General features: G+C 28.5%; 1 protein-coding gene across 4 annotated transcripts; it reads right to left on the reverse strand.

Annotated features, from left to right (window-relative positions):
- Window positions 1-13,887: 13,887 nt before the first annotated feature.
- On the reverse strand, window positions 13,888-115,330 carry LOC129964280 (regulator of G-protein signaling 20-like). Of its 4 annotated transcripts, none has more exons than XM_056079037.1 (6): window positions 114,991-115,330; window positions 35,312-35,634; window positions 29,785-29,880; window positions 24,351-24,412; window positions 21,095-21,261; window positions 13,888-16,978 (listed from the first exon to the last, which is right to left on the reverse strand). In XM_056079037.1, exons 2-6 carry the CDS (start codon window positions 35,632-35,634, stop codon window positions 16,769-16,771), a joined length of 858 nt encoding a protein of 285 aa, XP_055935012.1. In that variant the 5' UTR covers window positions 114,991-115,330; the 3' UTR covers window positions 13,888-16,768. The 4 variants fall into 4 exon arrangements, with proteins under 4 accessions (XP_055935012.1, XP_055935009.1, XP_055935010.1 ...); XM_056079034.1 differs by having other exon boundaries at window positions 29,785-29,898; XM_056079035.1 differs by lacking the exon at window positions 114,991-115,330 and adding an exon at window positions 64,259-64,379 and having other exon boundaries at window positions 29,785-29,898.
- Between the last annotated feature and the right edge of the window lie 26,632 nt (window positions 115,331-141,962).

A 141,962-nucleotide genomic window follows, 5' to 3' on the forward strand; every position in this document is an offset into this window, starting at 1 on the left:
ATGCAAATTTAAAAGAGGCCATCGAAAATTATTTTAGTGGCTAATATTTTAAGATTGATTCATTTTTTTAAAATGTACAAGAGAATTATTCGAAAAACAGTTTTATAATTTTGTGTAATGGTCTGATGAGAGGATGACATCGGAGATTAATTTGTTCACTTCTGACTCTCACATCCTAACAAAACCAAAACATTTAACATTATGGGCGGTACATGAATATGTAGCTCAATTAAAAAATTGTTTCTGCATCCCTTATGACTGCGCGCTTATGAATTCCCATACGTGTTTCAATTCGTAATCTGACATGTCTATAAGCAACTAATTTCAGTAGTGATTTGTAAAATGCACCATCTTTGCGAATTCATACGGACTTTTATCATAAACTTGAGATGTACTACTATTACATTTTTATATATATTCTTAAAAGAAAAATGTCACGCTTATATTATCTCTTATTCACAAACATAATCCAAATATACATATTCTATTAAAGCTTTCATTTTAGCACCAAACAAAATTGTAAACTGAAAACAAACAGAAAATTTAAATCAAATTTGACTATGGAACTCAAAAATTTCCTTTTTTTAAAAATCTTTTTTTTTTTTGAAGATGTATTGATAAACAAAAGACTAATTTCTCCTAGGCAAAAAACATTGCTATAGTTGGTTGCAAGCTCATTCAAAAAGTATGAAACGAAAGAGCGTTAGCTAAGTTTGACTAGTGTGAGAGGCTGGATATTTGGATATGCGGATTAAAAATATTGGCGGAAACCTGGTTTTCGCATTTTGCCAATGTTTTGATATATGTGAATACAGATAAGCTGATGAAAGTAGGTAAGAGGGGTAATCTTGTAAGAAGTTTTTCTTCGCCAAGTATGGGGTTGTTTTTATGTAAGTGTTTTGGAAACACTGGCATATTTGGCATATTTTTCCTCTATCTGCAATACAAATTAAGCAATTAAAAGAAAGACATTGTTGCAATGGTTTTTCGTGTCCATTTAGATAATTATAATCTGCTCTTTCTTTTGCCAGATTAACTCAAGATTTTTCAGTATATTTTAATCTAAGATCTATAAGCAATTGCAGAGTTTCATCAAACAAGGTAATCAAATACATGAAAATATTTCAGCTTCTGTAGTGTAAGGTAATAAAATTTCTTTTACATAACTTTAATTTTTGCACGGTTCTCATAACGAAAATGTATCATAAAGCAAAACGTTTTTCTTACACTGATCAATAAGGATATAAAGTTTGCAACTTGAATCTGTAAGATTTTTTGAAATATTAAGAGGTAAATTTATTGACTTATACTATTTTTCCATACCTTTGACCAGTGATAGAGTGATATTTAATATATAGTAGGTATAGAAATATAATAATATATTTCTAAAATTATATAAAGTTACTATTTCTAAAATTATATAAAGTTACTATTTCTAAATTTATATATATATATATATATATATATATATATAAATCGAAAGATTATTAAAATTGCAGATTCAGAAAATAAAAACGTATGTATTAATTAATTAAATTTATAAAAATAATCAGATAAAAAGTTAACTGAAGCTCTGAAAATTTCGTTCAAAATGAACATTTTCGGCACGTATACAAAATTGAATTCTTTTAACAATATTTGCACGATACGATCGAGCTCATCACTGTTATTTAATGTCAGGTTTATGGAGGAATATGTCAACAAAGAACTATAAAGTGGGTACTATCAACGCCAATCCATCCTTTAGTTCATGCACAACATCAAAAAAAGAAAAAGAAAACGAACTGAATATATTACGTACCATTTCGCACACTATTGTACAGAATAGAGCTAACCAAACATGCCAAATCTCAATTTTTCTTACATACCACATTTTTTTTTTGTTGACATTTTTAAAAATAGTACACCGTACGCTTATAGAAAAGGATGGGACTGATTGATTTTCGATTTCCAGAGTTAGAAAGTTAATAATTTTAACGATTAATAATTCTATCTTGATTAAAGCAACATTCATCTGTCCAAATTTCATTTCTCAGAAAATAAGGATTTAATTTTACCTGAGGCAGGATTCAGTTGTAAAATTTGAGATCTCGATCGGTCAATGTAGCTGTTGTATCAGTTTATGAGCTCCAAGAATAATGTGTGGATATCGGTTGTTATGTTGAAATAATCTCTACGTTGTCGGTTTTATACTGTCGAGAACTGAACTAATTGTTCGTACATAAGTATGAGAGAAACGTGAAAAGTCAAAATGTCAATTTCCGCATAAGATGTGTGATGCTTTATCTTTTCCGCTCCTCCCTCGGAATGTAAAGGTTCTATAGTTTTTTTTAACTTTAAGTTCTTCTATATGTACAGAACAGATCCTTAAGATCCGCTCTGTAAACAAACTTCTCAGACGAATGCTGAAATTCGGAAAACGACATTTGTATTCTTATGCAACTAAATCTGCAGTTTTTAAATTGAAGGCAGATTTAAACTTTCCTTGTTAAATATGTCATCCTTTTTAGAAAGAATACAAATGAGGGCAAAGGATATTAATTTTTTTAATTCAACATTCCAATATTTCATTCAGATATTTTAAATATTCAGTTCTGCAGTTCTCTTCTCTTTTTTAAAAATTCGATGCTTCAACTATAAACCAATATAAGAGAGAAACATTATGCGTCATTAGCAAACTTCTTTGAAGGCATTATGATTGGATGATTTATTATTAGACAAATATTTACATAAGACAGTTTTTCTGTATTGAATAAATTTGTATTTCTGAAAAATGTCTTTATCTAAGTATGTGTTTATTCCGTCTAAACTTAAAAATAAGCACATCTCTGCAAAATTTATAGATAGAAATAAGAAACTTGAGTGTGCATAGATGAATATAAGAGAAACATTGACACATTTACATTATGGAGGATACATAAAAATTCATTTTTTAAAAACTTTTTTGCTTTGATCTCCACAGGAACTAAAGTGTTTTCATGCAATTGCCCACTTTATTTCATAAAACCTTCCAATTGGATGCATAATCCACATGCAATATTTAGGAAAATAAACGGACTTTGTAAAGGACCTTACCAGACTTTTTCAGAGAATCGTGCCGAGAACATTTTACAATTTTCTCGGCACGATGCTCTTAAAATGTCTGAAGTTTCATGACGTATAAATTACATTTTGGAAAAATATCTCAAAAATAAAAATCATTTAAGAATCATTAATTATTTTAAATGTAAAATGATTTGTTTATGAAATGTTCCAAACGTGATATTCGTAAAAAAACTTATTCAATGGCTCATGGTATACAAAATAGCTGCTTGAGAAATTTTCCAAAGAAGAAACTTGGAAGAATGACTAGTTCCTTCTCTCATGAGGTGAAAATGACTTGTTTGTGAAATGTCTCGGATATGATACCCATAGGTTTTTTTTTTCAATGGTTGATAATGAACAAAATACTTGTTGGAGAAATGTATCAAATTAAAAGGCTTGTAAAAAAGATTTTCTCCATGGCGTATGATGCACTAATTACTTGTTGAAAAAATATTTGATATGAAACTAGTAAAAAATAACTTTCTAATGTCTCTAGATAAACAAAATACTTTTTATTAGAAACACTTTATTCACGTCATCCATAAAAAAGATTTATCCTTTTTACTTTCTCGTATACGTAGTATAGAAAAAGTATAGAAATCGTCAAAAAATTCGAGCTTGTGATTTTGACGTATCTCCATGTTTTAGACCTCCCTAAATGCGAAAAAAACGCCTTTTTAAAAAGTGTCTGTCTGTCTGTCTGAGATAAATATAACTCAAAAAGGGTCTGAGCAAGACGATTGAAATTTGGTATTCAGTATTCACCGTTTTCAGATTTCTATCAATTTTTGAATAAAATCTGCTCAGAAGTTCGTCAGTTCTAATATAAGTTAACACAATAATTAAAAAAAGGAAAAGAGCAAGTTAGATAAAATTTAGTATACAGATTTAATGTCTATTGTGTAGACACCTATCAGATTTTGAGCCAAATCCAACTATGGATTGAGTGTCTGTCTATTTGTACTTTCAGAAACATGTAAAACGCGGAATTCAAACGCAATGATTTACATATATCAAATTTGGTGTGAGATTTTTTTGACTACAAGCGCAGTTTGGTATTAAATTTTCGTCTCAATCGGTTGAGAAAAACTACGTCTAAAATATAAATTCGATTTTTGAATAATCTTACACATACCACGCCAAATGATTCGCCAAGCATGAATGACAGATTCACTAAAACTGCTAATTTCACGCCAAAAAATATTTCGTAACTATTGTACACCAACGCCATGTAAGGTGTTCTCTGGCATGGCAAATTTATAAAAGAGTATGCGAGAATTTTTTCGGGGGGCGGGGGGGGGAAGGATGCCACTCCCGCTGGTGAATGGTTTGCATTTGAAATGGGAAATATCAATAAGATGCTAGACAGTTTTCAGTTAATAATATTTTATTTACTCCAATATCTTACAATGTTTTCTTTAAAATTGTGTACAAATTTAACACCTTTAATAGATAAAAACAAATGACACACAAATTCAAAAATCAAACATGAACAGGAATAATAGTTCATTTCTTTTTTATTTACTTTTTTACAGAGCTAGCATAAATTTTCAACTCCTTTTGATTCTAACTGTATATCCACTTGCGTATGAAGCAGCACTGAATGGTAATCAGTTTTTGAAAAAAAAATGAATGGGAATATTTAAATAAATGTAAATTTCATTTTAAATCAGATAAATAAAAAGAAAAATTAACGTATATTAGCGTAGATAGTTCATCTTTCTTAAGTTTCCCCAAAATACACGAATTTATTGTTTTTTATAATCAAAAGAATATAAATGCTTTATTATCATAAAGCACTGTGGCTGTGAATTGTGGTTTTTAATAATTTTTTTTGGAGAAAAATAAAACAACGTTCAAGATATTTTATTATCTTTAGTAGTTTCATGATCAAAAGATTAGCCCACACAAGAATGTTGATTAAAATGTAGCTAAATTATTAGAATGAAAATAGTTATTACATTTAGGGATATTTTTATATTTGCAAAGACGAAATTAACTTGCTTTGTTCTGAACGAAAATAAAATTATCCGTAACGATTAAATCCAATTTACATCTGAAATTCAGCTTTTAAATTATTTAAAGAAAATGGAAATTTATTACACAAATTTAAAATCTATTACGAAAGATAACTTTTTGTGATCCATTAAATGACAATTTTTATTTCTATAGAAATTTCATATTGGATTGCATTTACACATTTCAGTACGATTACAATATAAAATCATGGGCAGTGTAAGTGTTATTCTATTCTAAATCGCTAATAAATACGTTATTCTTTCTGAATATTTCATTTTTTTGTTGCTTACCGGAATTCAAACCGTTTAGCGTTCAGATTCGAGCTTTATGCTTTCAAGGCACTGATTTTTTTCGAGTAACTTTTGAAACCTGTGCCACAATTTAGACCTGCGAATAGATATTTAAACTCCACAGCCATTAGAATACAAAGAATACTTGAATAAGAAAAGGTTGTTACATATTACATTAAACTTTTCAGTGAATAAAATAATATCTCGTAAACTGAAAATCAATAATAATCATAGAATGTGAGCTTAACAACAAGAAAGTGTTTTAAATGATATTAACGAAAAGGGTAAAGGGTTTCAAAACGTGATAAAATAAGTATCTTATATATATATATATATATATATATATATATATATATATATATATATATATATATATATATATATATTTGAAAATAAATCCTACAATCTTGTTTTGACGCATATATCCTCATTAAAAAATAACCATTCGATAGCTATTCATTTACAAAGGCAAAGGGTATATTTAAAAAAATGAAATAGATTTAACATGTCAGATGAGATTTAATGACACGATTTTTATTATTTAAAATATATCAGTTTTAGAATATTTTAGTCAAATATTTAATTACAAGTATAACTGAAGAACTCCAACCCAAAAAACAACAACCTGCGCAGTAAAAATTTTGTACTTTTCCATTTTGCTATTCATTAGGAATGAGTTTGTCATCCATTAATCTTTTTTATGTCCTTAGATTTTTTTTTTTTTTATTTAACCAGTGATTCTGTTGCTTCGATTTATATTTTGCTTCATAATCTCATGATTGTGCTCTACATTACCAATAATATTTAATCAGTTTTGTCAGATATTTCTACAAATGTTGTTCGTGGACTGCTGTTTTAACTCATATTTACAAGCATTGCGCTCGTAATTTTCAAATCTTTTAATCTTTTCCACTTGTTTTTGTTATCTATCTTATTTGATCATCAAAGCGTTTTATTATTAATAAGCCAATTATAAAACGTAACATACTTTTAACACATTCCATTCACTTATAGCAACTTCACTGGTAATTCTGGAATTCTATAAATTCGTATAAGGTGAGGCTTGAGGTCAGTATTTTAATCACCAATGCTATTATATAGCAATTAATATAGCAATCGATTCAATAATCCAATCTATAATCTATTGATCCATATAGATCAGATAGAATACGAACTTAGTTCTTTTACTTAAAGTGAATTGGTTATAACTTAAAAATTTTACTTTTTACTTTGCATCTTATCATGGTTATTGTTATTTTAAGCCTATTTTTTAGTTCTGTTTTCTTAATAATTTGAGAAATTTTAACCGTAGATTATTTATTCTAAAATAATATATACTTCAGTTTTTATCTTTTCCATTAGATACATAAATGTATATATATTAAAAACAATTTGGATCCTTCTTTATATCTTATCTTAATTGAATTTTGAAATTATTTATCGTTTTCAATACGTATTGTTGTTATTACCCATGTTAAAGTTTGATTTAACGAATTTCAAAATATTCTTAAAAAATGATTACTTCCATGATTTTCGATAGATTTATTGGAACGAAATTTAACAATAATCATTCAGTTTTTTTGTCTTTTTTATTCATCAATATTTTTACGAATTTATTAAATTGCCACCGCAGTTATTTCTCCTCTTTACTGAAATTGTTCGATGCCAAACGATTTTTTCCACTGCGGCGGCGAAACGTGTCGTTGTACAAACCTCTCTTCGCATCTTGTTTCTACGAATTCTACAAATGTAAAGAACAGCATGCGCTGTCGATCGATATTTGCATAAAACTGCGACCACGTAGAGAAACAGTAAATAAGGTGAATTATTTATTCATCTAGCGTTTGTGGCTGCTGCAAATTAAACTTATTACTAGTGGCTTTTCTGGAAATTTCAGTAAGGTAACATTTTTTTTCAGTAATTATAAGTATGTGATATTTATGTAGAGGAGACAAGGTTTCTCTTTGTAAAATGAATAATTCAATTTAAAGTTATGGAAAAGCTTGATGAATTTTTTATTAGATTTATGCCTGTGAGTGAAGAAATTGTTTTCAGTGTCTGTAAAAAGTAAATAATAAATATTTGATCGTATTATTGATTAAAAATTTTCTGAAATATAGTATTCTAACTACTTTTTATGATAATATTAGTCTTCACAAATCAATCTCTAATAAAAGATGTTAAAAGTTTGCATTCTTTTCTATTTAGCTTCTAATATATAATACTTGTTAATACTACTAATATATAATATTTAGCTTATGATTATATTGAAGTATAATTTTTATTTATATTGTATTTATTCCTTATTTATTATTATTTCCTTATTTGAGAGAATAAAATTTATTCCATTTAGTACTAAGACTTTGTTGAAATGCATTGCATAATTGATTTTACATATATAAATGTATGATTTTTTTTCCATAGTAATTATCAATTGCGACGTTAAAAATCACTAATATTTGTTTTGAAATAATTTTTTTTTCTGCTGTGTAATGTTATTCTTTTTTCAATCTTTAAATTTAAATCGCATCTTAAAGTAGAGTATATTATCATACATATTTTGATTCACGAATTTAATAATGTATCGAATATTTTTAAACAAAAAATGTATAATTTACTCATATTCATTTTGTGCCACAAAAAATAAATAAATAAAAAAAAATGGCATAACACTAATTTCAAATTGTTGCCCTGCGATTGAATGGAATAATTTCTCTTGGGACAAGGAAGAATAAATTTTTTATAAGTTCATTTCAGTTATCTTAGTTACAAAAGAATAAAAAATAAAATCGTAAAAAATAATAATTACTAGCCAAAATTTGGTTTTTAGATAATTTGGCTTACTTTTAAGAGTGTGTCAAGTTAATGCTGGTAATCAAGAAAGGTGTCAGGAAGCATTACAATGTCTCCACTATATGATTAAAAATATTTTTGGTATTCATCGTAAGTATCAAGTTTAAAACGAACAGTATTGTAGTTAAGCTCACAGTATCTTATTAATATCACAAACAGAATTTCAAAAGAAATAAAAACTTAATACAATATCATCCCATTCATGTGATACAATATTTATTGATCTCAAATTAAAATATCACCATAAAATTGTCGCAAATAACTATTGAATCATGAAGAATACACCCAAAAACAATTTCAATATTCTTCAAACATTAACAATTCAGTTAACTTTTATATATGTACAGGTATTAATTCTAAGAATATAAGCATAATTATTTTTAAGATGACCTTGAGCTTCAACTCGTATACTACATTTTCGTATAATACAGAACATGAGAGAAACAGAAACAATAATTTTGATTTTTTTTTAGTCACCATTCAGCTGCTTTGTGATCGCAATGTTTGTAGAAAAAGGATCATCGCTGATACAATAAATCCGAAAAAAGTTCACAGATTGTAATATTTTGTTACAAGTTTCCTGTAGAGTCCTATTTGTATGCCACGACGAAGTATTAAACGTAACAGCCACAAGTGAAATCAAAAATCATTTGAGCGTAGTGCTTCATCAAATTAGTTATAGAATCTGTAAATCATTCTCAGTATTCATGGTAATCTTTTATCTACAAGTTATATAGTTAAAGACAAAAATAATGAAGATATAATAGCAGTTTACGATCTAAGGTATACGTAGAACGTAATACAACAGCAGATGATCTGAAACATTAAATACACTACAACAGCAGAGAGGAGTGAATAAAGTCTTGTACATCTGAAACACAACGCCTCGAAGAGTTACTAAAAGTGGTGAACTATGTCTTTGCAAAGTTATCTACTGAATTTTATTTTCGCATTGCAAAGACTGAGGGAAAAGGACTTAGAAACACGTTTATAACCGCAAGCAGGTAATTCTTCAGCTAGATCGGCAAGGGCAATGATTTTCAATCACTCTTCAAAAAAAAAAAAAAAAGTGTTGCGTTTTACTGTGCTGCAGTTGCCATTTTGCCAGACACATTTGCAACGGCCATGGAACAGATGCCGTGCTACTTGAATCAGGTATAACAATCTCATACATAGTATGGCTCAATAAAATCCTCAACAAGATAATCTTTTTAATTTTTTAAATTATATTCTAATTTATAATTCCCACAAATATTTACAATATTTTGTACATTTAAATGTGTTAGTTGAAAACTAGTAATAGTTTTCTACAATGCATATATTTTTATGAAGAATATTTATTGAAATTTATTCTTTGTTTAGAGAAATATCGTTTTCATTTTCGATTCCATTTTTTATAGTATTTACATGTATAAAAATGTACTTTCAACAGTTATTTTGATTTAATCAATAAAATTAAAATCAGAAAAATACTATTCTATACATTTTTTTTGTTTGAAATAATACATATATTTGTAAAATGATTTGAATTTTGTAAAATGCCACTCATTTCTTAAATAAGAAAAATATTTTTTTCTGATAATTAAATTTTGAAGAATTGTTTTTTTTCTTTTTGCCAATAAAAGGGAATGAAACAGATTTTAAAACTCACTTCTAATTATTTTAGAAAATAACATTTTTTTTAAACGAAAGAGAACACATACTTATTCTTATATTTTGATGCCATACTTTGTGACAAAATTGGTTTTTCTATTAAAGAAATGAAAGTTTACTTCTGAAACTAAGTGAGCTTATTCAAAGTACTATAGTAACTTGATTGAATTTTAGATGCATCATCCGTTTAATCGTTTTCTTTCTTTCCGCTTATGTAGTTCCCTCTGCTGTTTCTCTTGGTCATTGTATAAATGCTTATTCTGCTAATAATATACCTCTTTAATCGATTGAATAGAATTTTACCCGTAAGTGACAGCAATATTTCTTCATGGAAATCTTACTTCGTAATGAAATATTATTCATATGATAGTATCCAGAAAGTTGGTTGCGTAGGCAATTAAAAGACTACAAAAGGAAAATGAAAAAACTCATTATTGTTAAGTGAAGTTCAAGTTTTGGACTAAACTTAAAAATTATTATCATCCATATTGAGATAATTATGATGACGAGGCACCATATTGTGTATCTCCATATCGAAGAACGAACGGTAAAAATAACTTGTTTATATCATTCTTCTCCTGGAATTTCTTACCAGAAATGAGGATGAAGTGAAGATTGATCTAAAAGGGAGATGGGGAAATATTTTTCAACCAAATTCTGCAAAGAATCGTCAGGTTGCAGCTACTGAATAAGGGTACCTCGGGAAATACAGTTTCCCTAAACTTTGTCGCAACCAACGACGAACATCTGCATTGATGTGTTACCTAACAATGATATTTCTGTCCTACAAATGCTTGAAATGAGTTCACGTTTTGGACTAAACTTAAAAATTATAATCATCTAAATTGAGATAATTATGATGACGAGGCACCTTATTGTGTATTCCCATATCGAAGAATGAACAGTAAAAATAACTTGCATATATCATTCTTCTCCTGGAACTTCTTACCTGAAATGAATTGGAGATTGATCTGAAAGGGAGATGGTGCAATATTTTTCAAACAAATTCTGCAAAGAGTTATTAGGTTGCAGCCACTGAATAAGGATACCTCGAGGCATACAATCTCCCTAAACATTGTCGCCACCAACGACGAAATATCTGCGTTGTTGACCTAACAATGATATTTCTGTCGTACAAATGCTTGAAAATAATCGATACACACACAAATTTGCGTATAACTGCAATTTTAATTGCTAACGGAACTTACTTTCTGGATAGCTCAAATAAATAAACATCAAAAGAACTGCAAAATAAAACTAAGACACCACAAAATGATGGAGATAATGATAAAGTATAACAAACATATTTAAATCCTGTTACCTTAATCAAAGCAAACTATTCTCATTAAGTATCCATAATTCCATGCGTACTACATCTGTCTTGTTGAGCATCAAATTTCTCCTATAATTATTGGAACTAATAAGCATATAATTTATTTACAAAAAGCTTAATAGAAAACTATGTAGCGTCGATGGCAGTGTTTTTTTTACCCAGCTAGTGACAACACATTTTTTAAATTTGTATTAAATCTGAATAATAAATATTGATTGAACAAAATGCATCATAGAAAGATCTTCAAGTTTATCTATGCTTGAAAAAGAGATATTTTCGTTTAAATTTAGAAATAATCTGAATTTTGAGTTCAATAATCTGAGGCACTTTAGCCACTTAATGCTTGATTAAACAATCAAGCATTAAGTGGCTAAATGAATGTGGTAGAACAGGAGATATTTTAATAATATAAGCTGCTTTTGTAGTTTTTTTTTCCCTACAAAGTTACCATTTTATGCTATTAGTCTAAATTATTTTGTATCAAAGTACGCTTCACGCAATCTGTAACATGTCAGATCAGTTGCAACAAAATATGTAGTAATTTACTCCATAAGGAAAAAAGTTAGGAGTATCTCCCATTCGATCACTTTTCTCTATTTGATATTTATATAATTAACAGTTAGTTGAATTTGTTAATCATTAATTATTAATTTGTAGTTGCATAGTTGTAACCAGTTTCAACTTAAAATTACGCAACTTATAACATTATTTGATATTTTAACATTAATATTAAAGCCAATGCTAATTATTTTCATCTTTCAAAAATGTAACAAGTTATTAACAAGCTTTAATATATAATTAATCATTATTTGATTTTGTTAATCAAGCACTTCATTGGCTAATTAATTTGTTGAAATAGATTTGCAATTTATTTTCAAAATCCTTGTCAAGTTGCAAATTTTTAATAGAATTCATTTCAATACAAATTATAATTCGTAATTATTTGATCCCTTTTTAAAAACTTTGCACATTTGTTTCAACTACTAATAAAACAGACATAATGAGATATCAAAGAATATGAAATTTGGATTTTAATCTCTAATAAATGAACGCTCTAATGAAATTTCTAAGAACTTAACTCTAATTGCAACATGGCTCAAGGCAAGAGCAAAGATTTCTAAAATTTAGAAACCTCTGTTTTAATTTTCTTCTAATGGCTTATTACTTATTTTATAATCAAAGTTGATACTATCATTCCCTAAATGGGTCTGAGGTTCAATTAATAATCAAATATCAATTGTTAGCTAATGATTCTGATATTTTATCATTTTTTTACATACCCATAATCAAAATATTTAAAATTTCAACTGTTTAAAAGTTAGTATTTCCAATAAATTTTTGTTTTCATAAAAATACTGTGATTTAAAATTGACAACAGTCCATATTAAAACTATTTAGCGCAATAAATTTGAAAATATTTTTATAGACATATATTGACAAAAATTTGTCATAAAATTTTGTTTTTTCAATAACAATGCTTCATAAATTACATAATACTTTTCAACATCTCGGATTTTGTCATTGTCTCTAGATTTGCTTTCAGATACATTTTCATACAAATGATTGTTTTTGATTAGTTACAATCATGAACTTGAAGATCTGTCTACTAAATATAAATAAATAAATAAAACTTGTAGCAAATTTATATTTAATTAAATTAACATTAATATTCAACATGTTTTCATTTCAATTAACAGCATAAAGAGGATTTAATCTTAAATAATTAATTAAAAATGAAAAATTAGTATAATGGAATATGAAAAAAAAATCATAATTTACAGTTCCACTTCACATTGTTCGTAGAATGGTTTGTAGCATCATAAATTTAGAAAAGATGATAATATAGCGCATAAATAAATTTGAAAAAAAAATTCTGTTCATGATTTATCTGTTAATTTAACTAATTTATTTATTGAACTTTGTTTGATGTTTTTCTACGCACTATTAATTGTGCGTTTTGAAGATAGAAAATCCACTAAATCGTTACAAATACTTAGCAATCTTCAGAAATTTGTAAAGAATTTCCATAATTCCAAATTTACAAAAAGAAAAAAAAAAATTTACATTCTTTTATAGAAAACATTTGAATAATATTACAACATATATAATCCAACAACAATTTACAAATGGAATTATGTTCGATTATGTAATAAATACTTCTAAATTAAATATTGGAATCTAAATTATATAAAAAAAACAATAAAAAAACATTTGCGCTATATTTATAGAACTCATATAAATTTTTTAAATATCAAAATGTACTTTGTAGAATGTTAATAAATAAAGAATTTCTAAATAATCTTTTTTTATAATATACAGTATTTACCACAGAACATGATAAACAATACTTTCATACAAAAACACTGTTGGTACCCTTTGTGTTTTACTGATTGTTTTCAATGATTTTTTACGCGTGTGAAAAAAAGTCTAACAAGCTTTTGAGTTCTAGCCAGACTTCAGTAAATTATTTTAGCCGAAAAAATATGATTAAATAACAATAAAGGAATGTGATATGATTAATTATTTTATTTAAAAAAGTCTTAAGAGTGATTTAATTCACTATTACTTGGTGATGAAATTTTGTAGTTAAAAATTTATGATCTATTAGAAATTTAATAAGGAATTAAAACAAATTTTTAGGTTTTGTACGGAAATAATAAACAGTGCTTTTAGAAATAATAAATTAGTGATATACTGGATTATTGACCATTAATTGGGAACTATGTATACAGATTATCTAATTGCATTCAAATGGTTTTATATATTCCAATATTTCTATCCTCTGAACAAATAAAAAAATCTCATTAAAACTGCAATAAAATGCTTAGGTGTAAATAAGATTATATTGAAATGATATTTCTGAATTTGGATTTGATCAATAGCGATTTTTTTGTGATACATCGAAGTTTTAATCTCCTCTACAAAGTGTAATAAATTTCAATGGGTAAAATGGATACCAATCTTTAAAAAAATGCTTTTATAATTAAAAGATTTAGGTTGATGATTACAAATTATTTAGTCTTAGTTAATGAAGCATTTAAAAATATTTTTAAAAAATTTGTTTTGATATTGGTAATGTTGAAAATCACATCAATAAACTTTAATTATTTATGAAGGCGCAATGAACTTTAATAATTGAATGGGTGAATATATTATTTTCTTTACATTTTTTTCTTTAAATTAATTTGCGATCTTAAATTAAACTTCATAAAAAATTATACCATTAATAAAATTATTTTATATTTTCACAATGAAAATTTTCCATTTCTGCATGCTTTTATTTTATTTTACTTGTACATAGTTTGTAAAAATGTAAGTGAAAATTTCTTCTTCATTTACTTCTTATTGATCATGAGTATTGAAACTTCTGTTGTTTGTGAGTTTTGAATGAGGTGCACTAATTTCTGCTTTTAGAACTTGATTATCAATTAAATTAATTTAATGAAATTTTTATTTGTACCAATTAATAGCGAATTTTCGAATAAAAATGGTTCAAAAATTCCCCGATATTTATAATTATGAATTGTAATTTAAAGTTTAAAAATTTTAAAAATGATTAAAATAAAAACAATTCTTTGTTTTAATTAAATACTAAAAGTGTGCTTTTAAAACTGTAATAAAAAATTTATTGCACATTGACTCTAAATAAAGTTTAAAGCAAATACTACTCTTCGGTCCAGCAAGAACTCAATAGCCACAAACATATTATTCATATGAATTATACATATGAAAAAAGAAGAGAGTTTCACTCGCGAAATAATAAATACACTCCAGTAAAACGGAATCAATAGACGACGATGAGCATTTGAGTGACTGCAGCAAAAAAAAAAAAAAAGCATCAACATGTGCTATGAATGCAACAAGTGAATAGAGCTTCTCGTATTTTTGATGTGATATACAACACAGTTTATCATAGACCAGTTACTAAAGCAGGATCAACCTTGCCACTTTTTGGATAAAAAAAATTCATTCTTGTCCTTCCTTCATCTACACTTGTTTCTATATCTCCGATGGACGATGATTCTGTCTTTCCTCGATGACGCGAACCTTGCAGATTATTATAAATATTTGATGTCTTTCATTTTTTACTACTCAATTTCAGAACAACGAAGGTGGACGTTTCAGATAACCATAAATCTGTCTTCAATCTAATTCTTTGACTAGTTAAGATACTCAACAATTAACCTGCTTTGATGATGAACGTCAGAATGCGCTGTATTAGCCTGCAACTAATCAAATAAAGGCCAATAAAAATAATAGAAAGTGGTCTTAATTTTTTGTCATCTTCCAAGGAAATACAGCAACCTTGATTTGCTTTCAGTCGCTCTCAAAATTCAATTTCATTTCTCACATCCGTACCATCTTCGCACGTAAGGCTGAACAAATGTACTAACGCAGTCTGTTGCTGAGCTTATTTATATATAGATAGTATTTACCCTGGACTTTGAATGCAGCATGTGACGGCAGATGCTGTGGTGTTTTACATTTCATTATTGCAAACATATTATATATATTTAAAAAAGTCAAACCACCAGTTCTACATAGGTTGTGTAACAGATGAGCATTTCTGTTACAATTTTATGCAAGATTCCTGGATTAAGTGTTTATGATTACTAGTATTTAACTTTCCTATGGAAGATATTTCCACTTTTATTTTTGTTGGAACACACACAATTTTTCTGATACTACCAGGAGGAACAACACTTCTTCAGTCGATGCACAGCATTGGTTGAAGCGTTGATAAGCACAGCCCAATTCGCTTAAACGTCACAGATTTCATTAGTCACTGACGAACGAACAATTGAACAGACTTAAATCACAATAATGATGTTCATTGGTCAAGCTACGTGACTGGAATGTATACATTTCAAAAGGACTGTTTAACGGAATGCATTTGTAGAAAGAAAGAGAGAAAAACCTAAAAGTGGACTTGCTAAGTTGAAAGTTGAGAGTTCAATCCACTGTTTCATTGCCCTCCCACCATAGAATAATCTCCTCATTGTTAATAAATACGAACGCCATTACTAACATCAGAGCAAATTCTTGTGAAAAGATAATGTACTTTGAGGAACGCTGTCTTCAACGAAACAAAATGGCGATGAAGAAATTCACCTCCTATGTTGAGTAACAGAAACATATGTATGATGTGTACTGAAGCATTATTATTTGAGCAGCTGTTCGAGGTTAGTACGTCACATCCTCCACCGTGAAGACAAGGAAAGAAAGAACGATGTCTGAAATCTTTACAAGAGATTGGGCATGAGCTTATCTGAACTGAAAATTTTTGTTTTGCTGTCTGAAACAAATGAAAGATCAAAGACTGAGATTCCACAAGAGAACGTGGAGTTTTCGGAGTTTCAGTCCACGGATTGCACAGAATGAGGTGTTGTATATATATGTGTATGTGTGTGTATCTTAGTATATATTATGTATACAATGACCTATATCTATCTATATATGTATATAGAGTGGATATATAGATGGATATACGCATATACAATCAGGGCGAATAGAAGAAGCAGCAGCACATCGCCGGTCATCCCACTGAGATGGAAGTCTTTCTCGTGGGCGGAGTGGGCGGGGAGAGCTGGGCCAACCGCCTGTACTGCGGACTGCTCAAGAAACGCGGGTATGAGTCCCGATGCATGAGGGTGTAAATCTGCAACTGGGCGTCGTCGAAAGTACTAGATGTTGGATTCTTCATGTTTCTGTTGACGATCTCACGCACTTTAGAGTCTAAACTCACCTGAAAAATACAAAAAGATACTTCAGATCATAGATGTATTCAAATTGGTAAAATTTTATATAGAAAAAGTATTTTGTTAACAAGTTAAGTACGAACATGTTTTGACTTCTTTTCTGTCCAGCCCGTAACGTTTTTTTTTTTTTTTTTTTTTTTTATAACAGAGATCTATATAAAGTTGCGATAAGATTGCGTACAAGATGGTATGGGTTTTCATATTAAAATTAATTAAGAGAATATAAATTTTTAAATGTACATCTCAGATAACATTGACCAACGCAATTATAAAAGAATTATATTATCAATTAACGGTGACCAATGCGGCCGGAACGAAAAGTACAAAGTAGTCACATAACATAACATAACGCTATCCTGTGCCCCCGGTGCCTATAACACTAAGTTATCTAACCAGTTGGATGAGCACAAGATGGGAGGGGGGGGAAGAAAAAAAGAAAGAAGAACATAAAAAGAAAGAGACGACAGACCAACCAGGGTTTCTCCAGAGAGAATCACATTGGTGTCAAATCCTACATGACTATATTCAATTTTTGGTGATGTAATAACTGGATAGAGGGGACACGAATACTTAAACAAATGGTGACTTTGAGTTGAACTTACAGGGAAATGAGATTACTAACTGAAAACTTGATAAATTACATTGAGAATATCTGAATGACATATATTAGCATATAAGTAATCACTAAAGAGTCAGAAATCTGTGGCGTCCGTCTGAATCCTGTGGTTTTGATTTCCTTCATGAGAACTGCACTTTTGAGGGACTTTTGAAGTTATAATTTCGGCTGATTTTGACATGTGGCATTTTGGTCTCAGCTAATGTGTAGTCTTGAAGAGGTCTTGGTATTTGTGAATATGGTTTACTATGGAGTGGATCTTGCCACGTGAAGGGGTATTCGATGCAACTCTCCTGTACCATTCTTCTTCGAGACTTGTTTCTGGCTTTCTCATGTGCCATGAGAGAGTCAGTAGGCATTCGGTGGCATAGTGAATTGGGGATCCTATCTCCCCACAGTTACAGTAAGGAGAGTTGGCCATATGGAATCTGTGTAGGTATGTCGGGAATGGACCGTGTCCAGTGAAGAAAAGGACATCCGTTCTGTTCCAGTTGGCCGCGTATAGAGAAACTTTCAGTATTATATTGAATGTGGAGCGGCCTGTTTCGCCTTCTCCCCATTCCTTTTGCCATATTGTCATCATATCGGTTTGGTGGATGTTCTTCAGGTGACATCTTAGGAGCTTCATTATATTCCGATCTTGATTAGCATTAGCCGCTGTTTTGGCTAGTTTGTCCGCCGCTTCATTCCCTTCATAGCCTACATGTGCCTTGATCCATGAGATTTTAATGTGAGGGTTTGCAAGAAGAAAGGTAGTATATACAAAATGATGAAAGAAAATTGACTATTCGATGAGTGGCGGAATTATAATGGAAAGTTTGAGTCAATCACCGGAGTCGAACATAACCCGTAATGTGTTAAGCTATTAAAAATTTATGGTCTTCCTATCGGATGAGAAAATATGACATTGTTCTTATGGATACGAATAATCTATTACACATTTATGCCAACTGCGTTATAAACACAATTATCGTTATTAAAAAAAGCAAAATCTTTCAACATTGCAGGTATTAATAAGAATTATTCTCATTTTTACATAGGAAAATAATTCTAATAAGAAGATCGGCTACTGAGTAGGAATACACGATTTTTTTAAACTATTTAGTTATGTGAACGAAGTTTAAGAATGAAAATGATACTTGTTTAAGTTCTGCTTAAAGATAAACACGACAGCACCATTTGGATAATGCACCAACAATTAGTCATTATTTTTAAACTCATTAAATGGTAGGAGTCCCGCTGAGAGGTATCGAAGGCTCTCAATACAACATGCGGATTACAAGCTTACTTTACTAAGTACTACATGAGAAAACAACCACTTGATGCTGTGTAAAGTGGTATTTCTACATGAAAATGCAGACCTCCACAACACAAATCACAGCTTTGCAGCCAATAGTCGTGTAGGTTTCGATCTCAGATCATTTGCAGTTTGGATCTCTCTTCTTCGAAAAACTGCCCCAGATTCGTAACAAGTTACTTAATCTACCTGCTTATGATCCTGCAGTACCCAGCTCTAGGAAAAGACCTAGAGCTGCAATAGACAATGTCTATGTAAATTTCCCCTCAGTTAAAAAACTGAGAATTAATTAACTCTGTTACCAATCTGGTGGATTAAATTTATCAAAATTATTTGTTTTGGCCTCAGATAGCTACGATGAGCTACACGCGTGAAATTCCTTGAAATTTTTCCTTCAGAAAGTTTAGTTCCAAAAAAGCCCCAATAGTTAAGGCACGTGCAACGTAATTCCACTAAAGTTCTATTTTACCCCATAAATAATATAAATATTATTTTTTAAATTAATTAATTGTATCAAAAATAATAATAATATGAATTAAATACCAAATTTCATGACGTTAGAGCTTTATTGCGCTCGTCCAAATTAGTTCAATTAAATTTAACTTTTCCCTAAACTAACAAATTAAAGTATCTATTCCAAATTATGATGTGGAGGTGCTCGTGACCACTTTGTCACATCGCGGAACTCCGAAACATCACGACGTTGCCGTTGCGTTGGATCTCTCTTCATTTATATCTCTGGAGATGACTCATAATAGCGGCCTCTTTTGGAATAATTTCAGATGCATGTACAGGTATCCTTTGGAGTCATCACAGATACATTAGCAGAATGTTGCTTTTCACTGGAATAATGCATGCAAGATGCAGTGTTGCTTATTACGAATGGAGTTTTCAGTCTGTAACGTTTGTATAATTTTATTGATTGACATTATACCAGTATAGCATATATTGGTAAAATCTATTCCAAAAAACTTGAAATTCGTTATAACCACCATTTTTTGAATTAATTAAAAAATTTAGTTATCACGTAATGTCATTACTCAAATAAAATTATTACTATTATTATTAAACTACTGGAACTGAAGGTTTGATGTTAAACAACTGATAAGGTTTATTGTTAAACAACAGCCGTGCATCTAGAATATGAATGGGAAAAAATAAAAATATTTTAGTTATAAAACGGGAAAAACATATTAATCTGTATCAGCATAGTCTCCACAATCTCAAACGATCATGAGAAAAAAAGATCTATACCTTGTGATAAACTGATAAAATTTTGAGTTGAGAGAAGCTTAAGTTATATAGACATGGAGTATGAATGGAAAAATTAAACAACAAGTCTCCAAAAGATAGTTGGTTTTCTTGTAGTTATCGTCCACGAATGGCATGGCAAGTTATTTATGGCCTTACCGAAGGTCCACAATTTTATACAGAAAAATAGGGGGGAGGAGGAGTTAAAACATTTACTAGAGAGAATTAAAAAAAATCCGGAGTGAACAACTGGTTGATATTTGTCTACTAAAAGCACAAAATACACTGATTCTAATAACTCAACAAATTCTCCAACAAGACATCGACCATTTCTATATAAACTATTGTAAGTAACAGGTTTTGAATTTTACAAAGAGCAAAAGAAGTTTCATGAAACCATGTATCACATGCTGTTAATTATTTATCTTTTTAAGAGCCTTCTTTAAATGCTTATAATTTCGAAATTTCATCTATCCGAAATATAAACAGGATAAGAACATCAAAATCAGAAAGACTAGAATTATCAATAGTTTATTTTGAGATACAGGTTAAATGTCTTATCTAAAAGTCAATCTTAGAGTAATCCTCATATGTGTTCAACGAGATAAGTGAAATTCGAAAACTGTCTCACAATGACATCGATGCTAACCAGTGTACGGTAATAAGAAATAATTTTTCTTCAGCTTCTAGAAAAATTTATTAAGAAAAAAATTACTATCTGAATTTGCCGTTGAAATATCAGTTAATCCCAAGTAAAAACTTTACCTCTTTTAGAGAGAGGATTTATGACTCTAAGCTAGCCGGTATGCAAGATAAAAAATATTTTTCTTCCTACCTGCACTGATAGGGAACAAGGCAAGATGAAAGCTAGCACTTTATTTTAATTGAAGCCTGACTGTTTGTGAAATATCAATTACTAATAATGATATAAACAGTTACCTCTTTAGGAGAGAGTATCGAGACGTAGTCTTCGTAGATGCTCCGAGCTTTCTCTTCCACCAATTCCGGGTTCCTTTCCCTTTTCAGGTCTTCGCAGGCCAACCAAAAGAGTATGTTCTCCTCGCTGTACTCGCATCGTAAGAAGTCCCTGAACACTCTGCGTCCAGCTGAATGGCAAAAGAGAATGTTTTAAATTCACAAAAACGCAGAAATCATCATGTCGTAATCAGCGACATTGATTTAAGAAAAACTGATAACCGACTTTTAAAGTAAGATGTTTCGGTAGTAACAAGTATAAAATTATAGGTGATGCAACTTAGTGATTAGATTGAAACATTTAAAAAATTTTGTGGGAATCTTGTTGCCATTTATGTGAAAGCCGTAGAAAATTCGATGCAATATCAATTATAATGATGGTTTGAATGGAGCGGCTATGGCTTAAAGAATTTTTTGCTCGCTTCAGTAGTGATTGTTTCAATTTTGTTTTCCCAGCTTTGGAAATATCACTGTATTGCGGCAATCATCAATAACCAAGTTTCCTTTAGAATATGCAGTACACATATACATCATGGGTGCTCATTGAAGTCCTTCTAACACATATTAACTTGAAAATGGAGACTGTTATTACCACAAACTTGGTGTCTAGGCATAGTAAAGTAACCATGTACTATATATGGTGAGATCGGTTACAATACGAGTTGGCGATAAACAACGGTGTTAATGTTCCTATTTCGAAAACGGTACGGAGGAAACTGATAACCGACTTACCGACCGAAGTTATTTACAAATTTGTAAAGCATTTTCGGTTTAATACGAAAAGACAATTTGAGCATAGTAATGCTAAGAACGAAACATGTAAACCACGCATTTGTTTGATTACGATTTTACAAACTTGTGACGTAAGAACTTGCGACAATAGGAGAAAAGATCATTTGTGCAATAAACATAGGCCCTATAGAGCAGAATATTGAAAACTAAGGTATCTGCTAAAGGTTCAGTTTTATTTCTAACGCTTTCCTGGCCTAAGGGGTTGGTACACATATTTAACATTTACAAAGTAGTAAATTTGAATCAAATTTGGAATTAAATCCGTCAAGGGATTGACCGCTTATCAGTAAACACAATAATCCAAAACTGTAATGACTTAGATGAAAGAAATTTGGTATGTGATCTTGTGATTATAATTATAGTTTCATTTCAAAGTTTGGTTCCAATCGGTCGAAAATAAAGCGTTCAAAATGAAATTTTGAGCACTTGTATATTAACAGTGATTAATTTCTCATCAAAAAATGCCGAAGATTATGCAATAGATTTAGTAAAAATGTTAACTTAACGTCAAAAGCTCTAAATTTCATAACTATTGTTCGCCAATGCCAAGCAAAGTATTCGTGGCCTAATTCGAAGTCCAATTTAACGCAAATATATAACCTTTACTTGAAAATATGCAAGAAAGCTTTGAGGAAATTATTCTCGTGTTTATTTACGAGAATTGTAATATAATGTATAAATTCTTTGGCATTCTTCAATTAATATCTTTTATCATTGGTGATATTAAAATAGAGTCATAAACCTACCCATTAGAAATTTATTTTTCTCAAGATTTAATTACATTTTTATAAAGAGAAATAAAAGTGTAGTTTTGTAGTATTCTCGAAATATTCAATGAAGTTTGATTCGAAGTTATTTTATCCTACTTTTCATGTATTTTTATGCCAGAAAAAATGCATAATAACGAGTGTACTGGTAAGTCACAACCAAAAAAATGAAGCTTAATGGCAACATTTAAATCCGGTAACAAATAACTGAGATAAAAGAAAAGAAAACTTTAAAAAAAGAAAAAAAAAATCAAAAGGGAAAAAAAAAAATGGAAGTTCAAGCTTTAGTTTTATTTCTTTCTGAAAAATGAAATACGTTTTTGTGTTTTACAAGTCACACCTAACATATCGATTGAGAAGAAGCGTGGAAAGGGTTCAGAATATGGCTCATAAGTGAGTTTTGGACTGATTTTTTTCTACTTTCATTTTTATATGTTTTACAGTCGCTAAGAGAATTTCTTTTACGTTTCAAAATTTATATTCTGGTTTTTACGATGACATAAAAGTCTTTCGTGCTTTCTGATTTTTTTATTTTATTTTTGATTTTTGTAAAACGGGAGAGAAAAGAAAAGGGCAAACATCTTTGTCGAGTTTAGGAGAATTTAGTCAACAAAGACTTTAGATTTTTAACTGTCTGCTTTTATTTTCGTTGAGCCCTTCACATATCCCATAAAAGGGGCCAGAAAAAAATTGTTCAAAATATAAACTAAAATTTAGATTTAGTTTCGAATCAAAAATGATTTTTGCTCATAATGTTTAATTACAAAACCAAATCGTTTAAAAACCTATATATTATGATCATAACTAATTTGAATAAGATAATTCAAATATGCTTGCATTAATTACTCCAAATACAAGAATCGTTTCAATTTCCAGTTTGTATTCAATTATTATAGTTTCAAATCCAATTTTGGTAATAGTTAATAAGCCCTTAACAATCTTGTTTTTTTATCTAATTAGATGATATCTTCTATTTTGAGAATGTGCTATCTTATTTAATCAAAAATTCATAGAATATTCGAGGAATAATAGATTATAGGAAATTTTTGTATCAAATTATAACATTTTCGATGTTTGTATGATGCCCATGCATGACTATTAAAGAGTTAACCATTAAGGAATACGAGCGTTTTAAAAATAGATTGTTACTCTCTTAGACATAGTTATGCGATTCCTTAACTTTTCTAACTCGAAAACTATGTTCAAACTGATAGTACATGAAAAGATACAAGCTTTATGATTATGTAATTTAATAGGCTTGAATGTTTTAATTTATGCATTTGAAATGCAATAATATTCAGTATTTTATGAAATAAATCTATGTTTAAATATCCATGCTCTTATTGTAATATAGTTCGCATTCATCTCAATAAGCTTAGAAACACCCAGGGCAATAGCTGTCAATCATACAGTCACTTGTTGCTACTTGTGCACTATCAATTTGAAATGTCTTTTAATATGAGGATGTTATTCAATGAAAAAATATAATACACAAATATTAAATAATTTTTATAGTGAAATGTATTAACATTTACTTACGATTCAGTAAATTGAAACTTTTTTAGTAAAAGCTTTATTTAAACATAATCGTGAAAGTTAAAATCTTTAAGACATTCATAATCGAATTCCCATTAAATATTCTTTTGTAAAAGTTGACTTACTAGCATTCCTCATAAGTCTGTCGAAGGATTCCCCCCAGGAACGAATTTCTTCTAAAGTTGGCCTGAAAAAAAAGGACAAAGCAAACTATAAGTACTAATCACTTCAAAGCAAATAAAAAAAGTTTTAAGCCAATAGAATTGCTTTTAAATTTTATTTACGAACTCGAATTTTACTCAAACATTCTATTGTGGATTACTTTCTGAAAATGCATTTACTTAAATTGTATAATATAAGTTTTAGTATATGTTTCAGAAGTAGTGATAAATTATCTGTATAAAAATCTATTTCTTGGAATGGCAATCATTTAACAGTTTCCATTTATTCATCGATAAGCAATTAGAAATCGTCTTTTTTCAAAGACAAGGGATATGAAATTTTTTATTTATTAAAAAAGGATAGCAATAAACATGCTCAAGACTTTTAGCTTAGTTTTACTTAGCTGTATTACTTGAAAATAAATAAGTAAATACCTCTGATAATTAAATTTTGAATTTATCGAATTCAGTAACAGAGCATTGATTAAGAACTGACCCAAAATGATAGTTGTATTTTTCTTTACATTCGATGAATTAGATGCAATCTTTGACAATAATTAATGATTCCGGAGGGACAAGAATTTCATGAATTTCGTGTGAAGATAAGATGAAACACTCTTGCCCATATGACATGTAATTCATGAACACATATTACCCGATCTCTATCAAGATGTTTCAGTCACCGCGTACTTCATATTTTATTTATGCATGATGAGACACGGGAATATTTTTTACTGTATTGTCACACACTAATACCCGACCTTTGACTTGGCTTCCATGATCTTCAGACATAAATATATTGAACTTCTGGGAACACATGAACAGATTTTGGAGAATATTTGAAGGTCCAAAAGGAAAAATGGTTGCTGAGTTTACAATCAAAGGCATAAGAAGAACAAATGATGCAAAATAGGGTCTTCCAAAATGTGCTACACACCTTCCTTCGAAAGTATGTCTAAAGAAACGAAGTCCAGATACTGTTTCTATGGCTTATTTTTCCGCTGCGGAGAATTTAACACTCACAGAAATCGAAACGTTTATACAAACGTTGGTAATATATCCATCACTATAGAAAGAGTCAGCGCAATTTCATCAACAGATTAATTTACTTCAGTGTAACTGCTTCATTTACATTGCTTATTGCTTTGTGTAATGAAAATGAACAGTGAACAAATTCTAGCTGTGTTATTATTTCGTATCGAATGAAAAGGAAAAGGAAAAAAATCAGTTTATTCCAATTCATCCGATTAATGAAAGAAATGAGGAGATTAGGGCTTTCGATAGATTGTTTGAAGAATTGAGGCAATATGATAAGAAATTCTTCAATCATTTCTTCTCTGCTGTGGCTTTCTTTTACGGATTGCATGAGCGATTGAGAAATATCATTTAGCATAAAAATAACCAAAATGGGGAATTTAGTTTATAGATAAGCGGCAATAATATGAAGTAAGTCGGTATTAGCTGTAGTGCAGTTCAGCCAAGGGCAAATTGACAATCCGTTCATTTTCCCATTTAATGTGTAAATGTGTTCTAAATATGTTCTTTAATGTGTTCTAAAGTACTTTAATACACTACCGTAGGAGCATCGGTGAAGACCTATTCTTCTCCAAGAAAAAAGTTCGGCCAAAAAATAACCAGTCTAAACGCTTAATTTTTTTTTAATTAACAAACCTGAAGAACGCTTCTGAAGAATTCTTGTTTGTAATTTAAATAGTGCAATTCAAAAAAGTGCGATTTAAAGAATTGCTATCATCTTTTCAGTAAAAAATAAGCAACAACAACCTTGTTCTCTCTCTCGAAAAAATAAAAAAAATCAGCGTTTACGAGTAATGTTTCCTTTCTTCTGCAACTATAAACAGGATTGTGACTTTAGGTTCTATAGTAAATGTTCTTTTGTCATATTGCATGTCACCACTTTTTGTTTCAAGATTTCGAGAACATTGATGAGACAGTTCCGAAATTTCGTGATAAATAGGAAACTGTCGTAGGTATAAAATTCACTTTTGCTATATTCCATTTACACAATTGATCCTATATTATTAAAGGATCAAATCAAGTTTGGTTGGAAAAATTCAATTCCGTTGCTCATTTCTTTTGTTCCAACTAATTTTATAGTATTAAGAATATTTAAAAAGCATTTAAGTTAGATTCATACTTCCAGGCTTTATCTATCTATCTATCTGTCTCTCTCTCTATATATTCAACAGAGCTCTTCATGTGTTCATAGGTAATAATTCACTTTTATATCGAATTATAATGTCTGTGAAAGAAGCATAATTCGTTGTACAAGGGAAGCTCAAACATGACAGTTAAGGAGTTAATTACATGGAAGCGATAACATGCTCATGGAAACATATTTCATTTCTTTATAATGCATATGAGTATGAATCCAGTAAAGAGCACAGTGAAAACCATTGTTGTAAAATATACTTACAAAAATGTTCAACAGTTTATTAAAACTTAAGAAAATAGAAAAATTTAAAATATTTAATTTAACGTTAATTTACTAGTATTTAATTGAAAAAATCTAATTAAAGTTTAAAAAAAACTTTCATAATGTGTACCTACTATCTAACAAATGATCATGTGCAAAATTTGGTTTGGTAGAATGTTCTGAAGGATTTTTTTTCATCATGCTTATTTCAATTGTAGATAATGACATTAGTATTCATAACACACCAGGTTATAAACATTATCATATTAAAAAAAAAAAAAAAAAACTAGAGATACAAGTTTTATGTTTAATCACCATTTGCAACTCAGTTTAAGAAATTAGATCTACGTGAAACACAAAGTATTTTTACATAGTACTTATAATATTTGATACTGCAATATCTAAAAATGGATTAGATTTATAAAATTAAAATATAAACATAGAAATTCTATACGGATTTGCCTGTTTCTTTTGAATGTACCTAGGCATATATTTTAAGTATTATTATAATCGAATTACTTTCTATTATAATTTATTATGATCGAATTAGGTATTATTATAATCGAATACACTTTCTTACTACATGAAATTTTTCATATTACTGGCAAAGATTGAAATTCACCATTCTGTAGAATGTCCAGGAATTCTTTTTGGCTAAGTATTGAAGTACGATTATTTCAAGCACTTTCTTAGCATTCTATGAAATGTAAATAGATGAACCGGCAAATTTAAAATATATCATCGATTACTTTTTAAAGAATTAAAATTAAGTGCAATTCAAAATAAAATTAGTGCCTCTCTTGATGAAATAATAAGACTTCATTTTAACTTAATAAGAAAGTCATAAACTATGTTTTGTCTAACTTCCATTTTCCTTTACGTATTTTTAATTAAAGAGTTTTATTCACTCGTTTATTCTGTTTTTTAAATAATATTTGTTCTTCTATAGAATGTATTCTTTTATACAATATTTTTTTATCATCACCTTCTTTTTATTTGCCTAAATAGCAAATGACATTGTACAGTATTCCTAAGAATCACACAAGACATTTAGGTGAAATATATAATATGTTCAAATAAGTATCATATTTTATACTTTTTCTAAGAATGTCTAGGCATTTTATATAATATATTGTTCTCAACATATATTTCAATTAAAGATTAATTTAAATCAGCCGATTCTAGTAAAACAACATTCTCGCGTAAGGTTTAGATTTTTTTTTCTTTCTATTACCTTTTTCTTTGTTAATTATTTCTGAATTACCTGCATCCGATTCTTACCTGTTATTATTAAGTAAACAGTCTTTAATTAATTTGATTAAAGAAAATAATTAATTTAAGTAATTTCGCAAAAAATTTCGTAAAAGTGACCGAATAGGTCTTCCTAATTCTAGTTAAAGCGTACAATGCGAAATATTATAATTTCCTAATTAAAACCCTGTTAATAATTTACGTAATCTAAATTGGAGAATTTTTGACTATTTAATTACATCTAGTATAAGAAATATCTAAACATCCGCATAGAATCTAAATATCAGCATATATTTTCTCCTTTTCAAGACAGTGGAGCAAAGATATATGATTCTTTTTCGGCCGCCCACAGAATTATTTATTCTTCCCCATTCTTTCAGCAACAAATTTCGCAATCAATAAAAATGCACAACTAAACATATTATTTATATTTTACTGTATAAAAGACTTCAAATATGTCCGTAAGCGAAAGGAAATTCTAATAACATCTCTGATAGATCTTAGGAAAAAGAAATATATCTGGTACGCCATACAATTAATTTAAGAAGTCCCGAGTACATTAAAAAAAACTAACAAATTTACAAATGAAGGATGATTAAAAGTTGTAATTTACACAAAAAGGATAGAAAAAAAAGATTTTTTTTTGTCATCGAATCAGAGTTTATTGATTATGATAGAGAGTTTATTGATTGAGTTGCGCATACTCAATATGTCGTCCTCTATTTAGAAAGACTCAGTTGCCCAAGAATGAACTATTTTCTTGGTAGTATGAAATTCTAGATTTGTTTGACAGAACACGAACAACAGAAAAGTTCTTTGAATGCTGTGGACGACCATATTAATCCTGATTAAGCTGCATTAATCTGTGATTAAATATGTTAATCTTCATGCAAGAATTTTGCTTCAGAATGGAGGGTGAGACATATTTACAATCCATTGTTCTGATCTGATTTATGATCAAATATTCATATCCTTACTCCATGCAATGTATTATCCCTCCAATTGCAGAATTATCATTGCTGGAGATTGCAGAAACTTTTGAGATCTATAAAATCTGGTTTTATGATTAAAAAAATAGTTTAGATTCCATCCTTTCTGTGCAAATGATATCTTCCTATATGTTTTTGTCTGAAGCTTCTTCAACCGGAGGCATCTCAGATACGGCAATCAGAAGTCGAGTAATTATTAACAAGTTAACTGTTTTTGACGAGTATACTTATCAGTACAACATTTTGCGTTATAACGAGTTTATTCATCAGAAGTAATAATTAGAGACATCGCTAAATTTTTGAGACACAATTTAGCTATGCGTTTTCCGGAGAGGCCGAAATATTTAACTGGTTAAGAGGTTCTCGCTTTTTTGATGGTGGAGGTAAATTAATCTCATTACTAAGGGGTCAAATTGTGTCTATTTTGAAGACGGGACGGGCCATAGCCGTTGATGACTATTAGGACTCTGCCTTTAGTTTTTGCGGATAACTCATTTCTAATGGTTTAATTTTTTGTGAATCACTAATTTTTAAAATCGATCCTTACTTCTGGATAATACTGTATATAACCGATAAGGAATGGTTAAAACTGATAATGCTTAAAACATGGTATGTAGCGAAAACTTGCACAATGATATAAGTAGCGCCATTTAGAAGAAAATAAAGAAAAACCATTTGAAAATTTTCATGATTTAGGTTATTATTGCTGGAAAAAAATACTTACGGAGACTCGGAACCATTCCCATTCAAATTGTCTCCAGGAGAGGAGATCTGATGCATCTTGTTGCTCTTCTCCTTCATTTGGTTGTGCACAGAAAGGCTGCGGAAAAGAGTACACCTAGAATTAAATCATTCAGTCACTCTGCGCTGGCCGCCACAAACACATAAAAATGGTACTCCCGACTAGCCTACAGCAGCTTCTATAAGCAATTATTTTATTAAAAACTCGGCGAAGCAATGAATGCGCACTACATTTTATTATTGCAAATAACAATAATGCTAAAAATTACATGCAAAATGCGCTTTTTTATATTTTCTCTTATAAGAGGTGTACAAAAAAAAGTACTAGAATCTTTAAAAAAAAATCGAATGTGATATTCTGGAGAATCTTCAAAAGAATCCGAAAAAACTCATTTTTGAAATTTCCCAACTAAAAAAGAAACTCATTTTTGAAATTATGTTTGTTTGTCTGTGAGCATGATAAACGAAAGCCGCTTTGAACTAGACAATTAATTTTGGAATCAATTACGCATCTTATAATAAGGAATAAAATCCCCTTTGTCAACTCTATGTAAGGCAACATGCAGTTAAACATAAGGTGACAGGACCACTAACGATTCCCACGTCTCTTCTGGAGGGGCATCTGGAACAAAAGGATGAGAAATTTCTGGGAAAGAAAGCGCGTTTTCACTTCTCTAAAGAAAAAGTATCACAATTATGTGGGATCGTGCTACTTTCACTACGAACATGGAATACAGCTCTTAAGGGAAGGTGTAGGCCGTGGCTGGTGATGGCTATAAAATTTTCCATCTGAAATATCTGTGTAATTACTGCGACGACGGTTATTCAATTTATCCTGGATACCTAGGCAGGCGGAGTGAGAAGAAACAGCTTCTTTGTGATTAATAGTTACTTTTGTGGTGTGATCATAACGTCATATAAATTGAATTTCGTTGATTTTTCAAATCGGCATATTATCTGTCAGACTTACCTACGGATGACACATTTATCTATTTTTGAGATAAATTTTGTTTACTAAATTTCCACGAGGTCGATAGACTTCCTGTTTATCAGATGGAAACTTCAAATTTCAGTTCTCTTTTAAAATTATTTTTTTAATTAATATTGCTTCAGATTGTTTTATATGCAGCGTATAAGATATTTATTTTAAACCATGTGAAATGCTAACTTCTGTTGTATAGAATAGTTGCATTAGTTCATTATCAGCGATGTATGAAGCTAGCTAAAATGTGTGTTGAAACCAAACTTTATTTGTGTTTTTTTAATCAGTCGGTTGAATCAATGCCCAGGTGAAAAGTGTTGTCAATAAAAAAGAGTATATATTTCTAAGTTTTGCGTGCAAGAAACCAAAGTGATTAGCACTTGAAACTAAAAAACAAAAGGGGATTGACTATAATTTAAATTGGAGATACACTGTACGGAATTGTTTCAAGAAAAACAAGGCAGGAAATTTTTGAATTAAATATTTCATTGATTTTATAGTTTTTTCATTCTTATTTATTAGAAATTAATTATTTCAGTAATGTTTGGAAATGGTCGATTTCTTGCCATCTATTTTTGAATGGTGGTAAATGTTTTCCCTTTCTATTTCAAGTAACATTTCATCCAAGCCAAACTTTCAGAAAAATTATTCTTAAGCAATTATTGCCAGATTTATTTGATGGAAAAAGATTATCGTGCTCTTGTTATTTTTATTTATTTATTTTTTTTTTTTGATTGAGAGTCCTTTATTTTGGATACATTAATACTATACTGATTTCATAGCATTTAATGCAGTATTCCATGTTTTCTACCTAAAATTTCATTCTTTAATTTATATTATCCTGTCAAATTATTTCTCAAAATGTGCTTTCCCTTTCTTAAAATTTTAATTAGCTATTGGTGAAAAATTGTAGTAAAAAATATTTGGGGTACGCATATTAAGAAAATAATACACACACACACACATAATATTTACGTAATCTTAAAAATTTAATTAATTTAAATAAAATTAATTTTAAAAAATTTATATTACTTAGAAATCTGTGTACACTGACATGCCTGTAATACCCTTGAAAAGTATTTGGAATTATAGACCTACCTTGAGAGCCAATCAAACCCTATCTTGTTTGTGAGAAAAAAATACTAAATAAACTATTAAAATGTTGTACGCAAGAATTCCACTCTCTCTGAATAGGCAAAATTCTGTTAATGATTTGGTCAATGACAGAACATGTTGCATTTTATTCTTCTATGATCTTTTCTTTCAGTTCTTGGGAGGACTGATTTTATCATAACCGAAAAATTTTATAATGACTGACAAAAACTTCTCTCTCTACAGGCAATTAGAATCCATTCTACCTGCATAATAATCACAATAAAGCGCCGCTTACTTGTTTCTAATTCATACGACATTTCATCATAATATAGATTGATTTATAAAACTGTAGTAATTCTAAATTATTTCGTTTATACGATACAAAATTACAATTATACATTGTTTTCTTCTCTGACTTAAGCATCATTTTCGAGACGTATGACAACTGCGATACCGATGCCATGATTTCGAAATTATTCAAGATTAATTAATGATCAGAAAAATTGTGGTGCATGTTTAAGTAATGATGAAGAAGCATGGGGATAAATTATCTACTTTCTTTTAAAGATTAAACGGGTTCCATTAAAAAATTTTTTAACTTTCTTTCCGCGTCAACACTTTAGAGAAAAACATTCAAAAGACTTAATTCGCTTCGTAAAGCTGTATTTAATACTCATGAACAATCAGATAGCAATGAAAGATATTTTTATTAACATATTGGTCGCCATAGGATTCACAAGTGCCCGACAATTTGTTATTACATTTGCGCAGTGGACAGCATATACGGCCAACAAAATAAAATTTATCATTGAGCTATTTTTCAACACTGCCGATCGCACTCTTTGAGCATTTCACTATATACAGTGTCTGACCCAGATTCAGAGAAAATTGTTTGAAACATATTCAATATATGCTCATTTTTAATAAAATTATTCCATTAGTGCTATACATCAACAAAAAATTTTAAGTTCTTAAAATATTAACTAATGTAATAAAATGCTAATTATGTTTATATAGCCTCACAGCCTGAAAACCAAAAGTCATCTTTCAACCAATTATATAAATTTCTTAGGGCGATAAATGTGCAAAACGTCTCTTTCCATTTCTTAATTCGGATAAAATAAGAAAATTATAATTACGATAAAATATGATTTTCTCCATTTTAATTTTTTAGTTTTTAATTTGTTTTCGATATAACTAAACATTATATTAAAATTTTTAAACTTATTAAATTTAAATGCTTTTAATAGTATGTTGTTATGTATTATAACTATCTCAATTTTTTAATTATTAAATTTAAATGGATTCGTATAAACAGAATTAGTTTACAATTACCAGAGTTGGTAATAAAAATTTCTATTTCCATTCGTTTATTCATCGTTTCATGTCAGCCTTTTGAACGAGATGTAAGTGGTGTTTTTCGATATTCCTCAAAATTTAAAATTTATTTGAGGGAGTTTATAACAATTACGAAATGGAAAACGGGTGAAACTGGAAAATTTTGAATAAAAACATTATTTTCGATTACTATTTTTTTTAAACTATTTTTCTTTAGAAATATATAAATATTAGTTTGGTGTTATTTTAATCCAAGGCTTCTATTAGGAAATTTTTTTGTGTCGCTCAATTATGTTTCGTTTACTAATCTTAATTTGTTTCTTTGTAAATATACTTCAACTTAAAACTAACATTTAATTTACGTTTTAACTTAAAATTAACTTTTTAAAACTTAATTTAAAACTTTTAATTTTCTATACATTTTGCCCAATGCAAGAAAGCTCTTATGATGTCCTTGCACTCACTCTATACATTTCTAGACACGCTAGCTAGCATTCTTACATCCCGACGAAAGAAAATTCTGGCACATTTACTTTTGGATCTACATAAAAACTTTATAAATCTTTTTTTAGATTGATTTTTCCTTCTTTTTCGATTAATGGTGTAGTGGAGTTTAGCTGACTTGAAATTTTTTATCTGAACGTCGGTCATTCGAATTTACTCTAGAGTCTTGCATTTTTAAATTAATATGTACATATCTTTTATTATTAAAATTGATTTTGCTTAACTTAATTCAATTTTACTTAAATGAAATTAAAAATTTAGATTTTTTCTTTTTTTTTTTTTTCATTTCTGAATTATTTTCAGTAGACATATCGCCGTCTTTTAAGTTTTATTCAATATGCTCAAGTCCAGGATGGCCTAATGATAAGATCTCGGTTTCGAGACCAGCGTGTTTTAAGTTCAAGATTCGGTTCTAATAAGTACCCATCGTAAATGTGGGCTTGATGCAAGTTAAATCTAACGTAATGGACCAAATATCTCCCAGACTTCGCATTCATCATCTGAACGGGACTCAAAATTACGAACTCCATCGTAAAATAACCCACGTGTTTCTTCCCAACGAGACGTTAATTTAACTAAAATGCAATGCATTCAATCAAAAAGGAAAGGCATATTTTGAATTTTTATTGCCCATTGCCCAAAATGATGTATTTAAATTTATTAAAGTTATCATTTTCAAATTGTTAAATTTTATGTTATTTATTTATTCAAATATTTTTTAAATTTAGTCAATAGCATTAATCAAAATTACTTATTATTTCTTTTTTATTATGTATTTTATTAAAATAATTAAATATTAAAAATGAATTTTTACAAACCGTTTTAATTTTTTTTTTTCATGTGCGAATTCTCAGATACCGTTCATAGTTCAAATTTTTGAATAAATCGAATTTTTAATGTGGTCCATTAGCTTTGAATTTTCCCTCCAATATTTTTAGTTAAAAACTATTTGCAATAAATAAATAAATTGAGCAGTTACTTGATGTAGTATAAATAAAATCTCACTATATTTTTGCTACATACCGGATATATTTAAGAGTAACATTTTTTTGCGTTTATGTTACAAAAGTGCAGTCTTAATATTACAGCATTGTTAATTTGACTTAAAATTTAAAAACTACTAAATAATGCAATTTCTATTTTCAAAAAAAAAAAAAGAACACCCTAGAAATACAAAACCAACAAATACACATAAAGAACAATATGTGATGTTTGATTGCAACTGTAAATGGTCTGATTCAAAGTTTAATTACATAATTGGATGTTTAATTTAGTTAGATTTACATTTCGTTATCACTACATAGCGTCAATTCTGATACGAAAGTTAACATTCCGAATCATGGTCAAGTAATGATTACTCTCCGAAATTCGACATCGCTTAACAGTATGACGTTTCATTCTCAATGAATTTATAGCGCACCATAACCGCACATAGGACGAATCTTCTATGAAATCGGACTTCAAATCGACTACATTTGGCATCGGTTCCATGGCCATCGCAGCCCGCACTTTAGATGCTATGCTTGTCGCGCGACTGTAATATCTCATGAATTGACTGCAGTACACGCCATACAATGAATTGATAACTTACCAGGAGCAGCTGCAGCAGCAACACCAGCAGAAGCAGCACGATTTGTCCTTCTTGCCGTCTTTCTGGTTGACAGTCTGGTTATTGTTATTATGGGCAACAGGCGTGGACGTGGAGCTGGCTGTGGTGCCGCTGCTCTCTTCTCTACCCTCCTTCTTCACGCCCTTGCCGGTGGTCATCTTGGTAGGTACCGTGGCTGTGGAAGGACCGGGGCGTCCGTCCCCGTCAGCAATAGGTGGCGATGAGGGTTTGGAACCCGCTTTGGACTGCGGCTTGTCTTTCTTGTCTGGCTTGCTGCAGTTGCCACCCTTCGGTGGACTGGACATCTAAAAGGAAGAAAAATTATTATAATCAGTCTCCTGGGCCATACAGAAGAAATGTAAAATTCGAAAATTCTTGTGAGATGGCAACAGTAATCTCATTTTGGAAATATTTACACTCCGGGTGCGAGATCTTTGCGACACTCCTGATAGTTATAGTAACGTTGTACCAAGCATTTTGAACTCAGTACCGTCATATATTTTATTTTTGGTGGTTTATTTTTATACTGAATAAAGAAAAAGGAAATTCAATGTATTAACAAATACATATATTCTCGGTTCTACAACGATATACCAAGTGGAATATCGATTAATGATTGTTTTCTTGCATCGGAATTCTTGCAAAAGGCTGTGGCATGCCATAAAGGTGAACATTTTCCAAATACGAAAACGTTCATCTATGATAAATGTAGCAGCCGATCTTTCATACATATTCCTGATCCCACTTTTCCTTCTGATATGCAATTTGTGACAATTTTTGATGTTAGACATATTTTGTTTATTATCAAATACGTCAAATTTGGTTTATCATTTTTTTCAGTATTATAGTTCATTAAATAGCCGATTTTCTTCAATTTTTCTTCTTTAATATTTCACTTTATTAATTGCAAAATAAGCTTCAAGAGGTTAAAAATTATATCTCACATCACGCTTGTGTACAATATTATTTTATGCTATTACAATGTAATAACATTCCACGCTTGGGTACAATATTATTGAAGCAGGTGTTCACTTTTAAAAATAACCTAATAACTAAAGTGAATATAATGAAACATATAAGAACCTGATCAATTATACATAATAAAGTGTTAATATAATAAATATACATGATAAAATGTCCTAGTATATTATCATTTGTAGAATTTGTATTTTTTTACAGTTTTGTTTATTTAGCAAAAAAGAAAGTAAAGCCTTTTTTTTTAAAAATCTTCTTGTGGTCCTAGCTGTTTACTCTGCTTAGTTAGATATTCACCATTGATAAGCAATGCTGGAAAGAAATTGATAACATTTTTAATTGATTTGGATTCTATAAATGAAATCATTTTGAAATAGGCTTCTCCTTTGTTAGAATATTTTTAGTCATAATAAAAATTATATTTACGGAATACAATTTAAAATAATCATGAAATATTTGGTCGTGAAAAGTAATAGTAAATGATGATTAAATATAAACACAAAACTTAATTAAATATCAAATATGTTTAAGCAAGAAACTCTAATCTATTTCTAAATCACAATACAACGTTTTTGAAATTAATAGTTACTCTTAAAATAATACTTCTCTCATTTTGATATATACTCATAAACTAATACATACTTAACTCAAATAATGTAGCTTTCTGTTTAATATACTGGGCGCCATCATAAAACAGTTGTATTCACTTTATTACATATATCATTTAATATTTTAAAAATGTTAATGTAGTAACAAGGTGTCTGCCAATGAAATTGCATTCGATGGCGCCCAGTATATTAGAGCTAGAGTTCCTGATGTAAAGTTTATTAAAAAGAAGTAGCCATCTGTTAGCATCTCAGAATGTCCTAATAACAAAAATATGATTTAGGAATTTTATATCTGACACTGCAAGAAATACTTTTAAAAAATCAGCTGGAAGAATAAAAAGCATTACCTATTTCATATAAAATGGTCTTTACATGCATAAAAGGTAGACATTTTAATTACATACAGCTGTATTTGCTGAAATTAAATACTTGAAAATATTATTTTATGTTTGTTTTTTCATAATATCCTTTATATATAGAGATAGATATCTCAATGAAAAGTTAGCACTATTTTTGAGAAAGTTTCTCAATGTACATAGAGTGAAAATGTGTACATACAATGTACGCTCAGTAAATAAAAATTAAAAGAAAGAAATTTGCTGTTTTTTAAAATATAATTTACCATATCAAAGATGGATATTTTAAATACACATAGATGTAGCTGCTGGAATTAAATAGTGAAAATATTATTTTATGTTTGTTCTTTCGTAATATCTTTTATATATAGAGATAGATATCTCAAAGAAAAGTTAGCGCTATTTTTGTGAAAGTTTCTCAATGTACATAGAGTGAAAATGTGTATATACAATGTACGCTCAGTAAATAAAAATTAATAGAAAGAAATTTGCTGTTTTTTAAAATATAATTTACCATATCAAAGATGGATATTTTAAATACACATAGATGTAGCTGCTGGAATTAAATAGTGAAAATATTATTTTATGTTTGTTCTTTCGTAATATCCTTTATATATAGAGATAGATATCTCAAAGAAAAGTTAGCGCTATTTTTGTGAAAGTTTCTCAATGTACATAGAGTGAAAATGTGTATATACAATGTACGCTCAGTAAATAAAAATTAACAGAAAGAAATTTGCTGTTTTTTAAAATATAATTTACCATATCAAAGATGGACATTTTAAATACACATAGATGTAGCTGCTGGAATTAAATACTTGAAAATATTATTTTATGTTTGTTCTTTCGTAATATCCTTTATATATAGAGATAGATATCTCAAAGAAAAGTTAGCGCTATTTTTGTGAAAGTTTCTCAATGTACATAGAGTGAAAATGTGTATATACAATGTACGCTCAGTAAATAAAAATTAACAGAAAGAAATTTGCTGTTTTTTAAAATATAATTTACCATATCAAAGATGGACATTTTAAATACACATAGATGTAGCTGCTGGAATTAAATAGTGAAAATATTATTTTATGTTTGTTCTTTCGTAATATCCTTTATATATAGAGATAGATATCTCAAAGAAAAGTTAGCGCTATTTTTGTGAAAGTTTCTCAATGTACATAGAGTGAAAATGTGTATATACAATGTACGCTCAGTAAATAAAAATTAACAGAAAGAAATTTGCTGTTTTTTAAAATATAATTTACCATATCAAAGATGGACATTTTAAATACACATAGATGTAGCTGCTGGAATTAAATACTTGAAAATATTATTTTATGTTTGTTCTTTCGTAATATCCTTTATATATAGAGATAGATATCTCAAAGAAAAGTTAGCGCTATTTTTGTGAAAGTTTCTCAATGTACATAGAGTGAAAATGTGTATATACAATGTACGCTCAGTAAATAAAAATTAACAGAAAGAAATTTGCTGTTTTTTAAAATATAATTTACCATATCAAAGATGGATATTTTAAATACACATAGATGTAGCTGCTGGAATTAAATAGTGAAAATATTATTTTATGTTTGTTCTTTCGTAATATCCTTTATATATAGAGATAGATATCTCAAAGAAAAGTTAGCGCTATTTTTGTGAAAGTTTCTCAATGTACATAGAGTGAAAATGTGTATATACAATGTACGCTCAGTAAATAAAAATTAACAGAAAGAAATTTGCTGTTTTTTAAAATATAATTTACCATATCAAAGATGGACATTTTAAATACACATAGATGTAGCTACTGGAATTAAATACTTGAAAATATTATTTTATGTTTGTTCTTTCGTAATATCCTTTATATATAGAGATAGATATCTCAAAGAAAAGTTAGCGCTATTTTTGTGAAAGTTTCTCAATGTACATAGAGTGAAAATGTGTATATACAATGTACGCTCAGTAAATAAAAATTAACAGAAAGAAATTTGCTGTTTTTTAAAATATAATTTACCATATCAAAGATGGACATTTTAAATACACATAGATGTAGCTGCTGGAATTAAATAGTGAAAATATTATTTTATGTTTGTTCTTTCGTAATATCCTTTATATATAGAGATAGATATCTCAAAGAAAAGTTAGCGCTATTTTTGTGAAAGTTTCTCAATGTACATAGAGTGAAAATGTGTATATACAATATACGCTCAGTAAATAAAAATTAACAGAAAGAAATTTGCTGTTTTTTAAAATATAATTTACCATATCAAAGATGGACATTTTAAATACACATAGATGTAGCTGCTGGAATTAAATACTTGAAAATATTATTTTATGTTTGTTCTTTCGTAATATCCTTTATATATAGAGATAGATATCTCAAAGAAAAGTTAGCGCTATTTTTGTGAAAGTTTCTCAATGTACATAGAGTGAAAATGTGTATATACAATGTACGCTCAGTAAATAAAAATTAACAGAAAGAAATTTGCTGTTTTTTAAAATATAATTTACCATATCAAAGATGGACATTTTAAATACACATAGATGTAGCTACTGGAATTAAATACTTGAAAATATTATTTTATGTTTGTTCTTTCGTAATATCCTTTATATATAGAGATAGATATCTCAAAGAAAAGTTAGCGCTATTTTTGTGAAAGTTTCTCAATGTACATAGAGTGAAAATGTGTATATACAATGTACGCTCAGTAAATAAAAATTAACAGAAAGAAATTTGCTGTTTTTTAAAATATAATTTACCATATCAAAGATGGACATTTTAAATACACATAGATGTAGCTGCTGGAATTAAATAGTGAAAATATTATTTTATGTTTGTTCTTTCGTAATATCCTTTATATATAGAGATAGATATCTCAAAGAAAAGTTAGCGCTATTTTTGTGAAAGTTTCTCAATGTACATAGAGTGAAAATGTGTATATACAATATACGCTCAGTAAATAAAAATTAACAGAAAGAAATTTGCTGTTTTTTAAAATATAATTTACCATATCAAAGATGGACATTTTAAATACACATAGATGTAGCTGCTGGAATTAAATACTTGAAAATATTATTTTATGTTTGTTTTTTCATAATATCCTTTATATATAGAGATAGATATCTCAATGAAAAGTTAGCACTATTTTTGAGAAAGTTTCTCAATGTACATAGAGTGAAAATGTGTATATACAATGTACGCTCAGTAAATAAAAATTAACAGAAAGAAATTTGCTGTTTTTTAAAATATAATTTACCATATCAAAGATGGACATTTTAAATACACATAGATGTAGCTGCTGGAATTAAATAGTGAAAATATTATTTTATGTTTGTTCTTTCGTAATATCCTTTATATATAGAGATAGATATCTCAAAGAAAAGTTAGCGCTATTTTTGTGAAAGTTTCTCAATGTACATAGAGTGAAAATGTGTATATACAATGTACGCTCAGTAAATAAAAATTAACAGAAAGAAATTTGCTGTTTTTTAAAATATAATTTACCATATCAAAGATGGATATTTTAAATACACATAGATGTAGCTGCTGGAATTAAATAGTGAAAATATTATTTTATGTTTGTTCTTTCGTAATATCCTTTATATATAGAGATAGATATCTCAAAGAAAAGTTAGCGCTATTTTTGTGAAAGTTTCTCAATGTACATAGAGTGAAAATGTGTACATACAATGTACGCTCAGTAAATAAAAATTAAAAGAAAGAAATTTGCTGTTTTTTAAAATATAATTTACCATATCAAAGATGGACATTTTAAATACACATAGATGTAGCTGCTGGAATTAAATAGTGAAAATATTATTTTATGTTTGTTCTTTCGTAATATCCTTTATATATAGAGATAGATATCTCAAAGAAAAGTTAGCGCTATTTTTGTGAAAGTTTCTCAATGTACATAGAGTGAAAATGTGTATATACAATGTACGCTCAGTAAATAAAAATTAACAGAAAGAAATTTGCTGTATTTTAAAATATAATTTACCATATCAAAGATGGACATTTTAAATACACATAGATGTAGCTGCTGGAATTAAATACTTGAAAATATTATTTTATGTTTGTTCTTTCGTAATATCCTTTATATATAGAGATAGATATCTCAAAGAAAAGTTAGCGCTATTTTTGTGAAAGTTTCTCAATGTACATAGAGTGAAAATGTGTATATACAATGTACGCTCAGTAAATAAAAATTAACAGAAAGAAATTTGCTGTTTTTTAAAATATAATTTACCATATCAAAGATGGACATTTTAAATACACATAGATGTAGCTGCTGGAATTAAATAGTGAAAATATTATTTTATGTTTGTTCTTTCGTAATATCCTTTATATATAGAGATAGATATCTCAAAGAAAAGTTAGCGCTATTTTTGTGAAAGTTTCTCAATGTACATAGAGTGAAAATGTGTATATACAATGTACGCTCAGTAAATAAAAATTAAAAGAAAGAAATTTGCTGTTTTTTAAAATATAATTTACCATATCAAAGATGGATATTTTAAATACACATAGATGTAGCTGCTGGAATTAAATAGTGAAAATATTATTTTATGTTTGTTCTTTCGTAATATCCTTTATATATAGATATAGATATCTCAAAGAAAAGTTAGCGCTATTTTTGTGAAAGTTTCTCAATGTACATAGAGTGAAAATGTGTATATACAATGTACGCTCAGTAAATAAAAATTAACAGAAAGAAATTTGCTGTTTTTTAAAATATAATTTACCATATCAAAGATGGATATTTTAAATACACATAGATGTAGCTGCTGGAATTAAATAGTGAAAATATTATTTTATGTTTGTTCTTTCGTAATATCCTTTATATATAGAGATAGATATCTCAAAGAAAAGTTAGCGCTATTTTTGAGAAAGTTTCTCAATGTACATAGAGTGAAAATGTGTATATACAATGTACGCTCAGTAAATAAAAATTAACAGAAAGAAATTTGCTGTTTTTTAAAATATAATTTACCATATCAAAGATGGACATTTTAAATACACATAGATGTAGCTGCTGGAATTAAATAGTGAAAATATTATTTTATGTTTGTACTTTCGTAATATCCTTTATATATAGAGATAGATATCTCAAAGAAAAGTTAGCGCTATTTTTGTGAAAGTGTCTCAATGTACATAGAGTGAAAATGTGTATATACAATGTACGCTCAGTAAATAAAAATTAACAGAAAGAAATTTGCTGTTTTTTAAAATATAATTTACCATATCAAAGATGGACATTTTAAATACACATAGATGTAGCTGCTGGAATTAAATAGTGAAAATATTATTTTATGTTTGTTCTTTCGTAATATCCTTTATATATAGAGATAGATATCTCAAAGAAAAGTTAGCGCTATTTTTGTGAAAGTTTCTCAATGTACATAGAGTGAAAATGTGTATATACAATGTACGCTCAGTAAATAAAAATTAACAGAAAGAAATTTGCTGTTTTTTAAAATATAATTTACCATATCAAAGATGGATATTTTAAATACACATAGATGTAGCTGCTGGAATTAAATAGTGAAAATATTATTTTATGTTTGTTCTTTCGTAATATCCTTTATATATAGAGATAGATATCTCAAAGAAAAGTTAGCGCTATTTTTGTGAAAGTTTCTCAATGTACATAGAGTGAAAATGTGTATATACAATATACGCTCAGTAAATAAAAATTAACAGAAAGAAATTTGCTGTTTTTTAAAATATAATTTACCATATCAAAGATGGACATTTTAAATACACATAGATGTAGCTGCTGGAATTAAATAGTGAAAATATTATTTTATGTTTGTTCTTTCGTAATATCCTTTATATATAGAGATAGATATCTCAAAGAAAAGTTAGCGCTATTTTTGTGAAAGTTTCTCAATGTACATAGAGTGAAAATGTGTATATACAATGTACGCTCAGTAAATAAAAATTAACAGAAAGAAATTTGCTGTTTTTTAAAATATAATTTACCATATCAAAGATGGACATTTTAAATACACATAGATGTAGCTGCTGGAATTAAATAGTGAAAATATTATTTTATGTTTGTTCTTTCGTAATATCCTTTATATATAGAGATAGATATCTCAAAGAAAAGTTAGCGCTATTTTTGTGAAAGTTTCTCAATGTACATAGAGGGAAAATGTGTATATACAATGTACGCTCAGTAAATAAAAATTAACGGAAAGAAATTTGCTGTTTTTTAAAATATAATTTACCATATCAAAGATGGACATTTTAAATACACATAGATGTAGCTGCTGGAATTAAATAGTGAAAATATTATTTTATGTTTGTTCTTTCGTAATATCCTTTATATATAGAGATAGATATCTCAAAGAAAAGTTAGCGCTATTTTTGTGAAAGTTTCCCAATGTACATAGAGTGAAAATGTGTATATACAATATACGCTCAGTAAATAAAAATTAACAGAAAGAAATTTGCTGTTTTTTAAAATATAATTTACCATATCAAAGATGGACATTTTAAATACACATAGATGTAGCTGCTGGAATTAAATAGTGAAAATATTATTTTATGTTTGTTCTTTCGTAATATCCTTTATATATAGAGATAGATATCTCAAAGAAAAGTTAGCGCTATTTTTGTGAAAGTTTCTCAATGTACATAGAGTGAAAATGTGTATATACAATGTACGCTCAGTAAATAAAAATTAACAGAAAGAAATTTGCTGTTTTTTAAAATATAATTTACCATATCAAAGATGGACATTTTAAATACACATAGATGTAGCTGCTGGAATTAAATAGTGAAAATATTATTTTATGTTTGTTCTTTCGTAATATCCTTTATATATAGAGATAGATATCTCAAAGAAAAGTTAGCGCTATTTTTGTGAAAGTTTCTCAATGTACATAGAGTGAAAATGTGTATATACAATGTACGCTCAGTAAATAAAAATTAACAGAAAGAAATTTGCTGTTTTTTAAAATATAATTTACCATATCAAAGATGGACATTTTAAATACACATAGATGTAGCTGCTGGAATTAAATAGTGAAAATATTATTTTATGTTTGTTCTTTCGTAATATCCTTTATATATAGAGATAGATATCTCAAAGAAAAGTTAGCGCTATTTTTGTGAAAGTTTCTCAATGTACATAGAGTGAAAATGTGTATATACAATGTACGCTCAGTAAATAAAAATTAACAGAAAGAAATTTGCTGTTTTTTAAAATATAATTTACCATATCAAAGATGGACATTTTAAATACACATAGATGTAGCTGCTGGAATTAAATACTTGAAAATATTATTTTATGTTTGTTCTTTCGTAATATCCTTTATATATAGAGATAGATATCTCAAAGAAAAGTTAGCGCTATTTTTGTGAAAGTTTCTCAATGTACATAGAGTGAAAATGTGTATATACAATGTACGCTCAGTAAATAAAAATTAAAAGAAAGAAATTTGCTGTTTTTTAAAATATAATTTACCATATCAAAGATGGATATTTTAAATACACATAGATGTAGCTGCTGGAATTAAATAGTGAAAATATTATTTTATGTTTGTTCTTTCGTAATATCCTTTATATATAGATATAGATATCTCAAAGAAAAGTTAGCGCTATTTTTGTGAAAGTTTCTCAATGTACATAGAGTGAAAATGTGTATATACAATGTACGCTCAGTAAATAAAAATTAACAGAAAGAAATTTGCTGTTTTTTAAAATATAATTTACCATATCAAAGATGGACATTTTAAATACACATAGATGTAGCTGCTGGAATTAAATAGTGAAAATATTATTTTATGTTTGTTCTTTCGTAATATCCTTTATATATAGAGATAGATATCTCAAAGAAAAGTTAGCGCTATTTTTGTGAAAGTTTCTCAATGTACATAGAGTGAAAATGTGTATATACAATGTACGCTCAGTAAATAAAAATTAACAGAAAGAAATTTGCTGTTTTTTAAAATATAATTTACCATATCAAAGATGGACATTTTAAATACACATAGATGTAGCTGCTGGAATTAAATAGTGAAAATATTATTTTATGTTTTTTCTTTCGTAATATCCTTTATATATAGAGATAGATATCTCAAAGAAAAGTTAGCGCTATTTTTGTGAAAGTTTCTCAATGTACATAGAGTGAAAATGTGTATATACAATGTACGCTCAGTAAATAAAAATTAACAAAAAGAAATTTGCTGTTTTTTAAAATATAATTTACCATATCAAAGATGGATATTTTAAATACACATAGATGTAGCTGCTGGAATTAAATAGTGAAAATATTATTTTATGTTTGTTCTTTCGTAATATCCTTTATATATAGAGATAGATATCTCAAAGAAAAGTTAGCGCTATTTTTGTGAAAGTTTCTCAATGTACATAGAGTGAAAATGTGTATATACAATGTACGCTCAGTAAATAAAAATTAACAGAAAGAAATTTGCTGTTTTTTAAAATATAATTTACCATATCAAAGATGGATATTTTAAATACACATAGATGTAGCTGCTGGAATTAAATAGTGAAAATATTATTTTATGTTTGTTCTTTCGTAATATCCTTTATATATAGAGATAGATATCTCAAAGAAAAGTTAGCGCTATTTTTGTGAAAGTTTCTCAATGTACATAGAGTGAAAATGTGTATATACAATGTACGCTCAGTAAATAAAAATTAACAGAAAGAAATTTGCTGTTTTTTAAAATATAATTTACCATATCAAAGATGGACATTTTAAATACACATAGATGTAGCTGCTGGAATTAAATAGTGAAAATATTATTTTATGTTTGTTCTTTCGTAATATCCTTTATATATAGAGATAGATATCTCAAAGAAAAGTTAGCGCTATTTTTGTGAAAGTTTCTCAATGTACATAGAGTGAAAATGTGTATATACAATGTACGCTCAGTAAATAAAAATTAACAGAAAGAAATTTGCTGTTTTTTAAAATATAATTTACCATATCAAAGATGGATATTTTAAATACACATAGATGTAGCTGCTGGAATTAAATAGTGAAAATATTATTTTATGTTTGTTCTTTCGTAATATCCTTTATATATAGAGATAGATATCTCAAAGAAAAGTTAGCGCTATTTTTGTGAAAGTTTCTCAATGTACATAGAGTGAAAATGTGTATATACAATGTACGCTCAGTAAATAAAAATTAACAGAAAGAAATTTGCTGTTTTTTAAAATATAATTTACCATATCAAAGATGGACATTTTAAATACACATAGATGTAGCTGCTGGAATTAAATAGTGAAAATATTATTTTATGTTTGTTCTTTCGTAATATCCTTTATATATAGAGATAGATATCTCAAAGAAAAGTTAGCGCTATTTTTGTGAAAGTTTCTCAATGTACATAGAGTGAAAATGTGTATATACAATGTACGCTCAGTAAATAAAAATTAACAGAAAGAAATTTGCTGTTTTTTAAAATATAATTTACCATATCAAAGATGGACATTTTAAATACACATAGATGTAGCTGCTGGAATTAAATAGTGAAAATATTATTTTATGTTTGTTCTTTCGTAATATCCTTTATATATAGAGATAGATATCTCAAAGAAAAGTTAGCGCTATTTTTGTGAAAGTTTCTCAATGTACATAGAGTGAAAATGTGTATATACAATGTACGCTCAGTAAATAAAAATTAACAGAAAGAAATTTGCTGTTTTTTAAAATATAATTTACCATATCAAAGATGGACATTTTAAATACACATAGATGTAGCTGCTGGAATTAAATACTTGAAAATATTATTTTATGTTTGTTCTTTCGTAATATCCTTTATATATAGAGATAGATATCTCAAAGAAAAGTTAGCGCTATTTTTGTGAAAGTTTCTCAATGTACATAGAGTGAAAATGTGTATATACAATGTACGCTCAGTAAATAAAAATTAAAAGAAAGAAATTTGCTGTTTTTTAAAATATAATTTACCATATCAAAGATGGATATTTTAAATACACATAGATGTAGCTGCTGGAATTAAATAGTGAAAATATTATTTTATGTTTGTTCTTTCGTAATATCCTTTATATATAGATATAGATATCTCAAAGAAAAGTTAGCGCTATTTTTGTGAAAGTTTCTCAATGTACATAGAGTGAAAATGTGTATATACAATGTACGCTCAGTAAATAAAAATTAACAGAAAGAAATTTGCTGTTTTTTAAAATATAATTTACCATATCAAAGATGGACATTTTAAATACACATAGATGTAGCTGCTGGAATTAAATAGTGAAAATATTATTTTATGTTTGTTCTTTCGTAATATCCTTTATATATAGAGATAGATATCTCAAAGAAAAGTTAGCGCTATTTTTGTGAAAGTTTCTCAATGTACATAGAGTGAAAATGTGTATATACAATGTACGCTCAGTAAATAAAAATTAACAGAAAGAAATTTGCTGTTTTTTAAAATATAATTTACCATATCAAAGATGGACATTTTAAATACACATAGATGTAGCTGCTGGAATTAAATAGTGAAAATATTATTTTATGTTTTTTCTTTCGTAATATCCTTTATATATAGAGATAGATATCTCAAAGAAAAGTTAGCGCTATTTTTGTGAAAGTTTCTCAATGTACATAGAGTGAAAATGTGTATATACAATGTACGCTCAGTAAATAAAAATTAACAAAAAGAAATTTGCTGTTTTTTAAAATATAATTTACCATATCAAAGATGGATATTTTAAATACACATAGATGTAGCTGCTGGAATTAAATAGTGAAAATATTATTTTATGTTTGTTCTTTCGTAATATCCTTTATATATAGAGATAGATATCTCAAAGAAAAGTTAGCGCTATTTTTGTGAAGGTTTCTCAATGTACATAGAGTGAAAATGTGTATATACAATGTACGCTCAGTAAATAAAAATTAACAGAAAGAAATTTGCTGTTTTTTAAAATATAATTTACCATATCAAAGATGGATATTTTAAATACACATAGATGTAGCTGCTGGAATTAAATAGTGAAAATATTATTTTATGTTTGTTCTTTCGTAATATCCTTTATATATAGAGATAGATATCTCAAAGAAAAGTTAGCGCTATTTTTGTGAAAGTTTCTCAATGTACATAGAGTGAAAATGTGTATATACAATGTACGCTCAGTAAATAAAAATTAACAGAAAGAAATTTGCTGTTTTTTAAAATATAATTTACCATATCAAAGATGGACATTTTAAATACACATAGATGTAGCTGCTGGAATTAAATAGTGAAAATATTATTTTATGTTTGTTCTTTCGTAATATCCTTTATATATAGAGATAGATATCTCAAAGAAAAGTTAGCGCTATTTTTGTGAAAGTTTCTCAATGTACATAGAGTGAAAATGTGTATATACAATGTACGCTCAGTAAATAAAAATTAACAGAAAGAAATTTGCTGTTTTTTAAAATATAATTTACCATATCAAAGATGGATATTTTAAATACACATAGATGTAGCTGCTGGAATTAAATAGTGAAAATATTATTTTATGTTTGTTCTTTCGTAATATCCTTTATATATAGAGATATATATCTCAAAGAAAAGTTAGCGCTATTTTTGTGAAAGTTTCTCAATGTACATAGAGTGAAAATGTGTATATACAATGTACGCTCAGTAAATAAAAATTAACAGAAAGAAATTTGCTGTTTTTTAAAATATAATTTACCATATCAAAGATGGACATTTTAAATACACATAGATGTAGCTGCTGGAATTAAATACTTGAAAATATTATTTTATGTTTGTTTTTTCATAATATCCTTTATATATAGAGATAGATATCTCAAAGAAAAGTTAGCGCTATTTTTGTGAAAGTTTCTCAATGTACATAGAGTGAAAATGTGTATATACAATGTACGCTCAGTAAATAAAAATTAACAGAAAGAAATTTGCTGTTTTTTAAAATATAATTTACCATATGAAAGATGGACATTTTAAATACACATAGATGTAGCTGCTGGAATTAAATAGTGAAAATATTATTTTATGTTTGTTCTTTCGTAATATCCTTTATATATAGAGATAGATATCTCAAAGAAAAGTTAGCGCTATTTTTGTGAAAGTTTCTCAATGTACATAGAGTGAAAATGTGTATATACAATATACGCTCAGTAAATAAAAATTAACAGAAAGAAATTTGCTGTTTTTTAAAATATAATTTACCATATCAAAGATGGACATTTTAAATACACATAGATGTAGCTGCTGGAATTAAATAGTGAAAATATTATTTTATGTTTGTTCTTTCGTAATATAATTTATATATAGAGATAGCTATCTCAAAGAAAAGTTAGCACTATTTTTGAGAAAGTTTCTCAATGTACATAGAGTGAAAATGTGTATATACAATGTACGCTCAGTAAATAAAAATTAACAGAAAGAAATTTGCTGTTTTTTAAAATATAATTTACCATATCAAAGATGGACATTTTAAATACACATAGATGTAGCTGCTGGAATTAAATAGTGAAAATATTATTTTATGTTTGTTCTTTCGTAATATTGTACTTATGTATAAATGTCTCATGGAAAAGTTAGAGCTATTTTTGCGATAGTTTCTCAATGTACATACAGTGAAAAATGTAAATGTACAATGTATGCTCCATAAGTAAAACATAATAGAAATGAATTTGCTGTTTTTTTAAATATAATTTTAATACAGACACAGAAAGAAAAGCGTATGTATAGAATTCTCACAACATTCATCGAAGAATAAAGTTATTTAAAGATGCAGTCATCAAAAGACAAAAGATCGGTATTATTTTGAAGAATTTAGAATATTGTATGTTCCAAGAATATACAATCAATGAATATCGAATCGATTGGCTTTTCTTTCAAGAAAGACCTTGCTTTTCCTAGAAACTTCCTTCCCCCCAAACACCTGGACATTTTCCACGAAGGAATATTTACAATTTCGACGAATAATAGAAAAATCAACTTTGTGGAAGAAGATATAGTGATCGCCAATAGAAAAAATAAAAATGAAAAAAAAATCACGACGGATTTGCATTTTAAGTGTAGTAAATCCTACCGGATGCTTTTAAGAATAATGTAAGGCTTTTATTTGATTTTCTGGAGGAAAATGAAATAAAATTGAAGTTAAGAACTAACTATTCTTGTCAAAATCCTTTAAATTCGGTTTGAAAAGATAAACAAACACTAAATATTCGTTATTTTTTATATTTGCCTGATCCTTTCAATTCGGTTTCAAAAGATGAACAAACGTTAAATCTCCGTTATATTTAAATTTTTCTGATTTATCACATAATATAAAGAAATGTTTTAAAAGATTATATTGAAGTAGGCAGTTTGAAAACAGTTAATCGTCTAAGTTTCTTATAAGATATTTTTTTTCAATTACGGGGATACATTTGTTTCCAAAGATCTAGTGGATTAAATAGGGTTTGCTATAGCTTAATAATATAAATCGGAGAAAGATATGAAGTTTTACTTTTTTGACCGTGTACTAGCATCTTTTAAGAACTCGTTGACCTAAGCTCTCTTTGGCAAAGAATTACTTGCTAAAGTCGGTGATTTTGAAATTTCGAAATATTTCACAGTAATATAATGTTTAGAATAAAAACTCTAAACCATAAACAACTAAGAAAAGGAAATTTAACAAGTGGTTTTTTTTTTAAATAATAACTCCAGATTTCTAATAAATTTTGAGTGAAATATGCCTAAACTCTCGTATTTATGCGGAAACAATATTTAAAAAAACTCATTGGTTGAAACATACTGTCCGCGATTCAGTTGTATCACTTTTAGAGATTTTACCCCGTTTCCTCTTATTTTAAATAGCATAAAGTAATAATTTGTAATAATAATAATATTAAACATCCTTTTTCAATCAGATAATGAAAAACTTGTAGATAAAAATGTAGTTATAGAATCATTCTTCTCATCAGTATTATAGAATTAAAAAAAAGTTTTTTTAATGAAAAAATAATTATTAAAAATTTATTATTATGTAATCATTAATTTTTTTATCAGCCCTTGAAAGGATTCGAGCTTTCTTCTCGGGAAAGTTTAATTTTTATATGTGATCTTTAAGCCAAAATATCGCCAAATCCAATTACATCTAGAGCCAATTTTTAGATGAAAATCTATCAAATAGTGGCATGTCAGTCTATTTATTTGTCCATAAATATGTAAAAATAAGTCAAAATGTCAAAGAGATATATAAATGTTTTTTTACGTAATCTTTATTCTTTATATTATTTCTCTTTTATGGCCGTCTTACTGAAATGGTAGATAGTATCAATTTCGTTAAGCTCATTAATTCAAACAAAAGAGATACAATTCCAAAACATATGTTTGATTAAATTCCCTAAGAATAAGATATTGTGTAATATCGGAAATACACGAGAAAACTGAATGGAGAAACTCCCACTGGTTTGAGAATAAAAAATCAATGATCATCAAATGAATATTCATTGACATTTCTTTTAGGAAATGCCTTATTTATACTTTTTAGCAATCGAGAAAAGAAAATCATGAAAAAATTCAACTCGAAGATTTTGATAAATCTGCACGTTTCAGATTTTTCCGAGTCCAAAAAAAAAAAAAAGCACTTTTTTTGTACTTATATCTATCGTCTGTTTGTCCGTTTGTCTGAGAGCATGATAATTCATAAATGCTTTGAGCTAAGCGAAATAAAGTAGTATATAGTCTTAACATCAAAGTTGTAGATTCCTATAAATTTTGAACTAAATTCATTTAGAGGAGTTATATCTGTCTGACTGTCTGAATGTAAGCAAGCAAGATAACTACAAAACGAAAAGAACTGGATAGTTAAAATTTGGAACACAAACTTATCATCTTAAATGTAGATAAGCATCGAATTAGCAACGAACCAGTCAAGGTTTTGACTATCTGTATGTCTGTATTTTCACAAGAAAATTAACTCAATCATGTAATGATTTAAATATATGAAATTTCGTATATAGCTTTTATGACTGCAATTTTAATTTTATGTCAAATTTTGGCTTCAATCTATCAGATTAAAGGCGTCCAAAATATGCATCCGTTTTTCTGCTGCTTTTGTATGAACTGCATTCTAGCGATTAATCGCCAAAGATTATACGCTAATTGGCTCTTTTGTAACTATTATTCGTCTAATAATCCATACTTTCATTTATTAAAGATTATATGAGAACATTTTAGAGAGGTCATTTCCGTTGTTACTTTAAAATCTCAAGCTTACAAATGATAAAAATCTTCCTTGGTGTATTATTTTTACTTTCTCAGCGAATAACAGAAAAACCCAAGTTAGAGAAAGGAAAAGTGATGAGAAAAAGTAAAAGTTGAAAAAATCTCGGTGAATTTATATTTTACGCGAAGTGAACTCTTCCGGATGTTTTTAAGACTAATCAGCGCCTCACTTTCGTGAATCCAGGGTGATAACTGAAGAAAATGAAAGAAGACTGAGGTTAATAAGGCAACGCAGGTTGTCAAAATCCTTTCAAGTCATCATTCGTAGAGATAAACAGACAACACTAATTGCTTTCCGGAGAGTAAAAAACACGTAAGATCCTGTAATTTCTTCACTGGAGAAAATTGCGTACCAGCTGAAGGGTGCAGAGGGTAAAATATTTGCACATTGAAGGACAATCACTTTAAAAATACACTTTTAATTAACAAATATAAAAAAAGTGGTAGTAAGTTGATGAGAAATATAAGGATTTTTTTAAGATGATCATACGCTAATGTAATAATAGAGCTAAATATTTATTTTCCAACTTCATTGCAAAATAGACATTCAGAAATCAGGAAATCCTAATAAATGAGATTTGGCGATGAATAATATTTTACCATTAGCATACTTATACCACTTTTTTTCTAATATATTCCGAAAGCGGAAACTCTCTTTTCGCATAAATGCATTATCTCCTCTTTGCCTATTATTATTAATTTGTTTAAATAAAACTACTGATAAAATGTTAAGAAACGAAGTATTAACTAATAATAAATAAAAGGAAATTTTATTTTAAAATAATTAATCATCAGATTCGTATGAATTTATTACTACAAGAATATATTACAGCAGCTTTTGATAGGAAATAATGAAAAATTTCAAAGGGAAAAGTTTTGGCATTTTCTTTCGTGTTCTCAACTTATAATTAGGAAGTCATGATACATAATACAGTACACTCCAGAGTATCCAGTTCGCGACAATCTGGCTTCCCTACTATCCGGTCTAGTTTTCTTTTATCGTAATTAAATGAGAAAGGTAAAGAGTCTATTAAGTCTTCGACTAAAGACTTTTCAAAACCTAAAAATTGTAAATTTTGACTCTTATATTAGAGTTACCTTTTCATATACGTGTTATCATTTATTAGTGAAAAATAAAATTAGTTAGAGCCAATTTTCTTAAGAATTAAGCCTACGATTTACGTTAATATTTTGTTTATGTTTCCTGCATTTAAGTCGGGTATTACAGAATTTTTATTAAAATGTGAACAGTCCTTTGACTTACATTTTCTCTAATACTTGAAACGTGCAGTGCAGTATATAAACATATATAAACTACCGGTGCATAGCCTTCTATTTTAACTTTACATGTTACCGGCAACAGCTTCTATGATTCACCGAGCCAGGGCTGCGTTCACATTGAGATAAATGGAGGGCTTAGTACTCAATAAGAAATGAGAAAATACCTATTATAATAGCGATTTTTGGTATAAAAACTTCGTCTTCTCGTATTGGTGGGCAAAGAAATGAATTCATGGAACTCCGGCTTATCCAGCTTTTTTGTTATCCGACAAATCTTTCCTCTACATTAGCTCGGATACTCGGGAGTGTACTGTACAATACTTAAGTTCTACATATCAAGATATGTAGAACGGTAAGAAAAAGAAAAATCGAAAGTTTTACCTCGTTGATCAGTATTATTTCGCCTTCATCATAAAATGCCTCGCCATCCAGTGCCAAAAATGCTAAATAGGAAGCAGTTTCGTTTGTTCTCATTTCTGTCCTGAGAGGGCGAGAGTTTTGCTTACAGTTAATAAAACACTTGGCACAATGCATGTTAATTAGATTAAAAGTGCCCAAACTATCTCAATTAAATCTATAATCTATTCAAGATTATTGCCGCAAATACTTTTAGTTGCAGGATACTAAACAAAAGGCTGCAGCTATTGATGAAACGAACCACATATAGGGAAAACAGTGCGATGCCATTCCTTTTATAGGAACGAGTGGATCACCAAAATCTATTAAGACAACGCGCCTCTCTTATGCGCACGATCCATTTTGAAACAAAACAGTGTATTTCCTTTTTTTTCAATTTAAAAGAAAGATGGACCAACGCAGAAAAACAAATCTATCTCTGTCAGTTTTTGCGTTTCGGTAGATATGACATTTATTTATCTGTTTACGTATTTCTTTTGTTGTCCTCTAAGTTTTCTCAGTATGTTTTCTATTGAAATGGTAAAGGAAAGAAATTGAAGGATTGTCCAGCAACACGCAGGTGCTGTGACAGGAAAAAACATTCCAGGGTGCTCAAAAGAAAAAGAATGTGACAAAGTACCAGAAGAGACACAATTTAGAGAGTAAACAGGAAAACAAATGAGAAATGCAAAACATTTAGAAAGCGTTTCTATTCATCTTGTAGATGGAGTAAGGTCTAAAATATGGAATGGGTAAAAAAAAAAAAAAATAACATGATTTTAGGTGTATACACAAACAACTGAATCTTCTGGGTTTTTTTTTATATATATATAGCGAAGCTCATTTTTCTCTCTCCCCTGTGGACGAAAAACACATTTTATCCAAGATTTTCAAAATCTATGATTTAAACCCATTCGAATTCATTAACACGCAAATGTAACAATCACAAATATTTTGAAATATCAGTGAATTTTTATTCTAATATAAACGTTTAAAAGTATGTTAGAGAAGTTTATTTTCATGAAATATAATATTACCCTTATCTTAAAATATTAGTTACTTTTTTTAATAATGTAGATTAATTGAAACCTTAATATTGAGAAAATGTTTAGACTTGCCTTCACATCTGATAAGTAGGGTTCACATTGTAATATGAATGAAATATATCATTCTAAGAAGTAAACGGCGTTAAAATATTATAAATTCTGAACAGCTTTACTGATGATAAAAAGATCAAGTTAACTGTAATTGTAATTCTGAATGAGAAATGTGTGCTAAAAGACATTTCTTTGGTCCAAAGACCCGTCTTTTGGTCCAAAAAAATTTGGTAATACTATTGATGCATATATAAAATCAAGTTATATGTTGTTTTCCTCTAAAGCAGACATTATTTTAACTTATTGCTTGTTACCGTGACTAAACTAAAAGAGTTATACTTTTTGAACGCAAAATTAAAAATATACCTTAAAAATATAATTTTACTTACATGGTGAGAAGGACTAATCAAATACAAGATATCGAATTTCGAACATTCTTGAGAGAATAAATTTTAACTGTCAAAAAGTTTGATTTAAATATGTAAGATGAGTATCACGCCTCGATTTTGAGAAAAAGAAACATTTTTGGAATTATATCTTTATTCGTGGAATTATATCTTTAATAATTTTAAAAAATCTAGATTAATAATACTCACGATCAATCAGTAAAACGGAAGACAAATAATTTTTAAAAAATTTTAATGTCTACTTGCATAATAACCAACCATATAAAATAATAAATGTGTCATAATTAAGATATGTAATAAAAGCATGATTTTTTTCATATTTATGTTGAATTTTTTATTTAAAAAATTTAAAGTTGTTTTTAATATTGCGTATTTTATATATTGGTAATAATTAAAAAAATTTAAAATTATACTATTAAAATAAATTTTTATGAATATATTTAAATTTATAATAATAAAAGTTGTTGATTAAAATTTTATTTATTTATTATCCATTTGTATGTAGTTTTAAGTAGTTCTTTGAATAAACCAAAAAAGTTGTTTTACTGTATATGGTATTTTATATTAGTAGCAAGGAAAGATAATCTATTACTTTCTAATTAAGTAAACTAAAGAAATATATACACCAAGGAAAAATCGTTTAGAAGTTAGGCTCTTCTGAAGATAATAATTCTTTAAAATTCCAGAGTGAAGAATTAGCAATTTAAATTAACGTTATAAAATGTAAGAATTCGATCCAGTTTTTTTTTTGACAATTCAATCAATATTAACTGAGAATACAGCTTAAAAATAGTAAATTCCTTTTATTCGTTATATAGAAACAGCGTTAAAGTATTCCTCAAGATCATTTAAAATACAGGCTCTGATCATGAAAAATCTCGATGAAATCCTTTAGCATATAAAATCGTACCTTAAATAAATGTTTCAAAATGCTAGACTTTATTCTTGTATTTTTGAACAGAAAAACACAAGAAAAAAAATAGAGAAATAATCTTTTTTGTATTTTTTAATCAGTAACCAAGAAGAATATTGTTCAATTCAAGGTTTGAATCGATCTAAATGATTTTACAGAATCAAAACAAAATAAAGCAAAAAATTTTATAGAATTTTTTATTTGCTTCAAAATCTGAGCATTTAAGTTCCTCTAGAGATAATAATAAAATTCCATTATTAAACTACAAGCAATTTCCTACACCGTTTATCAATTTGTTGGCAAAACTTTCTTCCTGCTTCACAAAATATGACATACCAAAAGGGATTTTTTCCCGTACCCGCTTCAGCGTTCAATTTAGAGTTATATTTGTAGAAGACCACCCCTATTTCTTAGCTCAGCATGAGGAAGGTTAAAAAAAATACATTACTCTCTCACCCGCACAGAGTGAAGAATTTTCCCCATCACTTGGCGAAAATATACACACGATTCATGCTTGAAAGGTATTCTTCCATTCTCATGCAAATTCCATGTGCGAAATAAAGCAAAGTGTATTCAAATATGACGGAGCTAAGGTATGAGGATGGGGAATTTCAAAGGAATTCATAAAAAAAGATCTAAGGATATTCTAGAAAGAAGTAGTATCAAATCAATGACCTGATTTTTCAGAGAGGGGATATTAGAGTGAACCGGAAAAGCATGCAATCGCATTTCAGAATTTAGTACTATAAATATTCCCACGAATATTACCTAGAAATTTCTAAGGCGATTTCAGATTTTTGAGACATATTCAAATTTTTATACAGGCCTTAATTGATTTTATTTCTGAAAGTTTTATCATTTGCTCTTAGAGTGTCTAGCTGATATATTGTACCATTTTAATCGACTTTGGCAATTTTTTATCCATACCCATGCCAAGCCAAATGGCTACCAACAGCGTTTGTCACACTTATAAATATTATATAATGAATATTTTTTTCTTTCATCAAAAGCGAATATCAGAATGTCTACCAGTTGTGCCTATCTGGCTTATTAAGATTTTATAATGAATCTTTTTCTTTCTTTCATCAAAAGATAATATCAGAATGTCTATCAGTTGTGCGTGTCATGTCTATTAAGATATTATAATGGGCATTATTCTTTCTTTTATCAATAGCCAATATCAGAATGTCTACCAGCTGTGACTGTCTGGCCTATAAAGATTTTAAAATGAGCATTTTTTTCCTTCAGAAAATAAGGATTGATAGTATTTGTTATCAGTTAGTTAGTTAGTTAGTTAATATTAGTTATCAGTTAGTACATATCACGGATAAAATTAGCAGTTTTTAACATTTAAGGCCTTTTTCCTTAATTCAAAAGCTTTAAAGAGTTTATAGCATGGATTTTTACCGATAATATTCCATGATTCTTGAATTTCTTTTCCCAGTTGTTGCTTTTTAGAAATGTAAATAAAATTATGATTTCTATTTATATTTTAAAAAAATTGTTACGCCACCAGTACTGGAGAGAAAGACAAGAGAAAAAACAGAAAATGAGACACGAATGAAATAAAAGGAAAAAAAAAATCGACGAATAAAATCGGGATTCCCCTTACATTTAAAAGATAATGATACGAACCCGATATCGGACAGAAAACTAAAAAAACAGAGCATTAGTTACTCGGCAACAGGGGTAAAATCGAACTGTTGCAATAATCCAGCAAGTTGCAGTAAATGTCTGAAGTCATTATTTTAGTTTTAAAATATTAAATGTTTGTATGAGATCACAAGTAGACAATTTCCTTTTATGTCGTTTAAATGACCACCAAATAAGAATTTATTTCATAATAATGATCTTGAAATTATTGTCTTCATATTTCTGCAAACTAATCGAGTTATATATACTTTTGATCTTCTAAAGAAAACTCTTTTCTTAAGTTCTACCCCATCTGGTGTAAGATATGAAAAATCATTACACTATCAAGCTATTTGTTTCATAGAAAACTGAAACCATTAGGACCCTTCCAAGCTGTTATCAATGTTTTTAACTATGTCCAGAAGACTAATTAAATAAGCATCAAGCTTTTATTACTTGATTCAATTAAAATCTAGGAAATTTAGCCCTAACGTAATATAATTTTACTTAGTCGAGATTAAAAAAATCAATAATAAAAATTTATGGTTGGGCATATATTAAGATTTCAAAAATATATTCTGAAGCACTTCTGACTATGAGAAATGGGAAACGTTTTGATATCGGCTCGTTATCGTTTGTATTTCTCAGCGAAATGCGAAATCTAGATGAATTCGTTCATATTAGAAATAAGCAAGAAGTAGATAGATAAATCTAAAAATAATTGTTGGAAAAATGATATTTTATCGAAATATTTTTAGACCAAATATAATTATTTCTAATAAATTGGCTATAATTTGTTGTATTGCTGATGCAGCTCGATAGAGAGAGTTTGTTTTTATACTACGCCATAGATATTTCGTCATACCACCTCTGAAAATAAATGTCACTTCCTTCTTTTTGTTTTTATACCAAAAATAACTTTTGATATTATTTTTATAATTTGTATTTGATTTCTGAATGATTGTATTATACATCTGCTGCGCATTGCTAAATCGAAAAGTTAATTAATATAATAGCAATAACAAATAATTACAATGCAAATAATCTTTATATATAAAATTATATTTTTCTTCAACTAATTTGGACGCATTTATATAACTGGGAACAATTTCCAAACAAGCATTTTAAAAATCGATTTTTTCACAAAACATGCCTTGAAATTTTCTAAAAGTTAAATTAATTATCACTTCATAAGTAATCTACAAGGTATCAAAGTCATTTAAAGTCTAAGCGACAAAAACGCACATTTACAAGGGAATGTATTATTGCTTTTGTCAAAATTATTTATTGCATTAATTATAAATAATCTGTTGTAAAACAGAATGGAAAAATATCGAAATAGGCTATATTTGAAAGAAAAACTTGAAAAAAGTATATAATCAAAATAATTATTGTACCGAATTGTTTTTATACAAATACACAAAAGTAAGATAAATGTCTCTATGAATAAATCTGCTTTTTTAAAGAAGCAGTAGTTTAAAATTACTGCAGAAAACTTGCATATATGCAAGTTTTCTGCAGTAATTTTTAAGCTTAAGAATAGGGGTAATAATTTTAGTCAAATTCAAAAATTTTAATGAATGCATATTTAGATTACTAGAAAAAGTTCTTGTATAAATTTCTATTTAAGGCAAATTTGTAGACATTAAAGTTCCTTTCTTAAATTTAAATTGAATATTAATGATAAATATGATGTTTTGTACTCAAGCAATCTAAGTAATTTCAAATTAAGTTAGTTTTAAAAACTTTAATAAAATTTATAATGAAAATTTCTCTTAATTTTGTATGGTAACGGACATGACAATTTTCTAGCATTTTGATAGTTTATTATTAGCTTATTTATTATAGTTTATTATTAGCTTATTTATTATAGTTTATTATTAGCTTATTTATTATAGTTTATTATTAGCATATTGATTATTTATTTACTAATTGAAAAATAAACTAAAGTGCATGACCAATTACTTTTCCAAGTACCTTAAACATATTCAAAAGCACCTGTTTTCATTTCAAAAGGTAATTGAAAAAAAATTTCTGAAATTGTAACAAATTTTGAAAATGACCCATATATTATGAAAAATCCATTACTTCCAATCCTTCATAATCATAAAATCCTAAAAACTTAAAAATCAAGAGAAAGTTTATAGATCCATTTTTCAAAAACTATTTCAATTACAATATATTCTTTAAAGTAATGTGCAGATAATTTTATAATAAGAAAATTTTAAAAAGAGGGGAAAAGTAAAAGATTTTTAATCTGAAATAAATACAACTAAAATAATTAAAACTAATCGTCTTTGGCGACCAATTTATTCACCCAGAATACCGAGTTTTCTGGCTGTTAAACTATTCACATGGAATACATTTAGTAAAATTTTATCTTATTGTTTCATAAAATTGAAGCATATGAATTAAATGAAATCAGTGTACAATAAAATAATGCTTGGTAAAATTCAAATGTATGTAAGCTATATTTACATACGTTAATGTATGTAAGTGTATAATTCAGTTATTTCATACAATTATTACAATTACAATTATTTATTACAATTATTTCATGAAATAACATTATAATTTATTAGTTATTTCATGAAATATCATATTGTATGTAATAACAAGCTTTACGATTTAACGAAACAAGTTTTCTGTCTGATGATGGTTAAGCTAAATTCAGCTTAACCGTCATCAGACATATTAGATTAAACTTTCTGTATCTTGATTTAGTTTACTTTTCTTTCCTCTAACTGAATAGAGGTTCTGGCGACATGGTGAAACATTTTTCCAGTATTTGCAATAATATTTTGCAGTTCCATCAATTAATTAAACAAAACAATTAAGTGCAGCTGTAAAAATGTTCAGTGAAATAGTCTGAAATATTCCTATGATGATATATCTACATTCGATCGTTTTTATTCGATAATACGTAATAAGACCGATTTCTATACCATGTACATTAGCGTATTATATTTATAAACAATTATTTGAATGAGATAATTTATATAACTGAATAGTATAAACAAACATTGTTTTTTATAATCACGCCCACATATTGGTGGAAATTTCTTATTGAGATAACGGTTCCTGAATTTTTTGATTCAATTAAATGAGAATGGTCTAAAGCAAAGTAACATTATACAACAAAATAAAATAAAAATTTCGAAACTCACTAAAAAAAAATACAATACTTAAAAGATATTCATCAATAGCTGCGTTATTTGCAATCAAAAATACATATCAATTATTTAATACTTAAATTGAAACTTAAAATATAAAATGAATTACTATATGTTAGAAAATTTATTAGATAAAATCTATAATTTCAAAGTTTTAAAAACAAATCAAGATTTCAAAATAAAATTACTTCATAAAAAATAAGGTTTCTTTATTCATAAATTTCTTTTTACAAAAATTCAATTTTTTTTTTCAATTTAGGCGTATTATTTTATTAGTCATTAAAGCCTAAATCATGCAATATTTATCCTTATATTTTTATATTTATTATTTATTTTATATTATATATTTATTTAAATGAAATTTTCAAATTAAAATAAAGTTGAGAGCAGTTTCCCATAAAGTTGGAAAATTTATGCATCAAAAATATTGTAGAAACCCAGAAATGTATTATACTAAACATTCCAGCTGGTTGAAAATGATGCAACATATGATATTATGTTCACGAAATTGAACAGCCGAAGCCAGAGGCAAGCAATTTGGCTACATTGTAGCCATTTCTTCATGGAAAGAACTTTTTTCTAATATTGTTAAGACTCAATTTAATTTAAGAGTCAAATGATTCGAATTTAATCAATAACATTTGTGCGATTTATTTTTAATTTTATTAATTACCCCATTTTTTTTATAATTGTATTACTTCCATTACTTCGTAGCAATAAAAAGCAGCTTTAGAGTATTTTTGAATTAACTTAATCTAACTATTACTAACGATTAAATCATAGTATTACTCAATGCACTGAGAAATTATTCAAATGGAAATTAATATCAGTGTAGGCTTTTATCTTGCTTCATGGGCAGAATTATGTAAGATTAGATTCAAATGAAAACAACCATAATCTCATGCCTGAAGTTATGTCAAGTGTAGAAAATTATTTGCCATTAATATAATCATAAGGTAAATATGGCATGCCGGCGTCCTGGCATAGGGATAACGCATTTTCCCCGTGATCTGGGAGTCGCGGTTTGGGCATGGTCGTTCTTCCTGTTCTATCTGTGAGATGATGTGCCCTCCTGTAAAAAGGGGTTGTGCAAGCAAATGAGTGATGCGTAAGTAGGCAAGTCGTACCCTTGGCCCAAGTTGGCTCAACGATAAAAACAAGAAGCGCTCCCCCTTAGGCTTAAATCGGCTGTATTTGAGCAGCGGGCTTGTCCGTGGCAAGTGCCATAAGAAGCAACAAATATGCCATTTTTTTGAAAGATATTAATTATTCAATTGCATTAAAATTGTGACCTTAATAATATTCTTCATTATTACTGAATAAACTTCTGGTGTGTTTTCATATTTTACAGAATTTTTAAGGATGCGAATTTATATAATTTAATTTTTGTTAGAATCATTTATGTTTATGTTATGTTTACTGTCATTACCAACATTATTTAATAGTTCATCCAACTGTGTATCCCACAAAAGTAACTACAACTTTAGATCAAGTAAAACAAAAATCTGATGAGCACAAAATTGAGAAATAATAATGAAAGGAAACTTCAATATCGAAGGTTCACAGAAACGGAGCAATTATTATTTGTGTAGTAGAAAATTTCTTTTAATGCTATTTCTTCAAATAGGAAACTAGGTTATCCTTTCCTAAATTATTTTTTTTTAGCAGAAATGCTAAAAATATGCAGAATGCCACTTTTTCAAAAATGTAACTAGATTATCCTTTCATAATTTTTTTTTTCAGCAGAAACTATGTTAATGATTATTTTAAATTAAGCATACGCAAAACTTTATCATTTTTTTTTTTCAAAAATGGAAAAGTGAGAAAAAAATTAAATGTTGGATTGTCATGGATAATTCTGATCTTCCGTGTTTGGATCTCAATTTTACACAAATTTCCCAATTTCTCAAAGGATCTCAAATTTATAATTTCCATTTTTTACTTTTTTATACAAGAAATATATAAAAATAGAATATTGTGATCGTCGTAAAATTCGACCTCGTAGCAATTTCGACGAATCTTTACGCTTTTCGTAAATCTTCATGCTCATCTTTTTAGTTCAAAAGCGCTTTATGAGCTAAAAAGATGAATTTGGTATGTGGTATCTATGCTACTAAAAGGTATTACAATACCTGGTATTTACATAATTTGTAGATTTCAGTCGAATTTTTGATGAAATATATTTACAAGAAGTTTATCTATTTATTCGAAAAATGCATAAGAACTGAAAAAAATGGAAAGAACTAGATGGATAATATTTACTAAACCGATTTAATATTAAAAGTGCGGATTTCCTTTTAAACAAATTCGAATTTTGAACAAAATTTGTTCAGAGGTTTAACCACTTGCCGGTCTGCCTATTGGCATGCACGTTAACGTTATAACTCATAAACGCAACATCTTTGATAAATGAAATTTGGTATGTGATCTTGTTACTATAAATGATATTCTATTTCAAATTGTAATTCCATTCGATAAAAAAATGCATACCCAGTTTTCTTCACTACACTACTGAAATGCTAAATTCTTATGTATGAGTCTCTGAACATAAAAATCTGAGCACTCGTGATGTTCATGGTCTTACCCAAAATCCAAAATATTTATGTGAGAAGAGGTAGGGGAGAAAAGCATCTTTATTAAGGACTATGCAAGAAGGTTTCGTGCAGACCAATACCGCTGATTATTTTATTGCAAAGATATGTGCATTAACCGAATGCAAACGAACTGCAGATTATGCGTTTTGATATCTGCTTGGATTCTTTGCTTTATAAAAACTCATTTCCTCAATTTAAGTATCGCACTGGAAAGGTAAAACTGCTTCCGTCTTACGGGAGATATGAAAGCGAGGTGAGTGACTTACCCGTACCTCTTGCCACCCCCTTAGCGGGGAAGGGCCCTGGTGTCACCCGGCATATCGTGCAACAAGCCCTCCATTAGCATCGGACCTATGTCTTGCTACCTCGGCGCATCGTTTCCATGGCTCTTGCGACAAGGAAGTGGGGAGCTGTGTTCCGGTTTGATGACGTCCTGTCACGCTTCCGAAAGAGCTTTGCCGGGTTCTCGGCACACAGAGTATAGGTAGGTCCGACTCGAAAAGAAGAGACTCCGGCAATAGTTTCGACTTCGTACCGAAGTGCCAATCGGTGCATTTTATATAAAATTAAGGAATGCTGGCTGATTTAGTCTACATTACAGAATATTTGCTTCTAGAGGTGGATTAAACAATTAATGCTAAACGATAAAAAAATTAATTTTTTTAAAAGCAAAAAATTAAGCGAGACATTTTTTTTTTTTTTTGTCTTTTACTCTCTCTAGCGAAAAACCAATAAGACGAGATCAATCAGTTTTCTGTTTAGAAAAGAAATTTAATTATTTTAAGCAGAACTTTTTTCTTTCAGTAACAAAGAATCAGTTCCGAAGTATCTGCAAGTATTCACTCTGAGGAAGAAATTGAATTATTTTAAGCAGAACCGTTTTTTCAGTAGCAAAGAATCAGTTACAAAACACCTTCAAGTATTCAGTTTGAGGAAGAAATTCAATTATTTTAAGCAGAATGGTTTTTTCAGTAGCAAAGAATCAGTTAGAAAACACCTTCAAGTATTCAGTTTGAGGAAGAAATTCAATTATTTTAAGCAGAACCGTTTTTTCAGTAGCAAAGGATCAGTTACAAATCATCTGCAAGTATTCAGTTTGAGGAAGAAATTCAATTATTTTAAGCAGAACCGTTTTTTCAGTAGCAAAGAATCAGTTGCAAAACACTTTCAAGTATTAAGTTTGAGGAAGAAATTCAACTTTCTCATTAAACTTATATATATATATATATATATATATATATATATATATATATATATATATATATATATATATATATATATATATATATATATATATATATATATATATATATATATATATATATATATATATATATATATAATTTTTAGTGGGGGAAAGGCAAAAATGTGTGGTCTTGCACATTATTTAAGAATTTAAATTTATCTGTGTCAACTATTTTCATTAGATGGAAGTATACTTCTAAAGCAGCATTCATGGTGATAGTTTGCATGCAGTATAAAAAAAACAATTTTTAAAATAAACTTTTACAACTACTAAATACAATTTCTTTAATTTTAATTATTTTCTATATATTTTTCAAATTATTTTGGAGGTGACGTTACTGAAAGGAGTTAACCAATGATCATCACTTTCTGAAAATATCCAACTATTGTCTTATCATTGATGATGTACCAATACACAAAATTTTAAACCTATAGCACGCTAAGAAGTCACTGAATTCCTTTTTCAATAACACGAAACAGCAAATTAAATAAAAGCTAATTAATAATAAAAAAGCTGAAGTATTTCATTATTATATTATGATATGAAGATAAACACAAAGTCCACCATTTTGTCTGAACATACGGAAAAGTCAAGAGAAGAACGTTCTATTTGAATAATTAAATATTGTTATTCTACAAGTAAATCGATGTCATACAATGTATGCCATCTACGTGCCAGAATTGATACTCTCATTATTGAAATTCTACGACCGATTTTCTCTACGCTTTTAGATATTTCTTTTCAATAGACCAAATTCAAGATAAAAATTTTCGAATCGATAAGATATGGTGGTTGCGTGATAACAGAGGCCTGTTGATTTGCCGCTAAATCAATAAAATGGTTCCCAAACATGTTTTGAGGTATAATATGATGTTTGTTACCAAGTTATTTATAGGAAACTATGTTTAATTTTCTTAGGAGAAAAAAAATTAGTTGCAAGTCAGCTCTTTTCTCTCTATGATGAGCAACATTTATAAACAGAATCGCGTCACAGTACAATAAATATTTACAGTTAAATATAATCACTATATGGTTACTTAATATAAAAGTTCAAAATTTAAAAATGTTTTTGCTTCTGTTTTTAGCTAAACTATTTAGACGGACAATTTATATGTGGAAAATGGTAAATTTAAATATTCTGAAGATTGAGTTTTATGCAAGAAAAAGAATTTATATTATTGTATACAATTGATATAATTTATCAATTAATAATTAATTAATGAATCAAGAAACTATCTTATAATTTGAGTTAAAGTATTGAAACATCAAAGTATCAAACAATGTAATGAGAATCCATCACTCTTCTTTTCCGCTTTATTGTATTGCCACATTACAACATCAAAATAACAATGTGATTGTCAAAATCACATTATGAGTAGAAAATGTAATTTAACTGAACTTCGTAACTTTTTCTCCTAATAATTCTAAAAACATTTTGTAATTTTTAAAGTTATTAAGAGATAGCAGATTTAGTAAAAAGAATTAATCGGATTACCATGTGCATATAAAAATTCATGAATTTGTCACTAATTATACTTTTCATGGTCTTAGTAAGATAAAATATTATCGTTTTTTTCTCTTTAGACTCAAATGTTATAAATTCAAAGTTTTGTAAAAACTGGATTTTTGTGGTCCTATCAGTCATGTTCAGCTATATTTCAAATTCTTCTCGAAAAATGATTTAAAAGATTCAGAATAACTCGAAGGAGAGTTTAAAATACTTGACGAACGTAGACTTGACAAAGTTAAAAGTTTTATTTTAGAGTGAAACTGTCATTTTTGGCACGATTTCTATAGCCAAAACAGAAGCTCTGTTATCAAGCGATCGCCACACCTACGGCAGCCGGAAACCACGATGCGCTGGCTGTTTGTTTCTTCTCATCGCTGCTCAGGAAAGAAATATCGATTATTCGCTCACGTGATCGATATCGCCTAGCCCTCTGACAAGACAGCCTTCAACAAAGGAGCCCTATTTGATTGTGAATAGGGCTGTATTGGATATGAAATTAACGGCACTGTTTCGGGGCTAGATCGTTCTTCATTTCGTGCGAGATAAATGTGAAATAAATAAATAAATATGATAGTTTAAGGTTCATCTAAATTATTGCATAAATAATAGCGTTTATGAAATAAGTATTTGTTATAAAAAAGGAAAATGGTGCATTATATTCTGAATTTTATTAAGTGTCACTAATTTACAAATGTTAAAATACGAATCTGAAATAATACTTTGAAAAATGCCAAAATAGTTTTGAAAAATTGATATTTTACAATGCATGTTCATTTGTTTTTAAAATAAATATTTACTAAAGATACCGTATTTTAAAATCTCTAAACCACAGAATTATGCCGTTATTTTCAAGCTATTGAAAAAGCAGAAAAGCATCAAAAAGAGTGTAAGAAAATCAGCCATCGGTTTCGGTTTTCTTTTTATATCTCATCGTTATATTTAAAATAATTTAAAGACCAAAAACTAGTCCTCCAGTTCCACTCACTGGCTCGATTTCGCAATTCTTTTATTTAATAATAAAGATTATAATGCCTAAATACGTCATCAAAGGTCATTTATATCTTCCCATTCCATTACCGAGAAATATTGCAATATAAATCTTACAGACAGAAATTACTTGAGAGGATTCCTTAATCTTAACAATTGGATCGATTTCGTCTGTTGATTTCATTATTTTGTAAACAAAGTTTACCAATAAAAATATTCTACCGTTATTGTGCAAATATAAAGTAGTACTACTACTTTATACTTGCCAATACTAGTAACATAGTATTGAAAATACTAGTAAAATAGTGTTTTCTTTGGTTCTGATAAGATACATTTCATCAAATCTATCACGATGACTATATTAATACTATTAAGTAATATGACGAAAATAATATTTTGCGATTAGCTGGCTACCGAAAACGGCTCGTTTCAATAAGAATAATTTAGACTTATCAACCGACTTTTATGAATAAAAAAATTGTTATTTTGAATAATAACTGCCCTATAATGATACAGCATTCTGATTAGCTTTGTTTGCAAAGTGGTGAATTGACAACAAAAACTAATAAAATTCATCTGGTTATCTTTTGCAATATTCCTCGACAATTGAGAAAATGGAGGGGTAGGAGGCAGACGACCTTAGTGACGTATCAAGGGGACGATGATCTTTCATATAAAGAAAATTACCGAAATCGGTACTATAATAATGGCCAGAAAACCAGTTCTTTGTCTTCTCTGTTTATTTTAAATAATTGATAAATTGCATAATTTCTTAAAACTAAATTATTTTTTGAAAGTAATATAAGAAAACCGTGAAACACAAACAACGATGCATTTATTTTATAAAGGCTATTTTGAAACCTGATTTATGGCGTTTGAAAAAGTACTCTAAAGTGCAAAAGATATGAAATGTATCCTAGAATTAAATTCTCAGTCTTCTGAATTTTAATATAAAATTAAAATATGCAATTTTTAAAAGGCATTATGAAGCTATTTCTGGTTATATAAGTCGGCTGGGCTGTATATATATCTCTATGCTGGCTATATAAAGTATTATATAAACAAACATCAAAATAAAAAATAAAATAAGCGACCTGTTTTTTTTTTTTGTTTGTTTGTTTGTTTAAGAATAAAAAGTTAGAGAAGATATATGCAAAAATGCTTAAAATGTTACAAAAATTTAATATTTTGGGAAATACATATGATAAAATATAGCTATCTAAAATTTTTCTCCCATTCATTTTTACACAATTAATCATTTACAGAAAAGAATCTTATTGATAGAAATTTCCTAAGAAAGGTATATCTCCTCTTAATATTTATAACATAAAAAAATGTCTAATGTTTTTATATTTACACTTAACATAATACCTGTATCTTGCACTGGTTTTAAGATGTTTTTACAAATCATTAGATTGAATAAATGTATTGGATTCAAACCTCCTACAATTAATGATGTAGTAAAGGATAGATCCTCCAGGCGTCAGATGAGTGTTAACAATTTTTTTTTCCTAAATTTTCCCAATTTTTTAAAAATAATATTTTTGCACAATTTTCAACAATACATTTCATTATTTTAGTGTAACTCAAACTGTTTTTTACGTCATCGAATATTTATTCTGGTGATTTCTTTCTATGGTTGAGGAAGAATCATGTCAGTTTGCATGCAAAACCAAAAAGTGAAGTTCCAATACCGAAAAAGGCAACGTACAATTAAAAAGTGGATTGCCCAGACAATTAAATTTTTAATTGCACTATCATTGTGCTAAATTCCTTGTGCTAAAAAAAGAAATCCTCATATATACATTTAACATAATAGATGGAATATTATGTTTTCAATGTCTATGTCAATTTGATTCAAAATTGCTTTTTGAAAGAATAATGAGCATCAAATTATGAATTAAAAAAAATTTACTGAGATAAAATAAAATTAGTATTTTTGGCAAATCAGATGGTTACCACAGTCGGCTAATTTTACTGAGATAAAATAAAATTAGTATTTTTGGCAAATCAGATGGTTGCCACAGTCGGCTAATTTTACTGAGATAAAATAAAATTAGTATTCTTGGCAAATCAGATGGTTACCACAGTCGGCTAATTTTACTGAGATAAAATAAAATTAGTATTTTTGGCAAATCAGATGGTTTCCACAGTCGGCTAATTTTCAATAAATAAACTGATGCTATTTTATAACACTAGTTATAGATTTAGCATTTTACATTCTACTGCTCCTGATAGAAAATAGGACACAAAATTTTACAAGATATAAAAGATCAATAGATACCGTTTTGAAGAGTAAGCGCTGTGGCTGATAAAGAAGTGTCGCAACATGTTACTGATTCTGTGATTAAATGAAGAAATCCAAGATAACTACAGTTTGAACAGTATTGAAATGAAAATGGAAGAAGATAAATGAGATAAGAATATTGTGCAATAATTCGTGAAGAATGATAAAAGAAATGGAAACTTAACAAAAAGTGTAATATTTTATTTGTAACATCAAAAAAAAAGTACTCAGAAAGTAAAAATAAGATTGAGAAAAAAAAAAACGATAAATACTTTTAAGATAAATTATGAAAAAAAAATCTTTGGGATTTGCTTGTGAAATTCGTTTTTCAGAAAGTTTTTAACTTAATAAAATGTCTCAAAGGCCAATGAAAAAGAATATATGCATGTATCTGTCTATGTCAATTTCGTCACTCTTCAGGACAAAACTATCCAAAAACAAACTAGACCCTAAACTATCAAATTTCGCACGGATACACTTTGGAAAATGAAAATTTGTCCATCAATGCGATTCTTTTGAAATTTTAATTAATTAAAAATTAAATGAAACATCGAATATCTTCCGTGATTACTCAAGAAAATATTATATTACTGAATTGATTTTCGGGTCACAATAAATTTAAAAATATATCTTTAAATGTATTAATTTAACTATTGTGAAAAAATTTTTAAATTATATTTTTTTATCTATTTTGATTAATTATTTTTATTCGAACTGCTACCTCAAATATTTAATCATATGATTTCCTTCAATTGTTGAAAATTAAGGAAGAATAGGTCCGTTTAATATCTATAATTTACGTAACGAGTAGGAAAATTAAGTTACAGTATCGCGAAAGTTAGAAGATAAATGAAGCGGACATTTGTATTTCCAATTCCACAGTGAGATTATGTGATTTATTAGATTGATTCATACAAATAGTCAATATAACATATATTAGGCTATTAAAATAATGTGTTTTAACGATTGTCACAATTTAATGCTTTAAAAAGTCACTTTTTTTCGGGGGGGGGGGGTTATAAATTAGACTGAGCAAATTATTTTGTATGATTGCCTGCTTTATAAAACAATGACAAAATAAATATATCCAGTTGAATTAATTAATTTAATCAATTGTATTTAAAAGTATCTACGTTTTGAATTGTAGGTATAATAATAATAATAAAAAAAGGAGCTGAAGTTTAAAATGGACAAAAAAAAATTTTTTTTTAAGCGGATGAGTATCTGGTACATAAAAGAAAAATTCATAATTTTGATTAGAATGAAGTTTTACTATTTCGACATGAATAGAAATTTCTAAGAAATTATATATTGCCGCATTGAAAAAAGACAGTCGAATGTCCATGGCCGAATGGTCATGGCACTGGTCTCATGATCAAGAGACCTGGGTTCGAATCCCGCTAGAGACAATACGATTAATAGTATATGTAAATACTTAATTCCTCGATTTTATGTTTTCCTTTATTTCATGTTCCAGAAGATACTGGACATTTCTTTAGTTTACCAGACAAGTGTTCTGGACTTTTCTTACTGTCTCCAGAAGAGTATTCTGGAACTTTCTCTGCTTGTATAAAAGCAGAAGATTTGTTAGTTACTCTATTCTCAGTTCAGAGTTCAGTTAATAAATTGGTTTAGCTCTACCTCTTGTGTGTGTCATTGAGTTCTATACTATAGTTCTACGTGACAATATATTATTTGGTGTCATAACATTATTAGTATGTTCGAATATATTTCTAGAATAAATTGTGAATCAAATTTTCTTCGCTTCCGTGTCGCAACGTTAATGTGTTGTTTTGAAAATGATGTGAGGTGAAGATGATCACGTAATAAAACAATAGAGGATTTATGGTGAATTCATTTCCCCAAACTGTTCTTATAAAAGAGGAGAAATTGCTCTTCTTTCAACCAACAACCTGTTTATCACAAGGGATGCTAGTGTAATACAGAAGAACCAACGAATCGCCTGCCATTGTTGGAATGCTCTTATCTCTTAAGATCCACACTGTTTCCCTAGCCTCGTGGAGTGCTCCCCTGGGGGAATCAAGGGCATGTTTGGCAACAGACGATTCTCCCAACAGGTAAATCGTTTGCAGCGCATCTGCGGGGATTTCACTCTCACTCGCGCGCATGATCAAAGGAGGCGCTATTGATCACCATCCACCCTTCTTCGATTGAAAAGATCGATCGAATGCCAAGTTCGCCAAAGTTCGAGCCAAAGACATCCCTTTGCAAAAATACTACCTGTTTCCAGAAATAGTCAGGGGCTGACAAAAATAGCGGGGAACTCGCCTTTGCTCAACTCAAATCGTACCAACCCTCCCAACCTTATTAATACTTTTCTTCCTTTTTCCCCTTTTCTTTCTTCATCTTTCAGCTCCTGCATTCATTTCTCTTTATATTCAATCCGCCCGCTCATTAATGGAAAGCATATCATCCTCGTTTGAATTTTAATTACAGACCACTTTTAATGGTTTTGAAGGATCGCTGATTTTATGGGAAGAGGGTTTCTGGAAGGGACTTCTCTTTGTGAGGCGGGCGACGCACAGAGTTAATTTTGAGGATGTGTGAAATAGGCACTTAATTTGTGGTTTTTGTAATAAATGCAATAAAGTTGGGAATTATTGAGGAAATAAAATGGGAGTCGTCGTGGAAATGTGTAAACAAAAGTTTAAGAGCCGTATTGAAGTTTCAGCATTAAATTTGCCCTTTCTCTTTTTATTACCCATGACGCAATATCGATGTTTGGGGTTATTATGCTGTTGTTAAGTTTACATGTTTCTGCTTATTTTCCATTTGTATAAATGAGATAAACATTTCATTAGAATTTTAGACATGTTTTACAGTATATATTGGTTCCATAAGAATTTCCTAAATCAGCACCGGTGTTTAATTTCTGATGTAATTGATTTATGTAGAAAATTTAATGAAATCTATGAAGTAAAGACTCATCAACTTGGGGATTCAATCTCGGTGGTATAAGACTAATACTCAAAGTTTTATTTTCTATTAAGCAAAAAGTTAATGGAGCCGCAAGATGGCAAATGAGATGGAAGTTTGACCAGAAAGAAATGGAGGAATGTTGCCTTCTTTGAGGCTTCCAGGAATATTGATCCATTGATCCGTATTTGGAACTAACGAATACTACTTACAAACCTTCATTTCTCAGCTAGACCACAGCGAGTTTCTAAAGAAGAAATCAAATTTGGCACAAAATTCAATTTATAATCACAAGATCACATGCCAACTTTTGTTGATTTATCTTTGCATTTATGCGTTATTGCGGTTACATATATGCAGTGGTACAGGCATACAGATGATAAATTCTTCGAAAGATTTGGTTCAAAATTTGATTAGCATCTACGTTTTAGATGTTAAATTTAAGTGCCAAATTTTATTAATTTAATTCTCTTCATTTTATAGTTATTGTGTTAACTTATGTTCTTACGATCGTACAAGCAGACTTCCTCAGAAGAGATTTCCATCAAAATCTGATAGAAATCTACAGATTGTCCAATATATACAAAATCTCATTCGTCTAGTTCAAAACGATTTTGAGTTATCGTATTCACTCACAAAATAATGTCAAAAATGCTTGTATCGAACTGAGAGAAGTCCAAACGCCTAACTAATTCGCTACTTTTTCTATTCTTTATACACGAGAAAGTGAGTGAAAATCAGAGCTTAGTACAATGAGGATATTTCGAACGAATCACCTTTTAATAAACATGGTAAGTAAATCGGAATTAAAATCAAATATTATTTTCAATTTTTAAGGAATATTTGGGAAATTCCTTGTTGATGACATTTATTGTGGTTTAATTGAAACGATATTAATAGTTTGAGTTAAAAAAATTAGTATCGAGTTTTTTAATACTAAAATAAAGCTATTTTTAAAAATATTTTCATTTTTATTATTATCTATTTTTTTAAATTTTTAATAAATTAATATTCAAAGCATTGATTTCTATAATTTTTTTTTCAAATCATGTTAAAATCAACAGGCTGAAAGTAATTGTAAAGTTAAATGAAACTCTGAGTTTTTAAAAATTACTTCTTGAAAAGTTATTGAAAACTGCCAAAACTCATTACAAAATACTTAATTGTAGATATATTACAAGATTTTCAGAACAAGTAAAATATTGTAAAATAATTACTTTTGAATTTCTTGTCTTACTTCAAAAATAAATTTTTAAAAAAGCAAAATAAATAAATAAAATTTAAAAAATGGAATAATTGCACCTTGATTTCAAAATCTGGCTAATGCATGTGAAATATGTCACTAGAAAATTATTTAGAAGTTCAGGAAATTATATTGATTTCTTAGACAAAAAAAAAATGGAAGTCGTTTTTGTAAATTGTACACCGGCAAATAAGGAGTATAAATTTTTTATAATGTATAAATATGATGTAATAAATGGTTTTTCAAATTCACAACCAGACAGCAACCCTCATATGGAATCAAAATTTAAGCAACAGATTAACTTATAAAGAAGTCTTGTAAATATTAAAATATTTTCATCGGAGACATACAAATGTACAAATATCAAAACATTTATCAGTCCAAATTGAATAGAACATTGCTTCTTGACAAACATACAATAAATAAAAGTCGATTAATTTTTTCCTTTATTTATTAAAAAATTATTAAATTATTCAGTTTATTAATACTTGTCAACCGAGGAATTCAAAACTTTTTAGATAGGAAATATTTCCTTTTGGAAACAAAGGCAGAATACAAGCAAAAAAATAAAATAAAATAACAAAATATGTTTGCTTTGGATATTCAAAGTTCAAAGCGTATATATATATATATATATATATATATATATATATATATTCTTTGAAAATTATTATTTAATTAATTTTCAAAAATTTATGTTAATTAATTTATTACCAAGCGAACATCTGCGTACGAAGGCATATTTATAATACACACGTAAAGCATTAGAAGTTTTAAATCTCCCAAAGAACCATGAAAATACTTTGCTACAGAGCAGCCGTGATAAATAAATTTTAAATAGAAAGAGAACAATTCAAGCAAAATTTTAGAAAAATACTCGAGCTTTAAAAAATATGCAATATTCAACCCAAAAGTAAACTTCCGAACGAATTATTTAAATTATTATAGAAAAAAATAAATATTACCTAAAAGTAAACATCAAGAAATTAAAAAATATTCTTAAGCAATCTTGAATTTATTGATTACTTTCATATGCAAAAGATATTTTAATAAATTTAATCTTCAAAAGCAGAAACTAGGAGCAATGATAAATTTAAACATAAATGGTGAATTCGTTTCTAACAATCATTCATTTCTAAAGATTATATTTACTTGGCTGTGCTCCTATAAATCTTTAGAAAGTATTCAAAAGTCTACATAGTTAATAAGTAATATGATTTCAAAAGCTGAGACATCTTATCCGCGCATCTATTTGAAAATCGCCCATAAAATTTTGAAGTTTCCATTTCTCAAGAGTCATCAAATGAACTTTGAATCTCACAAAGGAATAAGTTTCCATTGCCCTTCATTTTAATAACTTTTACAGCCTTTGAAGTACGTTACAGGAAGATTCTCTGGTAAATGGCGAAGATGATTTATTATTCTCGGTCAAAACAGAGCAGTTAAAGTGAGGTTTACGTAACCGTGAGTAAGACTTGCTGATTGACAACTCCGCGCAAGATGAGCAGAGTTGGGGATTTTACAAGCGGTAAAGTTGTTAACGCGGCTGCCCTTTCAAACCACCTGCCTATGAATTTAACAGTTTAACGTAAATATTTCTTTTTATAACTTGCGAAACATAAAACAGTTTTCTTGGTTTTTGCCTCTGTTTACGTTTTAGTCAGAGACAGATTCCAGATCTTAACTACACAGCACATAATGGATTAAATTCTTCAGAATAATTTTTTTTTTTATCGTTTGCTATGCTAAGGTTTTCAAATAAATCAATTTTGGTTTGATCAATATTTTAGAATTTTTAAATTTTAAATTTGATTAAATTGTCCATTTGTATTCATTAAATTGTTCATTTGTTTTTATTTTTATCATTTTTTTTATTATTTATTTATTTATTGTATTTTTGAAAGAAAATGGCAATTGCAAATCATAAGAAACAGCCTTGCAGTTTTTAGTAAAGTTTAAAAGCATTTATTTGCCAGTTCGTAAATTATTTTGAATACATTTTCTTATCCGTTTAAGAAAACATATATAATTAAAATATATCTTGTTTACACATTAATCAAATAATAAACAGATGATTCATTTGTTTTCGTAATTAATTGATTGATTAATTCAAATTTAATAATCAGAATTATTTATATTGATTCAATTAATGAAATGTAAAAAGTAACTACATTTTAATTTGAGTTTATATTTGAAAAAAGCATAAAAATAGAATTTTTAAAGGCACAAATTTTCAATTTCACGTAAATCTAATCAGTTATTTATTTAATGTTTAAAGTAATTGAATTTCATTACTGATTACTTTTTCTATTTATATTACTATTCACAGAGAAAAAGATTCATTGGCTTGGCTCTGGAATTTGATAAATGATCACAGTGTTCCCACTCCTGGAACCTGAAATAAACCACTTTGAATCCCACAAATTCAAATAAAATCCTACCGAATCAGTTTTTCCTTTCGAATAAATGGAATTTTTATTATTGTGCATTAAGTAAACTTATTTAATCTGATTTGATTAATTTTGTTATAAGAAAAGTAAGTAGATTTACGAGAAAGAAATCGATGATCTTTGCTAAAAAAACTGATTATTTGAAATTATTTAAATATTTTCGATTTCATAGGGGCAGGTTGAAAGTATGTTACGAAATTTTAATCAAAAGTGATTTAAATGAATAAAGAATTCACAAAATTTAAAAAAAAATGCTTTTTCTATAGCAAATAAAATAATAAGCATCCTTTTTTACTTTATTACATTTGTTTATTTTTCCAATAGTGGCATTTAAATATAACTTTTATTTAGATCAATCAGAAACCATGTGCACTTCAACTACTAAAATTTCTAATGCATACTCTTAATTTCCTGTATTCTTTTAGATTTATTGCTATGTATTATGACCTAGTAATAAAAATAATCTTAAAAGATACATTGATATATTTTTCAATTATTAACTAAAAATTTAATTATTATTGTTGTGGTTGCCGTCATTGTTACTTATTCTGAATTGTTTACTAACGTATAAATTATTAGTTTTTAACCAGACCATATAGAGATACTCTGTTATTATAGAAGTCTCACCATAAATTATCTGTACTACCAATAAAACGGAATGTTTGTATGTGCTGGTTCTTTACAGGGCAGACCATTTGACCTATCAAATTTGGCACATGGAGTTTAAAAATATGCATATTTGGAATTTATTTTTGAAATTTTAATTAGAATACCAATTAATTAAAAATTAAGCTGAATTTTGACATTTTCAGGCACAGATTTCAAAAAAAATTACTACTGAAATTTTTTTTATAACATTTTAAAATATTAAAATTTGTTTAAATCATATAAATTTAATAATCGTGAGAATTATTGTTGAAGTTTGGCAATTTTTTTAAAAGTATCTAATTTTTTCAATTTGTTTGACTTATTTCTAACAGCAGATTAAATTGTTGTCCTGAAGTTTAAGCTATTTTTATTGTTTCATCAAATATTTGATCACGTGATTTCCTCCTTTTGTTGAAATCTAAAGGACATGGATTCTGTTTAATATCTCTGTCTGTGTAGTTTAAAAGACAGATAAAAAAGATAAGTTACTATATTGTGGAATTAAGTAAATAGATAAACCAGTTATTTAAGTTTTTAATACATAGCTCTATGATGTTATGAAATTGTCTCCATGCATAAGATTCTAGTGAACGATAAATAGAGCAAAAGTAAAATAGTTAATACAACACGACTTTAATGTCAAACAATTTGACGGAATCGTGGACATGAAGTTATATCTAAACGATTTATCTGAAATCAAATGTAGCCAGTATTCCTGGCGAACCAACTGGCGATTAGTAAATAATAAATATATTGTATACATTTAGATAAAAAAAATTATAACTATATATTTAAAACGAAGCATCTAATTTTAATAAATTTCGTCTTAAGTTGTTGTTGTTTCTTATGGCACTTGCCAGGGACAAGCCCGCTGTTACGAAGACATCGATTTAAGCCTGAGGGGGGGGGGCGTCTCTTGTTTTCATAGTAGCGCCAACTAGGGCCAAGAGTACGACTTTGCTACTCACGCATCACTCATTCGCATGCACAACCCCTTTTTACAGGAGGGCACATTCACACATCTCACAGATAGAACAACGGAAAAATAACCATGCCCAAACCGGGACGACCAGGTCACGGGGAAGACGCACTACCCCTATGCCAGGACGCCGGCTTCTTAAGTTAATCAGATCATGATCGAAAAACACGTATGTTTTTATACTTAATTAATCAATTAATTAAAGTATGATATTAATAATGATTTTTTAATGTGTTAATATTTAAAAGCTGGCACACTATCACTAAATGAAGATATATATAATGTGGTCTGCATGAAGAAAAAATCCGTTCAAACGTTTGGCCCGGATGGATTTAAAGTGCACCAGCTCCGCGTACACGAAGGTTCTTTGGTGGAATCGGGTCACGAACCTGAAATCCTCCGGTTCTGCAGACACCTTACCACCAGGCCACCGCGACACTTTCGCATAAATATGAGCAAAATTTTAGAATGAATAAAAATAGACTAATCAAATCTAAAATTTAATTGTATTACAATTTTCTTTGCTAGATATTTGAATCACTTTTATTTTTTAATTTTTGATGAATAATTTACAATTATTTCATAATTAAAGACAAACCAAAATGAATTTTTTTTTCAAATGATGGTATATCAGCTTCGATCTCCAGTTTAATTCCATCACCATTTTCACATTCTATATGATTTTGGAACCATCCGCTAATCTAATTCTTTCGCTAATGGCAGTTCATGGAAGGGGTTCATGAGTTATTCATGCCCGTCCAAGGCGGTGATATTTTTAGTAAGATTTAATCACTGTTGCATTTATAGCATGTTGAAATTACGATTAGCTCTTGAAATCGAACCAAGGTTGCTTTAAATATAGATTTTAGCAGTGGTAGTACTCTAAGTCAATCAATCAAGTTTAATCGATATACAATATTTATGCAGTTGGAAATGTGTTAAACTCAGGCGTGGCACAAAATGATGGAGGGCTTCAACAAAAGTGTGAAATTGCTGGTATATAGGATGTCCACGCTAAGAATGGTCAAATAGTCAGTTTCTATATCGTATGAAAGAAACTTACAATCTAAATGACGATGGGGATGATATTTTTGTTTTTTATATCCATATATGAATTTTTAAAAAAAAATTGCGATGAATATATATTTATAAAATGCCTGATCCTATTAGTCATCTATCTATACTAATAATAAGGATGATTGTATGTGTGTGTGTGTGTGTTCAAATACCAAATTCGGGGCATTCATAATGTGCACATTGGAGTGAATAATAAACATCGAGTTTCTGCAAAAATAAATATTTAATTTAAATTAAGCACACGCAATTATCATGAAGAATCAGCTGGATGTCAAAGGCGGCTAATATTTTATTATTTTTAAGTTATCAATTAGTCTCTTAATTTCATTGATTTTAAATTCAAAATGGAAAGCGTTATCTTGTATAAAATTTGAAGGAAATGGATACATTTCATTATATTATGATAAATTATGAAATATATTATAACAGAAAATAATAATACATTATGAATTGATAAAACTGAAAATAATGATAATTTTAAAAACATGTCTTTATAAATGAAATAAAATGTAGAAATTAATTTTTTATTGAAAATCTAAAGTCCAAAACGTCCAAAAGTGAAAAAAAAATAAGAAAATTAAGTCACATAGAGCCTCAAAAGAAAGTCATTAAATCATGCATTAAAAATGAAAATTTATTATAAAGGTAATAAATTTTTTAAAATTATTTATTTCAGTGCTTCACGTTTTTACGATTTTACTTTTGCCTCTAGAATTTCCCTAAATAATTATTCTTATATTTTAATTTATTAATAAAAACTTTCCCGCTTTTCATTATTTTGCTTAGAATTCAAATATCCTGTTCTTTTTTTTATTATTTTAGACTTTACTTCCGTCATTTATAAAGTTTTTACATTGATTTCAAATTAATAATCGCTAGAGTAGTTACGATACTTGCTAATATGTTTTACATTCCTATAACACTTCTATTTCGTAATTAATATATATCAAGTATTACTTATTAATACAGATTAATGTATCGTACATGATTATTACATGATATAGATCGAACAGTGAGAAAACTATTCAAGGAACTATTCGTTTGTCATTCTTTATTTTTCACCTTTTTGGCATCTTTTCGAATTATTTGTTTCTCCATTTTCTAAAAAGTTTGTCACAAATGATTTGGTATTCTTGTCAATATTAACTTTTAACAACAGTAAGAAAAATAAAAGAAAGGAATATTACAATTCTAACTATCCTATGTTTGCCTACTTAATGAGAATCTAATCATTCGAACTGTGAAAGAACTATTATAAAGGTACTTCTACTGTCATTCTTTGTTGTTAATTTATTGGAACTATTTATATTATATTTTTTCTTTTTGTTTTAAATTGCTTATCACAAATATTTTACATTTTTATAAACATTACTTTTTTCCTCTGCAATAGAATAAAAAGGATACTTTAACTTTAACCATCCAATATTTGGTTTATTAATGAAAGTTTAATTACCTGAAATATGGTCAAACTATTCTATTAGCCTGTCATTTATAAAAATTAATTTTTTTTACTATTTAATTTTTTAGTATTTTTTAAAGATTTGGTGTTTTTATCAACACTAAATTTTTCACCAACAATAGAATAATGAAAATTCTATTGTTGATGAACAATTTTGAAAATTTAATTACCTGAGGAAAATTAGGATTAATTAAATTTAATTAAGCCTAATGAAAATTTATTTGTTTGGAAAATGGTCAAACTGTTCTATTCTTCTGTCATTCATAACTGTTAATTCTTTTTACTATTTATTTCCTCGAATTCCCGAAAGTTTATCAATAAGATTTGGTGTTCTTATAAGCACTAAATTTTTCATCAACAATAGAATAAAAAGTATATTCTGATTCTATTAAATTATTTGATATTCAATTACCTAATGATAATCTAATTATCCAAACTATAGAGAACTATTCTAGAGAACATTCGTCTGTCATTCCTTACTGTTCATTTTTTGAAACTATTTATTACTATTTAATTTCTCCTGTTCTAAAGTGAAAGAAAATATTATCAATTCTAATTTTTTCATTTATAACAGAATAAAAACTGATAACTTAATTTTAACCATCTGATATTTGACTTTCCAATTACTATCTGAATTCTTGCAAACCAATAATCTATTTAATTTTCGAGTTGATGAACTCTCATCATATGGATTGCTCTCATACGATTAAGCTGCTTTTACTCTTAAAGCAAATTCAAAAGCAATTCACTCTAATTTGATGCAGTCAGTGAATTAATGGCAACAAGAAAAGTTAGTTATTGATCTTTCAGAGAAAAATAATTGCCATGCTCTTTCTGTACCGTTGAATCTCATTTCCAATAATTGCGCTGCAAGTATGGAAATCGTTTAAAGAAAGCTTACGTGTGGATAGAAATTCAAGGAATTCCCTCTTCTAATGGAAAGCAATAAATTAAGAAGCGAATATGTTGAAACAATGTTTCATAAATTCTGTTGCTCCTGATATTCTCAGTATTCGTTGAAAGCAATTAAGGATTCAATTTAGCGAAAGGAATAACTAACTGTCACTTATTGGCAATTCCTTAATTAAGAATTACACGAACAAACTGTTTGCAAGTAGAAAACTTAATGAGTTAAAGTAGACACTTTTCTTAAATTTTTCTGAAAAATTCATTATTATTTCCATTATATAAAATATATACAGAGAAAAAGTATAGTAATCATTAAATCTCTTTGATCTTGAGATTTTCTAGACTAGTCGGCTATACAGGCATATAAATTTTTTGCATATAAATTTTATACCGATTTCAAACTCTCGATAATGCTGAATATTCAGTGGTAAGGTCGGTAATCCAATAGTAATTCCAGGTAATGTAGAATTTGAGAAATTTTTCAAAGGCCCCATTAATTTTTAACTAAGTTCAAATTCAAATGATAAAACTATTAGTTCAAATTTAGATTCAGATTCAACTAATTTGACGGTAAAGTTTTCATAGTTTTTCTTCCTGTGATTATTTTCTAACACTTGACAGTTCAATTTGTCTTTTTCATCTATTATGATTACACATTCCTATATGGAAATATGTATTTATTTTCATTCAACTAATAATCTATAGAACACATGAGATATTTATGGATTTCATGTAGTTTTGATTTTGAATTATAACGTTTCGTAGTTAAACGGAAATCCGAATCTTGAGAAGAATGCCATCGTAGCTGAAGGATTGAAAATAATGGAAGGAAAATGGCGTCAGTCCCGAAATAGGTTAATAAACTTGAGTGACATTTTCCGAGAGGTGTTCACTTAATCTTGCCGCCCTCAATCCACCACTTCCCGAATGCAGGACTCCTTTTCTAAATGCTCTTCTTCATCCTTCGAAATCAGAGGTTTTTGCTTCATCCCCACCGCTTCCGATTAGAAAAAAAATTCATTTCAATAAATTTTTTTTTCAAGAATATATGTTGATAGCATGTGCACAGATGTCACAACGATCTGAGACTTTCATTAAATCCACCAACTTATGTTTTCCCTTCTGTCTGAATGTCTTTGAATAAAAAGGTTCATATTCTACATTCATATATAGTCTTTTTTACCTGTATTTAATTGGTTCGGTATAGTGATATTTAATTCTATTATCTATAAAGTAACTAGGGGACTAAATTGATCCAATTTAGTCTAATTTGTCAAGACTAAATTTTCAAAACCTGAAAGACAATTCATTTAAGAATTAACTAAAAAAGTAAGTAAATTTTTTGGTCTTTTTCAACAAAATTCTTTGAAAATATTATCTCGCAAAAGTAATTTTTACACTATCCTAAAATTCAAAAAGTTTTCTTTTTAATGATATAAAGTTCATTTCTGTAAATTTTCTTCTCTCTGATTCAACAAACTTTTCAATTTGATGCTTTTTTAATCAATGTTTTTATTGTTATCATGAAATTAGAACAAATTTTATTGTTCCGTGGAAAGCGCGTTGTTACCAGTAAGAAGTAAATTGGTTGGTAAAACTGAGATAAAAATTTGCTTTCCTTGGACACAAGCTTCTAAGTAGAATTTTCCCTTCAGCTTTTATTTTAAGTGCATTTTTCAGTTTGCACACATATTTTATAGGACTGCTTCCAAAGCCGGATTGATGTTAATAATTCAAACTCAACGTCACTAATTACCAGCATTTAATCACACAAATTTCAACTTCTAAATACAAATAAAATATTTTCATTTATACTTACGAAAGTCCTCAGTTACAAAATATGGAATAACAGATTTTTCATGGAATTAATGAATGCATACAAATATATATTTGTATTCATTACAAACTTACAAGGAAAATATCTAAAAATCCATTTAATAATATAACTAATCAATTTTTTTAATAACAACAAGATATTTCCATTTATACTTTCCAAAATCCTCAATAACAAAATATTAAATATAATAAAAAAATTCACGGAACTAATGAACACAGAAGAATCGACGTCTCTATTTGTCACTACAATTACAAGAAAAATATTTGCGATTAATCACTGTTAATTAATTCATGTAGACTACAGCTTTATAATACTAATCAGATTTTTCAAATTTACTTCCTAAATTCTCGATTACTAAATATTAAATAGAAAAAAAAATTTCACAGAACTAACGAAGACAGAGAAATCGATATCTCTATACCTCACTATAATTACAAGAAAATTATCTGTGACTAATCACTGTTATTTAATCATATCGACTACAGCTTTATAATACTAACCAGATTTTCCACATTTATTTTCTAAATCCTCAATAACGAAATATTAAATGTAACAAAAAAATTTACGAAACTAACGAATACAGAAGAATCGACATCTCTCTTTGTCACTATAATTACAAAAAATTATCAGTGACTAATCACTGTTAATTAATGACATCTACTACAGCTTTATAATACTAACTAGATTTCCCACATTTACTTTCTAAATCCTCAATTATTAAATATTAAATAAAAAGGAAGTTCCTCAAGGAATTGGTGAATTAATAACCAAATTTTTCCTTAACGAAATTCTGAGTAATTTATGGTTTTCGTCCCGCACCGTGACCATCTCGGCCCTTCTGGGAAGTCATAATTTATTGATTTTGTTGAAGACTCAAGAGAAGTGAAGAAGGGAGCGATTAATCTGTCCCATAAGCCCCGATTAATCGATTCAACTATCTCCAACCACCATTAACAGGCCGAAATATTTTTTCGCCCTTTTCTAATCACCACCTTCTACGTGAGACCGTCCTTCCATCCTTTCAAGTAGCTCTGAGGACGTCAACAGTGACGTCAGAACGGTAATAGATCAACCATGAAAACGCTTGTGGAATCTAACATTTTCCCCTTCTCACCGCTTATTGAATTCCAAATAAATTTTGCGTGGGTGGACTGCAAGGGTTCTGACCGTGAATTATTATGAGATAGATTCTGGCTCTAGTATTGCGGTTGGATGGCAGTGAAATGGAAACACGTGGCTTAATGGCTTTACTGATGTTTTTTTATGAATGGATTCACGAATGTGATGTAGTATTTATTCATATAATTCGAATTCATACTGGTCTTTTCTATTTATAACTGTAAACAAAAGACCAGAAAGATAGAATCCCGTTATAGAAATTTATATGATGATATAAAGGCGCTTTTTGGTCTTATTATTAATGCACGAAATTTAGAATATGAATTTCCAATCAATGAACACTTTGTATTAAAAGTGGGAGATTTACGAAAGTACTCACTTGAATAAATCCTGTCTTTAGTATTTTGGTTAAGTTACAATGCATAGAAATAAACAGTTTAATGATTTTATTTATATCTTTCGAGTATGAATTTATCACATGAATGAGTTGAATGTCTTAATATGTTTCGTATTCAGGGTACTTTCCTATTTACATCGATTTGTAAATAGAAACATTATAATACGAATTAAAGGGGTTTTCTGTCTTTCTTATAAATCTTCTTTTAGAATTGGGTGCATAAAATTATAGAATTTATAAGCTTTCTATAACGGATGGTCAACATTTCAAAAAAGATTTCGATTAAAAGCAAGCAATAGCTCTTCCACCCACTCTTTTTTCAAGATCTTAGAATAAAATAAGACCCTTTCCCTTTCGACTGCTCATATGAGAAATGTCATCTCTTCCTTCATCTTGAGTTCATTCGAATACAAAAATTCTATCTTGTTCGATCGTTCATAAAAAAGGGCGTCCTCTTTATTCTTTGAGTTATTCTAAGGTAAGATGCTCTTTCCCTGACGATCGCCTGAAGGTTTATCTGGTATTACCTACACTCAATAGCAATAAATATACCCTATATAAATAAACCGAAAAATCTGCAGATTGATTAAAGATTATATAAATTGAATAAACGCGATTAAACTCTAAATGGTGTATTTGTACAATTTTTAAATCATAGGAAAAAATCATTTGCTACAGAAACTAAAAACTATCGTTTGCTACAGAATTTAAAGAAAAATCGGTTGCTAGAGAAATTAAAGAAAAGTCGTTTGCTACAGAATGAAAGAAAGACCATGCTTAATGTTTTCCATTTAAGACTGTTAACAAAAACAAGGAAGTGTGGTCTCCTCAAAACTTTCTCTCACATTTTTTTTATATAAAAGTGCTATCTACCCTTTCCCAGTATCCACAATTTTGGCAATTCCATGAATGTGAAGAATTCCTCTGCCCAAAAGCTACATTTTTCAAATGTAGCTTTTGGGCAGAGGAACAGACAAACTTCTTCTAGATGGATTTCGTGCTGAAATTGAAAGAAATGCATGAAATTAGTGTGAAGACCATATAACAAACTTTACGGGTCTCGTTTAAAATGTTTCTAATTACTGTGTTCACAGATAGACATACTTAATGCGTTTTTTAGACTAAATGAGGTCTCAAATGTGGAGATGCTTCAAAATCTCTCGAGGTCGAGTTTCTCGATAATGACAATACTTTCTCCTTCATATTTAAGAAAGCAGTTTTTCTCTGAATTCTATTTTTAGAATTGATTCAGTTTCCTGAGGTTTTTGAAACCGCAGTACTTGCATACTTATTTTGAAATTTGATTTAAGATCGTTTTATTCAAAATTGTACAAGCTGTTTGTTTGCTAAAACCTATCATTGATTCATTGAAATTATTATTTAAAAATTATTAAAAATTTTAAATATGATTATCATTGTTTTATTGAATGTATTCACTTGTATTTATTTATTAATTACATGTTATATATTAAAATTGGTAAATAATAAAAAAAAATCCTTACATCTATTTTTTCTTCAAAATTGTCATTTTCTCTTACTGAATTCATCTTTAGATAAGTTCGTGTTAATTTGAACTCAGATTTAGCCAAATTTCATTTTATTTGAATTTTGTTATTAAAATATTTTGGTTTATACATTTTATTTTAGATAAGAAATCATTCAACAAATTAAATTTTTAACACAACCCCAGTTTTTTTAAAAAATTTTTTATTTAAAAATATTTGACGGGTTGTATTTGAAAATTTAAAATTTCAAGCTTTCAAAATGGAATTTTTTTGACAATAATAATACATTGTCTTCTTATATCAGGAAATAAAAAGTAGTTTTTCTCCGAATCTGTGAACAATTATGCAACCTGTGCTATCTAAGAAGAATTTTAAGAAAAATTATTTCTTATTATATTTTTAATGGCTTTTTTAAGCTTGTCTTCTTATATAAGAAAATAAAAAGTAGTTTTTCAACGAATCTTTAAACAATTATTAAGAAGAATTTTAAGAAAAATTATTTTTTAAGCCTGTCTTCTTATATCAGAAAATAAAAAGTAGTTTTTCTCCGAATCCTTGAACAATTATGAAATCTGTGCTATCTAAGAAGAATTTTAAGAAAAAATATTTCTTATTATATTTTTAACGGCTTTTTTAAGCCAAGAAATGAATTTCCTAACTCAAGCAAATATTGGAAGACTTGCAAGAATTCAAACTCATTCAAGAATCAAGGATTCATTCGGATATCATGCAAATAGAAAATGCATTTACTAATAAAGATAAATTTTATATCCAAAAACCGCATGTCTTGAATTTTTCAGGTTTCTATCAAACAGAAACCTTAAAAAGGATCTTTTCTAAAATAGATGGGAATCTGATGACCTTGAGGGAAACTCAGGCCTATCTTCCAACACTGATTACATAAGAACATCCAGGTCATTTGAGGCATCCCTCAGAAATGACTTACAAGACAGAGTTAAAATGTTTCTATTGAAATGGAATATTATACGGTATTTATTAGGATATTAAATTCAACATTAAACCATCGCAGTGGCTATCACAAATAAATAGGTCTTTTATGCTTATATATAAAAGTCTATCCATCGTATGAACAACAGAATTTGTTTAATAAGAACATTTTTAACTCGAATTCCGACATAATACAAATTTTTCTTTGGTTCCTTTAATTCCTCTTTAACATAATTTAAAATTATTGTGTTTAATTTGTTGCTATTTGTATTACTTGAAGCCGAAACTAAAATAATAATGATAAAATAATTAAAAGTTTTTTTTCTACTATGTGATATGCGTTAATATCTTGTTTTTTCAGTGGTCCTATGTGAGTAATTTTTAAAAGGCTTTCATTAACTAAAATTTTCTCTACACTAAATTCAACAATAATTACAAGCACAGGTTTCTAACGTTAAAAATATCGAACATACTACATATGAATTGTGTTGCTTACTTTGAACTTTTATTCTACACATTTTAAATTCAAATTATTTAATTATGTTTGTTTCTCAAAATTAATAACGTATTTATTGAAGCATTTATTTTTAAATTTATTTAAAAAATTGATTCAGAATTATTTCAACATAATTTACAAAAATAATTCATTATTTTTCTTAAAAGAGCATATTATCTTTCAGAATGTTGAATAATAATAACGAATTTTTACTGCTCTTTTTAGTTTAAAACTCTTCAATTTCTCTTGCTGTAAGCACTTTTATGGACAGTTCCTCTTAAAAAAGCATATAATTTTTTTTAATGTTAAATATTAACATAAAAATAAATTTTTACTGTTCTTTTTAGTTAAAATGTTTTCGTTTCCTTTTCTTGTACTCACTTTTACAGACAGTTTCTCTTAATTAAAATTTTTATTCTAATCCAGTAATTTCATATTAAACACGTTCTTCAGTGTTAGCAAAGTAGTTAAATAAAAGCAGTTCTCAAACCTATAATATAATAATCTAACCAAACACAATAAGAGTTCTGCGACTTTTCTCATATACTTCTATATAATCATACTACAAGAGAATTCCCCTCGCCCTGTCATAGCATCCAGAATCATTGAAATGATAGACACCAACACAGGAACTCAGTACGGAGAAATAAGGCTCATCTGTGACTATGCCAATTCAATGATTTTATTAAATGCATGACTGCATATCGTTATAGAAATTCTATTCTTGAATTTTAGGTGAGGTTTTTCCGAGGAGTTGCTGGTACATAAAAGAGAAAGGAAGGTCATGAAACTCAGCTTGAAGAAGGTTTCGTTTAGAAAAAGAATGTTCATAGTATGATGCAGCCAGCTGTATACGTGGTCTAGAATGTCATAGAGCGATGCTGTAGGGAGAACATTTGCACGAAGCAAAGCTTCCACCCGCTCCCCCTCCCCACTTAAATCTTACAAAATCTAAAATAATCGTTTTGGAAAGAATAGGATTTATTGCCATAGCAACTTTAGTTACAACAAGAAATCCTGGAGTATTTATAAGATATTTGAAGCTATAAAGGGTGGTCACACTCTTTAATCCTTGGATGATTTGAAAACATCAGGTAACATGTTTCAAGAAATCATTTTTAACATTAAAAAAATTGCTATTTTTATCATATCATATCTTTTGCGTGTATGTATAAAATTTTCTTACGAGAATTCGATTTTTATTTGAGTTATCAGACGTTTAGTATTAATAACTTAATTTTAATTTCGTATTTATGTTTTTGTTTACCCCTCTTGATTGAACACAAATTCAAACCAAGTCCAAAAGATCGGAAAAAGAGGGGTGCAGTAACTTATCAGGGTAAAGACTCCGGAGCACCCGAGAGCAGAAATCTGTCTTTAGCTCATATGAAGATGACACTCACTTGTATAACCCCTTTATACAGGAGGGGGGGGGGCTTTTTCACGCATTTCACAGATAGAATACAAGGTAAAGAACAACCATACCCGAACCAGAACTCGAACCCGGTACGCCCAGATCACAGGGAAGGCGCGCTACCCCTAGGGTAGGTCGCCAGAATTTTCATATTTATAATTTAATTAAATAATTGTAAATTATTTAAACGTATTCATAAAATTTCGTGAAAAAGAACAGAAAATAAATATTTTTGATTAAAGAAAAGATTTTTTCCGACTTTTAAATCCTGATGTCAGTAGAATTTTCTGAAAAACTTAGCTAGTGTTTATGAACCGAATAATTAAATCTAAATATTGTCAACACAAATTTCCAAAAGGACAATAATATAAATATAGCTTCTAGGAAATTGATTTTCAAAAGTTTAGTCTCCTGATTGACATTTTCCTCTAAAAATACTCCTACACTTTCCTGGGATTCGAAAATAACATACCTACGCATTTTCCAACATTTTTGCATGCGTCATTAGAGCCAACTTACAAAGCAGGTCGGAATAAATAAATAAATGTTGAGCAATTTTAAGTCCTGAACAACATAATGGTTAATCTTGATAATGGAAAACTCACGTAATTCATTTTTTAATAATATTAACAGTAATCGGTTAAATTGTGGAAAATGCTTAATTTTTTTTTAATATTTATTTTGCATTTAAAAAATTAAGCATTCATTTTTTCAAATCTTACATATTTCATGTTTGCAAAAATGGAATTTTTTATAGATATTATGCTGAATTCCCAAGATAAAAAGCTTTCTGTATATTTGCGTAATCTCGATGAAAATATACTATTTAAAAATCTTCGGAATTCAATTATAAATTAATAGATTGCATTTATTACATTGTGCTAGTAGTGCCACATCATAATGATTTTTTTTAAATTTATTCCTAATTCCTATAGTATATATAATTATGAATTATAAATTAAAGACTAAAATGCAGGGAATAATAAATATAAAAAATTCTTATCCACAGTAGTAAAAATGTGTTTTAAAAAATTGCTTTTATCAAATTCATTCGTTTATGAAATGTTACAAATACAAATGTTTATAATAAGTAAGAATGTCTGTATTGAAGATTGATCTGTCTGAATATTGAAGCCATTGAATACAGCACAGAAGAATGTGAAATGGAAACAATATTGATATCTATTATTTCAATTCTTAACATAGCTTGATCAAATATTTTTTTTTTGGTTGTCGCTGTCCAATGGAGCTTTATTTAATAATCAAATGCCCATTTTGTGGCGAAAACTCTGGAGAAATTCCAGTCACTTAACAGGTACGTAAAATTCACTATTTAAGAAATTATTGATGTATTATTATTAAAATATTGAAATGTTGATGCATTGTTCCAATAATAATTTTTTTTCATCTTTTCCTTTTTTAAGATAAATTGTCTCATTTATCTTATGACATGTTAGATAATGTAGAGTTGCAGAATGAAGATGAGTGAAACTTCAATTTATATGATTTAAAATAATTCTTCTGTCAGGCCTAAACTCTATTTATCACTTTTGACTCAGTCCTTATGATACTAAATTAAAAATAATTGCGACTCAACATAATATGAATGAATAGCTTAGAATTTAATAAATATATACATATATTAATAAACAAATTTATCTTCTAAATAATAACATTTTCCAAAAAAATGACTTTTCTGTAAACATTTTTTTCCTGCATGTAATATAAGAGCAATGGAGAAACCGATTTACAGAAACGGTCCATTCAATTAGAAAAACTGCAAGTAGATTTTGTTAGAATCTGTTGTTTACACAATGGATACTAATTTTAGTTTTTTTTTTTTTTTTTTTTTTTTTTTTTTTTTTAAGAAACAAAAAAACTTTTTGTCAATGCATTTAAAAGGAAAAAATAATTTTTAAGCAAAAATCATACAAAAAAAAAAGCAAAAATTGCAGAATTGTCAAGCATTAAAAACATTAGGGAAAGAATAAAAACCATTATAAATATTATACAAAAAAAATCCTAAAAAATTTATTTGTAAGAATTAAAATGCATTTTAAACATGTTTGTTTCTAATTTACTTAGATCATTTCTAGCTGAATCTCATGTTTTTATTTATTTTTCTTTTGTTTTTATCTCCAAGTTTTTATTTAAAAAAATTTAATACGTTGTTGAAAACGATTTTTTAAAGTTTGATAAAAATACTTCTCATTTTATTATATTTTTAAAATATAGTTTTAGTTGCACTTCATTAAAACATACATAAAATATTGAAATTTAAATGCATTACATGATTTAGCGCAGATGTACGCTACGACCATTTTGATTTGTTCTACAATTTCGATACAGTTACTTTGATCATTATAATACGAAAGAAAATACAAAGTAATGTTTCCATCTACATGAATACTCGCGCAAAAAATCACATAAAAAGTTCAAATTATATGCTTCAGCCGCCAATTTGCTTCTGTTTGCTCTGTTGCTTTATCCATTGGGAAAATGTATTCGCATGTACCTTATGCGATATTTTTTATTTTTTTATTTTTATGGGAGAAAGGTTATTAAAGTTCTCACACGCGAGTGAAATGCTGGAAAGCTTCCAAACTAAAACATTCTTTTTCTTTATAGCATTAACATTTGTCACACAATAAGGTAATAATTTGTAGATAAAATAGGCATGCAATTGTAACAATTCTTTTCCATCGTTTTAGAGAAACAAATTATTTTCAAGCTTATTTTCATTCGAATTGCATGGATAAAGAGTTCAATTTTCTCAAATTTCATATCAAAATTCCTTAAATGTTAAACAATTTTCTGCTTAAAACATTTCTTTAAAATTTATATTTTTTGTAATAACTTTCTTCAGTAGGACATCGATTTTCATACTCTAGGACTCATTATAATAAAACTTGTTTGGAATGTACCTCATAAGTGTACCATAAATGTACCGTAGTGCACATAACAGTAATGATATCTGTGCTGCCAATAATATCATATGATGAGCCCTCAGCCTCGAAGAATATTTGTTTTGTCTGTGGAATATACCACTTTAGAGAAAGTACTAACATAACAAAAAAGAATTGAGGAATTTATTTCCTCAAATTTCAAATTAATCGTCTTAAAGTGTTGAACAATTAAATGTAAGTATTAATCTTAACGTAATTAATCTTAATTTTAATGTAAGTAATCAATTAGAATTAATCTTAATGTAAGTAATCAATTTAATGTATTAATCTTAAATCATTTTTTAAAATTTTGTGTGTGGTTATTTTCTTCATTTTGAAATCGATTCCCTAATCTTTAGGACTCAGTACTATAGAGGTACGTTTGAATGGACCTGATAATCATATGGCAATGATGGTATTTATGTTCCTCGCAAAATCTGAGCCAGAAGGAAAATTATTTATTTGATCTGTAAAACATACCCTTTTTACAAGGATGAGGGATGCAGAAACGATCAAAACAACAATGATCGCCTCTCAATTTTCACGTTTACTTACATATGGCGTATTCATTGTTCATCTTAGTTGCAAAATGGCAGGAATCTAATATATACTGTTAAGAAAGTGTACTGTTCTAATATATACTGTTAGAAAGCCTAAAATAAATAAATTAATTTAATAAATTAATGTATTTTAAAAAAATGAATTACTTTTCAACATAATTTTAATGATATTTATTTTGTATGATGTGCTATTACATAACATCTCAAGTCACATCAAGAGCTCTGATTAAAACAACTGAAATGGTCTCCTCCAAAATTTCTCTCTCACTCTCTAACAATTGTACTGCTGTATTGTTAACCGCATGCCATTTACAAACAATATTTCAGAAGACCCCACTAACGTGGAAACTTCAGGGATTAATGCACGGAACGCGGTTAAAACAGAGCTACCAGAAACCAGATAAGTAATTTCGGCAATTTTCCCTACTGATTGAAGCCAAACTTTGAAGCAACATTATAATAAACAACCAAATTAAACCATTTTTCATGTATTTAGGTCTTTACGTTTTTGAGTTATTACGTTCAAATGCTCGTGAAAGTACAAACTAACAGATAATCAACTCGTTGATGGATTTGGTTCCAAATTTTGCACTTTAGATCTTCTGAAAGTACAGATTAACAGATAATCACCTCTTTGTTGGTCTTGGTTCTAAATTTTATACATATCTGTACTTTAGATGTTAAATCAGTATCTGAAATTTTACCATATTGTTCTCTTCATTTTACAGTTATCGTGTTCACTTATATAAGCCGGACAGACAGACCTCCTAAAAATGGATTTTGTTCAACATTTTTTAAAAATCAAAAACTTTTGAGCCAAGACCATATATCAGATTTCATATATCTAGACCAAAGCACTTTTGAGTTGTCGTGTTAACAAACATAATTCAAAATATATTTTTCAGATTTAGAGAGGTCTCAAACACGGAGTTTCATCAAAATTTCAATTTTTTTGGCGATTACAATACTTTCTCTTATCATTTTTTGTGCAAGAGAAAATTAAAATATATTTATAACTTTAATTTGTATGGTGTACAGCTTACGTATATCCTTCTAGACATGACTGAAATACATCTTCTTAGAATTGCAATAGTTTTTGAAATTCCATTTTGGACAAACTAATTTTCGTATATTATTAGAGCATGAAATTGCCCAATTATTGTAAACAGATTTTGTGTTGCACCATATCCGGAAAATTTCACCAGTTCCAAGTAAGAGATGATGGCAGGTAAAGTACATTTTTTTTGTTGCCCTTTTTGGCATTTTCAGACTAGCCTTCTGTTTCTGTTTAATGATCAGATGAAACTGCATGCATAATTCTAAAGATAACTCAAGCCATTTAAAGAAAAAAGGAGCCCTTATCCAATATCATGTTATTAAGCTTTCTAATTTTTCCGTATTTATAATGGGCATGGTTATGAAATGAAATTGCAGTAACTTTATATGAAAGAGGTATAGTATAGCCTCTAAAATGGGTTTTCCGTTGCAATCGGAAACAGAATTTTAGGACGCATTTTAGCATCATTATATCTACTCATTATAGAGGAGAATGGATATCTATGTTGACAAGACTTTTTGCCATGGATGTATTTTGGGGGATAGGAATACGTAATTCGGATCAAATTTTGTCTAGAAATTTTAAATAATTAAAAAAAAGCGAGATTTCGATATTTCCTCAATAACTTCCGGAAATAATTTTTTACAAAAAGAATTTTTACATTATTTTGAAATGTCATGAAATTATCTATTTAAAAATGCCACTTTAATTGTCATGTAATTTTTTTTTTGAATTTTCGTAATATTTTTTACAAAATTTTTAACAATGGTTTTCATTGTTGTAGTGAATTTTAAACAGTTTTCATTGGTCCATTAAATATTTAATCACCTGATTGCCTTCCGTTGTTGAAAGTTGAGGAAGAAGAATAAGTATTCATTGCTTCGCTTGAAATATCACCATTATAGTTTATTCTTTGTAAAGTTTCCGTGAGGATTACGATAGTGAACTAAAATGATTATTATAAAATAGATATCCTACATAGTTAAATGATACTATGACTTCTCTGATATGATTAAGAAGGTTATGTGCATAATGAAATAGAGAAAGTGTAAGGCTATTAAAACAAAACTACTTTATGTTTCACAAAATTTAAAACATAAACTACTTTATTGAGGGAATTATGGGCATGATATGCATAAGATATTTTAATGTAATTAAACAGTTCTAATACTCCAGCTATTTTTGACCTGTTGGTGGTTAAAGGTGGCTGATGCTAAAATATTAGTACTTACATTCTGTAAATTGCGTCATACAATTATTCAAAAATCCTGAAAATTCCCTACAGCCCTAACTATAATGGTTGTTAGATCTATGAAATCTGGGATATAGTCATCATACCCCATATTTCACTAACTAAAGATAAGAGTTTAAGATAAAGTAAATTTAAGATAAAGTTTGTCAATATTTTAATGAAATTTTAAATTTCATGTTAGACAAAATTTTAACCTTTTTCTTAATAACTTTTATCTGCATTAGCGCATAAATATCATTTTATACCTCTTAAAATTTTAAAATATTAGCTTTTTAGTTATAGTAATATATTTGTCTAATTTTTAAAAAATAAAATTTTACTATACAAAGCTGATGCAATGGCTATTTCTATTCTCACTGTTGAAAATCTCAGTTGTCAGTCTAAATGTTGAGTCTATTTTCAAGTTTTAATCCCTAAAGTGTTTTTTTTTATTGTTAAATGATACCTTCAACTTCGAGAATGTGCCGCTTGTTAAGTCAGCTAATAATCGGTATAATACATAAAAGTTTTGTAGATTATGTGTAACTTTGCCTAGAACATAAAATTTGAATTATTTAATTTCAGCTTTTAAGTTATTTAAAAAAAAAATTAATTTTCATGCTTTTCGGTGTCCTGCTATTTTCAATTTAATAGAAATTTCTTGCATTTTATTTAATATTTTATTTAAAAATTTATTATTTTGATATAATTTTATAAAACAATTTAGAAATGACAGTGGAATAGTATTTCCCAAATGCAAGTGAACAAATAATTGATCTTTTTAAGCAATATAATGTCGTTAGACTGGCATTCTTTCTTTCAATTGTATGATATAACAATCGTTATGGGCAAAATGGAACTGCTTACGCAATTCAAGCAGGAAAATTTAAAATTATCAAACTACAATTTTCAGGACTAGGAGTTTGAATTTCGTTCATTCGTTCTATTCTTTTATATCAATACAAAGGTTTAAAACCTTCCGATGCTACAAGTTAATTGAATCATCGAGGTAAACAGCTATCCAATAAAATATACAATTGCAAATTCGACAGTAAAATACTTAATTTTAAAATTTTTGATCAACAACATAAGTAACAAAAAGGTATTTTGAAATAAAAATATTATAAATTTCAAAAATTATTTCAAAGGGCCGATTTTAATAAAACTCTTATGATATGGAGAGTGATTAAAACTGAATTGAAAATTCGCGTCTATTAGTAGTAACCAGCAAGAGTGGTCTATCCAAAACTTTCTCGAATACTCCCTAATAAATGTGTTATTCCAGAGAATGCTTTGAATGCAATGGTTAGGAAATACAATAGCGTACTATAATTAGGCAATATTAACCTTTGACGTGAATTTGGGTCTTGTACTGAATTTATGGCATGCGATTAATAGTATCCTAAAATTGAATTTGAGTTTTCTATGTGTTTTTTTTCCAATCAATTGAAACAAAAATTTGAAGGTACAGTCCTAGAGACGGGTACCATTTGGCAATTTTCCGCCAAATTTTTCTCGCTAAGCCCCGCGGACACTGTAATCTTCAGAATTTTATTTCTCAATATTATGAATATTTTCAAGAGACGCTGGAGACTTTATCTTTAAAGTTTGGAGCCAAATTTGGCGATACCCGTCCCTAGGATTTAGCCAAATTTGACGCAAAACTACAGTTGTAGTCGAAACAACTAAAAATCCCATGCTAAAACTGATATATTTAAGTCATTGAATTGACTAATCGCGCTTACATGTTTTATCTTGACACGTTTGGTTTCATGGTCCCTATAACATATAAGTACCTTAATTGTTTACAATAAACACAATTTTTTCTGCAAAATTATCGCAAAACGCACATTATAACTGTTATCATTATTTATAATACCAGACAAGGAAATCAAAAAATGCTTAACATCAATAATCTCATATACAATACTAATAACACTCCCAAAACAAGATAATCGTTACCAATGGTCTTCCTTCTCTCCTTAGTATAGTGTGTTCTATTTAACCGGGTAGATTTGAAAGCACAATATTGTCACCAATTCTTCGCCAAATAATTTTTTGAGGGATATGATGAAAGCTGTATAAAAGCAGTTGGTGATATCAGTATCATGTCTGAGTATTCGTCCTCAATGCAATAACGAGCTTTACCATTTTTTCCAACTTTCATTATATCCTGCTTTAATATCTATCAAATATATGTCAAAAGAGGTAATCTGTTCAATTCTATTTAGTGCGTCATCGAGTTTGCTTTCAATATGGTAATCCAAACAAGCAAGCGAAATAATTTTTCTAGGAATCATAAGGTGGATTTGTTTATTATTTTTTTTCGTTTGTTGAGTTGTACATCTACTACGAAAATTTTAAGAGAAATCAAAATTAAAAATAATCGGCAAATAAATAACTATTAAAGAATTTAATTAAATTACTTATTACAATTGAAAACATATTATTACTGCTAATACAACATTTTAGTGCTATTTTTAAAATAAACTGTGAACAAATAATATTTATTTTCTGGAAGTTCTTTTTGAATTAATTTATTCTAATTAAAATAATCTATTCCTGAATTTTGTCAGAATAGAAAATAAAAAACTAAAAACATCTGCTCTAGCTTTTTTGAAATCGTTTGCCTTTATTTAACGACTTTCCATTTTAAAATTATTTTGTCATTCTAAAGGAATTCTTTACGATTTCAAGTTCTTTCAGTGACAATCTGATGTCAATGATTGTTCAAGAATCTGTGTCTAATTATTGGGATGATCAAAAATATTACAATCACATATATAATCATGAATAATTTGTTGTAGAATTCGATACTTACTTGGCGCAATATATATCTCGAAGACGTTGCATCACTGAAAAGTTTCGCTGTTTTTTTTTTTGCAAAAATTCTTATATTGTTCCCAACTCAAATGAAGAATTAGTTGAACTGAGTAAGTATATTTATTCTTTAAAAGTTCTTCTAAAGAAAAGCATCAATCTCTGGGTAGCGAAGCTATTAGGAACTGATTTTTCCTCCTGTGCTACTTCTGTTATATCCAGAATCCTTATGTTCAATGTATAAGCGAAACCGCAGAATGTTTTTTAAGGTAAAAAAATTCTGCTTAGTGCTTTTTTGAGAAGACAAAGACATCTCTTGCTCGATTTATTCTACTTTTTTGAGTTATTCAAAAAAAAAAAATCTTTATTTTCAATGTGCTACCAAAGCTACTAGGTTCCCGTTTTCGCTGCCTGTGAAACTTTGGAATGTTCTTTTTTAAGGTAAAACAATTCTGCCCGGTAATTCTGAAGGCATCGCGTGCTCTAGTTTTATTATCTCAAGCGCAGACCTGGGCTGACAATTTACAGAAGCTCTTTATTTCAGCATTCAAAGACCACTCAACAATAATTACCTACAAAGGTTCAAAAAGAAGTCTTCTTGGAAAAATAATCATGACCAATAAAGCTCTTAATTTTAATAAATAAAAGGCGGATAACCATAACTGTATCACAGTATTGCTTATCTGATCAGTCATCTTATTTGGCGCGGTTGACATCTTTGGAAAGTAAGGAACACACTAAACTAGAATTTTTCCTGGATTGGCATTTATATTGCTCACTATTGTACTTTCAGTACCTCATCTGCCTCACCTCATCTTTCAGTACCGGAATACACGCCATGTTCTCAAAAGTTTACTATGCATGATGATTTAAAATAATATACTTTATAATAAAAAGCAATGAAGTCAAGTAGTGTCTTAATAGAACTACCACAGAAATGTTACAAGAGAATCATAAAATATATGTACTGAGATTTGTCTATGTCACTTTTCCGATAACAGCAACATTTATTACCAAGAATAACAAATTCTGTTTGTGCATTAATGAAAAAAAGGTGAGAAGAATGCATAGTCTTATACTAATTGCCAATACAACAGAATCAAAGGTCCTTGCAATACTTCCTAAGTACAGATTTGAATTTTTAGGGAAAAATAAAATCAGCATATTTAGGCACTGGAGGTTAAGTTTCAGGACTACTATTCTCCGAAAATTATAAAAATATTTTGGAATAGACTATAAAACACTGAACGAATTCATCGCCAACTTTATGACATTTAACCAAAGTTAAAATGAGCATTATTCGTAATATTTCAACCATATTAAATCTATTAGCAAAAGTGAGGGCTTACTGCTTCAAAAATTTAACTTGATTTGATGTATGAATTTTCATAAATCAACAGACTGTTTTATTTTTGTATGCCCCTCCGCATTTCACTTTTGATTCTAGTGTAGATTTGGGTGCCCCTTCGATTGGCGATTGCCCCTTCGATAAATTTCAGCGATGAAGCACTACTTCTGGTTTCCATAATGTTTTGTTTCCATTGACATTACTGTTGGTTTACCGAATAAGGTCTTGGAGTCAAAAAATCGCCAAAAAATCAAGGGGCACTCAATTGTAAACTTTTACCTCGCTTTTTTTCAAAACACTTCGAAATAAGCACATTTGGAGTAAATTTTGGTTTATTTCAAGCAAATGGAAAATTATTATTCATTTAATAATAGATGATGCATATTGGTTTGAAATCTACGTTCGTGTACCCCCTTCATACTGCCAACAACGAGAAATAGGTTACTGAAAAAAAAAGCAAGATGGTTGTTAAAGAAAATAATACTGTGAAGTGTTAAAATAATGAACATTAAAGTAGATTTTAACCCGGATTGTTCTAAATTGGTTATAAAGATTATTATTTACGGTACTTTAACGTTTCCGAGGGCAGTGAAAAAATCGCGAAACTGTTGGCGATTTAATTTTTCATTTCCCAGGTCAGTTGGTGACAGTTAAATTATTTTCACCAAATAGCCAACAAAAAACATTTTTGATTTGGCGAAAATAATTTAGTTGTGGCCAATGGCCCTCAGAAACGGGAAAAGTACATTATTTACAAATGAATTCTTACACTTCCTATGTTTTGCTGTAATTTAATTCATTTATGGGCATCATCGGCGCATGCGTAGCAGGAATCTGATCCTTCAAATATTAGCTCTGAATTATTGTCTGCATAAGCATAAGAATCCTCCCGATTCACTTGAATAGACTCTGATTCTTTTCCCTCTTGTTTATATGACGAAAATTCATGGAGATCTTTAATATATTCATCATTTCTTTTATCAATTTTCGACGCTGTTCGGGACAATTCTGAAATCGCAACTCCACTCAGAGTCATATCTCGTATTAACTGACGCTTTTTGAGATACAGGTTATGAGCTTCTGTGTTTTTATCCCTCATTTCAGTTACAGACAATTGAGATGAAAGTGAACTAGAATCCATACTTGCCGAAGACGATTGTTCCTCATCTGGGTTTTGATTTGGATTTGCTTTAAAAGCAGGAAATGAAACAGAACTCCTTTCATTTAATTCAGCATTATTTGCATCAGCTGTAACAGAGGTCCTTGAAAGAGACTGCTCCTATCTTTCGTTCAATGATTCAGAAGACGAAGGTGGATTCGTCAGTTTTTCCATGAATCTGTGAGCAAAGAAGGCTGCCACTAAAATTAAGGTTATTAGAATTGCAGCACTTGTTAATACGATTGTGGTCATTTGCCTTTTTGAACTGATCTTATTTGAAAAACAACTCGCATGGGTTTTTAAAAATTCATCTGAACCATCACCACAATTACTTATGCCATCACATGTGAAACCATTCCATACACAGAATCCATCTGCACATCGGAAATCGCTTGCATAGCAAGAATCATTTTGTCGAGCAACAGTTGCAACGAAACTGAATTGTAAATGATTTTCGCTGTCGTTGCTACGAACGACATTTATGTACACATCAGGGTAAAAAAAATACATTCTTGCGGTTTTTAAAGGAATCGCGAGTCCCGGGTTGCACACCCAGAAATCGACTGTAGAACTGGTATTAAATAATACAAAATCACTATTTGCTTGGCAGTCCATAGCCAATTCCCGCTCGTCGAATACAAACAAAATGGAGGAATTATAAACTGAATGGACTTCTAAAGTTGTTATGGTATTATCGTTTAGCTGTTTAGTAGATACTTCAATAACCACCGATGAGGGTGGTCCAGTTTCATTTAGTATGATCTTATTTCCTGTATTTCTGGTATATTCAGCAATATCTATTTGCATATACAATGCAGTGAATCGAATAAACCAAAGAAAGGTTATAATATTCAATGCCTGAATCATGTAGATACTTTTTAAATATAATTTATTGCACTCTCTATATTTTAAATTTGGTTAAATATAAAATACTCTGTAAAATTCACTGTAGTTAAAAATTAAATAACTTGCACATTATTTTCACTTGATTGAATTTATACTCAGTTATTTGTTTAAAATCCGCAAATTATTATTAAAAATCTCTTTGGCCGGAAATGCCACAATTTGCGTAATCGGAAGTAAATTTATTTTTCATTTGAGCATTTCGTATTGACCGTTGTAATGATTTAATAAGCGTAGTACCAATTCTCACTATAGAAAATTCATACAATAATTAAAATATCCCTGGCATCATTTTTAATTTTTCCGGTTACAAATTTTTAGATGTTTTTAAAACGAATCATAATAGCATAATTTTAATATGAGATTACTTTGATATTGTATATATAATTTCCAATTTTGTGGATGTTATTTCATCTAAAAAAGGACGCGATTCTATAATAACCTTCGTTTTTACGACAAAAGGGAACTAAATTTTCTTTTCGAACAAGAAATATATTATACATGTTCAGAACCAAAAGAGATGTGGACCTTTCGAAAAGTATACCGATTAGAATGTTCCCCTTCTTCATCTCATCGCAGTTGAAAATTATAAGGATCATATACCTCTTCTATAGTCGAAACGATATATTACTCTCATTAAAGTAAATTATTCCACTCGGAAAGCAGGTACATTTCTGCTGACACGAGAAATGTTATCCAAACTATGTAGTTACTGTTTTGAATTACTGACATTTAAGATTTCATTTTCGCTGAATTCATTTTTACCAATTCTTGAAAGCTTCGTATTTTTTAAAAGTAGAATTTAGAACATGTTTTAATGTGTTTAACGTAACTTGGGATAAGACATGAAATATTGGGAAAATGCATTTACAATATTCATGAAATTCTATCTTTTGGCCATTTTGTCTTCCAGTTTTCACTTGCTGCTAATCCTGCATATTATAATTGACTTCAGATCCCTCTTAGGATTACAGATAATACTATGACTCTTTTCTGTGTTTTTATTGCGGATAGTGTACATTTTTCTAATGGACTTCTTGACCATTCTACTTTATTTTTAGAATTATTTTTGTAGCTTCCTGATTTCACTATTAGTGCCGTTGTAACAAATCTAAATAAACTCAGCATAGTCACTTTACTATGAGTGCATGTTAATTACCTGGCTACCTAAGACTATCTTCATCATATATTTTTTGTTCCCAATATGATTCCTCTCCATATTGATCTATTACATCATTAGGTGTGAAAGCAGATTTTTTTTACTTGAATATTTGATTATTTAAAAAACACCATAATTTTTTTGCAATCTACATTAATTTCATCCCTTGATAAACGATTAATGCGCTTATTGCCTTGCTCTATCTTTTATTTCTAGATTTATTATTGATTTACGATTTTATGATTCATTTCAGCAGCTTTCTTGAGATCACAACATTTAGCGAAAACGTACTGTTATGTTATATATTTTTCTCCCTTTTAATTCGTAAGCCTCTTTGAAATTTTTCATTTTTTATACCGTTTTATTTTCAGTATTTTTTAAACTTTTTTTGTAACAGATTTTTAGGAGGATATTTTTCTGTTGATTATGTATATATATATATATATATATATATATATATATATATATATATATATATATATATATATATATATATATATATATATATATATATATATATATATCGGTGTTTTAATTTATTACCTAATTTTATATTAAATTAAACCTTTATTTTTATATAATATTTTTTGAGATTAATTATATTTTATTAATAATTATACAAAATTTTTTAAAGAATTAAGAAAAGTAATTAAGAAAATATTTTTATAACTTTAAAATAAGCATGATTTAGATTTTTAAATGAATGATTGCATTTCTAAAGACAGCATATGGCAATTGAAACAAGTGTACACAAATATAGAATCTTTAAATATATAAAAAAGAATAGCACAAATATTATACAAAAACATTAAACTTCAATTCTGTTCTATAAAAATGCAAAACTTGAGAACCAATTTCAAAATGTTGTTTGAGAGTTAATATGCTGAGAAATGTATTCTATATTTCAAAAACTCATTTTGTATGAATTCTAATGTACAAATTTCTCCTGTTTTCCCGGACATTTCCGTTAAACGAATCGGGAATTTCGATACTTACTAACTTCAAAAAGCAATTTGGACACCATCCAAATTTCACTAGTTGTGTGAGAATGAGTGTTAATCTATTCCCTCACCCACTTAAACAGAGATGGCAACTAATACTAAAAGCCATTTATCTGAAAAGCATATAAATTTTTTCAGAAAAAACCCTTGCTAATAATGAGTTATTAAATGCTAATTAATGCCGACTGCGTTTCGGTTTTGGAATAAAATGGCTGAATGTTTTAGAAAGTGACATTTCTGTCGGAAATTGATTTAGATTTGACTTTTCTTTTCGAAAAATTTGTTAAATTTTTTCATACATTAGGTACAAAGTTGTAGACGATTAACATAAAATGAAAAGAAAGAATTTTTTTATCTCCTATTCGTCACAAAGTGAAATAAATAAATGTCATTTCTAATATTTGTTCGAGTGCAGAAACTCTCGAATAATGCTTTGACGCATTTAATAAAGAAAGTCATAATCTCACAGGCTTATATGAGAGAGAAATATAAATAAAACTGAATATAAATACATTCAATAAATAAATAGTAACATTTTAGAAGAGATTAGAACCTCTAATCCGAAACATTGTAGCATGATAAAGCTGGATCTATTTATTTGCTTATATAGTTTTTTTTTCTCGAAATTCTGGTTTTTTTTAATAAAAACATCAGACGATTTATCTAATATTTTGTCAATCCTTTTTAAATAACAATTCTTCCTAAGAAACTACGAACTACAGTTAAAAAAGAATATCGTAATAATATCGTAATAAAACTCATCGTAATATCTTAGTTTTAATTCATAGATATGTATGCATTTTACTTTTTAAATTTGCTTTTTATGATAAAGCTGCAATAACGTGTACGTAAAAAATGTATTTCAAACATGTAACCATAAACAAAGAAAAATATTGAAACTTAAAATATTGTACTTAAAATATATTAAAGAATAAACTGTCAGAAAATAAATTTGGTAACACCAAGAAACACATATTTTTATGAAAGTAATGCATTATCGTTTTTGTGAAACAACATACACAGGAGATAATATAAAATCGTTAGAATTTCAAAACATTTTTAATTAACTTTTAATCTAATCTGAATCTAACAGTCTGGTGTATTGAGTATTTTAAACAATATATTAATATTTCAAGAAAATCGCACAATTTACAAATAATATTCAACTTATAAACAATTTCATATTAAAATAATGAAACATTTTATATAATAAATAAAGATTTGTAAATCCTTTTATTAAAGTCTCTTTATATAAAATTCATGTAGAATTACATCAATTTCAAACTTCATTTTTAAGCTAGAGACAAGGAATTGCATCAAAGCGATATTCAAGTTGAAGCGTAACTTAATAAAAATAAAATATTTTCGCGCTTCAATATAATTATTTTTTATTTCTACAAAAATGCTTTTCATCTAAATGGCATTTTAAAAGTAAAATTTTGGTTAATAAAGTAAAAAATGATTCAATAAAATATTTTTGTCGCTTAGCAACGGTCGTCATCGTTTGCTTTTCTGTGAGTTGAGTGCACTTGCTGAAAATTTATTGATGCTATTAACTCAATACTATGAATTTCGCTACGAAGCTATTAATAATATTAAAAACAGTTAAAAGTCTTCTCTAAAAGCTTTAAAATAAAAAAGAAGCTTATTTTAAGTTTGAAAATAAGTCAGAATTTAAAGCAATTGTAACTTTTAATGTTAATACAGATTTTCAAATTGATTTTTATAATTTTCTATACAGAAAAATGATCTAATCCTGCTTTAGCAACTGAAAATTACTTGTGGTTAGGTATAGTAAAAAATATCTAGATATTTCTATTCACTAATTTCTGGTAGAATTAATTAAAAATTTTAGTATATTTTCTATTTTTGCCCATTAGAAATTATACTTTAAATTTTGCGCAAAATAAATTATTTCTGTTCAAAAATGTAAAGAATTCCAAAATATAATGAACAGATCATATTTGTTCAACCATGGAATTACAGTACATAAGCTGCATATTAATATTGTTACAGCTTTATAAAAATATAGTTTCATTTTACTTGATTGTGAATAATTTATTGATTTAATTTAGTGATTGACAATCCGACATTTGAAGATGACGCACTTGCGTAATATTTTTGAATGAATATCTGTATTATTAAAAAAAAATTTATAGAATGCCATTTTATTCTTTTAAAAGTGTTGATTTTCTAAATAAAATGACTGAAAAATTGAACTGTAATTTTCACTAGATTAATTTCATATATTATTTCACTGTTCAGCATGAAGATGTATTTTCACATGAAGAAGCAGCATACAGTTTCTCAGGAATTATTAGTGAAATAATATCGACAATAACATAAAATAAAGCTACGAAATCTATGTAATATAAATATGAAACTTAAAATTCCTTTGTATGTTTGTGTTTTATATAATTCCACACGTCTCGATAAATTCGAACAAAATTTGACACATAAAGTTCATTAGCAGCTAGAAGGATTTACTGCGTTATTAAAAAATCTATACAACCTTCTAAAATGAATGAAATAGGAATTGAAAGATTTTGCTTTTTTTTCTCTGTAACTTCCGAACAGAACATTGCACAAAAATTATTTTTACATCACCCAAAAATTAAAGAAAAAGCAACTTTGCTTTTTAGTGATATCAATTCCACTTCTATACGGCAATTTCTTTGATTTTAAGCATTATTTAAAATTAATTTTAGTACATTTTATAACAATGTATTTTTCCCATTACAATATTAAACCTATTTCATACTTAATTACATTTATCACTCGCCTGCTTTTGTCAGTGTTGAAGTTAAAGTTATTTCCTTCGGACATTTTTACTTTTGCTTTTGTTGCGGAGCTTTTATCATTGCATTTGTTACATTATTGCTTTTGATGCCTGTTTTAAAAAGGTGCCTTTTAAAGCTGTCGCAATATTTTTATCTGTGATATTTATATCTGTGCCTAAATTTCTTTCATATTTTAATAATTTACAATTTTTATACGTCTAATTAGCATACCATAAGTTTTTTTTACTGGTTTTCAATTTGACTTTAGTTGATAAGATTATATTTTAAAACAAATTGAAAATATTTTTAATTTATAGATTAATTTATATGTACTTTGACCATCTTATTCCATAAAAATCATTTATTTGCGTGTTATCAAAATTTTGTAATTGCTGGAATTCTTTTCTAGAAGCAAATGATATTAAAATGCCTAATTATAACAATTAAACATTTTACTGTGATAATAATTCTTTTATCGAATTCACGCTATTAATCCCATCTAATGACAGAATCGTTAGCGAACAATCAAATCATTAATGGCCATAGAAAAAAAATACTATTACTGGTAAGCAATTTCTTCGTCCTTTAAGGTGTAGGTACACACTTGAAGATTTTTTTTTTTTAATTTTAACTTCAAAAATCCATTTTTTCACAGTAGGTTATTAATATATGTTTAAACTCATTTCAGTGAGAAAAAAACCATATTACACTAATTATTACTTATTTAAATAATATTTAATGAGCTAATTAGCCTATTTTTTGAAACATGATATCTTAAATTCTAATTTGTACAGACACAAAATTCTATTGGAAATTATGCCTAATATTAGTCTTCATGTTGTCTGCCTCAAACAAGTTATAAAAATGTATAGTTTTTTTAAACAATTTTTTCATCCACGATGAATAGAAAAAGTGAGCCGGCGTCCTGGCATAGGGGTAGCGCGTCTTCCCCGTGATCTGGGCGTCCCGGGTTCGTGTCCCGGTTTGGGCATGATTGTTCTTCTGTTGTTCTATCTGTGAGATGTGTGAATGTGCCCTCCTGTAAAAAGGGGTTGTGCAAGCGAATGAGTGATGCGTGAGTGACAAAGTCGTACTCTTGGCCCTAGTTGGCGCTGCTATAAAAAATAAGAGACGTCCCCCTCAGGCTTAAATCGCTGTCTTCGTAACAGTGGGCTTGCCAGTGGCAAGTGCCATAAGAAACAAACAAACAAACAAGAAAAAGTGAGATTTTTTCCTGTAATTTTAACATTTAAACAGCTATTAAAAATTTATTTCTATAAATGTAACTTTGATTGAGGCACAAAGCATCCGCTATTTCATACAGATTATTTTGCTATATAAATAACTGTATTTGGTTCATTTCTTGTTGAGTTATGGTTGTTTGAATGAAGCAACATAGTGGAAAAATATCATTCTTCATAAAATGAGTTTTAAAAACACTGTAACTAGAGTTTTTAATGAAAGCACCTCAGGAAAAATAATTATAACTCAAGAAATATTTCGAATACTGACAATATCTTGGCATCGTTTGAAAGCTAAAGGATCAGAAAACATTATTAAGCAATAAAAAAATATTCGATATTTTGAACGATTTTCGAAGTTTCAAGTGTGTACATACACCTTAAGCCTTGAAAAGTTTATTTTTCAAATTACCGACTCAAAACTTTTAATTAATGCAAAACTAAACCAAACGATAGCATTGGTTTGGACTAGGACATTCAATATTTCATGAAATCAAACAATGTATTTTCTCTCAAAACGGAACATAGAGTCGAATCCATACTTTAAAAGGATTATAGATGAAGAAATTATATCACATATTACCAGGAATTCTCCTTCTAAATATGTATCAAATTTATCAAAATAGCATACCAGAGGATATTCCGTTATCCCTTTATGACTTAAAAATGAAAAAGAGAAGGCAATAACAGCCAAGCGTAATTACCCGGATGGTTATTACCTCGGTCCCGCTAAATAAATTTGGATAACATGACAACCTTTACTGGCACTCATACTGCCAAGAAAAGGACATGACCAAATTCTGAATATATTTGAAGCGTTGAAATATTGAACAAACTGTTGTACAAGCATAATCTCAATTACAAATTCATATCGTCTGCCAAAATTTTCTACAAAATGCAATTTTTAATAAAAGCCATCTACATATTCTTCTTAGATCATTGAAGCACTATATTAATTTTTATTTCTTGGCATTAAAGGATAACTTTTTTTGTTAAAATCCCAATCAGCACACTTTTTTAAATGAAATTATTTAGCATCTGAACCAAAGAATTTTTAAGATGCCTTTTTTTAAACTTTTAAGTTAAAATTTAATCTTTTAAAAACGTTATTATGAAATTAGAAACTCCGTCCTTCTCCGTTAGCTTTCTAGAAAAGAAGACATAAATATTTTTTACATATATACTCCAAATGTCGATATTAAAAGAGTTTTTTCATTCGGATTCTTTGGAGTAACAATTATGTTTAATGTTAAATACTTTTATGGATTGAACATAAAAGCTTTGCAACTTAGAAATATATATGCTGCAATTTTTTGTTACATATATGTAAAATAATTAGATGCAGGTGGAACTGAGATTACAGTGACCAATAAAAATTAATATTGATTTCCCATATTTGCGAAAGCGAAGCAATTAGCTGAAAATAAAGTTGTTCCAAAAGAAGAGAGGTAAAATGAGATTAGAAAATTTTCTGCAAACGATAATATTAGAATATAAATTATATTAAAATATTTTTCACTATTTATGATTTTCTAATTTGCCTTCTCACCAGATCAGCGAAGAAATAAAAATTCTCCACTTTGATCCACGTTTTGTATCAAAATTTTCAACAGCATTTTCTTTTATTGTGAGTTTGAGAAAATTTTCGAGCTCATCAGAAAAATAATGAGCGAGATATATGAGATATCCGTGTAATGAGATATAATACCTCATATACACAAGTATAGGCATTTGCACAATGAGCATTTGAATTTGCTTAGAAAACTCCGTAATATACAGATATAGACGAAGGGCGTAGAAATAGACCTTTCCAGCTGGTTACTTTGGTCTGGTGGGGGAATTTGGAAAGGATATACCAGCGCAGGTGTCATCCTTGTCATCTAACCCCGGTTCAAAATTACGAGAACCATCCCCAAATAGCCATACTGTTTCTCCAGAATTGACATTGTTATAACTAAATTAAATTCATTGGTTCATTTATGCAATTAACCAGCTGATTCAACAAAGCATTTTCTGTGTAAAAACGTATTTAATATGCACTATTTATATGATGTCAAAACAATGCACAAAACGAAGGAAGCGAACCAACAGCCACAGTGAATATCATACAAATAATGTAAGAAAATAAATAATCATTTGATGTATTGTTATGAGTAAAGCAAAAAAAAAAAAAAAAAAAAATGTTAACTCCTTTATATTTAATACAAAGGTGCTAAAGATCAAGCTTTCGTTGTTTAGAAAAAAATTCATAAAATGTTGTTGCATGCTTAACTATATTAAAAGCGGTACGACAAAAGCGACTCTGAAATCATTTTTAAAAAACTAAAATTTTTTTTTTTTTTTCGTCCGTTAAAGAATGCGACATGAAATATATTATTCAGCGATTTCTTGTTTATTCCGCGTACTGAATCAAATTTTTAATGAGGACGTGACAATATTTCTCTCTTGATGATGGAAAACATTATAATAAAATATGGCGATTTTTAAAAATGCAATTAAAATGGAACATTTCGAGTTAGAAAAAATACTTTAATGAAGATGTTTTTGAGAACATCATAATCATGTCTCTATAATTGATTCATTATTTTCGTTTGAATATTATTTTGAAAAACAATCTTATATTTGTTATATTGTAAAATTTTTCACAAAATATATTCAGATACATAGAGAAAAATCACATTTATTCTCTTTTCAACATAAATATAGTATAAACGATTTTTCACTAAATGGAATGTAAATGTATTTCTTACTCTGAGATTCTAATCTTGATAGTTTTAACATAATATAGGGGAAATTAGAAATGCATTGTGTCGAAGCAGCAAAAATGACTGTTTACAAAATCTGGAAGAGAAATATTGAGAAGTTTTCCTATTTTTATGAATTTATTCTGCACAACTAAAACTGCAAAAATCTTACTCATATCTCAGTTAAAAGGAATTTGATTAAACAATTGATGAATACAATAAATAAATAACAATCTGTCAAAACAGTTAAATTTATATTCGTGAAATACATTTTACCTGTCTCTTTTACTTTCTGATTAAACTTTTAGTCTCATTATTATTTCAAAATGATTATAATTCTTTTCTTCTTTCTTTTAGACAATATAGTTAAAAAATAATGAAAAAAAAAACTTTTTCTGATAGCAAAATTTAATATTTGGGAAATACTAATATTAAGATTTTTTTTTTAATTTTAAATATTGCTAGGACAGCCTTTCTAATAATAGCTTCATTTTTAACTGATGTCGTTTTGTTTTTTCAATAGGTCATACTATTTCTTTTTTAAATATCGGGCGTTTAATAGCAAAAAACGAAAAGTAACATATATGTGTTTTTTTATCTGTTTCAAAACAAATACATGCATCATCCGAGTTTCCATTTCATTAATAATCTTGTCGTTGATGCTGATTAAATTAAAAACTATTGAGCTAATTCAATAGCTTTTTCACCAAATAATTTTATTAATTTCTCTTTATATGCCCTTCACTATATTTTTTGTCTTATAAAATATTTAATTTGATTAAAAACCCTACTGTTAAATATTTCCTTCCTTAGATTTCAAAAATCAATAAAATTCTCAAAATTTCTCTAATTTAAAGAAAAACAAACATTTGTTGTAACTTCGAGATGTAGATCCACATACAATTAAACTAAATTATAATGAATTATTTAAATAAGTTTATTATATCTAAAACGAATATATCTAAATGTTACAGGATTTTTACTTCTAAATAACGCAGTTAAAAATGCCGAAAAATATTGCTGCCACTATGCATAATTTGAAAAAATATAAAAAAATTAATCGATTTCATTAACACCAAATACTAAAAAATATATTACAACTAATGATGGTTTTATTAATCAACTATTATTTTGTTATTGGTTTTTTAGTTCAACCAATAGAGTTTATTAATAAGTAACCGCTTTTGGCAACTAGCTTCTTTCTAATCAAACGAAAATCGATTTTGATGTAGGTCTCGGTACTCAGAAACGACTGATTCTATTACTTTTCTTTTACTGGACCTACTTGAAGAAAAAGGAAATACACCAGTTGAATATTTAGATTAAAATAATCCCATACTATAAAATTATAACAATTCATCCGCTATAAAATTATAACAATTTTTCCACTATAAAATTATAACAATTCATCCTATAAAATTGTAACAATTCATTCATCCTATAAAATTGTAACAATTCTCGTTTATTTCAAAATTCTATTTTTTAGAAACTTTTGATTATTCTATTGTTTAAAAACTAATTCTTAATATTTCACCTCCTCAAGGTAAGTTATGCAAACATTCTAAAACATACAAATTGTTTGATGAAATAGATTATTGACAAAGATACATGCTTCCCAAATAAGAATGTAAAAGCATCCAGTTTAAGCGATGAAACTGACCATTGGTAAGTTTATTCTTTGCTTGTAAACATGCGAAATTATATGAGCTATACGATGAAATAAATTATTGACAAAATTTCTATTTCTTACGGAGGCCGCGGTGGCCTGGTGGTAAGATCTCGTCTTTGGGACTTGACGTCTACAGGTTCGAGACGGGATTCTTATGAAGAACCGTCGTATAAGTGGGCTGGTGTGCGTTAAAGCCGTCGGAGCCATATTTCCTCCCGCTTCTTTAGCATATAAATTTGGAGAGGGGGGATGGTTGTCGTCCTAATCATGTAACTGCTCTTCAAAATAGCTCTATTGTTGCTTTAACGCTTGACGTTAATATAACCAAACTTAACTCTGTTTCTTAAGTAAATTTCTTAAGTAAACGCGTGAAGTCATACGAATTATATGATGAAATAGATCATTTGCAGAGTTTCTGCTTTCCATCTAACATTATATAATAAGTTCAGTAATTAGCATAATAAAGATTCAAAGTTCGCTATTAGTTGCATGTAGGGCCACTTTCGCTTAAAATAATCTCCTTCTCAGATTAAGCCTTATAGATTAATAATAAGAAATGCCAGACATGCCTTTTAAACATTAATTTTCACGTCTTAGACTTTCATAAATAATAATTTCGCTTAATTGTTACACTTATGCTGATAAATTACAATTTGTCTTATGCTGATATAAAGCCTTGCTAAAATATAAATTAATGTATAAAGAATTAAAGCATTTCTTTTGAAACGAATATTAATTCTGAGATAGGAGACAGTATCCATAATTAGTTGCATCTAACTTCATCAAGATTTTATCATTGTCACGAAAAGCAGTAATGGGAAATTTTAGGTTAAAGATATTTCATTGCAAAGAAAAAAATTCCAATTTCAGCCCTTATTTAATTTTTTAAAAAAATGTAAATAATGGATGTAACTATAATTTCTTAAATTTCATCCACTTATTCTGTTGCTTTAAAATTAATTTTTAAAACTTTCTCTCACAGACAAAGTTTGTACTTTTTAAAAAAAAATATGGAAGATTATACAAATATAATAAAATAAATTATTCTTGTAAAAATGACTGTCACTTGCTATAAATAGAATATTCTAGATTCCGTATTTGAAACCAATCTTTTTTATCTTTGAGTCTCAATAAAAAAATGAGAAACTATATCTAAAGGACAATATCAAAATAAAATAAATTCTTAATTAATTTCAAATTTTAAAATTAATTTTAATATGAATTCTGTAACTCACAAATAATAAATTTCGTTTTATTGTCTATTTTTTAAAAAGAAAAGGTTACTTAAAACTTTATTTTATATTGCCTCAGATAAAATAAACAATTAAATTTAAAACATAATTTTTTTTTATCTTTAACCTGTGCATTCACTCATTGTTTGAGCATAAAATTTCTTATTACTGCTTTAATTTAGCTAAAAGACTTTGTTATCTCAAAAGTCAAAGGCATTTCAAATAAAAATAAATGTGTACAATAAACATTTAAAGCACTTTTAAATGCAAAAACATCATTATGGATATATGCTTGTTCGATGATAAATACTTTATTAGTTAAAAGTCAAATGAAATTTAGCAAAAATAATAAATCAAAACAAATTTTCAGATTGGAAATAGTTCAGATTCTACATAAGGCTAAATTTTTTCGAAGCGCAAACTGCCGAAGAAAATATTTCATGTCAAATACATAATTCCTTCTTTTTTTGAACTTATAAAAAAATAATAAGCTATTTTGAAAAGAGAGTTATTTGTAGAGAGTAGAGATTTCATGTTTCAAAATATATCATTAAAATTCAATAATTTTTTCCACAAAATCGAGCAAAAGCTTTTCTTTTTCTCTTATTGCTCTAAAAATTTTAAGATTGCAGTTCTTAGCAAATATCTCACTTATAAAACCTATTATTTTCTAATAAATTGTCAAAACATTCATAAAAAATCTTTACGGTAATATAAATACACATAGAAAATATTTAAGATGATTTTTACCAATTTAGTGCTAGTTGCGTTTTTACCATATATACTACAAAACATTATATCAAGTCATTTCTTTGCAATGAGCCTTGAGGAAAACATAAAATAGTACACAAAATATGATTTCAATATGAAATTAATCAGCGGATGATTTGTTAACTAGGAGGAATTAAACCATTCAATTAAGGAGCAATTTTGATTTTGAATACCATCCTTGTAAATATTTGGCTTTATTTTTATTTTACAATAATAATAATAATGAACTTTTTGTAGGGTAAATAAGGAATATAAAATGACAAATGAAAATTAGTTTTGAGATTGAAATCAATCAATCATTTCCATTCAAATATTGTCTAGAATCAGCTAAATACATTAATTATGCATTAGTTTGAATTTATAACTGTTTAATTCATACTTGTTAATGATAATAATAATATATTCATCTGAAATAAACTTTATATTTATTGATTTAAAATAAACAGTTCTGTTAACTTTATATTTTATGCTTGCTTTTTTTGCTTATCTTTGTTCTAAAATATGTAACATTATTTTAACACTTTAATTTTTGATATTTTTTTTTCCTTTGGAAAATATTTAGTCTTTTATAAACATTAAAATTGCTTAAAATTAGTTATAGAATATAAAAATTTAAGCCCCCTCTTCACTAAATGAATGTCACTTTTGACCCAAACTTCGTTGGTTTTGTTTGGATTTAATCATTTTCTCTCATTGAGCTTTATAAGAGGGACAACAAAAAATAATCACACTGAGATAGATTTCCAAAATGAGATAAACCACCCCTACAAGAAATTTATATCAATTCCTCCCATTTCGTGCTGGTCAAGATGATTCCTGAAGAATTCTCCCTTTTCTCTACGGAGAGTGCTCTCTTCTCTCCACGGTCGACTACCCAATGAAATTGCAATCAATAAATTTCTCTGCAGGGTTAAAAAACATCTCACTCACCTTCGTATGTAGGGAAGGGGTCCGAGTACACCGTGCCCATATCCCTTGAATAGAGCACTTGCCCTCGACCCTGGGGGGTCCTCTTTGGATGCCCGTAGTTCTTTTTTGGGAGCGAGAACCGCTCTGGATGAGAGTTAGGCTTAGGGTGAACCAACTCTCGACCTTCTCCTTTAGCTTTCCCGTCTTCTCGGTAATTTCTGCCAGAGGAGGATACAAAGGGGTTACAGCATGACGACGGTACGCCTTCGAGTAGTGCTTCACTTGGATGTACCACAGAGAGGTTGTTTTCAGTGGCCGCCAAGCTCCATAGAAGCAAGCACTTCAGCTCAGGAGAGCCAGGGCCTCCATATTGTCGAGTCTCATCCACATCAAAGGTGCGTGCGCATGCGTGTATCCTTCCGCCAGATGCGATGAGGTCAATAAATATAGTTCACGTCAACTTTGAGGATGCGCGCGGATCTGGGAGCACGACAAGCGTATGAAAAATACTCACCGCGAAAATGATTAATTGGCCTTGTTTAATCGAAATGGTGCGCTTTGTTTTGAGTTCTCTCAGTTGCACCTAATTAATCATAACTGTGGGTTTGTGTGGTTGGGTTTGGTAATAAATCGAAACTGGAAGGTGGGCTTTTGTTTTGGGAAGGGGAGGCTTCGCTTGTGAATGCGCGTGATATTTTGTGAGCACCTTTGTGTGCCTTACACTTTGGGAATTATATCACTTTGAATACAACGTAATCGTGCTTAATCAAAACGGGATCTTTGTGCCTTAGTTACTAATTGAGAGCATATTTGGTAGCGATTTGGGATGGATTTATCCTGCTTTATTAATTCATTTTAAATAAAGGATATTTATTACTTTGTAACTTAGACGAGAACCGAAACGATGTATTACAATTTAACATGGATACAATATTATAATATGTTAAACAATTATTTTATAAGAATTCATATCGTTTAGTTTCAAAAAAGTATTGATAGGTCTTAAAATGCTTTAATGAATATTTCAGAATTCTTTTTTAAGAGCATTTTTTAGCTATTATTTCAGTTTTTTCTTTGAGCTCTTTTTAAACAATGATGTTCAAAATACGCATCGAATTACTAAATTTTTATCTTTAAATCTGAAGCACTTAAAATTTATTAAGTGATTTAAAATGCAAAAATCGCTGAGTAGGGAGGATTTCAATATCTCAAATACGTCTTATATTTTTATAGAAATAAAAATAACTATAAATGCCCGAATAAGATGTGATCATCTAATTAGAAAATTAAATAAATTCGTAGTCCAAGGAGTTAATACTATGACATTTAATTCAAAATTTGTGAAATGTTTCAACCAATTGGTAGACAAAAAATAAACATCTTCTTCATTAATGTTTACTTGGGGAATGTAATGTTTTTTTTATTTACTTCCTTTTATGTGAAGTGTAGAGGAAGCATTGTACTCGACATGAAAAAATATCGAACTAGAGATTTTGGCGAATTTTCACATTTCATTTGGCGAATCTGGATCTTAAAAACACATTTTTGGCATTATATCTGTCAGTGTATCTCTCTATAAACATGATAACTCAAAAACGCTTTCAATTAGACCTATGAAAATTGGCATATGGAATTATGAGCAAATATGTAAATTTCTATTAAATTATGAAGAGTCCATCTGTCAGGCTGTTCGAGTAAAAGTAAGTCGATAACTACAAAACTCAAAAAACTCAAAGGTAGGTAAATTTTGTAATCAAGAATAAACATCTAAAATATAAATACTTATCAAATTTTGAACCAAATATGTCAATCGCTTGATCGTCTATCGGCCTTTATTTTAGCAAATGCAATAATCATAAACACAAAGATTTATATCATTGAAATTCGATGTATTATCTTCTGGCTGTAATTGTAGTTTCATATTAAGTTTTGAATGTCGAAATGTCGACAAAAAGACTCCAAAAATTCATATTATCGCGATAGATTCATTAAAAATACCAGATCCACACCAGAGATCTCTTTCGTAGCTATCTTTCGCTTAAGCCTAGCAAAGATTTCGCCGTCTTACCCAAAGTCCACTATTTTATGCGGAGAAGGGGGGGGGATAAGATTTTTATTGGAGAATATGCGAGAAAGTTTCGGGAAGCCTACGCTCGCTGGTTAAGTTAAATCATATCTAATATGATAAGTATATTTAGTATCACATTAGAGAAATGAATACAAATATGATATAGGACCACATATGGCATAGATCATTTTCCCTTTGTTAAAGATAGTAGCTTAGTGGTAAAAAAAGCGACAGTTTTTCCTTTGAGTCAACATTACTTTAGTGTTATCTGTATTGTTGTAGCTGTTAAATTTCTATAACGAACTTTTTTTTGTATTTTTTTTAAAAAGTAATATTTTTATTTAAAAAATTATATTATTATTCTACATTTAACATTTATTTTCGAATCATAATATTTATGTGGCATAATAAATTACATTTTGTGAGTTTCTTTCGTTTATAATTAAGTTCAGTATTCTATTTTTGGATCTATATTTATAATCTTTCAAACTAAGTATCTAATAGACGATGAATATGAACGATGATAAATATTGAATAGTATAACGTATTTGTCATCATGAAACAAATAGTTGAAAAGCTTTGAAGAAAAAAGTGGGGATGACCGCACTGAAACTTTCTAGCGTACTCCCTAATTAGATATTATCCTCTTTCTTACTTTTTATGGATCTTGGAAGAAATCTTGAACACCACGAATGCTCAGGATTTTATTTTCAGAGCCTCACACATGCGAATTTGGGCTTCATAAGATAATAAAGAAAACTAAATTTCCACTTTTATAGACCGATTAAAATCAAAATTTGACACAAAATTACAATTTTATTAACAAAATCAAATTCTAAGTGGTTTCCTTTTTGAGCTATTGCTTTTGCATAATATAAAAGTACAAATCGACAGACGATCAACTCTTTGAAGTATATTTAGTTCAAAATCTGATATGGATCCGCATTTTAAATGTTACATTTTTGTACCAAATTTTATCCGCTTATCTCTTAACGTTTCGTTGTTATCTTACTCACTTTCACTCGGAATTTATTCAAAATTTGATAGAAATCAACAAATTTGATGTAAAGGAAACATACCAATTTTCATCTGTTTATCTCAAAGCAAACTTAATTATTGCTCACAGAGAGACCTAAATCGAAAAATGTGTTATACAGACTCAAAGAAGTCTGAAACATGGCGATTCATCAGAATTACAATGCTTTCTCTTTATATCCCTCGTAACGAGAAAGTAAGAAGTTTCGAGAAGAATCAGACGAGGATCTCATGGGTCATTCACTGTTAAAGATTAATCTGACACTCTAAGCATCCATGAGACAAATACCCGGGATCCAATGAAGCATATTGTGCAGAGACTTTCTTTGAAAATACAGGAGAAGAAGAAGAAGAGTCCACTGTTTACTGTGGGAGGAATGGACCAATACAGAATGTGTTGGTTACTTTAACCCTTTCTAGGGCCGTGGGAAATATGCTTCCCACCAAATGTATCAATCTTTGTATGAAATTATGTAGGTTGGCATAAGTTCTGACAAATTTTTTTAGTAAGTCAGAAACTTAAGTGCTTCAGTTCTTTATCTCAGACAAAATGACGTGTCTTGGTTAGTTACTTAATGATTAATTAACCAAATTAATTAATTAATCAAATTAAATTTATCTAATAAGCTAAATGAATCCCTTTTCTTATTCTAATTTTAAGCATAAAAATATTTTAACATAATATGACTAGAAAAAAATGGCCCTTTAAAGGGTTAATATAATGTATGTAGGATTTTCGTAACAATTAGACCGCATGCTATAATCTATATTCTATAGACTCCATTTTAATTGAATGTGTTTTCTCTCATAAATATTTTTTTTTTCAATTAAGAATACTGCGATAAAAATTACATTTCTATTCATAAATTTCTTTTTTTTTAATCTACTTTTGCGCTAGTTCTTTTCACGATTTTTAAATATTCCCCATTTGTTATTCTTTTAGATATTTAAGAAATTTACTCCAAAAAATGCTCAAAATGCACAAATATTTTAAATGCTCCAAATTAACAAAGAAAATATTTAGTAAAGAGCTCATAAAAATGTTATCAAAAAAAAGTTTTCAAAAATCGACATTTCTAGTGATGATATTCTTTTTTTAAATCTAATATAAATAATACTCCATATTTCCCTTCCTCTATTAATAAATATTTTTTAATAGATCTTTAATCAATAAAAAATTCTAATTTTTTTTTTCAAATGGATTTTGATTGAAGTGGATAAAATTCAATTTATTCCAAAGTGAATTTTTAAAAAGGTATTTTTTGAAGGGTTGAAGATTTTTAACTATTCATGAATTTGGTCATACGGTTAAATTTTAAGTTGTGGATGAGGTGTATGTTGCATAATATGATTCAGAAATTAGGTAGAAAATAACCTCTTTAGATGTTACCCTTTTCATCCAACGTCGTTTATAAATTGCTATAGGCTTTATTTCATCTCACCAATAATAAAGCTGTGATTTCACCGAGAATTAACTGAATTAATTATTTCATTCTTACAAACTATGAATTCTCAAAAATGTTTATATGCTTCATTTTTTTATATTTGCAAACAAAATTGATATCAGATATCAAAATGCATTAAAAATGCATCATAGTAAAATTTGACCATGGATAATTATATTAGAATTATTCAGAATCCGAGCAATTCAAAATATTTCTATCAATAACTAAAGACAATACCCTCCTTGCAAATAACAATGGGAAGAAAAACACTGAACACAATGCAGTAGAAAGCTCATCACGGTGCTTGCGAATCTAGTATTTGTAACCATTCTTAGTCGCAGAGGCAGTATCCAAATGGAAATTTATTTCATTGTTTTAATTTAATGCTTACATTCAGTTTGTTCACTTATTCACTACCATGTAAAGTAATGTAGAATTTGCTCATTGTGACTATTATTGGTCGCAGAAGTAATAACCGAACGGAAATTTATTTCATTATTTTCATTTTGGGCATACTTTCACATTGCTCACTATTATGCAATACCATGTAAAGCAATGTTTATGTACCCTTTTAATTTTCTCACTATTATACGAAAAGAAAGCCTAAAGATACATGTTCTAAATGAACATGAAATGAGCACAGAAAAAGTAATTTCAAAATGTTTCAGATACCAATATGTTTCACATGTCTGAGGCTATCAAAAACGTATCAGTGGCTCTAAAAATTCTTCACAGTCTGGTGTGATTACTGCATCGATGTCAGCAAAGGAAGTTATATACAGAAATTATTATGATTGAGTCACCTTAGACGACCAGTTGGTTATGTCGGAATTAATAGTTGCTAAAATTTCAATTAAATATTTGCAATCTTAGTGGCTTCCTCTTCAAAATAATTTTTAAAGAATTTTTATACACATATTATACTATTTTAAAAACTATATATCATTAAGTTCATTATGTTATTCATTTCCCTAATTTTATATTTATATCTTTATGCATTCTATGGTATCGCAAGAAAGAAGACGTCCTTTAAAAATGGCTCCCTTTACTTTATTTCAAGATTAAACTTTTATTGTAAATATAAAAAATTCCAAAAATTTTATTAAAAGTATGCTTTATACAAAAGTCCATTTTACAAGAAAAAAATAAGCCAAATTTTCTTATTTTGATCATCTATAAAGAAAAAAAAAAGTATGAAAAAATAGTAGCAATAATTAAAATGATTCAAGCTTCACTTCAGTAATGAAATATTTTATAGAAAACACAATTAAAGTATTATTCTTCAAATTAATCAAAGAGTGAAAATTTTTTGCTGAAATTGTTGTATAATTGAAAAGATGATTTTATGAATTTTAGAATGATCTAAAAATCAGTTTTGAATCGTAATATTTTCCGAAATCATTGAAGAAAACACCAAAATTTTGTTAATTTTTTTTATTAAATTAATATTTTGATGGAATTTTTCAAAAACCGTTTTGTGATATAAATTTTCCACTTTCCAAAGAATATTTGTACCAAACCTGATAACTTTTGATCAAAAAGTCTGTCTTATGGAATGCTCGCACTCTAAAAGTTTTTCTTCTTATCGTCGCTTACAAGGGAATTATATATTCATTAATAATCGGCATAATTGTTTTGAATTCTCCTGTAAATGAAGGGATCGCATAATGAACGGTTATAATCACAATGACTAGAGTCTTTTCCAAACATTCCTTTAGTGTTTTTTTAATAGTTATAAGCAAAAATTATAAAGAAATTAATTTCAGTACAGAAAAAAAACTACAATATTTTTAGGCAACAAACCTATTTAATATTTTCCCTTCTATTTTCTCTAAACCAACGAATGCTTAAATATTTGCTTTCTCTTTTTTAAGATGGCAAAATTCTTAAACTTTTTAACCTATCTGCAAAGACGGAGAAAAAGTTGTAGAAATCGTTTTATAAGCCAAAAATTATGACTCTTAGACGGAATTTTGAAATTCAGCTTTACCTTTCGAGTAGCAAATTCAAAAATGGCTCTTCCACCGATAAAACCCGTTTAAATTAACATTCAACCAACAAAAAGGTCGAAACACGACTGCTTTCGATCTCTGTAAAACGTTTTATACAGTGAGCATTTATGATTAACCGCGAAACTAGCTATAAGGGGAAATAATGATTCGGAATTCCTGAATGTTGAGTCCATTCATTCAAAGAGGATGTTTACTAATTTGTTCTTTAAATGCTGATAATTATCCCAGAAATATTTAGAAGCTTTAATTTAAATAAAATTCTGAATTGAAAATATTTGTATTATTTTCAATACAAATCTTAATATTTTGCAAAAATAACTACATGTACAGTATCGAATTTTAACTATTAACGATATTTAAGACTACCGCGTTAAAAAGTCGATTTTATGCCAAAATATCATATATTTATTTTTAATTCAATATTCTTAATTTCTGAACAGTCCTTTTTATAAAACTATTTGAATTTTGTTCATTCTTTGAGGTTACATTGACTTTCATATTTGCATAATAAATGTTTTAATGCTATTTTACATCTTTAAAAGCTATTTTCTCAAATTCTAAATTTTGATAGAATTACTTCACAAGTACTTCGTAAATGAAAATATCATTCATATTTTTTAATTCAGATTAAATATAATTATTTCATAAAATATTCCAAAATTTCTGAACTAAGGCAGAAACACTTTGTTCATTCAAAAATATTCTATAATTGTTTTAATGCTTCAGAATGCCAGAAAAACTAAAACTTTTACAAGTTTAGTTTTTCTGGCATTAAAAGTTATCAATAGAGCTTCAGTATTTAAAACCTGGATAGAAGTGCAGCTTATTTTTTTAGATCAGAAACTAAGTAATATATTTCTTAAGCTATATGCAAGAATTTGTAGAAATTATTTGATAAAATCCTAAACTAGAAGGGTTTTTTCATACTTCTTTTTCATCTCAAAACTTCAAAGGTTTTCAATTTTCCTTAAAAACCTTTTTGAATGTATTTGGATATTTTGGCTTCATATATGTCTTTTTAATTTATTTTATATACAGCTTTATAACGTTTCTCAAAAAATTCTTCCCGGACGTAGTCACATATATCTTGTGAATTTTTAAATTATTTGGTTAATAAGAAAAGAATTCTAAGGCTTTTTTCATAATCTGCTTTCTCAACTAAATTAATTCTTATTTCAGAAATTTTATATAAATAAAATTTTTTATTTGCTTTCTCGTATAAGAAAATATTCTAATTTTCAAACTCCAGATTTTGATGAATCTTAATATTTTCCGAAAAACACATTTTTGGCCTTGTATCTGTCTGTCTGTCTGTCTCTGAACACTATAAATTCCAGTTTGTTGGATGAAATTTGTTAGGCTAAAGCTTAATTTGTAGATTTTTTTTTCATATTTTAGACAAAATCCTTTCTTAGGAGATTTATGTGTCTGGCTTTCCGAACACAAGCGAATTCGATATCTTCAAAACGCAAGTAGATAAAATTTGGTACACATGTTTAACTAAAATGGGGTTTCTTTTCAAATTTTGAATCAAATCTTCAGGAGGGTTGATAGGCTGTCGGTCTATACTTTCTCATGTATGAAAACGCAATAACCAGTAAATGCAGCGAATTAAATCAATAAAATTTGGTATGTAATCTTGTAACTGTAACTGCAGTTCCATGTCAAATTTTGATGTCAATCTTTCGGCAAAATGGCTTCTAAAAGACGGATTCACACGATAGATTCAGTAAATATGCTAGATTCATGCTGATGGTGAATAAGGTTTGATACAATCCGAAGCTTTTTAAAATGTTATTGTCTTATTGTCTAAGAATCGATGTAATCGCCAATGCAAACACTATTATATTGGCACATAATAAACACCAAATCTGAGAAACATTTTACAGTATTCTCCAGTATAGAGGTTATTCCCTTTCCCCATCCATCCGCATACAATTGCCGATGTCGGGTAAGACCATGAATGCGAACAGCAGTTATGTTATATAGATCTTTGCGATGAAGCCAGTTTTTCTGTTGAATCAAATCTTGCGAAATGTGTTTTGGGTGCCCCCTCTTTTTTCTGACATACTGAAATAAAGATTTAACGCAAAACTATAGCTGTAGTCACAAAATCAGATACTGATATAGTACTCAGAATATAAATATCAATAGCAAAAGTAAAAACTATCAATAACAAATTATACATATTTTATGGCACTATAGATGATGTTCACACATTTTACTGACACATCACTGACTTCTAAAGTCAGTGAGCGTGTCTATGACAATTGCCATTAGAAACAACAACAACAACACATTTTACAACGATTTTGAAATAATTGTAACCAGGTTTTCACATGCTATTCTTTTCTATAATCATTCCACTTGATTCTGATTCATCATTGTACATCGTAATTTGCGTGATCTTAAAATTTTTTGAAAAATAGTTTTTCTCAATCTTCCTCCACAGGTTTCCGTTGTTCATAAGTAATTTTAGATCTATGGTTATTTATTTCATTTTACAACAATCCAAACGTGCAGAAATCGATGATGACTGAAGGCTACACCTTGCGATTCTGCAGGAATTTGAGGTAAAAGAATTGGATTAACACCAGTGTCTTCTTTCGTTTCCCCAAGAATTTAATAGTTGGTTTAAAAGTATGCCTAATAATCCTTTGTCTTAATAAATATCTGTTTATTAGATGTGCAGGTTAATAGATAGTGCTTCTTTGTTAAATATACGCAGTGAAATATCATTCCGAATGAATCATACTCTCTTTTTGTACCTCTACTTCTAATTAAAAAAAATGTGTGTGTGTGTGTGTGTGTGTGTGTGTGTGTGTGTGTGTGTGTGTGTGTGTGTGTGTGTGTGTGTGTGTGTGTGTGTGTGTGTCTACAAGGCACATGGTTTGGTCTACAGTTACCACATTTGGCATAAATATACTTCGGAAAATGGGAATGCCCACTTTGGAGCGATTTTTTTGAAATTTTAATTGGAATATTAGTTAACAAATAAATGAAATCTTAAAATTTTTATTCCTATTGATATCAGTTTTTTTTTTAAATTTTTTTGTCCAATTTCCCAACAATGAATTGCTTTGTTATCTTGAAATTCAAACCTTTTTCATTGCTTCATCAAAGTTTTGATCACGGGATTTTTTTTTCCATTGTTGAAAGCTAAAGAAGATGAATTTGATCTCTGTGCAGTTACGAATAAATAGGTGAATTTGCTGTCTCGTGGAATTTAGAAGACATTTATGTTTTTAATAGAGCTATTTTATCATAAAATTGGTCAGAGTTAGAAAGGTTCATACTCACAGTAAACAGAACATATGAAAAAAAAAGATGAATTTATTGTCTGATCATTTGATGAAATCATGGACATGAAGTTATGTCTAAAAGTTTTAAATAAAAATCAATTTATGTCTAAATGGTTAAACGATTTAATTCCATCAATTTATGTATAGAAAAGGAAATTTAAGGAAATAAGATTTACACTGAAAAAAGAAGAACGGATTGGTACCATTGCGACGATTAGTATTTGTTTAAAAATAAGCTGAGTAGTCTCCCAAAATCTTTCTCGCATATTCTCTAATAAACTTGTCTTACCAGAGAACTCCTTACATGGCACTGGCGTTCAACAGTCAAGAAATATTAACTTTTGGTGATAATTTTCATTTTTACAGAATCTTTCGTGTCATCCTTAGAGATTTATTTGGTGATTAATCCCACGAATACGGTTTCTAATATCTGAAAAAAAATTTGGGCTTTAGATACGTTTTTTTTTCAACCCAGATGAAACAAAAATTTGGCACAAAACTGCACTTGTGGTCACAAAATCCCATACCAAATTTGATATATTTAAGTCATCATGTTTTTAAATTAACGCGTTTACAGGTTTCTGCAAATACAGACAGACAGTCAATCTACAGCTGGATTTTACTCAAACTTTTATAGGTGTTTACAAGCTCACTTCGTTTTGCAATTATCGTGTTGACTTATATTCTAATATCCAGATATAATGACTTCCACAGAATAGATTTTACTCAAAATTTGATAGAAATCTGCAAATGTGTTCTGAAGACCTTGTACCAAATTTCAACAGTCTAACACAAAGTGGTTTTGAGTAATCTTTGTCACAGGCAGACAGACGAACATTTCCAAAATTGTGTTTTTGGAACTCAGGAAGTCTAAAGCGCGGAAATCCGTCAAAATGTCGTTTGACGTTTTTCGCGATTATTATACTTTCTCTATACTTCATATACGGGAAAATAACAAAGTGATAACAATAAAAGCAGAGAGATATAAATTATCAGATGTGACTTAAAGTTTATGTATATAATTGCTAGAAAAATAAAACTATTTGAAAACAAACGATTATTTACACGATCTATTAAAAACGTTCCAAAAATTGTGAGAGCAGCTTCTACTAAGACAATACGAAGAAAATCCAATTATCTCTTGATTGCTCCCAACACCATTACCAGATGCAATCCGAATAATTCGTTGAAGTTGATGAAGAGAAGAATTCTGTAATGATCTATTTCTATTCTATGCAACAGTCTGTACTGGCTGAATCTTCACGACTCTGGAAGATTTTATGGACAATTTGCATTTGTATTTCTTTTAGATAGTCTGATGTGAGCCATCGCGGGAAGAAATAGGAGCTGCTATCCGAATCCCGAAGCCCGATGTGTTCATAAAATATAATTGTTTAGTTATCAGGAACTGATTGTACTTCTATGCGAAGGGATGACTCGGATTCTGATAGGGGATAAGGAAATTTGTCAGCTAGGTTTGGATGAATGAGACTTCTTTATCTATAAAAGTTGTAAACAATTATACTTCAGGCCGGTGACTACGTTGAAAAGTCGATTTTTTGCGAAGTTATGAATTCTTCATTTAATATTCTTAATGTTTGAACAGATTTTTTTTATAAAACATTAGAATTTCGTTTCTAAGTCTATTGTGGGAGGTTACACTGATTGCTATGTTTGTATTTACATACGTTTTAATGCTATATTACATATTTATATACCATTTTCTCAAACATATGTGATAAGATTTTCTTACGAAAAACCTCATAAATTAAAATCTAATGAACATGAGAATAAGTAATCTATTTATTTAGAAATATTTTATAGTTGTTTTAGTGCTTCAAAATGTGAAAAGAAATTGAAAATTTCGTGTTATTTATCAGTCGAACGCCAATATTTAAAGAATGGATAGAAATACAGCTTATCTTTCACTTCATTTGAAAAACTTCTAAACTAGAAGGTTCTTGCTTTATACCTATTTTTAGACAAAAAGTCCTTTATTCTTCAATTTTTGAAAAACATTTGGCTCATAATTGGTATATGTTAGTTTCATAGATGTTTTCTCAGTCTTTTTTATGCAAATATTCAGAAATATAATAATAATCGAATGTTTTTCGAAAACTTTATCCCAAACGTAGTCACATACCTATAATCAGAAGGTGTTAGATAATTTAAAATTATTTAAATCAGAAATGAAAAAATTAAAGGCAATTGAAGCTTTAAAATCTAATGATTGTGACATGATAAAGTTACAGAATCGATTAGTTCTCTTTTATAAAGTTTTTAAAGATTTGCTCTTAATTATAAAACAACAACGTGTGTACAGAAAATATATCGATTATCATCGAAACAGGTATATGTGTAAATAAAACTATGAAAATATAACTGTTGGATATGTCTAAAAATATTTTTTTAATTTACTAAAATTGGAGAAAAAATTAAATATTTCTTGAATTTTAGATGAGTTTTTGTATAATAGTAAGCTTTGAAGATATCGAGAAAAATAAAAATATTTTAAGTCATTTTGAATAGAACATCTTAAAATGGTGAAAAGTTTTTCTACTACCCAAAAACTAAGGATGCCCTAAGTTTGATACATATAAGGCTGGCGATTTGCACTGTAGAGAGTTTTGAATGATTTCAGGCACGTCGCAAAAAGCATCAACAACTACAAATAGTATTAAGATAATTTTAATTTTACATGTAATATAATTTTATATGTAAATATATTTCCATGTACTTAAACACAGCAATGCATTTTGTTTCAATCTTCCTAGTATCTATATAAAGAGATAGTTCTCTAACGACGCCTGTAACGCTGAAAGAAATTTAAAAGTGTCCCCACAAATAAGAGATTTCAAGTTCTGCTTTGGCATCTAACGACTCAGATAGTTTTTTTTATGTTTTAGAATAAAATTAAGCATAGAGAGTAATTAGATTTGGGATAATAAACTCCACGTTTTATTCGTTTTCCATTAATTTTAGATTGTAGCAAAGATCAATGAACTGAGGTATGATACTTTCATTATATTTTCACGTCAGGGGATATTAGGAAGTTTCTATTTCCCTTCTATTCAGTAATCTTTTTTTTTTTTTTTTTTTTTTTTGTACTTGGCAATACATTTTTTACAGTTTATGTTCAGTTTCATTTTTTTCCCTCTTATCACTTTTTCTTTCAAACCGATTTTAGCTCTTAGTTTTGATATGAATATTAAGAATTAATATTCTCGAATAGATAGAGAAGATCCTATTATGCAAAAATAATTATACTTATTTGTATCTAAAATTATACATTTATTATTATATATTTGCATCTGAAATACGACACAGAGATTATAATGTCTTATTAGTTAAAGACTCTGCTACTTTATGTAAGATTTTCTACAATAACTTTAGTTAATTAATTTGTGACAATAATGTTCGAGAGATCCTTCCGAATATTAACAGAATAAAAGATCATCTAGACGGGCTCATCTTCTAGTATTAGATGCATTTTTATATGATATGCGTCTTGAGATATTCATTTTGGACTTCTTTATCATCGAGTAGACTCAAATTTTGATTCTGATCTGCAATTACATTCTCCTGACTCAACTATGAATTCAATTCAGCTATCCCATCACGTTTCTGAGGTATCGTTTTTTCATACTCGTTACCCAATGAGCAGGTAGTCTATCCATTGATGGACTTGATCCAGAAAGAATCATTGCCGCATATTTCAGTGGCCCATTCAGCTTTAAGTAAAATGCTAAATATTATGATAATAAATCAATACTAGCTCGAATAGAGAAACAGTAGGAATGTTTTACCAGAAATTTTCTCACGTATTCTCTAATAAAGATGTTATACATCTCCATCCCACAAAAAGTTGTGGACTTTAGACAAGGCCGTAAAAGCCAAGATTGCTCAAATTGTTCAAGAGTTGTGTCATTCGTAGCTTAGTTAAGAAAGACGGTACTTGGTATCAACTACGTGGCACTGACTAACAATAATTACGAAAGATCGATTTTTGACGCGAATCTAGTGTCTTTCCTGAATCTAGCATGCAAACCTTTGGCCTTTTATCGCTGGGATGTTTTAATACGCAAAAAGCAGAAAATCGAATATAAAATTTGGACATTTTTTCCAACGAGCTGAAAATAAAATTTGACATAAAATTATAACTATAGTCATCAAATTATATGCCAGATTTTATTTATTTAAATCGTTGCATTTTTTGAGTTATCACATTTAATAATTTGAGAATGCTCAAATTTTTAACATATTCTATTGAAAAAATTGATAACTATCTACACTTTAAATACTAAATCTTTACAACAAATTTTATTTCCCTAAATTATTAAACCCCCAGAGGGGCACCTCGAAAAGAGGATGAGATGCCTCGGGTATGGTGATCTCGCCACCCTGGAGGGTACACAAAAGGGTGGGCGATCTGGCTCCTCCCATCGATGACGGGACATACTTCGTTCGGGAAGGGTTGTACCGTGGCCGGTGATGGCTCTTAGGACTCAACCACAGCTCCCGCCAGTGTTGCTGTTGCGGCGGCCCGGTCATTCAGTTTTTGGGTGGGTCGGAATGTCAGTGATAGGACTTCCCTAAGTTATTACGTTTTGGAATTATCATTTTTGTATGTATGGAAAAGTACCCCATGGCGAATTTGATTCCTAATTTGATAGAGATCTATATTTCAGATGCTAAATCTATGCAATAAATTTTATCTATCTAGTCCTTTGAGTTTTGTAGTTAACGCGTTCACTTGTACTCAGACAGCCAAATAGACAGACTCCTTCTAAATGGACTTTGTATAAAATTTATAACAAAAATCTACAAATTTAGTGTAAAAATTATGTATCAAATTTCATGCGCTAGCTCAAAACGGTTTTAAATTTTCATGTTCACTGACAGATAGATTGATAAACACAATTCTAAAAATATGTGTTTCGAATTCAGGAAGATCTGCAACGTGAAGATTCGTTAAAACATGAAGGTGTAATTTTTCATGTTTTAAATACGTTCTCTGCCTTCGTATACGAGAAAGTGAAAACCGAATGAAGAATCCTCTTACTGAATTTAATGTTTGTAACTTTCTACGTACAGCTCGTTTTATTTTTCGAATCTATCGATAATACCGAACATAAGATTCAACTCGACACTTAAAGGGATTTTTTTTTCAAAACAGTCCTTTATTTTCAACAAACGATTCATTTTCCGTTTTCGAACATCTTTATTTTTAGTCGCTTTGATAGGTGATATTTAATTGTTTTTTTTTTGTGTGTTTTTTTATGTCTAAGGATTGGAAGAAATATGAATTATTAGAAAATGAAGGAATATTGATAAGGAATCTATCTTTGCTTTTCAGCTTGCCGTGATGATCTTTTAGTCATTATATTTACATTGACAAATTCACTGATCTAAAGGGCACTCTTTGTTGATATATAATCATTTTTATATAATTAAAAGCAAATTTTAAATACAATTCTAAAGAATGGTTATTTTTTTTACAAGAGGCTCATGGCGGTTTCAGAAGGATTTATCATTAGTAGGTCCTTTTTCGAAATCGTGTGTTGAAAATACGCGACATTAACGACTCAACTCAAATATCACTTATGCCATGCCGCTATTGATAATATTATGCTTCAGAGAAAATTGCAAGATATCGTACATCTTTTTGGTATCCTTCATGTAACTAATGGTTCCAAAAAGGATAAGATTATTAAATGATACAGGATGTTGTGAATATCAAATAATATATGTTCCTATTTTTTTAGTAGTCCCCACATATTATCTATTTCCTTGCTTTTTATATATAAAATTGTGAAATTATAACGGAACGATGTAGACATCCTGTAAATCTGCAACGTATTTTATGTAATAATTAAACTACTCCTTCATGTATAAATTTCTTATATATTTTGAGTTACAACAAAACAGAACTGCTTAAATGTTCACAATAGCGTTACAAGAAGAGCCCTTTTTTTCGGCTGTTTATTTTAAATTAATACAGCAAAGAAAATAATGGTTATGGAATATTTGGCAGTTTATAAAAGTATTACATACCAAGTTCTGATCAAGAAAAATGTTTCAAAAATAGCCCTCATCCTGAGGTTGTTTTTTTCAGCATTTGAAGTTGAATAGCCTTTGTGGTGGAATTATTATGGAGAACGCAATGCAAGAAAGATGTCACGTATCAGGAATAAAAAAATCTTCCCTTTGACGAGTAAGCTGCTGGAACATCCTTTTCTTCTGCCTGTCCGCGCGATCTCAGTTTCAGATTTGGAACAGGGCCAGGGAAATATCATGGCCCCGGAGGATTGGGGTTTCATGCCGTATGGAGGGCACGAATATCAATAATGCCTCTCAGATAAAGTCGTTGACTTATTCCGTATCAGTATTCTTGTATTAAACAAGAAATGTTCGAAAAGAGGGTGCGAAGAACATTTGTCATCATTCTATGTGTTGCCAGCATGGCGAAGAAATGAGAGAGGCAATATCCTTCTTCATTGTAGGGTACACAAGGTGTAAACTTGTTGTTATCGAGTAAGATTGTTTTAAATTAAGCGACGAATAATGTAAAAATCAGTGGTTAGTGTTTCTTATCAGAGGCGATAAGTTTCATTCCTCATTATATAATAATGAGGAATGAAGAAGGAAAATGATATCTATAAGAGTGTTGGAACTGACAGAATGAAGCCGATAGTGACAAGTAATCATGTATTTGATGAATGACTTTATGCGTGTAAAAGCTTCAGGGATAGATATTGAAACTGGACAATCTTCATTCTGAATATATTTTTATCACACAGACTATCAATTATTAGTATTAAAACTTAAAATGTGTTAAAATATATAATTTCATGTTCAGGATTGGAATTTTATGGCGCAAAAGCCGGTATCAGCTATGCTGCACCATGTTCAGATCATGCTGAGAAGTATTCACCTACAAATAATCATAAAACGCATTGTTTCCCTCCTATTGCCAACTTCGCTTGTCACTTTGTGTCTAGGTATAGTTTGCAGCCCTTCTGCTGACAGGAAAAATTTAAAAATAAAGAGCATTAGCTCTAAAAATTACCAGCGAAAGTTCCACGAAACTTTCTCGTACGCTCTCTAATAAATGTATTTGTGTATTATTAACCGCATGCTATTTGGCGAATAATACATATGAAATAAACTATTAGCGTACGGTCTTTGGTAATTAATCGTTGGAATGTGGTTAACACGCAAGCAACAAAAAACCGAATGTAAATTTTGGATATCTTTTTTTTCACATAGATTAAAACCAAAATCTGACACAAAATTACAATCGTGGTCACAAAACTGCATAATAAATTCCATATATTCATTAAAGCCGTTGCGGTTTTGAGTTATCGTTTGGAGGCTTGTTTGTAAAAGTACAGGCCAATGGACGATCAATGCATTGAAGAATATGACTCCAAATTTGATGCAAGTAACGTATTACATATTAAATCTGTGTACCAAAATCATCTCTTAATTTTGTAGTTGTCGGATTAATTTATATTATAAAGAACGAACAGACAGGCATTCTATAAATGGATTTTCGCTCAAAATTTGATTTAAAAAAATCTACAAAGTTGATATAATGACCATATACAAAATTTCATCCGTTTGACTCACAATGTGTTTTCTTTTTACAAACATGCTTTTTTTTGTTGTTGTTGTTGTTGTTTGTATTTTTGATTTGTTGACAGATTTTTTTTTACACACAGATAAGGATAATTCTAAAATGTGTTTATCGAATTTAGGGATATCTGGAAAGCACAGATTCGTCAAAATCTCAAAATCGAAATTTTTTGTCGATTACACTATTTTCTTTTTACGAGAAAGTAAAGTGTTCTCTGGGTGATTCTTGATTAAATAAATGCCAGAGATATTACAGGAGGGGAAATAATCAATTCACAAAATAATCAAATATGTCGAATCAGTCAAGAAGCTGTGTGATACAGAAGTCGGGAAACCAATTGTTATTTGTTTTGTGACAGTAAATTTGAAAGAGCAATATCTTAAATGTTTGGATTTTTTATAATTTATATGAAAATAGTAAAGATGAATAGTATTTTGAAGAATTCAAGAACGGATTCGAAATATCAACCTTTTCGATTAAATAAAAAACAATCTGTTGTCTGTGATCCAAGGCCATTGTTCACACGTTGTTTCGATATTATTAAAAAATAGAGTGGGGAAAAAAGTGTAATGCTGATTTGCAAAAATTCTTAAAATCAAAAAGTATAATTCTTTTAATTACGGATCGTGGAAGTTAATAAGTTTCATTATCCAGGTCATAATAAACTTAATTTCTTCACCATTTGCTTGTTATGTAGAAAATTTATTTTAATCCTGGAATGAAAATGTAGTTAATTCTAGCTTGTTTTCAATATGTCAGGTAGAATTCGAATTATTTAAGTCAAATTGATTTCATATATTAGCCAAACTGAAGAAAACGAAAAATTCATCACCTCAAGGCCAATCAATCGAATCTTATTACTAAAACGTGAAAAAAAATTCAAAAAGAAATGTCACTTTTGATAATTATTTAACAATGTTCTCCTCCTTCATTTAAAAAATTATGGATTATTTTCAGTACAATTATAAAATGTTTAACATAATCAGTTATTTATTAATATAATTTATAAATAAGAATTTATTTTAACTTTATAGAGAACTATTGGAATAATTAAGAATTGTTCTTATTCAGTTTCTGAATTCAAAATATAAGCCAAAGCTTCCAGATTTTAGAGCAGAAGTTAGATTGACTTAATGATTCTATAAAAAGATCATAACATTTAGTTTCCAGAGTTTAAATAAAAAGAAATCAGGTGAAAACTATTTATATTATTTTAAAATCTATAGAATATAAAATGCAAATTTTTAAAAGAAAATTAAAAAAAATTTTCTAATATTGTTAAAAATTCCTTTTTAAGAACCATTAAAAATTTCATTTGATTAAGAAAATTAAATTAAATACTATTTCTAGCTTGTTACATTTAAAAGAATTTCAAGAAAATAAACACTGTAGAGGTTTTGAAAAGTTATGAGAGATAACTTTGCGCAGAGCACCTAACATATTTCTGTTTTATAAATTTCCTTCTTAATTTCTTTCCGTTTTTTTTTACTGTTAAGTAAATATAGAGTGACTTTAAAATCTTCCTCCAAATTTTAAAAATAGGTCAAGAACAGAAAAAATATTTTACATTTAATAATTAATGTAAAATATTTTACATAATTTATTACATAATTTGAATTCCTTCTTAATTTCTTTTTATTACTTTTCGTTTTTTTTACTGTTAAGTAAACGTAGAGTGATTTGAAAATCTTTCGCAAAACTTTAAAAATAGCTCAATAACAGAAAAAAGATTTTGCACAGAAATGTTTAAGCGAAAAAAAAGAGTTCTAAAATTTTGTTTCACTTAAACTGAATCGAGTAGCACAAGCGTCATTATTCAAATCATTTGTGGAATAAAGTATTTTATAGTTTGGAAAAATAAAAATTCTGTGCAAAAGATAAAATATAATATTTAATCACGCGTAATTTTTCAGTGCTTATATGTTTCATTATATTCACTTAATTATTAGAATATTTATAAACACCAAATCTCTGTTTCAATCTCTTTGCAATCTGGAATCATGATAGATAAAAGTAGACACATTTTCTCAATGTTTATATAAAAAGATTAATTTAAAAAATCGTTAAAAATATAAATTAATTTGAAACTAAATTGATCATCTCTTTTAATAAGATGATCAATTTAGTTTCAAATTTCCGCATATTTTTAACAATTTTGCGGTGATTGGAGATTTTTTTAAAATTAATCTTTTTATATAAACATTGAGAAATTATGTCTACTTTTATCTATCATGATTCCAGATTGCAGAGAGATTGAAACAGAGATTTGGTGTTTATAAATATTCTAATAATTAAGTGAATATAATGAAACATATAAGCACTGAAAAATTACGCGTGATTAAATATTATATTTTATCTTTTGCACAGAATTTTTATTTTTCCAAACTAATTTATTTGGGAACCAGAAAAATAACGTTTTTAATCGACTTGCTTGTAACCTCTCTTAACTTAATGGTCCTAAGCAGTTGTTTAGTATGCCTAGTCGGACATTGCTACTGATACCAGTGAAAAACGTTAAGGAAATAGAAGAGAGTTTTACAGCAAAGCTAATATGACAAACATTCATGTAATGTATACGGTAACTAACGAAAACGGCAGAATGTGCTCAACTCGCGAATGAATTTCAAAACAAGCTTGCGTCCATTATGAAATGTGCTCGTTTGTAAAAAAAATCTATGACGTTGGTTCCATCACTTTCATAATTACGAGAGACACTCATTGTGCTCATATTAAATATAATGTGACACTGGTCCTCTCACTTCCATAATTACGATTAACGATCATCGTTAATCTCGAGCCTTCGTATTTCGAATATCTCCTATAATAGTTCGTACGTATTGATTAATGAACTTGCTTTGCAACCAAATCTGTGTTTATTCACTTTTGCTTCATCTAGTTTAGCTACTGCATCATATATTTTCAGTTATTTATTCTATAAAAATTGATTAGTTTCGATTTACTTAGCTGATCTTAAAAATTCAGTGATCCCTTATTAAACTACTTGTTCATAGAATTCCAGGTTATTCATTCTCCGCACGTAACCCCCCTCCCCCCCAAATCTTGTGTGAAGTAAAAGAATAAACTATGGGGCTGAGTTTCGGTTCCGTGATCAGAATATTCAAGAAGAAGAAGATTCAAGTTCAAAGACGATTCAACATATTAAAATTATTGATTTATATTTATTCGATTATTAAAGAAAAGAGTAGAAAAATTTATTTAAGAAAAAGATATGCATAGAAATGATTGCATTTGTCCTTACTTCTTCTGAAGGACTTACATCTTGAAAACATTTTGGTACTTTATGATTTGCCGGGTTAAATAATACATTGGTATCGATTTGTTGTCCTGAAAACTTTTTGGTACTTTATGATTTAACAGGTTAAACAATACATTGATATCGATTTGTTGTTTTCATGAAAATTTAACAACTACGCAATCAAAGTCTCCATAAACCAAAATTCCTCTCCATCTCTCAGCCATCAAAACTACAATAATTAAAGATAGTTTGTTTATTCATTTATTGTAGTTTCTTTAAATATTAAGATACAATGGATAGTAAAAAATCAGCTACAACATCCAGAAAGAGCTCAGCCCGCCTTTAGCTGATATTGAGTTATCCCACCGATGCATATGGGATAACACAATATCAGCTGAGCAATAAATTGCCAGTAGAAAGAAAAGCAGGTTGGCGTGTAGCTACCTTCAAGAAAGCCAATTTTCCGTCACTCCATAACTACAGCCAGGCCACTTAATTCCAGAACCAGACATCCAACAGTAAAATAACTTCTTATCTGTACCGAAAGCTATCTGCAAAATGCATCCAAAACTATCCAAATAACACAATCAAAGCTCCCATGAGCCAAAATTCTTCTCCACATCTCAGTCATCAAAGATAGCTACTCATAATGATGATAACAAATTTTACAATAATCAACAAAATTTGAATGTTTATAATAAGTGATAATTTTCAACAGTTCTAATAATACCAAGATAAACAGCAAACATAAATATAAATTATATATAGGATAATAAGAATCCATAGAAATAAAAATATCAGATCTCAAGAGACCTCCTTAGATCCAGAAAATGAGCCTGAGTTCCTGATGTGTCGTTTACACCATATGCAAAGCAAGTAAAGCTGAAAGTCAAAGTTTAGGATCATGAAATAGGCTTTTATTATGCATAATATTTTTTTAAAAAATTATTTCAAAAACATTCCATAAAAACAAATATGATTTTCTGAAAAAGCCAAAAGATAAATTCAGTCAGATGCCTATGGGTGAATTCTGGTTTCTTTGATAAACAGTGATAAGAGTATTCCATACAACAAGCCAATACATCCACATCACACATAAATATCTCAGCACTCCATTGAGTTAATTATTAATAATAATCTCATATCTTTTTTCAACATCTTGGTGATTCATTCTCCACAGGTAACCCCCCCCACTCCAAATCTAGGGTGAAGTAAAAGAATAAACTATGGAACCGAATTTTGGTTCCGTGATCAGAAGATTGCAGGAGCCTATCTCAAAGACCATTCAACATATAATTTTGTATATAGAGTTTATAATGCATAAAGACTGGTCACTTAAAATATAATATATTGGTGGTAATTCTAATCTGAGTTTGTGTATCATATTTAGTCCAGTCCATGAGTAAAGAAACGTGTAACATGATCTTTTAGTCAAAATGACTACTAAGCATCTGAGAAGTCGGGCTTATCTCCGGAATGAAGGAAGCTTTCATAAAAGATTCTCAGAGAGAAATCAGTGCATTTGTGGGGGTTTTTTTTGGTAGAAAACCGAACAACATACCGGGTTATTCGGTGCTAAGCCGGCAATTATAGAGTTTAATATGTTGACTGCCATGTCACTCACATTCGCATAACAGCAAACGTTCTCAGTCAATGTAGAGTTTGACTTGAGTAGAAAAAGCTTATGCTTAGTTTATATCTTCTTATTTTAACATGTTATTCAGCACGTGAATCGCATGTGATTCATACATACTGTCTAATTAGATATTTTCTTCTCTACTACCATTAAATGAGAGCAAATAAGTAAGCATCTTATTAAGCAGTGGTCCGAATCATAGACATCAATCGTGACAGCAAACGTTTTAAATGACGCTAGTTAAAAGCAGACGCAAAAGCAGAACCCCTTGTCTTACACCCATTAAATGATAAAATTTTGACTTCTTATACCACTGATGAGCGTTAGAATAAATTAATTACATTAGCCGTGCAGAATTTCGAAGAAAAATAGCCAATCTGATACCTTCATTGTCCAAAATCAGCTTCAAAACATGACTTTCATAGAAATAACTTATCTTTCAATTTTAAACAAAATGTTTATCCAACCGATAATATGAAAATAAGGATAAAAAATTTCAAAAAACAAAAAATATTAATTGTACTTGTTGGTTGTAACGGCGACCAAAAAGCGCTAAGAAAAAATTTCGCCAATTTGGCGATTTTAATCGTTAAACTATGTAGCATGTGATTCGCACGTAATTTGATCTATATTTATGCACATATTCATGATATATGTTTTTGCACTTGAGTATATATTTATAATTTGGTGAAATTTTTTCTTGGCGCTTTTTGATTGCCGTTACAACCAACAAGTACCATAATAATAATTGTAACAGAAATTCTTTTGCCAAATATACGTTTTGGTCAACTAGAGTTTATTATAGCTTTAGAGGAAACCATTATGGTCCTTTAAATTGCACTTGTTCGCATGATTAAGTGATGGTCCACATAAATAACCTTTTTTCATCGAGGGCAGCAGTTTTACATCTACTCTTTCTGGCTAATGGTTTTAATGAAGCTTAATTATCGGAAATAAGAGCAGGGTAACTGAAATGAATAATTCATCATTCTCTCATGATGGGAATTTTCCTTCTTTTTTAAGCATGGAATTATTTTGGAAGGGGGAAAAACACCCTAGAGCTAAAAAAATTACTCATAATCATTTGGTGATTTTTCTTCCGGTACAGTCTGTTAAAAGTTAAAATTCTGAAAGCTAACTATTTTCTCGCTGTTGATTAAAATTATGCCTTAATTCCCATTGAGGCAGTTTGTATAGTTCTGAGATGATTTTGATATAATATAAATTTGATTTTCTCGTCAATCTCTTACATTTTAAATGTTCTACTTGATAATGTTCCATGATAATAATAATTTCTCTAAAGATATTATAGATAGATTTTCTTACTTTTTTTCATAGCATCTACTTTCATTAATATTTTAGGCCTATGATTGATCAGTGCTGTTTCCAATAGTCCAAATTCACTGAAATCCATCCTGCGTTACCTCTAATGATTTAGCAGAAATTTAAATTAAAAGAATCGCTTTAATAATACTTTCTTATATCATGTTTCCAAGATTTTAAAAATCGTATAAGATTTATGATACCTTACCTCATCTTAATGGTGTTCTACAGATTGATGGATATAGGTAAGTTATTTTTTTTTTCTTAAATATTGCTAATAATATTTATTTTGATAATTTGAAGAATTGATTTTTTCGTTATTTCCGTAATCATTTCTACTTAGTTAAATCGCTAAGAATCAATAGTTCCTTATGTAATCTTTTTAATATTTATTTTTCAAAGTTCCTCCTTCAACATTATATAATAAATATATTTCTGTTCTTATTGTAATCGTTTCTATATATTTAAATATCACCGAAAGAATGTTGCTATGTTAACCAATTTTTTCATTTTTCAACAGATAAAAACTTCTTATATAGAAATCTAATTCAAGTGCTACATTCAATAATAAATATGTATTAGTCACATTTAGTGATCTCATAGATCGCCAGAATAAATAATTTTTCTAAGCATTTTTAAGCATTAAATTGTGGCAGATATTGAAAATCTCAAAGATATAAATATTTCTAAAATCCTATGCTATCATTAAAAATGAAAGGCTCGTTCAATCACCAGTATGAGTTATGAAAAATGAACATTTCAATTTAATTTGGTTATATTAAAGCAGCTCTAGGACTGCTTTGTAACTTCGTCATTTTGAACTGCAGTCAGATGACGAGGACGACACCTGAGATGGTACTACCCTCTGCAAACTTCCACACCACAGCCCACGCTTACATGACAGTTTTTCGGTGAAATAGGGTCCCGAACCTACAACCCTCCGGTTCCGAAGCCGAGATCTTAGCACCAGACCACTACGGTCCAGTGAATGTTTCAGATAGAACCAGGAAGCTGAGTGATGATTGATAAGAGCAAGCGAAACATTTTATTCATTGACGCTTTTTCACAATGGCGATTATATAAAAATTTAATTTTTGTAACTTTTTATAATGAAGCTCTATAAAAGCTGAAGTGCTTTCATGCAACTGCTTACTTTATTTAAACAAACATTGCTACTAGATGTATATTTCTAATTGCAACATTTAAGTACATAAGCGATAGTTCACTACTTTCGAACAACTTGTATAAAAACTATACAGCAGTCAACAATTCTTTTAATTAATTTTTAGTATTTACAGAAATTCATCTTTCTTTGCTTTATTGTATGCGAAATGAGCAAAGAGAAATGATTGTAATCATCAAAAAAAAAAAAAAAAAAAAAATTCGAACTCAAGATTTTGAAGAATATCCACATTTCAGAATCCGATGAACTCAATTTTGAAATTATGTCTGTCTGTCTTCGAAAACACTTTGAGCTAGCTGGAAAATTTATATATATATATATATGAAATATACATATATTATGTATGTATTTATGCATATATATGAAATTTACTTGCAGTCGAACACGATGATCACAAAAGATAAAAAGCAAACTTGGTAAAATTTTGTTCAAACATTTGCATCTAAAATACTGAATCCGTATCAACTTTTGAGCCGAATCTGTCAGTGGGTGGACCATTTGTATGTCTATTTTCCATACAGTCACTCAAAAAAATGAAATTTTATATATGATCTTTTGATTACAATTGTAATTATATGTAAAATTTTGGTTTGAATAGATAGAAAAAAGATCCCATCAAAAATGTATATTCGATTTTCTGGTACTTGTATATTAACCGCATGTAAGCGATTAATCGCCGTAGGTCGTACACTAGCTTTATGCCAAAGATCCATATTACGTATTGCCTGTCAGTAATAATTATTATTGACGGGCCTACTTACTACTAATACACAAGCTCCATTTTTTATGTGTATTTTACTAAGTACACAACTTTAATGTATGGGACTCTCAAAATAAAAATCTGAGCACTCATGACATTAACGACCTTGCGGAGGTCCACAATTTTATACAGGAAGAAGAAGGATGAAATCTGTATTACAGTATGCAAGAAAGTCTCAAAGGAACTCCCGCTCGTTTGAATTTATATTTCAGAAAAAGCAATTTTCTATCTTTATTATTAAATCTTAATAATAAAGATATTTAATAATAAACTTTATATAATATTAATATAAAGATTTAGATAAAAAAAAGGCTTTTTATCTAAATATTAGTAATAATAAATTTCTGTCTTTATTTAATCTGCTTTTAGATAACATTGACCTTCATCTTGATCAATATTTACAACATTCTTTATTTCTTGGGTAAATAATATTTAAAAAAGTTTAATAACAACCATAAGTACCTAAATTAAACGGTAATAATGCCAATTATTTCAAATGTAGATGTGTTTAACAGACGCCTGAATAAAAAGAATTCGAGATTTCAAAAGTAAAATGTGAAGAAAAAGTCGATAATCCAATATTATCAATACAATATCAACACTAGTTTTTCTCATCTTGATATACTTAGGAAAAATATCGTTCGACAGCAATATTTAAAGTAGAGTAAAATAAAATGGGCAGCAGTTTATATTTTGTGAATTTTAAACGTTTGCCCCATTATATAAACCGTTCTACAACATAAATTTTTTTCATTCCATGTTTTGCTGTAAGTAAAATTGTCTACTATATCGAAAGGAACGTTTTCCATAATCCGTAAGAAATAAGACATTAGAAAAATGAAATTACAAAAAATAAATCGAATGGCGGCTAGATTATCAGAAAAGGTGGATTTAATGACATTAAGAACATATTTAATATAATCACTTTAAATTATATTTTGCTTCACTTCCTAAGAAATGACTTATTAAAAACAAAAACAAAAAAAATCTATAAAAAAAAGCGAAGAAAGCGTTATCATGGAAAGTGGATATCATATCATATCATGTATGTTCTTCCATTAAGAATATCTGATGACTTGATTGACATGCAAGGTGTAACATGAAAGATGGTTTTCATATTTTAACTGATTAACTGATTGTTATTGAAATCTGATTGTATTAAGTTACCCTCATATACGGATCAATTACCAAATTTTCTGAATCAAGACTACAAGAGGATGAATGAGAAATCATGAATACTGGAATACTACGAACATTGGTGCAATGCATTGCCATGCAAATATTTCACCCTGTCAAATATTTCATTGGCTTGACCAAAAACTTTTGACTAAAAT

This window comes from Argiope bruennichi, chromosome 3 (genome assembly GCF_947563725.1).
Source record: "Argiope bruennichi chromosome 3, qqArgBrue1.1, whole genome shotgun sequence".
Lineage (NCBI taxonomy): Eukaryota > Metazoa > Arthropoda > Arachnida > Araneae > Araneidae > Argiope > Argiope bruennichi.

Coding starts and splice junctions, on each gene's coding strand:
- LOC129964280 (XM_056079034.1), bottom strand. CDS start 35,634: ATGTCCAGTCCACCGAAGGGTGGCAACTGCAGCAAGCCAGACAAGAAA. Junction 24,413..29,784: donor GGGAATGGTTCCGAGTCTCC/GTAAGTATTTTT, acceptor CTTTTTTTTCAG/GCCAACTTTAGAAGAAATTC. Junction 21,262..24,350: donor CAGACTTATGAGGAATGCTA/GTAAGTCAACTT, acceptor TTTGCCATTCAG/CTGGACGCAGAGTGTTCAGG.